The 144179-nt window shown below is 32.7% G+C and overlaps 2 protein-coding genes across 2 annotated transcripts; one reads left to right on the top strand and one right to left on the bottom strand.

Annotated features, from left to right (window-relative positions):
• Positions 1-10870: 10870 nt before the first annotated feature.
• Positions 10871-14209, top strand: LOC128998912 (uncharacterized protein K02A2.6-like). The gene has a single exon (XM_054425268.1). It carries the CDS (start codon positions 10871-10873, stop codon positions 14207-14209), a length of 3339 nt encoding a protein of 1112 aa, XP_054281243.1.
• A 28388-nt stretch (positions 14210-42597) lies between these two features.
• Positions 42598-107743, bottom strand: LOC128998784 (uncharacterized). The gene is made up of 5 exons (XM_054425137.1): positions 107674-107743; positions 63353-63387; positions 50003-50137; positions 45843-45957; positions 42598-43962 (listed from the first exon to the last, which is right to left on the bottom strand). The coding sequence occupies exons 1-5, from the start codon at positions 107711-107713 to the stop codon at positions 43670-43672; spliced, it is 618 nt and encodes a 205-aa protein (XP_054281112.1). The 5' UTR covers positions 107714-107743; the 3' UTR covers positions 42598-43669.
• Positions 107744-144179: the final 36436 nt, after the last annotated feature.

A 144179-nucleotide genomic window follows, 5' to 3' on the forward strand; every position in this document is an offset into this window, starting at 1 on the left:
ATCTTCGTGCCATCATCAGAAGGCTGAACGTCTGATGATAACACGAAGATGCTGAAACGGCCGTAACATCGTAATACTACTATGAGCTGATTGAAGAAGGTAATTCTATTTAATGATTTAATTGTATTAGTTTTTTTTATAATTGCCAGTCAAAATACTTAATTTAGTCAATTTGTAAAAGCTAAAATAAGTATGAAATTGTAGCAACGTAACTTATGCTTGATAGAAGGTACAAGAATTTTCATTCCCAATTCAAAAGGTCAACTAGTAGACGTACTATTACGTATTCTGAGAAAAATTGCTGTTGAGCTTGATTAAGATCCAAAATTTCCTATCAAAAACGAACCCGCATACAATATTTTATTCCTTCATTTGAGTTAAGACGTCAATAAATGTTCAAAACATTATTGCATGTTAGTATTTTCATTCACTTATTATATCTCTGGAAACTATGGTATTTTTTTTTACTCCAATCATTTTTTAAATTGTGAAATTAGTATAAAGTATTATAAACTAATTATTAGCTTTGGTAAAAATAAAAGGGCATCCTCCCTAAACGTTATATAGTAGTGATTTGTGAGTAATTTAAACACTTTATGCATTTGGAATATGCTCTGATTTTATTTGAATTACTTTATAGAGCAATATTGCATATTGGTATTTTACTTTTATATTTTAAATCTATTGTAACAAAACATCAATAATTTAAAAACTAAAATAATTTCTTTACCATACAAACACCGTATAAGTAGTCTGGGAAGTTAGGAATATAAACTATTAAAAATTTCAGGATTCAACCACAAGTATACACAATGAGATACAAGTCCAATCAAAATTGGGTACTAAATCTATATTTTTCTTCTGGTCCATTTTTACAAGCTCAATGTGACAACATGTTTTTATAATATATTTAAATGGTTTTTATTTGGTTGAATACAAGGCTTTACTAAAAGGTTTTTGGATCTGGAACAAGAAGAATATAATATTAGTCCTGTACCTAAGTCCTACCATACGTCAGTTACGTACGTAAGTATTCATACATCCAGGGTGTAGATTGCAACAACATCCTTTGAGAAATGAGATAGAACATTGCCATCATTTCCTTCCTCCTGTTGTCAAATTCAGACACCCGTATACTTTTTAAGCCCCTTTCAGGTGCCTGCCATCATGTAAAATAATTATCTACCTTATTTACTCCTTGATATTTGAACTTACTTATCTTGAAACTTGAAGTCTTCATCTTTGACCAGCGTTGCTGGATTGATTGCGTCAATGGTTTGTTTGGCTAGACGAAGTCGCTAAATTTGTCCTCGAAGAACTTTTTCAATGAGTAATATGCTCTATCAATGAGCCAGGACCTAATTTTGGTCTTAAAACTATTGTCATTCAGGCTTTCGACCAGCTGGTAGCCTATATTGAATATCTGGAGGGCCAGGGGGGGACAGTCCTTTCTTTTTTGAGTCTGCAGAACGGGAGGTTTAATCTAATACCATGTTGAAGATTTAGGACATGGATCTCTGCTCTTGTACAAAAGGTGTTTATGTTTGTCTTGACGTGTAGTAGGCTTATGAAAATAAAATTGTTGAACACTATGAAGATTTCCAGTTGCCGGAAAATTGGCCTACAGTGCTCTATATAGTCGGCTGACGAGACTATCCTAACAGATTTTTTTCTGGAGAAGCAGGATGGCACATGGCCCCACAGCTGCAGGCCATAGCTAAGATGGCTATGAAAGAGCCCATGATATTTTATGGTCAGATCTTTCTTTAACAAAAGTTGCTTACGCTTACGAAGCATGTGTACAATTCTTGACAGCTTCTTGCAGACATTTTCTCTATACTCGTTTCACATTAGCCTTGATTCAAGCTGGAAGCCCAAAAGTTTGGCCGTCTCAAGCTGACAGCCCTGACTGAGGCTAAATGTTATAGTTTCGGTTTGGTCAGCATTGAGGCTTAGCATATTAACTTCAACCCAATCCTTGGCTTTGTTGAAAGTTTCATTTGCCCTCAGACTTGCATCTTCTGGTGTCTTACACCTTGAACTTATGTTGGTGTCACCTGTAAAGCTTAGTATATTACCTAGCAAACTTAAGTAATTTTTGCAATGATAAACAGAACTGGACCCATGACCGAGCCTTGTGGGACACTGAAAGGGGGGAAGATGAGGCTCAACGTATTGAGACTATCTGCTGACGGTCTTGGAGATAGGAGTACAGCAGATGTAGATGACTGGTCCTTGGACGCCATATTTCTTCAATTTTTTTATAAAACTTCGTGAGGAACGCCTTACAAAAAATCAAATGCCTTACTTAAAATGGCAAGAATTAGGGATACTGAACCCTTTTCCTCAAATGTGTCCAAAATATTAAAGACCAATTTTGACACTGCAGTCAATGTTGATTTCTTCTTCCTGAATCCAACTTGGTACCTAATAAATCAAAACTATTTGGAAAATAACTTTAACCTTGTAAGATGTTTCAAAATTGAAAACTATGACGAAATATGTCATTTACATTGAATTCCGTGCTTATTAAATTTTGCATATTAAAAAGTTGAAAAACGCTGCTTTATTTTGCTTCAATCAAAACCTCTAATAGCCAGATTGTAAATATTTATTTACATTACGTTAAACGTCATGTTACTATATTCTGTTGTAATTTTAGTATATAATAATAATATATAATAACCCCTGAAAAGGCCTCAAAATCAAAACCACTTTCAATGGTTTATTTATTTAGTAACATAAAACAACATATTTTTAAAGGTGGTCATTACAAGGATATTATTAGGATTTGGTCTTTATTACCTTAAAACGTTTACAACTTTATTATAAAGATTCTTAACACCAATAAACAATTTGATATATTTTCGAATCAGTCGTTGCGATGACATACATTATCAACCCTACACATTATGACCTACGAGTTTGTAAATGAATGAAATGATAAGTGCTTTTATTTGCAAGCGAGATTTATTTACATACGAGCCTGTACCTTAAAATCATTTCATGCCTAACCATTATAATGATTATGACACAGTAGTTGATAACTATTGCAATACATCCAGGTTCATTCCATTTATACCAAAGATAAACTCAGTAAAACTAAATAAATCTAACAATATTTTATTGACTCAAACACCGTTGTTCCAGGCCATTGAGTTTTAATACCAAGAACTCCCAAATTTGTTTAGTGCAATACGATGGCAAACTCTGCACTTGAAACATCGGGCAAAGTTTTTTCTGCAAATATCAAACCTTAATTCATTGCTAGGATGAATGATTGCTGACATTGATAACCAAAATCCTTCCATCATTTTTTCAAGCTCACAGTTTATTTAAGCTATATTCTAAAACTAACAATATATAGCAATACATTTATTCCGCTGAAGCAAACACGTTTTGTACAGCTCTAACCGCCAATTTACAAGCGTTTTTATAAGCGGTTTGTGCTTATATTCCAGCAAATAATATTTGTATAATTTAATTGTTGAATGTCAAATATTGTTTAATTTAAAAACAAAATAGGTGGTGAAAACGCGGGTTGTAACCGTTTGAAAGCCTTTTAAATCTGACTGACTATATCCGGCAAGAAAAATGCCACTTTTGAATTCGGATCTTCTTTTAAAGAACATTATGGTTATACAAAATGTATGCATTTGATATTACTTATAAAGCTAGTATTGTTTTCACTGTATTTAACAAACTTGAGGGAATAAATTCGTTCGAATTTATAAAACAACATTAACCATTTTCTTTTTCAATTAGGTATGTAAAAAGATTTTTTTTTTTACTTTTACCTTATAACTACTAGTAACCATTCGAGCGTAATTGGTTTTGTCATTCAATCAAATGGATATTTTCAATTGGCGAAGCTTGTTAATAACATCACTAGGGATAATGAAACATCAGTATGCTGTGATTAATTAGTTTTGCTAATTAACAAACATTAATTGCTAGAGAGTAAGTGTCACTTTAGTAATATTTTATTATCCCATAATAAAACAATGAGCCACAATAAACGTTCCTTCAACATAGAACTAACACTTAATATTAGGTTAACATTTTAACAAAGAGTTTTAGATAATATTTTCTCAAATATGAAAAAAAATTGAAAAAGTATAACATAACACATCTAAGTAATATGAAATGCTATTTAAAAGTTCAAAGATAGCTTGATGATACAGGCATATATCCCTTCCCCTTCAAAGCATATCCCTTGACAAGTCAAAAGAGTCGTGAATTCAAAATTGTTAAAAGTATAGCACGTGTTTTGTTAGATTTTTTATGATTTTAAATAATTGACTGACATAGAGTACAAAATTTATTGTAACCTGCTTCGAATTTGTAAAAACTTGTTTATATCATTAACTGTTCTTTATACGTTCATTATTTTGGGTAATAAATAGTTATTTGTGTAACTAGTGGGGGAAGTGGCACTTTGCTGCATACGAGAGAAATATAACGCACAAGCCGTATGCGTGTGTGAACAGTTTCTCGAGTGCGGCAAAGGTATTTTGCACTAGCGTTATATTTTTCATACAGTCACTTTAAAGTATATAAATAATTAATCTTTCAAAAACTGTTCAAACATGTTGTTAAGTTAGGTCAAATCCAAACATTGAACGAAGTGGGTAACGCTGCAACAGCTGATCGTAATCGTAATTTAAACATTTTTGCCACCAAGACTGATATTCGAATATATAATAGGTTACGTACCTTGGTCCGTCTTCAGTCTTATTTTAGTCAATGGATGACTAGTTTCGGGTACAAAGACCCATTGTCAAATCCTTTTCAAAACATCATGTAGAAGCTAGTCAAAAATCCGACGGAAGTCTTCATCATTATATAAATACAGGTTGACACATAAAGTTCATTATTCCGTAACTTGTGTTTTTTTAATAATGAACTTTATGTGTCAACCTGTATTTATATAATGATGAAGACTTCCGTCGGATTTTTGACTAGCTTCTACATGATGTTTTAAAAAGGATTTGACAATGGGTCTTTGTACCCGAAACTAGTCATCCATTGACTAAAATAAGACTGAAGACGGACCAAGGTACGTAACATATTATGTAATCGTAATATCTTTAAGTGTTGCCAACTTATCTTCAAGCGTACACGTATTACGTGGCTAATAAAAGCACGCTGTTTTGTGTTGTTTGGTTGGAATACTGGTGTGTGAAAAAAAACTGTGTGGCAAAAGTAAAAAGTGTGCGAAAAAAAGTAAGAAAATGCAGCAATTAGCAACTTTGTGTGCTATAATGTGTGCAAGGAAGGCCACTTTGTCAGGTGACTGTGAAGAAAAGATATTGCTGTAGCAGTATGCAGTGATTATCGAATACTATAGTTTTTGGGGGATTATTGCGGAGATTTTTCATCACGAATGATAAAAAAAATCACGACGTTTTAGGTTCCGGAATCTAATCCCGTCCTCAGGTGAGAAAATACCTAAAACATAACAAGCTTAGTATACAAACCCAGTCAAAGCTTGAAAATCTCAGAGAATAACCACACAGAAACCTGAATGCAATATCACATCACACAATATCACTACTTACTTACTTTCCGTGTCCGGAAATTAGACCTCGCTTTTCCAAAAATTAGCTACCGATATGGCTTTGTCATTCGCATGTAAAAGATCATCTAATGTGCAAGACTGGTCTAGGCGTGGGCAGATCAGCAGATGGCCAGGATCCTGAACAGCACCACACGCGCACAAGATGTTTTCTTCGTCTGGTAAGAGACCCCATTTCTGCATGTTTGTCTTGCATTTTTGTACCTCGACCCTATTTCGATTTAGGGTCTTCCACACCGTGTAATGAAGGCCTCTACCAGGAGCCAGTTCCTCCCTGGCTGGTATGGGAGGGTTAGTCAACATGGCCTCCCACCTTGCCACCCGATTGCTTGAAAGTGATCCATCCAGGACTCGTGTCCGTGATAAAAAGGTTCTGGACCGAAGTCGTCGCTCTGCAGGTTGGTGGCCGTGTAATGGGTGACGAGGGTCTGTCCCTTGCTTAGTCCTTTCTGCGTCGGCAGCGACATCATGTCGGATTGATGGAGGGGCGATCCCTATGATAGGATAGAGTTTGTGTAATGGGGTTTGGTTTCAAACACCCAGTTACAATCCGAGCCATGTAATTGACTGCAATGTCAACCTTTTTTGCATGTGACGATGCATTCCATACTGGTGCAGCGTACTCCGCAGCCGACACACTGAGCGCTAAAGCTGAGGTTCTGAGGACATTAGGGTTAGCACCCCAGCATCTGCTGGTGAGCTTCCTGATGATATTATTCCTCGCTGAGACTTTACCTCTTGACGCAATACAATGCGCTTTAAATGTCAGTGTGCGGTCCAGTATGACACCAAGATATTTGGGTGTAGGACAATGCCAAAGACGGTCTCCCCGCCACAACTCACCACTGCTTCTCTATTGTTTAGGTGAAAGGTACAAACTTGGGTCTTAGCAGGGTTCGGCTTGAGGTGATTTGCGTCATAGTACTCGGAAAGTTCATTTAGAGTCATAGTCAGCTTCTGTTCCACCTCTTCAAAACTCCTACCTTGTGCCGCCCCCGCTGTATCATCGGCACAATATCACTGAGGCAATATAACTTTTTATTATCAAACATTAGTTGCAGTAACGTAAGTGTATTTTTTTTTATGTTTTGAATCATTAAAAAAACATAATCTACAACAAACGCTTAAGCTCTGGACATATCCCATTACCCTTAATACAGACAATTCATTTTGGTTCAATATTTAATAATAGCTCTTGGATAATATACCAAGGTATATTAATAAAACATATTTGATAACATGAATGTATGTTTGATAAATCATTAAATAGAAACGCTTCTTGTTCTTTAGTTTGATCTTATTGTGTTTTACCCAGATTCAACATTTTATATTGGATTTTAAAATTAACTGTCAAATGGTACCCAACGTTGAGATAGTAAAACATACAAGAAGTTATACAACATGTTTAATAGTAATTTATTACAAAATGTTAGCATATGTTTTATTTACATTTTATTTCTAACATGTGTTCAAATTATTATTTTGTTTACTTATTGAATTGTTATGTTTACTTACAGATTGTGGTTTAATAAAAACTTACCTTCTATTTTCTTATACAAAATGTGAACTTTTATTACTAAAATTAGTGGAATCAACAATTAGTCCAGTCAAATTAAACATAAAAAAGGGTCTTGCTTGCAAAAGGTCATGTAGTTCTAATTTTTTAGTATGTTGTTAGGACCTATACTACAAATAAGAAACCAAGTTTGCAGCTTCGAAATACCTGTGCTACCGGCGTAGTAGCCAAAAATACGTAAAAATCAGACACTTTTTTCACTTTTTGCTAAATATCTTCTAAAGTATGCCTCTAACAGAAAATAATGCCTTATCCTGTCAAAACAGTATAAAATTTGCTAAAGTTTGAGACTATAACGACTCCAATACGTCCATTATCAATGAATCTACAACACTTTAAAAACGATAGAAATCTTCAAAAAAATTAAAAAGTTTAGTCATGGTCTATTATTTTGTGTCATATTGTTAAAAGTACTCATCCAAAAAAAATCTATATGGAATTAAATGAAAGATAATTTAATTAGCTTTCATTTGAACCCCAGCAAGCACTTATAGACCCAATAGTTCATTCAAAAACAGCAGATAACATAGAACATGAAAAATGGATGTTAGAACCAGTGTGAAAATTATTTATCAATATCACAGTTTATTTTCCTGTTGCATGTAACCCAATCAGCTGTTAGTTGGTGACATTAATATAAACCAGATGGATCCCAGTGGACACATCTAGACCCAATGGTTCTTTCAAAAACGGCAGATAACATAGAATGTAAGAAGGGGATTTAGCAGAAATGAAAGTAAACTATTTAACGGATCTGGAGGTAGTGATAATTTATTAAATAAAAAGAATAATTATATTACACGAGACTGACAAAAACCCAAGTATATTAGAAAGTAAAATTTTCGGACTTTCACCGGCCTTGGTTCGGGAAAATGTTCAAATGCTTCGTTGTCGATGTTGGCCGGGTCATCCGATGTACACTCAATTCTAAGATCCTTATCCTCATCATCTGAAGCATCGAGTTCCAGTCTGGGAGTATTTGAGCAGGATTTTCCACCACAAGCTTGGCAAAGGACGGAACATTTCAGCCCTGCTTTACGGCAGCTGCATCTTCCGCTGCAACCCTTTTTGCACTTGCATGATATTTTGCGCAGGAGTATTTCGGGAGTAGGATCCATGGTAGACGTAATGGGGGTAAGTCCTTGATATTCGAGCTTCCATCCCCAATCAGTAGGATTTTTGTCAACACCCAACCATTTTTGAACTTGGTGGTAGCACTTGAGAGTATCCTGCAGCATCCTCTGACGGTGGTAGACGGGCAAGGTTGATGTTGTTTAAAAAAACCCATCAGGTGGAGGATATTCACTTGTGTCATATACTTGAGACCGAATATCTTCTAATATTAATTCGGCCGCTGCCTTCACCACTCTTAACCGCTCTTGCTGAACATTACTATGTCTTGCCTCATACCAATGATCATACAAAATTTTGTGTCCACTATCTTTAAAACAAACTACTGCACCCCTGTTGGATCCGGCCTCTGATATCACGATGTCATCACCGAAACGTTTCTTGAGACGAGATTTCACTGTTCTTACATCAGGGATGTAATTACCTATTATCAGTTTCAAAAGGCCATCTAATGAGAACTGGCATTCTTCGCTGTTTTCGAATATGTGTTTATAGATACATTCCATCACTTCTTCTACATTATTGGCCGGTCGATACCCTCTCTTCTGCCCACTTGTTCCTGGCAAGGAGAATAGATTTTTATAGCACATACTATGATATCTCGCTTTAGCAGCTACTAAGTCATCCTCATTAACAGAGAGGCGTAGTTCAATTTCCTTACCCCACTCATCCCCTCGGCGTTGCGCTGCATCAAGCACTGTTTTCCTTGCACCCAATTGCTCAACTCTATGGACCAGATTTCTTCGTGAAAGTGGTAGTTTCTGTTGAAGCTTGATAAAGTCTTCAGTGATGTCTTCACCGCACAATAAATAAATACTGTGTAAGGTCGAACGGATACAACTTGATGCTCTAGTAGATACTGTTGTTTGTGGAATAGAATCCCCTCGTCTACGTACTGCAGCTTCCACATTGCTCACAACAGTATATCTTTTTCTACATGCATCATGAATGGTGACTTCATGAAGCGGACGAAGAAAAGTTAAATTTTCCGTGCGTGAGGCCACGTTTTGCACTCGCGTCTATAAGTGCTCGAATACCACGTTGTTTAACAATTATGACAGGGTCTTTATCTAGAGCCCTAAGGCACACAAAACAAACGCTTGTAGGAATAGACATATGACATCAAATCATTTTTTTAAACCAAGCTCTGCTTCTAGCAAGATAAAAGTAACACCATCACTAAAACTAAATAAACTTTAACAATTGAAATAATAAATAGTAACAGCTGATCAGCTGGTTTATATTAATGTCACCAACTAACAGCTGATTGGGTTACATGCAACAGAAGAATAAACTGTGATATTGATAAATAATTTTATACTAGTTCTAACATCCGTTTTTCATGTTCTATGTTATCTGCTGTTTTTGAATGAACCATTGGGTCTATTAGTGCTTGCTGTGGTACAAATGAAAGCTAATTAAATTATCTTTCCTTTAATTTCATATAGATTTTTTTTGTCTATGAGTACTTTTAACAATATGACACAAAATAATAGACCATGACTAAACTTTTTAATTTTTTTGAAGATTTCTATCGTTTTTAAAGTGTTGTAGATTCATTGATAATGGACGTATTGGAGTCGTTATAGTCTCAAACTTTAGAAAATGTAATACTGTTTTGACAGGATAAGGCATTATTTTCTGTTAGAGGCATACTTGAGAAGATATTCAGCAAAAAGTGAAAAAAGTGTCTGATTTTTACGGTTTTTGGCTACTATGCTGGTAGCACAGGTCTTTCGAGGCTGCAAACTTGGTTTCTTATTTGTGGTATAGGTCCTAACAACATACTAAAAAACTAGAACTACATGACCTTTTGCACGCACGGGTGTTTAACTTGACTGGACTAAATGGCGACGAGTAAAATGGTAAGTAGAAAAGAATTTGACTTATGTCTAAAGAAAAGGAAATTACTAGAACTACGCTTGATCAAACTCAAGGATGATTTGCCAACATGTGAACATTCTCAAGATACATGCACTTACTACACAGATAAACTTTTAGCAATATGGGCTGAAATTGAGGTTACACAGTCAAATATTGAACTTCACACAAATTCAGTAGAAAGTGAATTAGAAATTCGATGGCAGTTAGAAGAAATATATAGAGAGATACGGACATTCCTTGAAGCAGAAAAGAAAAAGTACGATACACATACAGCAATTTCTACTTCTGCAACATGTCAAAATGTATCTAATATTCCTTTCCAGCCGTATACACCAGAGGAAAGTTTTCAAAACTTCACTCGACGCTTTGAAAACTACACAAAATTACGGGGAAACTTAAGTCCAAGAGTCAAAGTGGATTTATTTTTACAGGCAATCACCCCACAAATACATGAACAGCTATACGATCTTTGCATACCAGATGACCCACACAACAAGCCATATGAGGAATTGATTCACATGTTAATGGCTCAACTAGAACCAAAACCCAGTATTTGGGCACGTCAGCACAAATTTACGACACGTACCCAATTGTGTAATGAATCTGTACAAGCTTACGCTAATGCTCTTAGAAAGCTCAGTGTAGAATGTCAGTTTACTTGTACAAGTTGTAATGAATCTGTATCTGAAATTCTACTTCGAATGCAGTTTGTCAGGGGATTAAAAGACTCTGATATACGTCTTCAACTTCTTAAAGATAAACTATTGCAACCGTTTAAAGAAGTAGTCGAAAAGGCTGCTACATTGGAACTAGCGAAAAGTGAGAGCAGAATAGTAAAGACAAATGAAAATCAAGAGGAAGTACACCAAGTATCAAGCAAGAACAAACAGCCAGATAGGAAACCTTGTAAATCTAACAATATACAACTCTCTGAGTATCAAACTCGTTTGGAGAAACTGAGAAACAAATGCTATAGATGTGGTGATGATTCACATAGAGCACATCAATGCAAGTTCAAAAATGCAGAATGTAACTCTTGTAAACGTTTTGGTCACTTAGCAAGAGTATGTCTAAGAAAACCAAACAAAGAAGTAAAACAATCAGATGAAACCGCAGAAAATACAAGCGATGATGACACTCATGAAATTTACCAACTTCATTCAAAATCAAATGACAAGTTTATGCTCGAGGTAAAAGTGGAAGGACGACTCATGACAATGGAGTTAGATACAGGAGCGGCTCTCAGCATTGTATCATATGATACATTTAAGCTTTTAAACTCTCCAAAAAGGATTTTCAAGACAAATGTTCAACTCAAGACATACACTGGGGAAATAATCAATCCAAGAGGAGTTGTTTTTGTAAATGTTCAGTATAAAGATCAAAGTTTTGTTGGAAAACTGTACATTGTTAACAAGTGTGTAGACTCTATATTTGGAAGAGAATGGATAAGAGAGATTCAACTTGATGCAGCTGACATACATTCATTAAATTCAAGTGAAAACGAAAACATCCAAGAACTAGATGATTTGATGATTCGATACGAAGACATTTTCAAAGAAGGCATTGGAAAAATACCAAAAGAAAAGGGTCATTTTAATGTAAAAGACGAAACCCAGCCAATTTACATCAAACCTAGACACATGCCATATGCATTAAAAGAAAAAGTAGAGAAGGAACTTGAAAGACTGGAGACTTTGGGTATAATCATACGTGTCGAATCATCCGATTGGGGCACACCCATTGTGCCGGTTGTCAAACCCAATGGTTCAGTCAGAATATGTGCTGACTACAAGGTGACTTTGAACAAAGTTATTAAAGACGAACATTATCCTATACCTCGGATTGATGATATCATGTCAAAGATGCATTGTGGAAAGATATTTTGTACTCTTGATATCAGTAACGCATACTTGCACATGGAGATGGACGAAGACAGTGCCATCATGCAAACAATCAGTACTCACAAAGGGCTGTTTAAAGTGAACAGATTAATGTTTGGAGTAAAAGTGGCACCCTTGTTATGGCAAAGATTCATGGACAAAACATTACATAACTTAGAAGGCGTACAATGTTTCTTTGACGACGTAATTGTCCAAGGATCTAACAGGGAACAGCTTCTTCGCCGACTGGAACAGGTGTTTGAACGATTGAAGTTAAATGATTTGAGGTTAAATAGAGATAAGTCTAAGTTTTTCCAGAACAAAATTGAGTACTTAGGTCATGTGATCGATAGCAAAGGACTACACAAGTCAGATGCTAAAATACAGAGCATTTTAAAATGTAAAAGACCAGAGAACGTAACTGAACTCCGAACTTTCCTAGGCCTTGCGAATTATTACAACAAATTCATAAAGAATTTGGCTACACTGCTACATCCTTTGAATCGGCTGCTACGAAAAGGAAACACTTTTACATGGAGCTCTGCTTGTGAACAGAGTTTTCTGAAGATTAAAGAAATTATTACAAGTGATGACGTGTTGGTACACTTTGATCCTAGATTGCCACTGGTCTTAGCTACTGATGCTTCGCCGGTAGGTGTAGGAGCAGTTCTTTCGCACCGCTATAGGGATGGAACAGACAGGCCAATTGCCTTCGCCTCTCGATCTTTATCAAAATCAGAACAAAAATACTCTCAGATCGATAAGGAAGCCTTGGGAATATATTGGGGCCTGAAAAAGTTTTTCCCGTTTTGTTATGGCCGCAAATTTACTTTGATCACTGATCACAAACCGCTGGTGTCAATTTTTAATCCAGCAAAGGCCTTACCAACAATCTCGGCAACACGGATATTCAACTATGCTCACTTTCTCTCCGGGTTCGACTATGACATAGAGTTCAGGCAAACTGCTCATCATTGCAATGCAGATTATCTCTCTCGATTCCCTATCGAAGTTGTACAAGAACATTCTGTAGATGACCTCTCGAAGTACCACATAAATCAACTGGAAACACTCAATATCAACAGTACCGTGGTGGCTAAGGAAACTCTCAACGATGCTGTTTTGGGTCCAGTCCTACAGGCCTTGAAATCAGGACAATCTGTTGAACAATACGGATTTCACGATAACGAGCTGTCCATTCAAGATGATTGTGTACTGAAGGGCTGGAGAGTCATGATACCTCAATCTCTCAGACCTCATGTGCTTCGAGAACTACACGTAGCTCATTTAGGAGGAATAAAAATGAAGGCTTTAGCTCGCAGTTTTTGCTGGTGGAAAAGTATAGACAAGGATATTGAAGACATGGTAACTGAATGTCGACAATGCATTGAAAAATGCAACAACCCGAGGAAAACTATCCATCCTTGGGAACAACCTTCTAATCCATGGGAGAGGGTGCACATTGATTTCTTAGGACCAACAGATGGCCAACAGTACCTGATATTAGTGGATGCCTTTAGTAAGTGGGTGGATGTGATACAGACGAAAACAACTACAAGTACATGGACAGTCCAAGAATTGCGGAAAATCTTCTCAACTTTTGGGTTTCCTCACATCCTAGTTTCAGATAATGGAAGACAGTTTGTTTCTCAAGAGTTCAAAAACTTCATGAATGAATGTGGGATTATTCACAGAACAACGGCACCATACCATCCAAACTCAAATGGCCAGGCTGAAAGGTACGTGCAGACTGTCAAGAAGGCGTTAAAATCCATGGAGGGAGAAAAGGGTACACTGCAAAATAAAATCCAAAGACTTCTAATGCAACTCAGGCAATCCCCGAATTCAACAGGTACATCGGCATATCACCTAATGCTTGGAAGGAGTGTACGAACAAACCTAGCAATAATTGTTCCAACATTAGAACCGAACAAATATCAGAAGAAGGGAGTCCAAGTCGGTATAAAAAGGAATTTCAAAGTTGGAGATAAAGTGCAAGCGCGGGAATATGTCAATGGTTCGTCCAAGTGGTATTCGGGCTATATAACTCAAAAGCAAGGACATGTAATGTACGTAGTTCAGCTGGAAGATGGACGAATAATAAGAAGACATGTTGACCAGCTGATTCTTCGTAAAGTGCCGCAGCACAGTAAATAGAGGAGGAGGTGTTAGCATATGTTTTATTTACATTTTATTTCTAACATGTGTTCAAATTATTATTTTGTTTACTTATTGAATTGTTAAGTTTACTTACAGATTGTGGTTTAATAAAAACTTACCTTCTATTTTCTTATACAAAATGTGAACTTGTATTACTAAAATTAGTGGAATCAACACAAAATGATATTGCTACACGTTTTTTAGATAACAGTGACAAGTACTAAAGTCTATGTGCAAAAATACGTGTAACCTCATCGCTCTGATATTACATTCGTGTACAAAATATACACTCTCCTATTAAAAAATTGTCATTGTAAATATATTTGAGCTCATTAGACAGTGTGTTGGACAGTACGGTGGAATTATAAAAACAAATTGTATTATTGCATGGAATGGCAAGATTATATTTGTTCCAAACAGGGAAATACAATATTTAACATTGAAACAAATATTACTGCTAAAGTTAGTTGGAAATGCCGGGACACTATGCTCCTGGCACTACACAACACGAAGTAGGAGTTTATAAAATAAATATCTAGTATGCCAAACTGATATTATGATAAATTAAACATTTTAATTAACTTAGATAACATTTAAAAACATAATTTCACAGATTTCCCTGAAAAAAGGCTTTCATTTTTAGTAGAGCAAACGATTGGAAACTTAATTGAAAGGCTATTTTTGGAGCAATTAGACAGCATATATACAAGAAATAATGTTTACAAGAAATCAAACAACCCCAGTTACCCTTGTTTGGAAAAGTTGAATAAGGACCCTTTAACAACTTTCTGAGTAAGAGTTTTAATGGGAACTTGTCTCTCGCTTTAACCTAGAATTGTCTTTTCAATAGAGGCTTGATTCGTTTAGGAAATTGAGTTGAAATCACTAAGTTACAATAGGTTATCTTTTAACCAATAAATTAACAATAACAAATTGGTGTTATTATTACCTGGCTTATTCACTTTTTACATCGTCGACTGGGTATTTTCATGTTTAAGTATTCAACTATTTTGCTGCCGATGTAATAAAAAGGCTGCCTAAAACCTGTACAATTTAGTGCATAATAATCTTTTTTTTATTGAATAAAACGACCCATCTTGAATCGATTACTAACTACTTTATAAAATATTTCACGAGTAACATATGGTTACTATAATGATATGTTTTTGGAGAAAATTGCCATTTGACCCTGAGTTAAGATGAAGCAAAATAACTGTCTTATATTTTTGGTTTTAAGTAAAATGAAAAATTCATGAACATTTTTGAAACTTATACAATTCTCACTGTCTCATCCCTCAAGATTTAAACGGAATTAGATTGCCTTGAAATATGTCGTTATTTACTAACCATACAATATGAGAGCATCTAAATTTGTCTTGGTCTATTTTAAAACAGTTTAACATTATATTTACTCAAGACTTGTGATCTATACAATTATGTTGGGTTACTATGTGTTGTAAAGTATAGTATCAACGTTGCATTCAAGTTCGTGGAAAGATCAATAAAATTGCTACATAGTGTGGAAGCAACTACCTTACACTGTCGAATAAAAATCTATCTTTGGTTTATGACAGAACGAAATGTAATGTATTAATAGTATATGACAGTCATCCAAGCAAGAAAACTATTATTACAAAAACTATTTGTTTTGTGAAAATTATGTTTAAATATATTTAGTTAAGCTATATTAATTTGTTTAAATTTATGGCTAGTTTGTCCTATACAGTTATAATTTTATACCCATTTTCATTTTAGTTTCACTATTAATAATTGAACAAACCTATAGAAATTACTAAACCAATTCAATTCGTTCAAATTCTGAGACAGTTTAGAAAGTAAGTTAAACAAATAAAATAAGTTTTTGTATCCTAATCATGTAACCACCCTTATTTACATTGAAGAGATTCACAAATTAAAATAAAGAAGACACAAAGTCTCACAGTTATTACAAGATTCTAAATTAATTTTTAGTTTATATTATAAACTGAAATTCTTTATGCAGAAATACATGGTTCATAAGAAATGACTGTATAACAAATGATTCAAGAAAGAAAACACTGAATATGTGTTGTATTGTATGACAGTTTTATTTTAGGGTGTAGATACTTGATATGAACATTATGGCAGATTTCTGATGCAAATGTAATACGATATCGACGTTCTTTGAACTGTTTGTTTATTCAACGACAATTACAGTAATCGATGTCAATAAAAACTGAACTTTCTGTGCCACCATTGCCGGTAAATTATGTTGTGACTACTTAATTAGTAGTTATGTGTAACACTTTGAACAGTATCAGTTACTGTATACGAAATGTTACTTTAGTTAAACATTTATTTAACTTCATACCGTCAAAAATGTGATAGAATTGTTGTGTTTTCAGTATTTGTATTTTTTTGATTTGACGTTTCATAAATTGTATTTCTTTATTACCCATCTCACCAATGATATACCTGAATATGTTTCTAGATAATGTTTTCTAATTAATGTTCTCAAGAACTTCACTCTTTAGTATTAGTTGTTGTTTGATTGTAATTTTTACACATAAGTGTTTTAAAACTAGAAATGCAATTTTTTATCCTGTAAAGTTCGTATATGAAATAATGCACCATTTTCGTACAGTCAATCACTTATATGTCACTTATATGCCAAATTTATTTTAATATTGTTTTTTTTTTATTAATAGTTAGTTGTTTTTTGGTAAATATTAGTTAATGAACCCACCCTCAGTATCAGCATTCATTCGGAACTAAAGGTAATTTTTACAAAAATAAAAATGTTCAGTAAACCTATATTTAGAAACTGTCTTATGTTTTCATCAATCTTTAATCATTTCGGATTTTAATATTCTTGTACTTGAAGGTATAGGGGAAAAGAAGCGCAAATTCTGTAGTTCACTAGTATCCTGTAACTTACTAATAATCCTTCAACAAACTGTTAATAAAATGTCACCATAGATGTTAATTACCAAACGCTTAGAGGGAGAACATCTAAGCCGACATGTATTTGATGACATAATGATATCTTATCAAGAGTGCAAAAATCAAAAAATCAAGTGCAAAAATTGCTCTTGTATTGATTAAACTATGGATAGCTTGATATTAAAACTTAATGACTGGAACCACAATAATTGGGTCAGTATAATACTGTTAGAATCAGTCTATTTTATTGGGTCCATCCGTTTATATTCTCTATCTGTTATGGTTCTCTGCGTTGTTATCTTTGAAATAAATCTAGATTAATCATATTCCTATTTAATTTGGGTATTATAATCATTGAAATATATTCAGATAATTTCATGCTTTTAGGTTCAGAAATTTGTAAGGATATTCTATAGTTGTGTGACAATTACTGGTTCTAAAATATGTCGGCTTATGCAGTAGTATTAGTTTAAATGTTATAAATCTGTTAAAATTAAATCGTATTCATGTCAGTTCAATATCCCTGTAAAGAGCTATACTGTTTTCATGATTAATACAGATATTACCTTAGCAGCAGGCAGCAGATAGTATGTTGGAATGGTGGAAATTCTTTCCCATAGGCAGTTTATCATGGTGTCCCCCAAGGCTCCATATTGGACCCTTTCTTGTTTTTGCTGGTCATTAATGATCTTTACTATGAGGTGTCAGGTGATATTATTTATGCAGATGACACGACATTGTTTCCTAAAGATCCTGACTTGAAGCTCTTTAAAACCAAAGTTGAGAGTTTTCTTTCTCCTGCTACTGCCTAGTTCAATGTTAACAAATTGATCCTTAATGGATCCAAGGCTCAGGCAATCACTTTTACTTTGGGAAAGTCTGCTGAGTGCACTGGCCATTTAAGCTGCTGGGCTTTATTCTGGACCCTCACCTTGACTGGGGAGATCATATTATTCAGTCGCTTTGTAGTAGCATTTAATATACACAGAATAGACTTCTCATGTGATATGAAAGATTGAAGCCAAGAAAATAGATAAAGTTCAGGACCATCTCATCAGATTTTACTAGTGTATTGGGTTGAATATTAATTAAAACCAATGCAGTATCATAGCAAACAGCTGATTAATTTATAACTTAACACAGAATATTGTAATAAGATAGTGACAATTTCAACAGATTGCACCACGTTTTTTGGCTTCTAATATTTACATTACATGGGAAGTCTATTCTATGTATAGTCAATGGTAGTAGACTCAAGAGGGTTATATTTTTATTGAGAAGACCGAATGTCGACCTGCCAAATGAATTCATTCATGTTGTTTACTTTTCTCTTTTTCATTATATTATTGTCTGCGGAATTATACTCTAGGGTCACTCCCCTAAAGATGACAAAATTCTGCTTCTGCAAAAGATAGCGAAGAGAGTACTTAGTAGAGCCCAGCATCTCGCGCACTCCAAACCACTGTTTCCTCAAAACAAAGTAATGACTGTATATAATGTATAAATTTGTCTATGTCTCCTAGAAACTAAGTCTAATGAAATACACCTACCAAAGAATCAGCATGTATATTATAGCCAATAGCCATGACACTAGAAATCGGTTTGATATGTTTACTGTAAGACACCGACTGAGTAAATCAATTAATTGTTTTCCTGTAACAGCTTACAAGTATTTCAATTGCCTCATGCAATGAGGCAAATGCCTTTACCAAAGTGCAAAGCTTTTTTAAGTAATTGGATCTTGGAAACACCTTTCTATGACTCTAGTGAGTTCTTTGGGACAGAAATCCACCTGTAATTAGGTAATGCATGGTGTGTGGTTTTTAACTGCATTTTGATTTCTTTGCCCATTTGTGCATGGGTTTGATTTGATTTATTTAACTTTTCATTTTGTTTTTTGTTGAATTTAAATCTAAGCATGGTTGAATTTTTATAATTGCTAGCCAATCTCTGATTCATTGGATTTTAATTTAATTTATTTAACATTTGTATCATGTTACTAAAAAAAGAAACAATTGATAGTGATAGTGATTTTAGGACAATCACTCTCCCTATTAATATTGGCATTACCACAGCAAAAACGAGAAAAAATAGCTCAATCAAGGCAATGTGCACTTTTAAGTCTGATAATTTAATTTTGCGAGCACAAATCTGATTAAAGCACTACAAAACTGCTTTTGTACTCTTACTTTTTTTTGGATCCGGTTGAAGTGAGAAAATAACTTTCCTAAGATGACATCAACCTGGAAGAGTTATACGGGCGTCTGAAGCTGACGACAGGAGGATGGCAAGGTTGGCGATGTTCTATCTAATTGCTCAAAGGAAATTGTTGCAATCTACACCTAGGATGTATGATAATTCATACTTCTTGTCTACGTCACTGACTTACGGTAGAACTTTGGACCATAAATGACGTATGTTATCTTTAACTGTGTACCGTTCATTATGATTTAAATAAAGAGAATTGCCTTAAACACATTGTAACTAAATTTTAACATAAAACCCTTAAACTAATTAACAAAAATCTTAAGATGAATTCATTTTTCTATTAATTGGATTCGGCTTTTATCATCAGAGCCAATAAAAAGCATGAATTACTATGAAGTCTAAATATAAATTGACTCATATAACTATAACAATCCTCTTTCTTACTGCCACGCACGAAATCATATTGGTAGTATTTATTTCAATTTCTCACTTGCTATTAAACATCAAAGTACACACTTTATTAAAAGCGATTATTGTAGTTTCCTTAATTCAATTATCAACTAAACTTTTTTAAATTTTATTTGATGGTATCCATTTTCTTATTCTTGTTTTGTGTTTTCTGAGACATTTAATAACAATATAACACTAACTGTGCACCCTATTGCTAGAGATGATGTGTTATTTTGTATTATTTATAACCCAAAAGTATTTGTTGTTGTTTTTCATTGGGTTGATATCTGTTATTGTATAAAGTTTTGAATAATCTGTGGAAAATGACTGAATAGTGCATAGGTTTCTTACTTCCCAGTTAACATATGGTACATGTAGGGTAACGAAAACTGTCCTAGAAAAAAAATATTGATATTTTGCTGCCCTAGATTTAATAAGTATAAGTAAAAATCATCATGCAATATTGGTTGAAAAATTCATTTACTATTTTACATGAGTAAACACTGACCGTGGATTTAAGTGTTGAACTTGATAGCCAACAAGTTTAAAAGTGGTAGGATATGCAACAAGATGTCTACTGCTACAACTTTAGAGGGGCAATATTGTTTTACTATAGCCCAAGCCTAAGTTTCGTTGTTACTACTTTATAATGTAAGTGTTTTAAGAATGGTTAAAATAAAAATTTGTCCAATTTATCTGATACCCGATTTAGAGAAGACATTAAAGTGGTTAGGATATCCAATGACCCATCCATCAATCCGTCTCCTTGAACTCGAAATTATCAGCTTAAGATTGCTCGAATTTCTTTGTCAATATTTTACTATCCAATTTCGTTGTATGAAAAATCAACTAAACCTTAATACATGATTCTTGAATTTGTCGGTTGTTATTTCAAGGTTTTATAAGACGACACGTATCATATTACCCTTAATGTATATTAGTCAATCAAAATGAAAACGGGTTATACTTGTATATTTCAAAAATTACTATTCAAATGTTGGGATGACATTGTCATTTGACTTATAATATACAGAGTAGTAAACATTTAGTCTCCGGTCATTAAACTGCTTATAAAAGGCATTGGAGCCTAACAAATAGAAAAAATGTCGTTTCTTTTAAAGGTCCCCTTCTGATACCTCTATCGAGCAATTTGTATCTATTAAAGCCATCACAAAAATATTATCTCACGTTTTGTATACTATTTTTTGGAACAAAACGATAATTCATTACAGTACGGCTACACTACATAGAACATTATTCCTTATATTTTTGAGTTACAGTGTAAATATGGAAATTATAGGCGCATTTTGATAGTATCTGGTATAATTTGGTAAACGTATTAAGTAAATTTGGACGGATTTAGGAAGAATGAAACTTTTTCTTCAATGTACTACATACTACAAAACACGCTACTTTTGCCATAACAATATTCTATAGTATCATATCTCTTACAATATTACAATTCAGTAAAATACGAAATATGATAAACATTAATATGTTAGCTTTGATACACTCATTTTGTCATCTGAGAAAATAAAACCGAAGAGTAAACGTTTAATTAATAAGTTTTTATGTTGTGATTGTTGTGTGCTTATTAAATAAAAATACCTTCTACACGACTCATTGCTTTGCGCAACCTTAGGGAAATTTCCATGTGAAGAGGATATACAGGGATTTGTTAAAATGAGGATATTTTATATCATTCGAAGGTACTTTGTCAAATTTATTTATAGTTAAAATTGAGGATATTATTGTAAAAAAGAGATCAAACTTTAATTAAAACTACTGGTTAACTTATTATTTTCAACTCGTTATTCAGTTTTTTTAAGTGGTTAAAAAGATGGAAATGAAATAAAACACAAAAGTCACATTTCCTTTACTAATTTTTTAATTATTTACATTTTCAAGAATTGGCAAATTTTTTTACAACTACATTATTCGTGTTAAACATTCTTATTTATTGGATGGTTTAAAGCAACAGTCAATTCAAGAACGCTAACTTTAGCTTGACAGTCAATAGTCCCAAGCTTCATTAGCTAATGATGACGTCATCCAATTGCCTGCATGTTTACTTGTGAGTGTAGCTTTCTGATTGGCCATGTAGCCTTTCTTAGGGATAAAAATTGTCTTGTTTACGTAACTTCACTACATTAGTAGGGATTAACCGATTCCACCAAACAATGCTCGTAAAAGAACACATTATTGAACGGAAGCCTGGATACGCCCAAGCGTTAAAGGCTTTTTGTTAATGAAACTTGGCCTCTTCTATATCAGCTGCATCGTGGTATAACTAAAATATCTTCCATTTACAGCTTCAAAGTTCTCAAATAATTAGGATATTTTAAGCTGAATTTGTTTGTTTAAGGCTGCATTTATTATTTACACAACCATTTGTAAAACACAATCTTATCAAATTACAATCAATTTCTAGTAACAGTTTTATTTTATCGTTATGATTTTATAACCCTAATACATCCAAAACAATAAAATCTATTCGGTATTTCAACCCTGCCATTTGATAATAAATTAGCAATACTGTACAGACAAATATATATTGATTACAGTTAAACAGGTCCATTAACGTAGAGGATTAAAAATCATACAAAATTAAGCTAAACACTATCAATATTTATGATAACATATAGGCCATCAAGTAAAAAGTGTTTAAAAGCAAGGGTAAAAGATAATATTTAATTAACGTGACTGCAAAGCCTCAAGTTTTGGAACAATAAAGTGTTTTCGAAAATAATTTTGTTCTCATATCATATTAATAATAACTAATTATGATATACTGTATTTTAAAACGTGCACATTCTGTTTTAATCATGACTAAAATAAAGATAACTCCGCTAATTATTGATAACCTTATAAAGTCTTAAGCCCATTTAAATTAATTTTGTATATGATATTAAGAATAATAAATTCAAATTTATCTGGAGAATTACAATTAGTTAGTAGAATCGTTGACTATATACTAAATAAGACAAATGACGCTTACGAGGGCGCCGATTTGCCTGCGTGCCATCCATATATTTTTTAACCTATTGGCCAGCATAATCATAATTTATATAAATATGTTTATTACAAAAGATATTTGATGGAAAAACGTATATCCAGTTTGTCATGCTTCTGCGGTAGAGGCACTTTATGTTAAATAAACATGGCCGGGATTAAGGAATAGTGGTAAAAACCTCAAATCAATTAATTTCTTATGGAGCTAACTCTAATTGAACGTAAGCTATTTTTTTTCAGAATCATGTTTGGTATATATATATTGTCTTAATTTGTATATATTTTTATAGTTATCTTTTTCAATCAAATTATTACCAATCATCTGTCAGTCATGTTTTACAAATATCTATTTTTTCAATTTCTAATATTTCCTGATAGCAGAAATCTCTCACGCAGTAGCTCTAAAAACAGTTTCTAGCTATCTTGCCAATAGAAGACAGCTCGTTTCGGTAAATGGGGCCTCGTCCAGTATTAAAAGTTTAACCGACGGGGTACCGGAGGGTTCGGTTCTTGGACCGCTGCTATTCTTGATCATGATTAATGAGACCTTTGGCTTAATGGCTCTACATTGCAGATGACACCACGCTCATATCTAGAATAAGAATAAGAATAAGAATAAGAATATCTTTATTGTCGTTAAATACAAAAGTACAATAGACAACGTCAAAATATATACAATTTTTCTATGAATTAGGTATATTGTAGTGATAGAAAATAAGTTAAAACAGGATTTTAAAAAACTGAAACTATATATTAGACATTTGGCATCCAAAAAAACCTTCCAGTGAATGAAAGCTTCTGTCAAGAAGCCAATCAGCCAATCTGTCTTTAAATTTATTATAATCAAGCTCTTGAAACAATACAGGTAGCTTATTAAAGAGCTGTATTTGGAGGAATTTGTGGCTATTGGCTGATTTTGATAATCTTACTGTCGGAATATCTAGCTGGTTACATGCTCTAGTATTATAACTGTGAAATTCGTTACGTTTTGGGAATGATGAAAGATTTTCTTTAACATATAGCAAATTTTGAAAAATGAATATACATGGCAGAGTCATTATTCTGTGTTTGATAAAGAGAGGTTTGCTGGTCGTTCTGCGAGGAATATCAAACATTATTCTTAGTGCTTTTTTCTGCCACCTGAAAACCTTCTTGGCTCCAGCACTATCACCCCACAGAATGTTTCCATATAGAAGATGGGAGTGGAAGAAACTGTAATAAGATGTAATGAGCATACTATCCGATACGCAACTCTTAAGTCGTCTTAACAAAAAGCAGACTCGGGAGATCTTAGACACAACATGCGTAGTGTGGCGTAGCCAGGTAAGCTTTGTATCCAAATGTATGCCTAAGAGTTTCACTGAAGACGGGATATTTGAACCTTCTAAGTGTTTTAGCGAAAAGCAAATTCGTTCAGTTTTCTGATGATTTAAATTAAGAAAGTTAGCATTAAACCAATTAGAAGAGATTGTGATTGCGTTGTTTACAGTTACTTCAGACTCAGTAAAACTACTATTTGAGGAAAAGAAAGTTGTGTCATCGGCATATAAGAGTGATTGGCAAGATATGTTACTAGGTAAGTCATTAATCATTAATAAAAACAAAATAGGCCCCAACACTGACCCTTGAGGGACTCCAGCTAGAGTTTCCAAAAACTCAGAAGAGTCCCGCCCAACAACCACTTGTTGGAATCTGCCACATAGATACGATTTGAATAAGTGTAGCTCATTGTTCTGGATCCCATAGTATTTCAGTTTTTCTAAAATAATTTGGTGTGATGTACTATCGAAAGCTTTACTAAGGTCCATTAAGGCTACGTTAAGATAATTGTTGTCTTCGAAAGACTTCAAAACCTCGGAAATCAATTTGTCAACTGCCTTTATTGTTGACAAACCAGGTCTGAAACCGAATTGAGCTGGACTTAGAATTTCGTTCTTTTCGAGATGGCTGTAAAGCTGAAATTTAATATGCGTTTCAATTATCTTTGAAAAAATTGGAACTATAGAAATTGGTCTAAAATTATCAATAACGGTTCTATCTCCCTTTTTATGAATTGGATGTGTTTTAGAAAATTTTAGGCAATGTGGGAATATACATGAAGAAATTGACAAGTTTATGAGATAGGCTAGTGGTTCTAAGATGAAAGGGATTATTTCCTTAACTACATTATTTGAAAGACCAAAAACATCCTCAGATCGGGAGGTTTTTAATGACTTAACAATTGATAGCAAAGATCGGATATCTATTGGTTGAAGGCGGAACTCTTTTTTTACTGGCTTTGCTTTTTTGAGGAAGTTGACAAAGTCACGATTGCAGTTGGAAGAGTCAAAGTCTTTTGCCACCATTCTACCAACATTAATGAAGTGGTCATTATACTCTTGTGCTGAAATTATGGACTCGAGCTTCTGTGAGGTGCCAGTGCCGGATTCCGATTTTATGAGGCGCCAAGCAGCAGAACATTTATTTGGTGCATTAGTGACTAAACTGTCGTTGTATTTAATTTTTGCCTCAGTGATAGCTAACCTGTATTGTTTCCTAAATTTAAGATACAATTCTTTCAACCTATCGTTACTGTACTTAGGTATTTTTAGCAAGTCATTTAGTAAAATTAAAGTGTTTCTCTGTTCTTTCAGACTGCTATTAAACCACCGCTTTGAAACCCTTTTAGCTCCTGGTACACATTTTTTTGTTATTCTAGGACAATATAAATCATACAATAAAAGGAGTTTATCTAGAAATAAATCAAATGCCAGGTTTACATCATGAGAACAATACAATTCATCCCATTCAGTGTTAGCCAATGAGCTAGCAAACAAATTCATCTGTTTTAGGTTTCTATAGGAAATTTCGTCTAATTTAAATTTTTGTGAGGTATTTAATAATAGTTCAAACCAAATAATTGAATGATCCGAAATAGTGTAGGGCCAAATTCCTTGCCTAAATTGTGTTTTATGACAATTAGTGGCTATGTTATCCAGACAGCTCAGATTTCTGGTAGGCTCCTTATTTATACAATACAAATTGTATGACTTGAGGATATTAAGAAACATAGTACTGGTCATATTCTCTTTAAGGATGTCAATATTGAAGTCACCTCCCAGAACTATCTGATAATTATTTTTTTTCCCACAAACATAATCAAGCAAGGCATCTAGTAAACTTAAAAAGCTATTTACATCAGAACTAGGATTTCTGTACAATGATATTACTAACACCTTATAATCTATCAGCTCTATACATACTGCTTCCATTAATCCATCTTGGGCCAGGTTTGAAACATCAATTTTGTTAAATTGTAAATCTTTGAGAATAAAAATGGCTGAGCCTCCGTGTGGATCGTTATTCCCGCAATAAGCATCAGCCAACTTAAAGCCTTGGGGTGTATAAAAAATAATCTCTTCATTACAACACCAGTGCTCGTTAACCAATACCACACTGCATGTAAACTCATCCAACAATAAACCAAGCTCATCTACTTTATTTCTGATAGACTGTAGATTGGTATGCATGAATCTCAAATAGTTGTTACTTTTATTTGTTTCATTGGCAGTTTTTTTATAATTTAGTTTGGTTTTTGTGCTGCCCTTTGGTAAGTTAAAACCTTTCTGAAATAGTTTGGTATTTTTTGTTTTGAAAGTTGTGTTGTAATTCAATTTTAAATGTCTTAGGTTGTTCTGAGGAGCAAAATTACTTTTTTTGTCATTGTGCTTTAGTTTAAAGTTGGTGTGAGAGGACAAGGCAGTGGATTATTAAACTTAAGATTATAACTATTTCCATACATCACACCGCTCACACACATATCAGACAATAAGCCATTTACAACCTCGGACACTGATGCACTCGTAGGCACTTCACTGACACTTGTATTTTGAAGACGCACAGGATCTTGGTGACGTCCTGCAGCCTCATTGCAGTTTCCTTGTGATGCTGCCTGTGTAGGTAGAACTGTCGACTGTTGCGCATTCTGGCTAGTGTTTCTCTCTGCTCTGGGTGTGGATTTACTGCTTAATTCAGATGAAGAGAATCTGGGCGAAAGATCAGTATCTTGACTAAGAGGTTTGTTAGCAGTTTTCTTCTGAATCAAACTCTTCATCTGACTAACAAAATCTTGAAATTCCAGTCCATTTCTCAGCGATCGCGTAGAACTTTCCTTATAGGCAATTATCTTGATTAAAGCTCCAGTAGACTTTTGGAATTGGATTAGATTCGATATAAAGGTGTGTAGGGGTATATTGTCACGGACACATCCAAGGGGTGGACAAATCAACTGCTTCAATTTCCTCTTTTGAAAATCTTCTACGAGCTGTAGGAAAGCTGAGTCGTAGTCGCTAACCGTAGGTTTTCCATTGTACCTTGCTTTGGTCAATAAGCCATATACAACTGATCCGTCTTCGGTTTGACGAGAAAGAGGGGGCGATATTCCACGATTACGGACTGAAGCCCAATATCTCTTTGAACAGGGCAAAGTGTGGTTCAATATGAACAAACTCAAGCCTAACGACGAGAAATCCAAGTCGATTCTGTGTACTCTGAAGACGGACGCAAGGGAGGAAAGTGCTGTTAAGCTATTGGGTTTTTGGATTGACCCGAAGTTAACCTGGAATCACCATATATCTCAGGTATGTGTCTGGAGTGTGTAATCTTCTCAGAGAGCCCAAATCTGTGTTGACTAAGTCACATTTGGTAACTGTCTACCACGCGCTCTTTCACAGCCACCTTGTGTATGGGATTGTGGTCTAAGGACATTCAACAGATACTCAGGACCTACTTCTTCAGAAGAGGGCAGTTAGGATTGTGTCCAATTCTGGCCATTTGGACCACTGTATGCCTTTATTTATTGACTTGAAGATCCTCACCGTCTTCAGTCAGTACATCTACAGTATCTTATCTATGCTAAGAGTAAACCTCAAAGATTTTAGGAAAAGAGGGAGCCACCATGACCACGGTACCCGTAGAGCTGGTGATTTGGACATACCCTGATGTCGTATATCCTCAGTCAGCCCTGAAGATTTTTAATGCTCTACCGGATGAGGTGAAGGACCTGAACCCGAAGGCTTTTAAGAAACGACTTAAGGATTACTTAGTGAAAAGGCCGCTCTACTCTCTTCGAGAGTTACAAGATGGACCTCTATTTGGGCAGTAAATAGCCTCAACACACTTCTGACGCAGTCTATCCAATTTTCATTGGTCAACAACGAAGACGACAAGTATTACAAGTAAGTATTAAGTAAGTATGTGAGAGGCATTTAATCTATGATCGCTACGTAAGTATATTATTGCATATCTTTATCTTTGTTATAGCATAACTATAAATTTTACTGACAAAGTATTGTAACAATGTATTAAACTTTTTGAAATAAACAGGATTTTAATTTGATTGAATTTGATTGGATTTGGTTAATTATATTTACTGAATAACCAGCTAGTCATAGGAAACTTGCAGGATAGAAATTGTTGTATTTATTTTATTTTTTTATTCTATCAGGTACATGATCATTTATATTATACATGACACCTTTTAAACTACGTTAATTAAATGTGATCCATGGTTTTAACTTTGAAGGTTTAATTACTCGTTATAATTCTTATTTAAGACACCTTTTAATTATTATATTTTACCAATTATTTCACTCTGGGTTGGGTTAAGGTGGAAGCCAATGCATACTATTTCATGATTTTATGCCAATAAATTTCTTTTGATTTGAATTCACTCCCTTAAAGGTGTCTGGTATTCGTTTTAATGTACCAATGACGCACGTTCTTTAGATATTTCGCTAACAAACTTATAACAACAATATCGGCAAACAAGGAGCACTCTAAGCCACGGGCGTGACTATTTTATTATGTACTCAGCTGAGTATTCTCAACCTGGTTTATATTGAGACCGATAAAAGGCACAGTATTTTTTCTGTAATATTATATAAAATACAACTTTAAATGAGCTTGAAAGGCATAGGTTTGCTAGTAAAGTATTTTTAAGAATTTGTGGACGGACTTTTAACCAACTAATTGGCTTTATACGTTTAATAATTATTATTTTATTAATTTTTCTAACATAAACATATCAAGATTCTTAAAAAGAACTATGTTTTTATAACTTGGAAAAGACGATAAAAGACGCACTTTTCAGCCATAAAAAAGTAAACTTCATAACTTATAGATCCGGTGTTTAAAAGATCCCTGGAAATATAATCAAAAACGATGTATTCGAAGTATGTATAAATTTGTCTTTCTGTTGCTTTATTTGTTCAACTTTAAAATTTAGCTTTACGTATGATCGCGTATGTCCTGACCACTCAATAATAATATACAACCTTAAAAATGTTTGGTTTGTAAAAAATTAAATTCGTATCCGATATTTTCCATTACACACTTTTCTAGGATAAGTAAAAGAAAATGTCAGCCAAGATTGTAAAGAATACTTTATGGAGTTGTGTTTCTTATCACGCCAAAAAACCTCTACTGAGCCCAGCGTGAAGTGAAATATCTTATACGTCATGTGATAAACATGAAATTCTTGGACATTAAGCTGAAAGGTTGATCTGTTTTTTTGTGTCTCTAAGATGCAGTTTTAATACATCGAGGTAAAAGTATTTTTGGAGCAATTTCGTTTTTAAAATGTTTATAAGTACCTTAAAATCGTTCAGTATGAGTGTTATCTCTTACTATTGGATGAAAAAAACTCATTTTTTTAAAATTGTTATGCTTATAAAATCACACATACATAAAATACATAAAAAATAAATTTGGACCTGTCATACGAAATAGGATATTTTACAGACAATTTCAAAGTTTAATGTCTCATTGAAAAATGTTGATACAGATTTAAAACTTGTATTAACTATTAGACAATGGCTTTTGTTTTAATTGTAAATGTTATTTAAATATAACATTTTAGTTCATTATTTTATTATTATAAGAATCCTTAAACTAGTTTTCGTTTTGCTTTCTCATACTTATCCCAGAAGTGTCTCTGTATCATTGCTGCCAGACACGATAATCTGATCATAACTAAATATGATCATACTTTTATTCCTAATTTTAAATTTTAGCTCATAACAAGTAGAGAAAGAGTTGTACTTGAAGTGTGACATGCACTAGAGTAATAGTTCTAGATAGGCTATCAGTTAGTAACCATGATAACGTCAAATAATTAATCAACAGCGACGACGTTGCTCTCTTCGAAATTATTGATTCGTCAATTTAAATAGTGATATCAACAGGCTCTTTGATTCAGTGTTTTTGAACACCTAGATTCGGGATCGATTTACTTTTTCGTTTTAAAGTTCCCATACGCCAAAAACTCTCTCCGTTCAAATGCATATCCATCCAATGTCACATACAATTCAGTACAAAATAACCAGCATGATAAGACTATGGGAACGGGGGTTATGGAGGTTTTATGGGTTGGAAATTGGGTTTTCGCCATTTTCACTCGGAAAACATGAAATTTCACAATGTCTATCCAAACCATTTTTAGATCTTAAAAAAATTAATTTTGTATATCGAAGTGCTGTTGTGCATTATATAGTTAACGGAGATCATTAAAAAAATATATGATTTAAAATTCAAATGGTATTCTTAAAAAGAATAAATAAACTGTTGTTAATGGAATTCTTTTATCAAATTTGGCAATTTTCCTTATTCCGTACGATGTCAAGATTACAATGAAAAAAAAAATAATAATATCTTCCCTGTACACATTTTAAGAGAATATTTTAGTAAAAATCCAGCCAGGTAAACAAAAATATGCTTAGTCTTCAGGTTTGCTATGGTGGGGACATTGTTTGTGTTTTATTTTTATTAAGTGTTGCTGTTTCATGAGTTTTGTATCAGCATACACTGGGTGTAAAATAATACCTCTTTACCTACAAAAGAAAATTAGTTCACAAAAGTGAGTATAATATTTTCTTGAAAATAATTGTACAACCTTGATTTGTAATTTTCTCATGTCTAACTATCAAGTGTCTATATAGTGTTTGTATTTTTTAATTTAATTTTTTATTTAAAAATTTAAATTTTAACATTTAAAATTTAAAAAGTAGATTCTTAGTTTATAAATTGCTATATATTCTTTTTGTACAATTCCTAACTGTGCAGAATAATCCCCTAGAATTTCTAATGTGAAGAACCTTTGTTATTCAAACAAAAGGTCGATTATACGAGCTGTAGGTTTAACAAGTGTAACAGTTTGCTTTTGTAATCTTGTTTAATGAAGCTGGCTTACTTTTGACAAACAACATTTTCAGAAGGAACGATTTAAAAACTTTGATTTTTTTGGCCTAGTCAATGCAATGTCATATGCATAGGTAAATTTCTATGCATACAAATCCCAACCTTCATTATAAGTTTTAAATTAATGAACATAAAAATTACTTGGCATAATTATTCCGTATGTGAAAATTAAGTTTTAGCTCAAATATAAGGCTATTTTGACCTCTATACCTATCCCATGTTACAGCCATGTAGTTACATTATACATTTTTACAGACCTTCAAAGAGCTAAGCTTAAGAATACGATATAGAATTATTATTTAACATCCAAGATGTTAAAAAAAATTTGAATGGTTTCAGAAATATAAGTTTTGTTTATTATAACAACCTTATTTACTGAATTATTAGTATTCGGCAATGTGAATAGAGAAAAATCCATAAACATTCATAGCCCTTACAGCATCGTTATTTAACTATTAATGTGCCATATAAGGCAGATTCAATAAAATATCGCTTAAAAAACAGAATTTTCTATTATGTAAGAGAGAAAATACAAAACATAGTAATTCATGGGAGTTTGAATTCAAGGTATTTATTCCTTGTGTACATTATCGGCAGATTCATGATTCGGATGTTAGACGCTATTGTCGTGTTTTGAAATGGTTTGAACTGTTTGTTTATTCGGTACTTACGTATTAAACGGAGGCCACCTAACCTAGAGATTCGATACGATTAGTAAACCTTCACCATCAGCAAGTTTGGTTGGTTAGGTTAGGTTAAGATAGTTTAATTTGATAAAAAACATATATTTATGATAACCCAACCTAACATAACCGCTGCAGCGCGCTGTAAAATATGTGGCCTCCGTATAATACGTAAGTACCGTTTATTCAACCAAAAGTACACAAATCAATAGCCGGGAGGATACAATCAAGCGTCAAACAAAATCACAATTTCTGTGACAGTATTGGTGTAGTTACTACTAAATATGTACTACAAATTCAAGCGATGTTAAGTTATGTTTACAAAATTCTAGTAAATGAAAGAAAATATTTATTTATCTCCAATACTTAATTGTAATGTATTTTTATTGACTGTTATTAATAAATAGGTTATTAATAAATGTTATAATAAATAGAAAGTTTATTGTTTAGGAATCTATATAGGCCTACTTTATTTCATTTGACAGCTCTCAAGTTTTTATAACATTATCTCTCTCAACGATGTTATGTACGTATATAATATAAATTCACGCTATCCAAACTATCACTAATTCTGTAATTCTGTTTTAATAGTTTACATTTCCCTACCCGTGAATTCTTAAAAATGGCATTTTCAATCATATCAAGCTCATAAATAGGAATTACAGCATTTACGTACAGCCAATCGCTGATTTATAATTTACAACCTAAATATAACAGTATTATTTGACTAATAAAAAGTAAGGCAATATAAAAGGAGAGTAGAGAAATAACAAACACATGGATGATGCTGCAGAAAAAAAAGTGAATAGACACAACTTGGGTTTCGTGACGTTTACATTGAAATTATGTCTTTATACATTGTTGTTTACAACTATTTTTTTAGTTTATTTTCCCCTTATGGGAACATTGAAATTGACTCTCCTTCCCTTTCTCTCTCTATCTCTATGTCTCTTGAATTAGTTGACCTACTTTTGACGACTACTGAAATATTAGCTTATTCCCTAACAATAAAGCTGCTACAAAGTTGCAAAATGCAAAAGTAAAATAAAAAAAAGTTATCCTGTTTCTTTAAATTAAAAAGTTGTCAAAGGCTGTAGTACACGTGACAATAAAACATGACAAGTGGTACACGGCCAATAAAGCCATGTAGAAGAGCCAAAAAGTCCATGTACTGTCATTCCACATGACGTGTGACATTAAAGGCTATGTCGTCATGTTGACAACTAATAAATCACAATTACGATGGTATACAAAGCATTTGAATCGTACGGTTTTAGTTTCGTTGAAAGAAAACACAGTTTGACATACGTACGTAGGTTTTTATAATATTGTGGTTAAAAGTTTAAATTACTTTTGTTCTCACAATACACATATTATTTTTTTTTTAATATTGTTACTTTGTGTACATTTTAAATTTTTTATGTTTTTTTTATGTGGAATAATATTTCACATACTTTACATACTACTTTCCCATTTGAAATCAAAATTCAAACCTACGGAGATATTTCTAGAATATAACGTGATTGACTGACGGCAAAGGAAATACATTTTACCTTATAAATACTACAAGCTTATAATCTTCATGTATCCTGTTTTAACAAGACATTAATCTGCCAGATAGAAGTTTAGACTTTCATACATTGTACTCAATCAGTGAAAATATTATCGCTGATAATATTATCTCGATCATATATGTAATATATGATAATAATAAAATATAATATTATCTTTTATTTTTATAAATTATAATCCGACCCAAATTAAAATTAACGAATACAATTTTTCTTCATATTGCAATTTAATAACAAATTTAGCCGATGATTTTACTGCTTGACCTATGCCAAGTTTTACTTTAGGTTTGGGTGATTCGTCCAATGGAATGAAAATTTATCAAACGGAAATTCTATGTATTATATTATGTAGAATAGGTAGTTTCTGTGTATTTCTTCAAGGTGAAATTAAAAACTACTAAGCCTACTGCGCTAACACTTTAATCAAAGATAGATGGTAAGTTTGGCCAACATACAGGCTTATTTAAATACATGCCCTTGATACTATCTTAAACCCCATCTGTTTATATTTCCAACTATCTTCTATCCATCTAACTATCTTTTACCCCATGAAGATAAAATATTTAAAAGTGAATGTTTTAGTAGTAAACATTGTTTTGCCACTACAGAAAATAAAAATGTTGAATTTGCATAGTCCACATATTATTTATGTATGGTACCAGCAAGGTGCATAGTCTAGGCGTTTTATAGAATGACTGGACATTCTATATCAATAAAGATTGCTGGCAAAATATGAAATGCAGTAAATATAATGGGGGTATGTACACTCTCACCGTGTATTTACAATGTTAGGTGTTTTTGCGTAGACATTCTATACTACGCCCACAGTTGTGTTGGACAAAGTATGACATAAAATACCCCCGCCGCAGCAAACCTGCCGTCTAAGCGAATTTCCATTTGTCCGAATTGATTTTCAATTGATCTATTTAAATAACATTAGGTTTAACGAGTACCTAGGTTTGCTGCTACAAGGAAACTAATAAAGTAGTGTGTTTTTAGTAAAATATTGATAGCTTACTATAAAATAAATAAACTTGCCAAGTTTGATCAAAATATATCCATAAAGAAGCAAACTACAACATTTGACAATATTCTCCATAAGAATAACAAGGGAATTTTAAATTTACCATTTTTTTAGTTTTCTCCGTAACCAATAACCGTACAAAAACACTTTGATATACTGAATTGTTTGTTTTTTTAAGCTCTTTAAGAAGGTTTAGAGAAAAATTGGGAAATTTTGTGTTTTGAGGGTAAGAAGTGAGAAAAACCAATTTTTACCCCATAAAACCCCCATAAAACCCTGTTCCCATGGTCCGATCATGCTGGATCGCGAACTCATTCAAGTTTATCCCGCCTTACACCTTCAAACCAAATTTCATCAAAATCGGATAAAAACTACTCAAGTTATCGTGTTCACGGACACATATATATATATATAAATCTATATATATATATACCTATATATATATACATATATAAAAATTTGAACGAATGGTGTTTTTGGCCTCTGGGGACATTAAAATGAAAAAGTAAATCGGTCCCGGGCCTAAGTCTTACCATGAGACCTACGGTAATAGCTACTTCCCTATAGGGAAATTCGCTAAAAAAACTAGAGGTCATCCTGTGGTTAAAATCTCGACCAAATAAAACATGTGATTGGAATTTCTTCACATTTATTTTGATTTTCTGTTTATATTGCGTTGTTATTTAATCACCAGCATGGCAACCCATAAGGTCCGTGTTATTTTTGTTTTAATTCATTTTTTGTGTTTTTTTCCTATTTTTATTAATGAAGGGATTCTGCACATCTACAGGAAAATATCTTTCCAACACTATTCCTATATATTCTCTGCGATGAACACGAACTGAGATAAAAGGTTTTAAAGAAACATGCTTGTCTATTAATATATAGATTGTTGACAAAATCGGATTCCTTTATTTTGTTTAAGAGGTTGGCGGCCTCCTTAACCCTTGCATTTGCCGTCCACATAGACTACATATCTGGAACTTATTCAGCAAAACAAAGAGTGAGCCGGTACGGTGCAAAGGTGAACTGTACTGATAAAATGTTTGCAGCAGTGACTAGGATCCAAACCCACGACATCGCTGCCTTGGGCCCAAAGTCCGTGGCGCTACTGACTCACAAAATATAGAAGTATTAATTTTATGGTTAGGTTGGCTTGGCTTAGATTAGATTAAATTGGATGAGATAATGCCAAACAAGGAATAAAATACCCCCGCAGCAGCAAACCTGCCGTCTAAGCGAATTTCCATTTGGCTGAATTGAATTTCAATTGATCTATTTAAAAAGCATTAGGTTTAACGAGTACCTAGGTTTGCTGCTACAAGGAAACTAATAAAGTGTGTGTTTTAAGTAAAATAATTATTGCTTAGTATAAAATGAATATATTTGCAAAGTTTGATCAAAAGATATCCATAAACAAGCAAACTACAACATTTTACAATATTCTCTATAAGAATAACATGGGAATTTTAAATTTACCATTTTTTTTTTAGTTTTCTCCGTAACCAATAACCGTGAAAAACGCTCTGATATACTGAATTGTTTTTTAAGCTCTTTAAGAAGGTTTAGAGAAAAATTGGTAAATTTTATGTTTTGAGGGTCAAAAGTGAGAAAACCCAATTTTTACCCCATAAAACCTTGTTTCCATGGTCCGATCATGCTGGATAGCGAACTCATTTAAGTTTATCCCGCCTTACACCTTCAAACCAAAATTCATAAATATCGGATAAAAATTACTCAAGTTATCACGGACACATATATATAATCTATACATATATATAAATCTATATATATATATATATACATATATAAAAATTTTAACGAATGGTGTATTTGGCCTCTGGGGACATCAAAATGAAAAAGTAAATCGGTCCCGGGCCTTAGTCTTACCTTGAGACCTACGGTAATAGCTACTTACCTGTAGGGAAATTCGCTAAAAAATACAGGTTAAATAATTTAGTCTCATGTCCCATCCGGGGTGAAAGAAGTCCGTACGACTAAATGTTTCCGAGATATGTTTGTGTAACTAACTGTGATTTCTCGCTAAAACAATAAGAGACAATGGTACATTTTTACCTGTAAAAACAAAAATGACAAAAACATTAATTACATGTTTGTTTGCTGTTTGCGTTTACTTTACAGCTGTGTAATTATTCCGGGAACTCTGGAGTTATTTATACAGTTAAAATATAGTTTTTGATTAAAACAGTGTTTGTTTTAAAAATGTCGTATGCACATCATGCTATTTCCAGCAACAATTTGTTTTGATAAACTTTCTGACAAGTTGAGTTTTGTTTAACTTCTACCATATCCATACATTCACTTTATGCCCTTATGTCATGTTTAACAACTGTTCAACTTATTTCGCTCCAATATGATCATAAAATATCAATTACCAACAGAAACCATGCTCAAAATAATAAGTGTGTTGATTACCTTCGTAACTGCCTTAAATCTTTTTTTTATCAGAAAACTGGTAACCGATTGGTTTGTGTTAATGATTGGTAGTCCAAGAAATAAATATTGTTATTTAAATAATTTTAAACTCTTAAATTTGTATAAATCAGTAACAACAAACTTTTACTTCATTGATAATAACAGAATGTTTACTCTAAAAATTTTTCGCACAATTTGTATATTTTGATATTGAGCATAATGGTGAGTGGTAACTCTGACATAAATCGAAACTATGTACAATGTGTAATTTTCTATTTTAAAAAGGAGTGAAAGAATTTTTAAAGGAATATTTCATGTTGATTTTACACTTAACGTTTAAATCTATGGTGAACAATGTCAATCATTTTAGTTGTTGAAAATCTTGTTTCTTCGTACATGTAATGTATTCTGTAGGAAGTTAGGAAACGAATTTTATATTTCACATTTCTGCACAGTTCAATGAGAATCATAAACATTAACAAAAAACAACTCAATAATAAAACAACATTTGATTTCAATAATCAACGAACAACGAAGTGACTTAAATTTGACTAAGCAGTGAATACTATTTTGAATCAAATGAACCGAAAGTCGCAAAACACTTGTTAGATTATGGATAAACGTTAAGTTAAATTGAAAACAGCCTTTGCAGATTAACAAAATTATATCAACGCCATAAAGACATTGCTTCACTAATCTTTAATGGTAATTGAGGAAATGGAGATATTTCACTATCAATATAATTATGTCCTAGGTGGTAAAGAGACATGGTTTTGACTCTAACCGTTGTAGGAACCATCGCATAATTATACGTAATTGTAATTTTTGCTTTTGTATTTGCACTCTGATAGTAATACGCGTCACCAATCAAATCACACAATTGATCCGATTTCAAGGTTTCCGATAATTTTTTAAACGATTATGTCTCAAAATTTACTAATAAGCTATGTGAGGAGCTTTTATTGAGTTTTATTGTAATAAATTGAAGATAACTAACGTCAGTTCTAGGCTTATCCCTTAATCGCAGACTTAGGCAAGTCCTACCATACGTCAGTGACGTACGCAAGAAGAAGTATGAATTATTCATACATCCAGGGTGTAGATTGCAACAATTTCCTTTGAGAAATGAGATAGAACATCGCCATCATTTCCTTCCTCCTGTTGTCAGCTTCAGACGCCCGTATACTTACTCTTCCAGATTGATGTCATCTTAGGAAAGTTATTCTTACCCTTTAAATTGTTGACAAAGTTGGATATTACGTTACAGAGATATATTTTATTGTTTTAATTGACGAAATAAATTAATGCATTGTATCCGTGCAAATTTAATTTGACTTATTTAAGATTGGAACAAGCGAACGACACAAAACCTTGCTTGGTAAATATAATCACGTTAATACTCATAGGTGTATGGTAATATTATATACAGAGTGTCTCCCTGTATAAATTCTTGTCCATTATTACATCGATGATTTTAAAACGTTACACAATTTATAAAGTAGGTTTTAAAAATATTCTGGAATAATTCAGCTTCCTAACATGAATAATTGTGTTAAGTTTCAAAATGTTCGGTGCATACAATAATGGGCAAGTAATATAAAATCAAACTTTTAAACTTCTTCGTGGGCCACTCTGTATATACAGGGTAAATAAAAAGTCAAGACCCCCCCCTCTAATATTTTTCCAAGTAAATATACAGAGATATCCTTTTGGTGGTCGAGCAATCTTAGCAGGAAGTTTCATTTTATCATTTTGAAATTTTTGAGTGTCCCCCCAAAAGGGGGGATTTGGGGGGCAACTCAAATATTTTAAATGTAAACCCCCTTCAAGTGACACCTCATTTTGAAGTGTTTACAAAAACTTAAAGAATGGCGAAAACTAGAGGTCGATACCTCTTCTCTATCCAAAATGGTAGCCCGTCAAATGTTGTGGAAAATCAACGGTAAAATTGTTAATATTGGCTGTCATTTTGGACAGAGAAGAGATAGCGAGCTCTGGTTTTCACCATTCTTTAAGTTTTTGTAAACACTTCAAAATGAGGTGTCACTTGAAGGGGGTTTACATTTAAAATATTTGAGTTGCCCCCCAAATCCCCCTTTTAGGGGGACACTCGAAAATTTCAAAATGACAAAATGAAATTTCCTGCTAAGTTTGCTCGACCACCAAAAGATTATCTCTGTATATTTACTTGGAAAAATATTAGAGGGGGGGGTCTTGACTTTTTATTCACCCTGTATTTAAATAGGTACCAAAGTACCAGTGGGTTTTAATTGTACTTTGAATCTACCAATCCAGCGAAGCTTTCTTGGTTAAGACAGTAATGGGGATGTTTTTCAATGGTGGTAATTAGGATAAAATATATTTTTCATAATTTTCACGTTAAAATATATCATTTTACATAAAATAACCTAGTACTTCTAAAGGAGCTGACATATCGTTTAATATAAGTCATTGTCACGTACTTTGTTGATAGTATTTATACATTTACGTTATTTGTCATTAAAATCTGTTCTAAAACTTGATATGAATCAATTTGGCATAACACCCAAATTAGTATTGTGAAACATCCACGTTCATTTCAGAGACAATAAAACGGATAGACCCAGTAAAACGGAATGACTCTAACAGTATTATATTGATCCAATCACCGTTGTTCCAGGTCATTGAGTTTTAATATCAAGAACTTCCTGGTTATGTTCAATGCGAGGGCAAACTTTGCACTTGAAACTTTAATGGAAAATTATTTCTGCAAATATCGAACACTTAAAAGTGGACTTTAAGAAGTTAGTTTTTTTTTTAGTTTTATATTGCAATTGTGTTTTTTTTCATTATATGGTATTTGAGTTTTAGATTATATGTTTCGTGTATTCATTTAGATTAGATCTGTCTCCATTTTTCCCGAAACCACGTTTTCTTGCCACGCCGTTACAATTCAATAGGCGATGTGCCTATTGAAAAAACTATCAAAAGACTAATCATGCTCTAGAATTTACATTTCTACAGTCCTACAAAGTTGTGCGATTGTGATTGGGAGGGAATAACTTTGGCCGTAATCATTGCACAACACATCTTTAGCACTGAACAACCTATAATAATGGATGAAAAACTCACTATGTTAAAAAAAGGTTAATGTATATTTACTAACAAAAACTGTTAAAAGGGTGGTCAAATAAAATAATGTAGCTAAAAATTGGATCAATACAAGAAGTCATTAAACACTAAAGCTAGATCTATCTGATGTTAAATGTCAGAGAGGGGATCAGATGGCTTTAGCAGGCATGGTAAGAAACTGATTCAAATACATAGATATTTTGACCGGATTCTCAAATGAAAACCTGCTTAACTGGATTTGTATATATGTCATGTTATTGAGTAAATTTTTTTTTTTTATCTAAATTGTCTACTCACATTTATTGGCATTGTTCAAAATTATTATTGAATTTCTTACAATAATAATTTCTTCCTATTGATGAATGAAACTTACATGAACGTTCATCCAGTATACTAGTTATTATTCATATCATGTTTTAGATTATTATAAATATATAGTATAAATAAAAAAAGATACTGGGACGCTAATTAGGATAAGAGTTTGGGTATGTTACTGTGCTAATGGTTAGCTTGTCATACTTCGGTATGAGAAGGGTGGATTTGATTCCCGCAATAAGCACGAGGAGGTTTAGAACACGTGTTTGTATAATTTCATAAAAGTTTATATTCACCTGGACACTAAATCCCTCCGCCGCAGCAAACATGCTCTCCACAAGAATTGCCATTTGCTTGATTGTGTTTTCACTAAAATGTCTCCTTAAATATGTCAGATTATGATATTTTATAACTTGTTTTGTTACGAACTGTGTTGTATTTTTTGTTAATATTTTGTTGTTATCGTTAGTTTTTTAGAGGTTAACTGTAAGAAAGGACCATGAGGTCCTAAGTTCGCCTTAATAAAAAAGGATTTTCATTTCATTTCATTTCAGATTTATTCCTTAATTGAATTACATTAGTTAAACAAGTACTTAGGTTTGCAGCTACAGGGGAGGAGATAAAGTATTTTTCGTGCAATTCTAAAAGTTAAGTATGGAATAGGTGACGTTTCCGAACTTGATCTACAAGTCTTAAAAGATTAAATTCAACTTTAAAAGAAGAAACTAAAACAGTCGTATTATCCTCCATTAAAGAGACATGGTATTTTAAATGTATAGAATTTTGGAATTTTCACAATGAGCATTACACGCATTACAATGCTTTAGAATCCTTAATTGTTTGTTTTTAAACTCTCCATTTGTTATTTAGGTTTAGAAAAATTGAATTTTTTAGGTTTTGAGGGTCAACAATCTTAAAACCCAATTTTTTACACCGTAAAACTAACCCCCCATTTCCGTAGTCCAAATATGTTGGTTTACAAACTCGTTTGAATAAATATAGGTTTACACGTTTGTTCCAAATTTCATCAAAATGGATATATTTTGCTCAAGTTCTCGTGCTAACAGACATACTTATAAAGGTTTTGTATTGACACAAGGTATAGTATATGTATTTATAAATTTGAACAGAGGGTGGTCAAAAAAAGATGTGTGGTCACTGAGGACCTAAAAAGAATGTCGGTCCCGGGTCCTCGTCTTACCATGAGACCTCCGGTAATATCTTATTCCTTAAAAATTCACTAAAAGAAAGACTTAGTGCACTGTAAGATTGTTGGAATATAGCCTTTTATAGATATCGTGCAGAAGTCACATTAAGCGTCTCGTGTCACTTTGATCCTCCATTCTTGACCTCGGAAACCTCAATCCTTCTCTCGGACATTTATCAGCTTTTGACGTGGATTGATAAATGTACAGTCTGTGTAAATAATTTGTAATATTTGAAGCAAAAACGTTTTAAGGCTAATATACTATTTATTCATTAGATTTAAGTTTTATTGCATTATAAAATTTTATTCTATCCAACATTAAATCTTATAAGATTTTCGAAGTCATCAAATAAATATAAAGTCCCATGAAACATTAAAACACATTACATTTTGATGGAGTGGCACAAATTAAACAGATAATTAAAAACGACAATTCCAGATACAAAATAGAATGCGTGTTAAGTTGTGTGACCTATATGAAATTTATTGTATGAATCCTGGTGAAAAATTTATAAGATGAATATAAATTATAAATTAATAGTGAATAAGTTTATATGCTTTGTCATTACTGTAAAGTAATTTCATAATTTCAAATCACTCCAGAAAAATTGCACGTTCCCTTATAACTGTAGGAGAGTCTAAGGAAATATTTCTTTTATATGTATTACCAATATCTTAATTAATTCTATTATTATGAAGTAAGTTAAAAGAGCTGATTTATTTAGTCAATTTTTCTTATTGGGTGTGCCATTAAAATTAACAGAATGAAATAATCAATTTATACTCTGTGCTATAACTTGGTGCAAATAAAATCATCGCAAAACACAAATTACTAAAAGACATTTGATGTAAAAAAATAATAAATAATTTTTTTTTGTTTCCTTGTGGCTATATTAGTAAAACCAAATTCTCAAAAGATAGATATCAAGTTATGGTGCCTAAAAAAGCATTGGTTGTTGGCACAATTTGTTACATATGACAAGTCGAAAGTACAGTGCTGTAAAAATAATAAAAATATTATTCAAATAATGAAAATCTAAATAAACCGATACCAAAAGACTGTTTTTCCTGTTAACAAGATAAGAATAACTGTGTCAAATATATGTATGCAAATTTTAATAGAAAATCTTGGTAAACATGCTATTACTAATGCAGGTCAATAAAACTAACGATTTATTTTACATTTTATTATCATAAAGAACTATGCCAACTTTAAACAAGATGAGATACATAGAAAGTTAATAGATTCTAAATGTGATAGTAAAAATAGAGTTATGTACATTTTCTTAGGTTTACCCATTCATCTGATTTTCCTATATTAGCACATTATTACAGTAAAAAATCGCTATATGCAAAGCCTTTAACGTACCCTCAAAAGATATGTTTACAAGCATAAAACCCCTATTTTTCACAAGTAGATATTTATGCCTGTTTATGATTTCTCCTTATGGATGAAATGTGTAATATCATCCTCAATGATTTCTCGTAAAACAAAACATTCCATTTTTTATTTTAATGTGTTTGGTACATTAGCATTCAAGACTCAAGATGAGTTGATGGTAAAATAATGAACCTCTTTTTCTCTTTATCACTTGGGAAAGGGAACTTTGCAATAATAGTTCTTCCCTTGAGTAAAAGAAATATTCAAAGGACTGTCATTTAATTCCTTTATTTTTCTGTTATACACATTCTAAATAAACAAGTGTTCTAGCTCTGTAATTTTCAATATAGATTGTTCAGGTATGCATATTGATCAATGTACTCGTTTAGTTTTTCCTGTTATTTTATTAGTTTTCTGCTCAAGTTTATTCTCTCCAAGATCTGTGAGAATTTAACTCATGCGTTAAGTAGAGATTACTTGTTTTATTTCAAAAGCATTTTTTATGACAGGATTACATTTTATTAGAAATCATTAAAAATAAATCTTAAATTCAATACCATGAATAAATCGACCTTGATTTAATTCCGATTTTTCTATTAACTGGTATATTTCTAAGAACATACTTCTTTTTGTGTATGTTTATAAGGGCGTTCAACATAGAAAAAAATTGTATTATTCATTGCATTATACCATGGTTTAATATAAGGTAGTGTCACTTAAGAGCAGCTGAGCTCAGCATGGTGTTAGATTAGTGTGTTATCAAAGTTTTGGTTCAAATACCCTGTTCTCCCCCATCCCTCTTCTTCTCAGACCTGCCAGGCCACTCTGCCAGGCCGGTCAGGACCCAGGCCGACTACGCTGATGGCCGGGACTGTGTGTCCGGCATCCGAGGCCATCCCCGGTCAGTCCGGGTCGTAGCGACAATCTATCCTCAACACCAATGCAATAGCTGTCAGGCTCAGCACGGATATCAGCATGAGCACCGAGGCGATCACTGTAGTCTGTGAGCTGACGAAGAGCGAGCCCAGACAGAAGGCGAAGACCACCAGGTGCAGGGCCACGGAGGACGTCCACAGTAGAGTCAGGGGGACGGCCACGCGGACCGAGGGTCCGAGGAACCTGAAGAGGCTCAGGGGAGGAACGCATGACGGTGAAGTGTATCCACTGAAACCCCTACTCGTGTGGATACTCATGGCTGGAACAGACACATGGTGTTATCAGTCGGTTTGTTGTGCCACGTAGTGTAGCGTGTTGTGTGTCTAATGTATATGTATTCGTATGTAAATCGTTTGACATCATCGAATGAAGGCCCTTGAGAGTAATGCCTATGACTTGGCAGCAATCAAAACCTGGCCCACAAGAAGTATGGGCCAGAGCTGTGATGGAGAGTTTGGCATTAACAAAAATATGGCGTAACATTTATAGAACACTGTTGATTTCACATAAAAAAACATAAATTTACCGCCAATGTTGCATAAAATACCATTTACCATTATTACTCAAGTATATAACGCTATTTGATTCGTACTTAATTTTAATATTTTACTATTTTACTATTGAGCTAAAAAGATCATAGGAACGTTAAAATATATTTGAATATTGAATATTTTGAAATTTTAACAGCTTGTTTTTATATTGAAATCAGCTGATTATCGACAAATAAAATGTCTTCATTGAACTATTTTGAAAATCTAAAAGACAATTAAGCTATACACTTAATATCAATCACATGTACTACACTTTGAAGATCACTTACATGTTTTAAAAGGGTGCCAAGATTAAATAAGACAATTTCAATGTGGCAATTAAAAATATCTACGAAACGGCCTCTCGATGTGGAAACTTAATCAAGAGGTTATTTAATTCCCTATGGATTAGATTAATAAGATCCAATGTCGTGCTTATAAGGATTTTTCTTCGTTCTTCAACTTGACAAATGTTTAATTTGCTAAAAGGCTTTTGCTAAATAAGAAAACATTGCCCTTCTAAGGCCATTGTCTCAAACCCACTCAATAAAATGAAGAGCTAAAACAGGATGTACGTTTAGTATCAGATTACTCTGTATACTACTCTGGAGCTTTCGGAAATGTCTAATGTTTTACTATAAGTGCCTTGGTTGATCAATGTACAGTTGTTTTGTAAACATTTATATGTACTCTTATATATTTATTCATAATTCAATATTTAGTTTGGAGGATTTAAATTGTTGTTGCGCATTTAAATGTTTCTAGTTATTTATAACTAGCTGATTAAGCTGTACCTTGTTCCTTATTTATTGTTATAGCAAAACTAAATACCCATTTGTACATTTTAAACACCCATTTCTTGAAATGAGAAATGTCTGTAAAAGCCCAGCATTCTCAATAGCTTACAAAACAACTTTAAAACTGTTTTCAAAGTTTTAACAAAGAAACAGAGTCGTTCCATTACTGGAATAAAAAATATTTCAAATATTTACATAACATTAAGGTAGGCTTACGGTCCACAAATTATTATTGATATATTTCCCTTCTCTTTTCCAATTATAATTCCCAAAACGAAAGAGCTGAAAAAGTCAAATAAATTCGAACCCGTCTGAGAGTTTTCTTTAAATAACACGTTGACTTTGGTACGGAAACTGCTAAGGGAGAAAACATTGAAAACAGTATTGTTGTATATCGTGTTTTTGTTTCCGTTTCAGTTCTTATAAATGTCTTCAGGAATTAACAACTAATTCTGCTAACTCTATTCAGTAACTTATTCACCTCCTCTAAAATACCATGACTAAAAAAATAGGGATTTTCTGCACATTGTGCTACATTCAGGGCGTATATGTAGTCAATAAGATTACGACATCGATTGTGAGAAAAAGCCAGTTGCTTTTAAATGGCTTTAAACTGGACCCAACTGTCTTTGTTCATCTTCGGGGTCATTCCAATTTAAAAAAAAAAACTATTCTTGATAAAGAAGTAGTTGATCTTAGTCACTTCACAGCTGTCACCTTGCCCAATCATCAACCATCCTTTGGCTATCATCGTCTTGGCATATGCATCTATGGAGTGTTGCAAAACTAATATAATATAATTTTCAACGTACCAGCAGCTGCTACTGTCAAAACTCCAGCTGGCATGCCCAGTCCTAGGTGAAGTCTTCCCCGCTCTTCTATGAAAGCCACCGCTCCCATGACCAGGGCAGAGATTCCGCACACTATCTGTAAAGAAAAGTTGGATTTTGAAAAAAATTGATACTTCAGATACCCATGCCACTACAAGGAGCAAAAAATACTGGGTTCCTATAAAATGTGTAAACGTAAAGAATTTAAATTGAAACCACATTTTTAACTTTCAAATTAACTCAGTATGTAATACCTAAGAATTAAAATACAATATACTAAGTGTATAATATTCATAACCAACTGGTTAGTGGTGTAATTAATATCGAACCCTTTTTCAAACTGTGGCTTTTGGATACTGCAAAAATTATTGATGAAAGTGATTTTGAAATACACTATTTTTTATTCTGTACCAAATGAGATAAATAATCTAGGAATATAGTTTCTTGTTTATAAGGAGCAAAGAGAAACTATGCTAAGTAGCATCTGCCGTCACGCATTTCTAAGGCTAAGCATAGGATTCAGGCATTGTTTGTGAATTTGCATGTAAATGTACCAGCAACTGATGGCGTCACAACATTGAGTTGTATTTTATCAGTACAGCACCTACTTGGAATATGTCTTACTTAAGATTGAAACATTATTGGCAGTTTATAATATTCAAATATTGTAGTGCACGCTATATAATTAAATTATTTAATTATCTTATGAAATATTAACTTTGAAAACGGTACATTGCAAATGTCCAATCATCCCCAAGATATAAGAAAAAAAATATACAAACAAACGTTAAAAGTGGTATGTAAGTAAAGGAGGTAAATATTTAAAATACCATTTCAACGTGATTTTAGATTTCTTTATTCATCTTCAATGCTAATAAAATATTGCTATGATAACATAAAGGAATGTTATTTAAGTATTCGTCCAAATTAGATTAAACTTATTCCTAGTATTGGATTATTAATTACTGCTGAAATTGTATCAGTTTGACTGTCAACTAAGTGTACTAGGTAATATTCACGAGTAAACAAAGTTCACAATACTTCAATCTATCAGTGCCAGGACTTTAAAATATCCGGATTGATAACAGTCATTTTAACATAAAGTACCTTAAAAGAGCAAAGTTTAAGATTAATTCTCCTTCAAGATAAATTCTTACATTGCAGGTTTCCCAGGCTGAAGATTTTGAAAACGTTTAAGAGTCACAATATGATTTTTCACGTAGTGAGAAAGTCAGCCAGATTTATTGGTAATGCAACTATGATTTCAAAAGGTATGATTATTATTTATAATTGATACAACTTAGCCATATTTCGGTTTATAAAGACGGGATCATTTTCTTTTAATTGTTGTTTTACGCTTTAGATCAACTTGTTGTATGTGTATTTTAATATTTAGGTTATTACCAGTAAGAATCCTGAAAGTGGTAGAGAAGTGGGTTAATCTTATTTTGTACTGAATCGTAAAATGCTCTTTTTCAAACACCAAGTTTACACTGAATAAGATTAAAAAAACGTTCAATTATTCTAAACTCAATAATATGTATAGCAAAATTACATAAATTGATAGTTCATGAGACCATAAATGAAGGTTATTCGTTAGTTTGTTTTATGATTTGAAACCGTCTTAAAATAAAGTTGTTCATTAAAGGAAGGATATTATCTAAATATATTGCCACAAGTTTATGCATAATTTATTAAACATCCGTAAGGGATACATAAAATATATTTATTTTTAAAACCATCATTATTCTCTAAAATAAATTTATATTTAGTAAAAAACATTAAGGAACTCTTTACAAGTCTGACCTTTTTCGTTTACAATTAATTTTGCAAAACAACTAGGTATTTTTTGGATGTGCTAATTCTCTAAGCTAATTGACTGTTTAGTAGATTGTGTATTACAAATGACAACAGTTATCACATTAATTGTATGCATTACTATGTAGTGTGATTCAGATCACATTTGTACACTAATTGGATTATGCCACGTCATTAGAGGACATCAAGCAGATTAAGTAATGTGTATCCTGCCAACCTGTACCGGATGTGAGGTCATTTTACACACCGGACACTAGGGCAATAACCATGAAGACCCCGGATACCGAGAGCGATATCAGTGATCCATTGCTAGCTGATGTATAGATAACAATTGTTATTCAGTTTAATACAATAATATCTGGACTGCATGCAATACACAGATATACCTATACAACCACAGTTCTTTCGTGAGGGTAGATTTTAACTGTAGTTAACAATAAAAATTATATCATCATTCCTAAAGAAATATTTCTCAGGACCACTTGGCATCCATTACAAATAATAAAGGATACAAACGTTTACAAACTATATAGTACAAGATACTTTGAAAGTATGAATAATCTATGATATACAACTAAATATGATACATAACAACAATCAATCACATAATTTGCATTCGACACAAAAGTCTAGATCAAACGTTAACACATTTGTACGCTCTGAATCTCTTTGAAAACTAAACATCTTTTTTGCAGATCTTTCCATAGGACTATCTCCTATTCCTATCTTTTCAAGAATTCAAATTAGAAACTTCACTCTGGTTTGAGAGTGCAGGTCTAGGCTTGCTCGGGATTTGTTCTGAACCACCCCGTACAGCCCATTGTTAGGTATGAGTCTATATCCAGCCCTTATAGCAGCTTGCATTGATTTCCCTACCTTTAGGTCGTGGCTTTCAAGAAATACACAGAGGCAACTAAGCAATAGGTATAACCCATGAAAATGACCCCTACACGACTTCCGCAAGAGGTGTATTCACAAAATTAAGAGTACTTTGTCTAACATGTAAATTATAAAATGTTTTAACATCCTTCATTTAAAAGCTGAATCAGGATGGCTAGTTATTTTGAGTGCAGCTATGATCTTTTACAATAGTTTCCAATTAGAATTATACGGTTAAATTTACATAAACTATTAACTGCTGTTTAATGAGAAGTGAGGTTGATTGTATGACCTCAAAAGTAGGACGACAAATATTAAGACCTACCAAAGTAGACTTGAACCTAATCCTGCTGAAAATCGCTTTATGGGGTAAAGTAAAATAAATACTAATTTAAGTTTCAGTGGAAATGTCAGATGTCAGGCGGGAGATTAAGAAGCCTTGGCAAAGCTGAGTAAGAACTGTTTCCATTTTCTTAATGCTAAAGAAATAGAGAATATAACTAAACTACGATAAATCAAGCAACCAGTGAAGGTTTATTACCCGATCACTAATTTATCGACAGCAATTGGTAATCCGTTGTTATTTCTTCTTATCGTCAATTTCTTTTTGTCACTTGTTCTTTTTAATGTGGATGAATTTTAAGATAAGTATGGACAACTGGAAGAAGGGTTTACTCAAAACCCCCCAGCTCCAATCTTAGGTTATAAAACAATCAAGGGCCGTTTTTGGTCCTTTTAGACATGATGTGTAAGGCCTACCCATGTTTGCAGTGTACTGAATCAGTGATTATGTATCGTTGATTTTAAAGGCACCAATAATTTAAGCCCGCACCCTGGAGCCGTCACTGAAATTATCCCTACTCTTCATTCTTGTATTGTACCACGTGACCCATTAACTGTCTTGGTATGATTTACGCACAGATCAGGTTGAAAGAAGCCACCAACTGTTTTTTAAAGAATTAGATTAACAGTGTACCAGATTATTTATGCACCAATGTATACGCCTTTTTGTATTTTAAAGGTCATATAGCCACCTAAGTTTGCTTTAGATCTTTCAGCATGTTTTGATCGCTTCAACTGTACAGTACTCTGTTAATTTACTAATGAGCCCTACAGGATTAAGCTACCATTAAACACACACACGCTCTTACTGACCGGCTTGCTCGTTTGGTGACTCACGCATTAGGCTTCAGTCCAAAAGGTTTTTCCGATTTCATTTTTAGTTTTCATGCCTATCAAACTCATATTATATTTCATGAAAAGTAAAACAACAATGTTATCCCCCATTTCCGTGTCCATCAGCTTAGATGGTTGTAACACTTAGACACTTGTTTTTATGGGAAATGACAATTTCTGAGGTCACTAAACACTAACACCGTGTGTGTAACTGCTACTTAACCTCTAGAGCTCACCACTACACCCTGACTGCTCACTATACACGTTACCTGTAGCACTCTTAGCCTAAGGACCACAGCGAAAGGGTAGCCGACTCCAGTAACGGTGAGGGCTCTGTCCTCGCACGGAGTTACGTCACAGACATCCTGGGCAGGAAGAGAGTCCTTCCGGTGGTTCAATCGACTCTGCACAGGAGAAAATCAGAGGTTAAGTAAGTTTACAAAATCTTAAAAGCCATTATTTGCTAATCGTTATAAAAAATGATACTTCAATTCCAAAAATTTCTTTTATAGCTGTTTTTTCACTGATATAGACTGAACATTTATAAAATTTCATTGGATGTTTAAGTTTTGAGACAAAACTCATAATTTATTGAAATAATTAAAAAGAAAAATATATTTAAAAAATAATGCTAATTTATTGATGGCAATATAGAGGGTAATCCACGGCCTATGTTTAAATATAGTTATCGTTACACTGTTTCGAAAACGTAGTGGATATAAAATGGCTCATTGTTATTTCCAATACAAAAGAATCGTATTGTACCGAAAACCTCTTTTTTAATAAATGATATTAGGAAGTTCCAGATTATGCTCTAAAAATTAAGTAGTTACTGAAAACTTTTGACTTATTTGGGTATGCATAGATTTTTTAATTTTTGTGACATATACTGTATAATAATGAATTAGATCATGAATAAACCCAATTAATTATATGGCACTAACCAAAATGTCATTTTGAGCCTCGTTTATTTTCCAAACTAGGGTTCTATTCGGTCACGTCTAAAAAGGTTAATTCAAGCCCTTTACGCTATTGCAACACTAATAAACATTTAAAAGAAATACCATATGACTCCGAGAGCGTAGAGAAGTTAAATAAAACTCCAGATATGTGTGCTCATGAATAGAGGGAATATAACAGTCCAAATTGTGAAGTCCTTGTCAAATAATTACAATTTACCTTTGTGTACTTCATTATGTATATAAAAAAGTAAATTTTTATAACAGAAATTAAAATAAAATATCCCGCCCTCCATTCGATGCAAAACGTACAAACTTATTGGATTTTAGTTGCTGATGTATTGAGTTTTTTAGACAGGTCTTTTTAGTGTATCAATGCCATAAGATTTTTTATAAAAGAATGTAAAACAACGTCAAAGGAAATTGGCTCAAGCACCACAACGTTAGAATTCTTCTCTCCCGTGCCGAATACCTAGACGCTAACTGCCTGGGGTGACACGCCGAGAAAAGGTTTATAATAAAACGAAATGACCACACATCCTTCCAATAATGTGGCCATATAGATACCCATGCCCCTACGAGGAGCAAAAATACTGGGATTCTATAAAATGTGTAAACGTAAAGCATTTAAATTGAAACTACATTTTACCAAGATGGATTAATAAAATTGCACTGCAAATAAATAATGATAACATAGTAATAAATGTAATTTGACTAATGTAGGCTACTGTTTTTAACTTTCAAAATAACTCAGTAGAAGAAATTAAGTTTTAAAATAGTAATGAATTTAATTTATTTATAATTTCTATAGCAATAGGTAGACCTACTACTGTATTAATATATCCGTTTTAATGCTACTATACGGACTTCTGTTTGATTAAATTGCAGCATAAACCTAAATTTACGTAATGCATAGTTTGTGAAACAGGTGGAATAATGTCTTATTATCTTCACCTTCCAGGCAACAACATAATATCACATTTGTTATGCCTTTACATAGGGTATTTTTTTTTAATGATGTATATTTTCGTCGCCCCCAACGCAAAAGGGCGTATCTCAAAAAAATACATTTTTCAGGATGCCTGTTAAAAAAAACCGCTCCTAATCTTATGCTTATAGCCGACACATTAATAAGTGGATTGTTTTAAGCTTTTTATATGTTATGACCTAAGGTTCAATTGACAATTTGCATTTTGGATATTAATTTTATCTTTTTAACTAACTGCAATAATTTTTTTTAAACCTCTTGAGATGCCCCTTTCTGTTGTGTTTATATCTAACTTTACTGATATACTAAAGAGATACGCCCATGTATAATATTGGTTGGGAGAAGAAAATTAATACAAATGTTGATAAAACACGTATAATATGTATTAGGTACAAAACATAGGGTAATAGAAACATAGTAACACAAATATAAATTAAATTATCTTTCAAAAACCATAAGAATTGAGTTAAATTAAATTAAAATCAACAAGTTTTTGTTGTTTAGTATTGATTAATTAGAAATTAAATCATCTTTCCTAAACCATCAACAAGTTTTTGTTGTTTAGTGTTGATTAATTCAAAATTAAATTATCTTTCCAAAACCATAAGAAATTAGTTAAAGTAAATTAAAATCAACAAGTTTTTGTTGTTTAGTATTAATTACAATGAAACTGTTCATTGATTAAACCAGTCTATATAGTCAGAGAAATATAGGATATGACCTTAAACAAATTGCAAGAAAACGTTTTATGGTTTTATTTTGTAGTGTTGGGTTTGCAGAACGACATACTAAAAGTTGCCAAAAATCGGTGCACGAGAAAACCACTAAAATCACAATTTAAAATGGCGGCTTTTCCCAACATTGAAAACATTTTGAAAAAAAACATACTACATACATATTATTATGAACATTTTTTGAGAAACTGACTTGGGACCACTGCCGATATTTATTGGGTCGTTAGTACTTAGTAACTTAGTACTTAGTACTTAGTAACGAAAACTCTCCCGCATACATTTCTTATGGACGTTTCGTAGCTTGATAATAAAAAAAAAATTATTTGTCTTATATCTCCAGTTCTTAATAACGGTTGCAGATCGTTCTAGCCTTAAAATATTCAGTAATGTAAGGGCTTCCATTTGAGCTCTCTAGCATTAAAATCATACAAGTTAAAGACCAGCTACGAACCTCAGAACAATATCAATTTTATCATTTTAGAAATATATTTTTACTAAAAGATTTATAACTCGGGATGTTAATACGTCACCAATTTGTTTCTGGTCTCAAATTAATCAGAAAATGTTTGGCTTTGATTTTATTTATCATTAGACAAAATCTGACAATTTTAAAATGAGTCATGGATCTTAATTTAACATTAAAATGTATTTATTTTGAAATTGGTCTTTAGTTAAAGACGTATATTCCATACCCTAATAACTCCCAGTAAGTATTCCATAGCTAAAATAAAAGTCAATAATGTTAGGAATTATTTAAGACTATAAAGAGTGTTGGGAGTGATTTAGAATTGGGGATATACGGCCTTAACTAAAGACAAATTTCAAAATAAATAAATTTTAATGTTAAATAAAGATTCATGACTCATTTTAAAATTGTCAGATTTTGTTTAATGATTAATAAAATCAAATCTATACAATTACTGAGTAATTTGAGACCAGAAACAAATTGGTGACGTATTAACAACCCGAGTTATAAATATTTTGATAAATTTATATTTCTAAAATGTTAAAATTGATATTGTTCTGAGGTTCGTTGCTGGTCTTGTGTGATTTTAATGCTCGAGAGCTCAAATGGAAGCACTTACATTACTGAATATTTTAAGGCTAGAACAAACTGCAACCATTAATAAGAACTGGAGATATAAGAAAAATATTTTTTTATTAACAAGCTACGAAACGTCCATAAGAAATGAATGGGGGAGAGTTTTCGTTTGAACATATCTTCTAAACGAAAAAAGATATTTAAAAACGGATTTCGCCATTGAAATCAGTGTAAAAATGTAGTTTGAAACGATGCGTCACAACACTATCATTACTTTAAAAAAAATATATCTATGTCCAATGTGGCGGATCCAAGATGGCGGCCAAAAACGCATTCCCTATCAAAATGAAGTACTAACGACCCAATAAATATCGGCAGTGGTCCCAAGTCAGTTTCTCAAAAAATGTTCATAATAATATGTATGTAGTATGTTTTTTCAAAATGTTTTCAATGTTGGGAAAAACCGCCATTTTAAATTGTGATTTTAGTGGTTTTCTCGTGCACCGATTTTTGGCAACTTTTAGTATGTCGTTCTGCAAACCCAACACTACAAAATAAAACCATAACACGTTTTCTTGCAATTTTTTTATTGATCCCTGTGTCAGTTTTCTTAGTTTGCTTGGACTAATAATCAGTCTTGAGTTTGTAACACAATTGATACTCGTAGGGAACATCTGATCTTGATTGTCTTTGGTAGAACATCTTGGTGGAACAACTTAGTCTTACCACAGGAGTATCACCGTTACACAACGCCATCAAGTCATCATACTTCTGTTTTGTGACGGTAGTTCTTTGGTATCCAGTTTGGTAACATGGATGGGCTTGGATGTTCTTTGCAGAGAGATAGTCTTGTCTTCATTTTGGTTGTGACTAGTCTTGTAAAATATTGTTTCATTGGGGGTTAAAGGGGTTTCATTGCGTAATACTGTACTGTAATGAGTTTTACCGGACAGCAATCAGCTGATTATACTGTATTTGGGTGGCAATGAGTGGTTATAAACAAAAACATAACCTCTCTTACAGGTTATGACTAGTAATTTTTAGTCCTTTAGTTGGTGGTAATATATAAGGATTTGTACAGATTTAGTAGTATGACGTAAACCATCGTACGCTATACGTATTATTTGTGCATATGAATAATATTTTAAACTAATAGTGATGATACATATACAACGATTCAAAACAGAAGAAAATTAGCTGATTTATTTAAATATAAACACAATAAATATAATTTATTATATATGTATTAGTGAGTCGGTGGCTCACTCGGTAGCGTCGCGGACTTCGAGCCCAAGGCAGCGATGTCATGGGTTCGGATCCCGGTCACTGCCGAAATAGTATATTACGTTAGTAGTCCGGAAAATAAGTGTTTACCGGACGAGCGTGGTCGTTCCCGTGCGAGACGAAGTCGAGTACGGGATAACCATACGAGTCCGGTACACACATTTTGGACGAGTTACGTACGATAGTTTACGCCGTACTACTAAATCTGTACAAATCCTTATATATTACCACCAACTAAAGGACTAAAAATTACTAATCATAACCTGTAGAGAGGTTATGTTTTTGTTTATAACCACTCATTACCACCCAAATACATAATCAGCTGATTGGTGTCCGGTAAAACTCATTACAGTACAGTAGTACGCAATGAAACCCCATTTGATTAAGCTGGTGGCAAACAGCTGTTTTCTGGACTAAATCCTTGCGTGGGAAGTTCGTCAAAATAGTGTAGTGTGGCGTAATAGTATATTACGTTACTAGTCCTGAAAATAAGTGTTTACCGGACGAGTGTGATCGTTCCCGTGCGAGACAAAGTCGAGTACGGGATTACCATACCAGTCCGGTACACACATTTTGGACGAGTTACGTACGATAGTTTACGCCATACTAATAAATCCGTACAAATCCTTATATATTTCCACAAACTAAAGGAATAAAAAACACTAGTCATAACCTCTAAGAGAGGTTATGTTTTTGTTTATAACCATTCATTGCCATCTTTAGGCCACATTTACTGTATTTATACAGTATAATCAGCTGATTGGTGTCCGGTAAAACTCATTACAGTACAGTAGTACGCAATGAAACCCCATTTGAATAAGCTGGCAGCAAACAGCTGTTTTCTGGACTAAATCCTTGCGTGGGAAGTTCGTCAAAATAATGTAGTGTGGCGTAATAGTAGTTTACGCAACGATTGCGTAAAGATAGTGTTAACGACACGAGAAGAAAATTTAAAGTACGAGCCTTGGCGAGTGCCTTAAAAACTTCTACGAGTGTCGTTCACACTATTTACGCGAGTTGCGTACACTACTTTACCTACGACGGTGTTTTAATTACTAAAAATCACTACTCATAACTTCTAAGTGAGGTTATGTTTTTGTTTATAACCTCTAATTGCCACTGACAGTGATGCAACGAAACATTGTATCAAAATACTAATTGCACCAATCAACAATTAAATTGGCCTGAACAGCTGATTAGTTGAATTTCAAATCATTAAAACTTTGCTTCTCCTCTCTCAATCCTTGAACCTCATTGGTCCGTTACCCGTGTTGTTATGAGTAAAACTATGCTGTTATGAGATACTGCAAAAGAGAGCTGTACGTATAATGTGTGGAACTAGGCCTAGAGCACACTGCAAGCCTTTGTTTGTTCAGTTAAAACTACTCACTCTTCCAGCTATTTATGTTTTGGACTGCTTAATTTATGTGAAAAAGAATGTCCACAATTTATTGTTATGTGAAAATCTACATAATTACTCTACTAGGCAAAAGAATCACATATTTATTAAGTACAATTACTATTCCAGGACCTTAAAAGTTTTGAGGTAACTGCACTTAAGCTGTACAATGCTCTTCCTACTGCAATCAAAGACCTGCCACTAAACAAGTTTAAAGACAGGATTAAACACTTTTTGGTTAACAGCCCTATTTATAACACTTGTGAAATTTTTGATCTGGACTATTCATTATTGTAGACCATTGCTGACTGTGTAGCCATTTATGTAAATGTACCTTGTAATTTATGCATTTATGTGATGCATGATGCAGACGTAATTTATTAATTATTTATTTCTTGTATGCTACTTAACTTTTATTGATGTGTGCGTTTTTGCAACATTTTGTAATTTTTTTTTTTTTGTGACGAGGCTGATAGCATGTAATTGTTGAATGGTCAATAAATTCTTGATTCTTGATACTTTTCAATTCTAAGAACTGTACTGAAACGGCTACTTTAAAAAATGGTCGTAGGTAAACATTTTATCAGTACAGTTAACCTTTTTACTTTACCGGCTCACCCCTTGCTTTGCTGTTAACGATTTACGCACTGGCGGTTAGTCTATGTAAACGGGCAAATGCAAGGTTAAAAGAGGCCGCCAACCTCTTTTAGTAAAAAAATAAAAATTTAACTAAGACATCAAAAGAAGAAGAATTTCTTTCTCAAAATAAATATGCATGTATAAATATAATATCTTTTAAGCTTTTAATTGTTTTACCTAGTGTTTATTATATTTATGTAGACTAATGGGAAAATACTGTCTATTCAAAACTATCTAATTCAATATCATCAAAACTGGCAAAACTCGTAAACTGCTTGTAATAATCTATGCCTAATCTATGCCTGCCTTCTTTCATATACAGTTTAACTAACATATGTTTTATTGATTATTATGATTTTTGTAAACAGTCAAATATACACATCTTTTGTGAAGTCCTAATAGTCTTTTATCTTGTCTGTCTATAATATTTTAACATTGGTGCCGAAACCCGACTAATAAATTATGTCAAAAAATATGTCAATCCGAAAGTCAGGGAGAGAGAAACACCCTCCAAATAGATATTCCCCAGAAAATGTAAATGACAAGAATGAGGAACCCATAGAAAGAGATGGTCAACCTCCAAAACCCCCTTCTAAGTCAAAAACCAAATCTTCAAGTTCCAGCAAGCGCCGGTTAGTTCAACTGCAACTAGAAGAAATAGAAGAAATAAACAGGCTTGAGAAAATACACGAAGAAAGGGAGATGCAACGGCTGAAGGAATTTGAAGAAAAGGAGATGGAGCGTCAAATGCAGGAACAACAGAGGCGAAGAGAGGAGAGGGAAATGGAACGACAACGTCAAGCTGAAGCAAAAGAACTAGAACGACAGAAGCGTCTGCTGAGAGTAAGGACCGAACTTGAGTCTGCTTCGGTCTTGGGAAGTAGTCAGTCCGCCTCAGTCTTGGGCAGTCGTCATTTGGAATTGGAAGATAATGAAGACCCTGACAAGGTAAGCTTCAATATTGCTACTGTTGAGGAGGACTCTAATGTCAAAGTCAATAGGTGGCTGAATGAGGAACCGTCAGTTCCTTTGACATCGTCAGCCATCGTGTCTACGGCTATTGATAAACTAGCAGACTCCTTTTCAAAAGCTATCAATTTATCTAACTCCAACCAACCTGTCTCTTGCCGACAGCGTCTTCCATCCTTCAGCGGGAAACCAGACGAATGGCCCATGTTCTATTCCTGTTACAATAAGACTAAACACCTTTTTAATGACGATGAAAACCTTGACAGAATAAGAAATTGTCTGGAGGGAGATGCCTTTAAAATGGTAAAACCTCTATGTATATCAGGTAAAAATTTGAGTACAGTAATGAAAACTTTACAAATGCGTTTTGGACGTCCAGAGTTTATAGTCGAGTCAATGTTGAAGAAGGCGCGCATGCTCCAACCAGTCAAGGAGGATGACGCTGTCAGCCTTATTGAGTTTTCAACAACTCTTTTAAACCTGACCTCTACCGCAGAGTCGTTGGATTTGGAAATGTACCTAATAAATCCTCTCTTGTTGAATGAACTTTTAAGTAAGCTCCCCTATACCCTGAAGTACAGGTGGGCTGAACATGTAAATAGCATGCATTTAGAAAAACCTACTGACCTGAAAGTATTCTGTAACTGGCTTGAAAATCAGTGTTCCATTATGAGTATTTATTTTCGTCCACCCGAGGAGACAACGCGGAAGAGAAGTGACCCTAAACCAGTTTTTACTAATTCGCCCAATGAAAACGTTTGCATGTTTTGCTCGGAGAGTCATGAAACCGATAAATGTAAGCTTTTTAGAAAAGCAGAAGTCTCGCAGCGGTGGAAGATGATAATTGAGAAAAAACTGTGTTTCTTTTGCTTTCGTCGTCACCACATCAAATTTTGCAATTTAAAGAAACCTTGTGGAATCAATGGGTGCAAACTATCCCACCATCGCCTTCTGCATACTAACAGTGCCACTAAAAATGCCCAAGAGATCAGCTGGGACAGAGTACAGAACACTTTCAGGCAGGAAGGTAAATCAAAAGAAGAATTTATAAGCAATCACTCGGTAAATAACCGTGTTTTACTAAGAGTATGTCCAGTGACATTATATGGTCCAAGCTGTCAGATCGACACATATGCACTTTTAGATGACGGTTCAACTATATCTCTACTAGATTCAACTACAGCCAATAAATTAGGCGTCAGTGGTAGCATTGAACCCCTTACCACTTGTTGGTCAAATGCAACTAAACATTTTGACCCAACGTCCAGACGAGTTGAACTTAAAATAAAAGGGCTCTATGAAGACGAAGTTTTCACATTGACTAATGTAAGAACTCAATTTCCCTTAGATTTACCCCAACAGTCGATCGATTCAGTAAAGCTTCGTGAGACATGGTCTCATTTAAATTCAATCGACCAACCTCTACCAACATCTCATGCCAAACCTACCATCTTGATTGGTCAAGATAATTGCAACCTAATATTGACAAGGAAAGTTGTGGAAGGGCTTCCTAACTCGCCAGTTTTATCCTGGAGTTACTTAGGCTGGTCGTTGCATGGAAAATGTCCAGGATACAGTGGAGGACGTATCGATGACAACTTTGCTCTGACATGTTTTAAATATGATAAATTGTACAAAACAGCAGAGGAATTATTTGAGATTGACAACTACGGTGCAGAAAACATCTCCCAAGAGGAAAGGACTCGAAACAAAGATATGAAAATCAAAACAGCACATTTAAACAGGGATCCAATAAAAGAAAAAGCGTTAGAGAAGGAATGCCAACCCCTGGAAGCTAAGAATATGATTCAAGACTCTGAGAAACATTCTGACATTCTCACCAGTGTCCAGACAGTCCGAGTGGTTGGAGAGAAAACGGATGAGCTGATAGAAAATTCCAAAGTACTTGAAGTCTTGAAGGAAGCCATGCTGGAATCCAGTGTCAAAATCAAGAACAAGATCTTTGCGGTAACTGGCAAAAGGAAGAATGTGAAAACAGAAGACAAAAAACTTAAAGCCAAACCTCTATGGGAAATGAAGAAAACGGAGAACGATTCAGAGTTGATAATTTGTGGTGGATGTGATGTGCAGTTTGACAATACCTCCTTCTACAGACACAAGAAGAAACGTGTGTGCTGGAAGGAGCACAAGAATAACGATGACAATCAAACAAACAAGTGTGCTCAGTGTGGCTGCAAGTTCCCATGTCTGATGGCCTTGTTTAAACACAACTGTAGTCGCTCACAGGAACCTACGATGCCACAATCGTGTCTTGAAGAGCAGATGGCGGAGGTACTAAGAGACAGCGTGGAGGACAATCCCAACTTGTCACCTAAGAAAATGTCCAGAGACGAGTCTGTGAGGAGAATGTCACTAGTGGACGATTCAGTCAGCCTAGTCAGTGACGAGACCTTTGACATCTCACAGTACCACGGCAAGTACTTTAAGCCCAGCAGTGATAACCAGAGGAATAAGAAGTATTCTGAAATATTCAAAGAAATCAAACAACAAAGAAAAAAAAGTATGCTCAAAGTGAAAATCACTAAAGAACTGGTGAGTGCCAAAGTTAGCCTTCGCAAGCCTCGGCCAAAAATTACTATTGCTCCAAAGAAAAAACTAATGAAATGGAAAAAGAAACTAATTTTTGAATGGTTAGTACTTGGGGGGGGAGAGAATGTAATATTTTAACACTGCTAGTAGTTTTAACCTATTTTAGCTTAAATACTTTAAAATATGGAATTTGTTTAATTTCATCAAAATGATACTAGGGTCGTTGTAGCTAACAAAATACCTTAACCATTATAGAACCATACATAGGAACTAAAGAAACTCAGGCTAGGAACTAAGGTACAATGTGTAAATACTATCTGAGTTTCTTATAATGTTATTATACTTTTATCGAAAACTCCCCTGTATGTGTAACAATAATTTGTCAATGATGAGGTAGATTTAAATTAAACTAATTAAACTTTTCAATTAAAAGGCAATCTTGCATAGTGTAATAATAGAAATTAAGTGTGTAAATGTGTGAAATAGGTTTAGTAAATACAAAAATTTTTTTATCAAAAAAATCTATCAGTTTTATAAAAGACTTAGCCAAAATGGATCCTCTTTGCAGCTAAGTAAGATATATAGATCGCTAAAGCTTGTCATTCATCTTGAAAGCTGATATTTTACCCTTAAAAGACCATTTAATCTTAACGACATTATACTTCATCTACGTATAATCACTGGCTAGAAGACTTTCTATCATAACTGTGTGGGACTCGTTTTTAAACTTTTCCTACATCGCTTTATATTTATAGATTTAACAGTTTATCCAAAGAAAAATTGTAGTTAAATATTTTAAAAACTGGTGGCTTAAACAAATTTACCAAAATATGTTGGTAAAAATTAAAGAAAACTGTGGTATCTTTGATCATTTCACAAGTATTTAATGTAAATCAATACTTGCATAAAATCATATTTGTATGGTATAATAATGTTTGTTTGTGTGTGAATGCATCACACCATATTATGATCATGGTACGTCTGGGATGTCATGTCAGGTGATATTTTAAATTCCCATTGGCTGCCACGACCATACCCGGTATGTTCAGTCAGTGTATTAAACACCCTTTCCACTACTCCATTTCCCAGTCTGTCCGAATCGATGGTCACACCACATGGTTTGGTCCACGCAGCCTTGTTTTTTTAACGTTAACTTTGTATATATTATACTATTCCCGAGCATAAACAAGTCTCCCGTCAAGTTAAGACTTAGTCGGAAAAGTGACAACGTAACAAAAATTTCTTGAAATATTTTAAATGTAACTTTTTTTAAACTGCAGATTTAAGAGTACAACATTAATTTATTTCATCGACCTGAGGGATTTTTTTGTTTTTGTAATAGTATTTTCCCCTCAACTTGAATTAATATCAATGGACTTGTAGATGTGTTTTCCATGATACAGTTTTAGATGGTTAAAGTCAATTAATACCGTCCCTAGTTATTTGGTAGTTAAGATAGAATGTCTTAACTGTATTCGTTTTATTTAAGATTTAAGCAAATGTAAATAATTTTCACACCAAAGTTACAAATAAAACAATGTTTTTACTACGAATAGGTTCTTGCACTTATAATCAATGTAATTAAATTCAATTCCAAACCAAAGAATGTTGTAAAGTCAAAATATATATGAAAAACAAACAAAATTGTTGCTGTACAAGTAAACTTAGAGTTTCATAATTTGTTATCGCGATATTTTAGTTCATTTTTTTCCAGAAATAATACCTTAAAAGGTCAGAAGGGTTCGGTCATTGCTGTATATTTCCTTTTAATTGTGTAAAATGTGGTTTCAGTCAGATTATATCAATTTGTAGTAGTGTAAGGCAATATTTGATTAGTTAAAAGGCCTCCTGTTTCATAACATAATATACAATATCCGTCAGGCTGAATCCAACAGTAATTCAAGTGGATGGAAGCTGATTGAAAATGAAGGTTTGTCAATCATTTTATTAGTTTTATTCGGAATTGGAAAATTTGGATGTTCATTTACAGCCATTCGGGGCACAGTCTCGTTATATTTATTTGTTGGTCCTAATTTGACTCCAATCACTAATACCTTTCTTTATTCATTTAGTTTCTAGCCAAGAATAGTTTTTCACATTACTTAAGAGGTCTAGAGGGAGTCGCGGCATTATAACTTACATTAAATCCATTGGTGATTGGCGGGATTTGAACACAGGACCTTGGAGACCAAAATCCCGCGCTCTAGCGCTAGACGACCTTGATATATGTAATTTAGTACAATAAATAAATAAACTAAATATAGCAGTTAAATGGAAATTATTAAATGTCATTGGTAATTTATAGAATCTATTTTGCGGTTATGTATTACGCGGTATTTTATGTAAAATTCCGTATTATTTTTTAAATTGTAGCTTACACACCTTAACATCAACGATCCTTGAAAACTAAAGACATACTGTGGATGACTACAATTTTGTCATTTCATTATTGGAAATGGAGCATTCTCCGTATTTTCCCATACAAATTTGCAAATATTCACTGTTACATGAATGGCAAACAAACACATGCCTACACACACATTTTTACCCGTAAGACTTTCCTTTTGGCATTTGAATCTGTTTTTGTTTAGTGGACAATTATTATGGCATTCGTTAAAAACTTTATAGTTTTATATCATAAGTATAGAACACAATAACGATGGTATTATTGTTCCTAGAAATGTATTGCTTTGTTTTTATTCAATAAATTGAACATAATAGTTCAGTGGTAGAGTCTTAGGTTTATAAGCCGGAGTTAACTGGTTCAAACCTCTCTGATTGCAGTATATTATCAATAGACCTTCTGCTCATGGACCTTATCCACCAGAAATAAATACTATACAATATATTATAATTTTTACAGTTTTCAAATCAGTTTCAGCACAAGGTAACTGATTTGAATTTTAATATTGATTCTTTACTTTAGCTACTGGTTATAAAGATCGGAATTGATCAGTCTATTAAAAAGTTCCAAGTAATTTAAGAATCAAGGTTCCCAAGCAGTCTTACTCTTTGAATATTTGTACAAATCGGATACATATAGTGTCACACTTACCCCTTCTTTCTCGATGCTCTTCATTGGATCATCACCTACAACATAAAAATTTACATAAAGAAACTACTTCAAGTAATTCAGTATAATCATACAGTATCACAAACATCAACATAAATACAAAGATAACTTTTAATAATATTTTTTACCATTTAATATCTACCAAAAGGACGTGAAAACATTAAACATTTTTGAAGAACACGGATTAATTCAATCAGAGCATAGGCCTATATATTTTTTGTATGTTTTAAATCTTAGGCCATACATATTTTTTTGTTTTTTGTAGGCACGAATTTAGAATTTTAGTAGTGTTCATAGTGCACAATTTCTATACCAGACCTTAATGATATATGATTCGGTAACCTTTATGTTAAGTAAAACTTCAGTTAGAATATGGTGCTTTTGTTATGTATGCTGAAATACTGTTCTGTAATTTAATTCAATCAGATGTTTTCATAAAAACAATGTTTGTTTACTTGTTACTTTTGTTATAAATGTTTGACAATAAAAGATTCTTCATTCATATATTTTATTCTATTTTAAATGTAATAACGTTACATAATGGCGCTGCACGGACATGAGGAATATGACAATGACGACACATCATCTACATTAACAGTGGAACAACCTACTACACATAGTTTAACTCATTTCAAGTTCGAGAAGTTTGATGCTACCAAAGAAACATGGAAGTACTACTACCAAAGGTTTGAGTTGGAAATAATTGTTTGTGGATTACAACACAATCAAGAAGCTAAAAGAATTTTACTTCTGAAATGGATTGGTGCTGAACATTATAGAATTGTGGTTGATAACTTTTATCCAACACCTAATTTAACAGTAGACTACGAGGAAATTGTTGAGTTTATTTCGAATTTCTATAAACCAAAAACATCCTATTTGGCCGAAAGACTAAAATTTGGAAAAATCGTGAAGAACAAAGATCAATCTATACGCATATTTGTAAACAATTTGAGAGCTGGTGCCACGGAATGTGAGTTTAAAGATACACTTGATGAAAGACTGTGAGACCAGTTCTTATTGGGCTTAAATGATCCTAAAATGCAAGAAGTGCTCATCAGAAAACATCCTGAGGAAAAAGCAAGACTTGTCGACATCGTTAAAGACGCCTACCTCATGGAAATGGCACATTCTCAACAACAACAAATAGAAACACTTGGGACATTTTCATGTGACGCACAGGTAAATAAGGTAGGGGCTACACGAACTACTAACAAAAGGGACAGTACTAGAATCAACTTGAATCCTGAGTCACAGTGTTTGAGGTGTGGGTTAGCAAAACATAAAACAGGTGAGTATTGCAAGGCAATGAATATTCAATGTAGAGCTTGTGGGAAAATGGGGCATTTTGAACGAGTTTGTCTGAAATCCAATAATGTCGTCATTGAGAAAAATCTTTCAAGACGTTATGTCAAACAAATTGATAAGTTTGCTGGAATGAGTGATTATAGTGGAAATGTAGACTTTTTCCGTCAAAATAATGACGGATGTCCTGACATATCTGATGAGCTAGGAGCTGAGCTTCCCGGTTTGGTAAAGAACATAAGTCAAATTAATAATGTAGAGAAATTTTGTTACGTTGTTCATTTAACAATAAATAGGGTTCCAATAACGATGGAATATGACACTGCTGCTGCAAGAACTATAATTAGTAAATCTACGTGGAAACAAATTGGTGAACCGGCACTGACTCCTACGGAGGAGCTGGGTGCTTATCCGTCAATTAGGATACCTATGCTCGGCGAGACTAAGGTCGCTGTTTCGTTAGGTTCAACTACTTTGCAATTAAGTGTTGCTGTCACTGACAGTGTTTCAGTGACACCTTTGTTTGGTAAAGATTGGATTGTAGCATTTAATCTAGATCCTAACTGTGAACATGTATGTAAGCAAAATTCTTATAGCGTCAATCATATTAACACGGACATTATAGACAAAGAGGGGGAGAAACGTAAGATATATAAAGAATTCAAAGACATAATTACCAATAACCTAGGAACAGTGAAAAATTTCAAAGCTAAGGTTAGAGTAGCTAATGATGTGCAATTGCCAATACACAAACCGAGACCTGTTCCGTTCGCATTACACAGTGCAACTAGCAAGGAACTAGATCGTTTAGTGTCCTCAGGGGTCTTAGAACCTGTGGATCCGGCTACGACTCCGATCCTTTGTGCTTCTCCTTAAGTTGTTGTACCGAAGTCTAATGGTGAGGTACGATTATGTGCAGATTTCAAGGTATCAATCAACCCTCATTTAATCAATGACGAATACTGCATCCCTACGTTTGAAGAAACAGTGCTTAAGTTGAATTGTTCAAAATTCTTTTCAGTTATTGATTTGAAGGATGCGTATCTACAGATTCCAGTGGACGAAGAATCAAAAAAATATCTAGTAGTAGCGACACATAAAGGATATTTTACCTTCAATCGATTACCTTTTGGCATTAAGACTGCACCTAAGATTTTTCAAAAGCTGATGGACCAATTATTAGTTGGTACCGATGATTGTGCGTGGTATTTTGACGACATATGTGTGGGCGGTAGAAGTGGACCAGAACACATTGATAGGCTCAAAACAGTTTTAAATATATTGAGGAGAGCAGGACTATGCACGCGTGAAGATAAACTACAGCTTTTCAAACAAAGTGTGACTTATCTTGGGCACAAAATTAGTGCTCTGGGTATTCAGCCTGTTGAAGATCGTGTAGAAGCTATCAAGAAACAACCCCCACCAAAGAACGTTTCTGAGCTTAGATCATTTCTTGGATCTGTGAATTACTATTCAAGATTTATTCCAAATTTGCAATCTCTTTGTTTTCCTTTACACAGACTTTTGCACAAGAACTCAACTTGGGTCTGGAATAGTGACTGTGAGGACGCATTCAACCATATTAAGAGCAACATTTCAAACAATATGGTACTTGTACATTATGATCCTAAACTTCCACTTATCCTTGCAACAGATGCTTGCAATATTGGATTAGGAGCAGTTCTCCTTCATCGTTGTCCTGATGGCAGTCAGAAACCAATTGCAGCCGCTTCAAGAACATTAAATTCAGCAGAACAGAACTATTCTTCTATAGATAAGGAAGCACTGGCCATTATCTTTGGTGTTGAGAAATTCTACAAATATCTCTATGGTAGACATTTCACTCTTTTGTGTGATCATAAACCACTTGAACGAATCTTTGGGGCAAAGCAGCCTGTACCTAAACATGCCGCTTCCAGACTTGCAAAATGGGCTATTATCCTCAGTGGATACGACTACGATATAAACTACAGGGCTGGAAAAGATAATGTTCTGGCAGATTGTCTAAGTAGATTACCTTTAGAAGGAGGAACAAATATTGATACGTATCAGACGCTTGGTGAAGTAAACCAAGTAAGATCTATGAGAATTGAAGATTTGCCACTTACAAAACGTACGATTCAAGATAACACTCACAGAGATGATGAACTGAAACACATTATATCCTATTGTGTCAGGGGATGGCCCGATCGAAGTTCAATTCCGGACAATTTGAAGATATTCTATGACAAGAGACATGAACTATCTTATGAAGAGGGGATTTTATTGTGGTAAGAAAGAATATTAATTCCCAAGTCCCTTAGAGGAGACGTTCTTAGTTATCTCCACGTTTCACACCCAGGAATAGTTGCCATGCGCTCTTTGGCGAAGTTGTATGTGTACTGGCCAAAAATAGATGATGACATTGAAAACTTAGTGAAAACTTGTACAAGATGCCAAACATTCAGGAAAAATGATTTGGAAACGCCACTCAATTCATGGAATATACCGGAAAATGCTTGGGAAAGATTACATATTGATTTCAAAGGACCTTTTGACGGATACATGTGGTTAGTGGTAATAGACGCATATTCTCGATGGTTGGAAATATTTCCAATGAAAAACGCTACAAGCAACACTGTGATAAGACGACTTCGTGAACTTTTCTGTAGATATGGACTTGTGAAACAAATTGTTACTGACAATGGAAATCAGTTTGTCTCAGAAGAATTTAGAGAGTTTTGCCGCAATAATAACGTGATTCACATCAGAACCACTCCTTACCACAGTCGTTCCAATGGTTGTGTTGAACGAGTAATTCAGACGTTTCAAAACAAGTATCTCATGATTGACATAAATGATCACGAGCAAAGACTCCATACACTTTTGTTCTCATACAGGACAACTCCACATTCATCGACTGGACGGACACCAGCTGAACTTTTCCTGAAAAGAAACCCAAGAACTTTGATTGACACCCTAAGACCGGACGTGAAGGAAAAGATGAAACAGTCGCCAGAACGCCAAAAGTTTTATCATGATATCCACTCTAAACGTAAAGACTTTAATGCAGGTGATAAAGTTTGGGTGAAACGGAATCCAAATGAAAATTGGAGAGAAGGGGTAGTGCTAAGGAAAACAGCACCATTGTCATACAGAGTGAACATTGATGACAAAGAACACAGGCAGCATGCCGACCATTTAAGAACACGTCAACAAATACAGCCTGCACAACAATCTGTAACACAACAAACTTCAACACGCCAACAAATACGGCCTTTACAACTATCTTCTCAACAACAACTAACTTCACCTTCATCTGGTACTACAAACCAGAGAAAATCAAGTCGGAATATAAGAAAGCCAATGTATTACCATAATGAATATTAGTCCTCCAGGCATTTAAAGAAGGAAGGGGGAAATGTTATGTATGCTGAAATACTGTTCTGTAATTTAATTCAATCAGATGTTTTCATAAAAACGATGTTTGTTTACTTGTTACTTTTGTTATAAATGTTTGACAATAAAAGATTCTTCATTCATATATTTTATTCTATTTTAAATGTAATAACGTTACAGCTTTTTACATCAGTAAGAATATATTTTGGGCATTTATGGTTACTATTATACTAAACAGTTTTGATGACGTTTCGTTCTCTTGAAATGATCCAGTAAAAAAAATATTTCGATCTAAGTCCACATTTTCTTCCACTACTGTGAAACTTCCCCTATAAAAACTTCCACCTTATTATTTTTCTAACAAGTCATACGCTAAATATGGTTGTAACCGTTATTTTGTCATATTTGTTTGCTTCGAGACTCTTCTTACTACGGTTACATTGTGTACTGTTATTTTCATGCTTCAAGGACTGTACGAGTTTCGAACCTCGTGAAGAATTTTTTTACAACTTGTCGTGTAAAATGTATAATTTTTTATTTATTAATATTTAAGTTTTGTTCTTCTGGAACTTTCTTTTACTAAGAAGAGCCTTTAGAGGTATATTTTCCTTTTAATGTGGATTTGTTGTTTTAAATATAACTTATGGCCTTATTGCTTGCCAGCTAACGTTGAATTCCTTTTGGTCTGTTTATTACTTTATTGTGAGATGGCCCTCTTTATTTATCAAATGATAGTAAAGTGGAGCTCAAAAGCATAAAATAACCCCTATTCATACACCATTAGTAAGCTCTATTATCCATTTATAAATTGAAATGTATGTTATTGTACTTATTTTGTATAACTAAGCATTGTGTTAGAGTATCTTATCACACTCTACCACCACCTAAAATATTTTACATGTACTTCCCGTATTGTCTCGTTGACTTGTTAATGTGTGTTCTAATAACAGTATAGTACAAGTATATGTTTCAAGATAGTTATTTTACACAGTTATATTTACTTTCTGGACTTATTTTTAATTGTATTTACTGTAAAATACCGGGTGTTTAAAAAATCTGTTTAGCGAGTAAGTGAATTTGTTTGAAGAAAATAATAAATCAATTTTATTTATATTACAATTTTAGATAGATTCATTCGTTTAACATAGATTCATTTTGTTGTTTAATGCTTTAAATTCTCTTGCGATGGCTGTTGTTCATGTACGCTTCCAGTCTATTAAAATCGTTTGTCCAATTTGTAAATTCCTTGACTAGATGGAGCTAGAGTTTGAAGAAATCTTCCTAAAAATAACTGAACAACGTCTTAATTTTTTTTTGTTTTCCACCAACTTTTTAAAAGGAAATTGCGCTCCTCGGTTGTTAGTTTGCGGTTCATGGTTACTGTCAACACGAAATGCAAATCTAAATCCAACCTCAAATATAAACATAAAAATATTAACAATGGGCTTTACAGCTGATTTTGTCATTGCTAAAAACAGGCTGTGCAACATTAGTTACGAAATCATCGTGTTTATTAGCCAGTTAACTGGTAAACTGGTATACTAAAATAAGAAACACCCGGTATTATAAACTGTTTGATGTTAAGAGTGGTTTTATATAGTTTACTATCATGACTCTATTAGTCTACTAAAATCTTGCACACTGCATTTTTTTAATATTTATACAAATTTGGTTATAGATTAACTAATAATTAATAGTATTATAGTTTTTTAAATATTATTTATAAAATATATAAAATCAAAAATAATGATAGTATCAAGGTCTTATTTAAAATCGTAACAATCTGTCATCATATATAACCTGTTTTCTTAAAGGTAGAGCATGAATAAAATATAGGTAGGATAAAACGGCTTGAGCACTTGAAACGGGCTTTGTTGGGAGACAATGGTATGAAGGTTGGCCTCTCAAGAAAACAATACCCTCCTACTGCAAAAGATTACTTGTATTACCTTAGAATACATGTGTTTTGATTTAATTTTGTAGTGACACGTCATTAGCAGATTGTGTGCAAATAAAATCAAATATCCCTTACTGCCTTTTGGAATATTTACATGCATGGCTTGCGTCTCAACTTACAAATAAAATGCATACTAAGCAATGACATAAAACATTATTGCATATAACCTCAGCCCAAAAAAAAAACTACAACATATATGCGAAGGCTTGTAGTTCACATAAACTTTTACACTATAAAAACTATTTTCAACTATAAATAATTTATTATTCCGTTGAAATACCTAATATCAGTTACCAAATTTAGTTTGTCCAGTGAGTTATATGGTAGCAATGCAAAAGGCGTGGTTTTTTAAAAAGGAAATTTTATGGTATGGAATTTTTATTATTTTTTTTCTAATGTGATTGGATTGGTGAATCGAAGATTTAAAAATTGAAAAATTTGTTTAACAAATATTAATGTATTTAAAATGTAAATCACAATTACTTCTAATGAACAAGTCCAAGTCTTTCACACTTTGATGGATTAGCTGGTGATTGAACCCGTCTCCGCCACACCAGAGTATAAGGTTTATACCACTTGGCCATAAAACCACCCCAAATGCATTAAAGTCGTTGTCACAAATATCCGAAAACATGACATCATAGCCAAACCTTTAAATACTTGTTGAATTGTTAACACTTCTTAAGGAGCTATACATTGTTTGACTGTATTTTTTTCTACTTAAGTAGTAATATAGTGGTCTCCAATCAAAAATGTATAATTTAAAGTACTTCGGTTTTTACTAAGTTAAGTTGAAATTAACGTAATTTAAGTTTATATTGTATGAGTTTCTGAGTGTAGTATGATTTATTTACGTTAAATCAACTGCAACGTACAAGATTTTTAATCTGGAACTAGTTTCCTAATTTTTATAACATAGCAAAATTTCCAACTCTGCAGATTTATTAATTATATTCATGGCAAAATCCATTATTATAAAAGATTGTTTTATGGCTAATTTAAATGATACCACGTTAAAAATTATAATTAACTATCAATAGTGACGCAATTTCGTTATCAAAAATAAATAAATATATACAAGTAATAACAATGATTATAACAATAACATGAGTTACAAAATCCATTATGAAAAATATCAACATCAAACAGTTAAAGTTTAAATGTTATTAAAGGCACCTTTACTGCAGTCAAAAGTGAATAAGGCTAAAAAAGCTAATGTTGTAGTGGAGTTTTGTGGTGGCTTAACTGAACCTTTTTGAAGAGGATGGAATAGCCACTTACTGCCCTTTCATAGAAAAGTGCACTATCTAACTATACGTGGTGTGGTTCGTAAATTGTCCAATAGCACTTGTGACAGGGTTTTGTTCTTCAGGGGTTAATGTGTAATTTAGACGGGTGAAAAGCATTTAGTAATTATTTTTTCAGTAATTAAAATTAAATTATTTTTAATCTGGTGTTTGGTATAGAGGATAAAATGGATCAACGATATTGATTCCCATTGTTTAAATTATATATTCTCTAAACAGCTTTTAGAAGTATCCGATATTATGATCAAAATGTTCACAAAGTTTAAAAGTTCGTGTAGTTTCGTGTATATACAGGGTGTTCAAACAAGGTAGGGATTTTGAACCTACGAATTTATTTCATAGGGTATTTGATTTACCTAGTGATTCCTTGGGTCAAAATAGAGAGAAAATCATGGCATAGTTTTTTTTTTCGTTTCGTTAACCAGATATCCACCATTTTGTATTTTTTACATAAACATTTTTAATATTTGTATTTTTTCGATTGATCTTTATGAAACTTAGTATGTATGTTAAGATAGAAGAAATCCATACAAAAAAAAAATCATCTTGATTAAACTTTAAGTTTCAAAATGGCAGCTACTTTAATTTGTTCATAAAATCAGCCTACTCAGTTGTTGAGTAATTTAGGGCCTATGTTTAAAAAATTAAAATTGCGGCCATTTTGAAATTTTAAGTTGAATCTAAATGCATCTTTTTCTTACATGGGTCTCTTCTACATTAACATACATACCAAGTTTCATAAAGATCGGTTGAACAAATCCAAAGATAAAAATTGTTATGTAAAAATACAAAATGTCAGATATCTTGTTTACGAAGTGATTTTGAAAAAAAATATTATTCTTGATTTTCTCTTCATTTTGACCCAAGAAATCACTACGTAAATTATGTCCTGACCACCCTGTATATGTTGTTCAAAGGTTTATTGCGGACATTAACATTAATTTTAACATCAATATCACCAACAATGAATTTCAAACAAAGGACCCTGTATATATTATAAATAGGTTTTCTAATACAATTGATGTAGTTAAAATTGTACTGTAAGGCTTTCAAAATGTCGTTTATTTGAAAAATGTGGAAATCCAATCGACAATCAATGGCCAAGAGAATCAAAATGGAATTATGAAAACCCTATTGAAAAATATACACAAGAGGTATTAAAGGAGATATTGGCAGATACTTGAACGATCCTCAAAAATGTAAAGGTAACATGATAAGTGCTTTTGTTGACTTATATTTAAGAATAAATTTTCCAATATATGGCCACAATCCATATCTATAAAAGAGGAAGTATGTATAATTATTATTATGTCCATAATAATAATAATAATTATTATTATTACGAGGTGTTAGCCCGTCCTACGTACGGGAATTCAGTAGTCAGTTAAAACCGTGTACAATTCAGATCAGCTAGCTTACACATATAAAGACAAAGTTTCTTGCAGTTTTAATGTGAAGAATCTTCTTGTAAACAAATGTTGTGTGACGAAATATGTTGTTATTCCATCATATGCCTAGACGATATGCATTTTGAATCCAATAATTTTACAATAAAACAGCAATTTTGCAATTTTTACGGTGTGAAAAGCGTTGAAGTGAGATTTGCAGCCGATTCGCACAGAGAGTAATAGTCAATTGATAAGTATATAGACCTAGTCAACGATAACACTTTCCATAGCATACCTGCCTCTTCCATAATTATTATCACCACAATACAACTACTATACACAATTCCCAGTAGGTCTGATTATAAACGACCTAAAATAAAACGATAGTATCCAATAAAATTCACAGTACACATAATTTAACTGTGGTGTCCTAACATAAAAACTAATAGTCACACCTATCCTTTATATCAATTTCACTGCATTAATTGCTAAATAAATAAGCGTAAACAAAGAAAAGTAAAAACAATAACAGTTTGTTTTGAAACAGCTGTTTGGTTCAAATAACATTCATTTGAAAAAAAGAACTGGTCACATGTAGCAGGAATATAAAAAGTAAACACGCTAGTAAAGCTAATGACGTAATTGTCAATGTTTATTATCCATACCGTTATCAGTTCTATCCTTGATAATTACCCACCCTCATTGAATAAATGTACATCGTAATTTCCAATATTAGTTAATTTAAACTATTTTCATAGTTAAAAGAAAAGTGATATTTTCACGTGATTTCAATAAAAGGATGGTTTGTCAAATTGCAGTATCCTAGGTCAATGTTGACGTTGTGTTCAATCTATGTCATCCATCTGTTTATCTTTGTATAAAACCCGGCTGAGGTTGTGGTGGTAATTTAAAATCGTGATTCCTGATTATTCTTGATCTTCTTTTTATGACATCAATATTTCCGGGCCTAATCCAAACAAAGTTAAAGCAGACAAACATTAATTGTAAACAAAAAGCTACCATGAAGAATTAAAACATGTAAACATTGTTATTTTTCTAATCTTTCCTTGAAAAGTGGAGCAGTAAAATAATTTGCATTTATCCTTTTTATTAAGAGTCATGTACAGAGCCTCGATTTGTACTGTGGTTTAATTAATTTTGGTTAAAACTGTGGTCTAATTATCTCTACCAATCTTACTTATTTCTTATAATCAATGACAAAAATAGAATAACCTCATAGTTCCATAGTTTATATTTAACCAGCTGTTCGTTAAAACCAATTATATTGCTCTAAAACAGATCGAAGATTACAAAGATTGCTTTAAAAAATAATTTGAACATCCTAGTATTTTACTATGTATATTTAATTAATCTGCTATCCTCTTACAGAAGAATTGAACTTATCAATGATTAGCATTACACATAGTATAAATAAGTCAACCCTAAGTATGTCTTTACATTTTTATCCAAATGCTGAATTTGTGATACAAAAGCTGAAACGCCTTGAATGTTTACAGCTGTTATGTTAAGCAAATCATTTTACGCCAAAAGCTAGTTTAGAATCTTAGCGTCGGCTGCCTGACTTTTTAAAAATTAAAACGTAATTTATAAAAAAACTGGGACCCTAAACTAAAATTATGGCTTCGACATTCCCTAGTTCTCAAAATTATCTTTCTTTCAACACAAAAATCATGAAAATCCGTCAAGTGGTTGATTCAGAGTCGTGAAATAAAAAAACACCGTTTCGTTTTAATATTATAGATTATGTCCATATGTACCCTATGGACTCCGAAACCACTCGACAGATTGCAATGAAATTTTCAGGCATTATTAATCAGTATTTAAGGATAATTTGTGTGAAGTTTGGTGCAGACCCGTCAAAAGGGCTGCGCCCCAATGGCTATGAAGTTTCCCATGTTAACCTTATGATTACTCATATTTAAATAGAATTAAAGAATCTTAACAGCTTTTTCAACTTAACAATATGATTTTGTGATGTTCAATAGCATTTTAAGTTATAAGGCTTACTAACAGGGTGCAGCACTATTAATTATTTAAATTGATGACAACAACTAATTTGAACCAAGCAGCAACAAAAAACTGTGATGGAAAATTATAAATGTCAAATTAGGATTTTTTACAGAATTATGTTTATGTTTTTAATTTAATAAATAATTATTGTTGATATGGTGGGAATAAGGCATTTATTTTTTAAGTGTATAGTTCATAAACTTATTGACTTTCTTTTTTTCCTATTTGTTAACAACAATCTATTATGTTTGTATGGTTTATTACCCCAAAAATAATGTTTGGGAAACGGAGTAGCAAATTAATACTTTTAGTGGATCACTAAAAGTTTATCTACATACAGAAAATCTATGGAACATAATTATTCTCTTAAGCGTTCTCTTCCCGTTGTGAAGCACGGGTATGACTGCTAGTAGTTAATAAAATAACAATAAAATAAACACATGAGAAAGTTTACTACTTCCTCCGGATTTTCGAGCTCCAAACTTTTGGAAACCTCTTGTCCTGGAGGAAAACACCATTTAGATTATCTTTGTGTCAAATTGGAGCTGGCGATAGCCACTGGTCAAAAACAAGCACCACCTTAACATTTATTACACATGAATGATTACTGTCTTGTACATTTTAACGGCATACGTTTGTACACAGTAAAAGTGTTTAATCATATCTTTATGATTTCCGACATTATTTCACCGACACTTTAATGTTCAAGATATTGTTTTACATAAAAGATCTATCTATCAGAACTCATACATCTATATATATACCTCAACAAAATCTAGCTTACCTATTGTCGCCCTTAACAAAAATAACATTGAAGGCTCTAGATTTAATACAATCAAAATTAAAACTACATGCCCTAACGCAGTTACATACAGCTTTTAACACCCATAACATCAAATAGTGTCACTAACAACATATACAACGTGATTAAATCAATTAAATAGTCGATATAAAAGGCCACAAAAAAGTATGTAAGTAATTTAACACTTTGGGACCTATTTATCTAATATTTTTCCTCAGACATTGCGGTAGGTAGTTATAAACAATATACCAGTTGAATAAAGTATATCTTTCCAGTTTGTAGTTAACTCAAACGAAGATGACATCTTGTTACAGTTAGTTCCACAAAACTACAAGATTGTGCCCAAGAAATGTGTTATTGATTGGAACAAAACAAGAGTAAGCTCTTCAAATATTTCTTGAAATAGCTTGAGGGAAATCTGTCTTAGCCAGAAAGCCAAATCGGAAGAGAGTGAATCTTACACAAGTCGAATATTTGTGGAACATTTTTCCAGGGTAAATCGTATTGATATCACTAGAATGTTGTAACATCGATGTTCTTTTGTTATTATACACTTTTACAAAGAATTTTTTCATCACATTGATTTTTTCATTTATTATATTGAGTTTGAATAGTTAAAACTATATTTATACGTATTTGCAACAATTGTGATAACTTTGTGATATCCTTATATTCTATAAATATACGTACTATAAACCAATATACTATCTGTTTCAAGTATAGTTTAAATTTCTTAAACATCTGTATGTAAAGGTTTATGGGGGAGGCGTCACTATATGCATTGAGGTATAAGTTATTGTTGAAATAAGTGTTGACTAATGACAAAAATAAAGTTTGCTTGGAAAGTAAAATAGGTAATTTGCATCAGCTGACTATACGTTGATTTCAGATTTTAAAAACCTTAACGGTCAGATTCTTTACTTTCATTTCGTAGCAAGGACTCCTTCGTTAAGTAATTTTAATCAGTACTATTAAGATTTAAATACACATATTGTTTGTAAAAACCTGTGGAAAAGTTTTAAGTAATGTTTCAATGAAAAATGTTTTTTGGCAAAATAGTAATCAACAAAACAAACAACGATTCTTACAAAGCCTTACCCGTGTTAAACAATTACATTTGGTCTGAATTATGACAATATTTACTTTACTGTTACTATGTAATTTAAATTTCTCTCTTTTGGGGAATTTTTAAAATACAAATTTACTGTACTTTTTAACATTTCCTATTTTATAAATAGCACAATTTGAGTACTAGACAAATTAAAATCAGCGATATTTCTTTCACAATTATTATTAATGTTCATAATACTATTAAGAAACATAAGGTACAGCATAATAATAAAACGGGAGTCTGGAAGCAAGATGATACCCAGAATGTATAAATGAAAACTTCAATCTGATCTTCTTCAGTCTTCTCCTCAATAGTATCTATGTAGTTAGGATTATGTTTTCAGGGGTGTTTATTATAAACAATAATAATAAACAGACCTTTTAAAAGTTTTTGATTAATCACAATAACATATAAGCATTTTCCCCAACCTTTTGTACAGAACAGATGTTGAGTGTTCCACGAAGAGGTGTATAGCCTACTTCGATTTCATTTTATCAGCCTATTTATTCACTTAAAGCTTTAAAACCTTACCAAGTTGTTAAGATAGGATTTACATTTTCTTAAATATTAAAAATTTTAATATATATAAAAATGTAATATTTTAAATATTTTCTTAAAATACTCAAACTACTTAAATTACTTTTTTAAGTCATTACTTTATTTGTTTGATGAGTTGCAGTTTTTACACTTGTTGCTAAGAAGCTGTTTAATTGGACACAATATTGCTTGATCCCTTAGAAATATTAATCTTTTAGAAATATAAGTTGTTCAAGTGAAGTTTAAATGAAACTAAAGTTCGAAGAATGTCTGTTAATGATAAACAAAACTGAGGAGTTTTGCAGGGGATATTGGATGGTTGGAAAGTTTCCTTACAACGCTCCTAGTTTCTAACAAAAGATGTGTCCGATTAGTTAATGCAAGATTACTAAGTGTTACAATTTCTGGGTAGGCAACCTGCTATTGTCCAACTGCTTATGTAACCTTATAAAAAACAATATACGACGCACAACACTTAACCTTTTGTTCAGCATTAAAAGTAATTTCTCAAACTTTAATTTTAGCAAAACTTCACTTGATATGGTTAGTATACTGTATGTTTAAGGCTCAAACTATATTGTCCAATGAAACAACTGTTCAACAATAAGTCTAAGAGCTGCAAGTAAATAACGCAAGAATAGGAAGGAAATCGTTTAAGTATTCAATATGCCAACATTTTTTTTTTTTACAAAATGTCGGGAAGCTGAAATGTTAGCTTAATATTTTTTTAAACTACTTTCAAAATCGTGTAAGTCTCAAAGTTTTTGGTGTATAAATGGCCTATTAAAGTGAAATCAAATGTCCTAATCTCTTTGTGATACATCCTATATATAAGCCTGCTTATTTCCAGAAATATACCACCCTTTATCATTCACATGTTGGAAACCAATATAATTTCAGCAATATTATTTAAAGCTGAGACAACCTGTTTCATGTGTTTCCTTTTTTTTATGTTATAGAATTGTGCAATAGTAATAAAATGCAATGAATATGTAGAATTGCAATAAATATTTTAACTTTATAAAAATAAGTGTTTATTACATTCATTATATCACAAAATAGTTAATGGTCAAGAAGGTCTTGATAGAAATATAAACTTATTAATTCTTGTTTATGGAACATAAATAAAAGCGAGATGTGATATGATAAAGCGCAAAACCTAGTATGTATTAGTACATTAAAACAAATATGAAAAACAAGTATATTAACACAACACAATTCTAGCATGAACATAATTTCATAGTTTTTTATGAGCCTTACCATAAGTTATATTTAAGTGTTCAGTAGTTAAAAACATATTCTCAAGATAAATTATCTAAATATTTTCTCCGTTCTCCATAGCACTTGTCAAACACCACAAAAACTTTTGAAAGGTTCAGCATTGATCATTAAAATAAGTATTATAACTCATTGGCGTATTAATTGAAATTGTTCTAATAATTATTATGTGCTATTCACACTATTGGTATAATATTTATTAAAAAAATATTAATAAAACTGGTAAAATATTTGATCAGTAGCGCAATTGTTTACAAGGAGAGGAGAGGGTTAGTAAAGTCAGTTATGTGGAACATTTACGAAAATATCATGTTTGAGGTAGCAAACGTTATTTCGAAGAAAACAATATAACAACACATAAGAAAACATGGTTCGTTAATGTTCTCATTAATACGCCCTCTAGCTTTAGCTGTGGTGAGTTTTATGGTAATATATTGTGTTATTGTTTCTAATCTAAATATACTTGTGGAAAACAGTTTACATTGGTTCTGTTGTAAGAGTGTACATAAAGTTTCTGCTAAAACATTATTGTTAGTTGGTTATTTTCATACAATGTCCTCCTGCAAATCTTGCACATTTATCACACATTTCTATTTGGCAATTAACATATTTTCTTAGTATGATATTGATTTAAAGGTAATTTGGTTTTGATTTAAAGGTTTAATTTGAGGTTTTAAAGAATCAGTCATCGGTGAATCAACTGAAAAAATTGATTTTGCCTTCAGCTATAATAATTTAAACGCCCCTTTTGAATTACTCCATAACCAACGGCGTTCGAAGGGCTATTTCATTTCTTATCATTGCCCATTAGGGTTTGATAACGATGGGAGCTTTGGTAAAAGTTATTATCATTTGAGTTTATTGTTCGCAATATTGGTTTTTTCTTCATGAGCACTATTTATATTGTTTACAATACAATAAAAAATGGGGTACCACAGGGTTCCGTATTGGGAGCAATACTGTTCATTATTTATATAAATGATCTTTGTGAGGGTAGGTTTGCAGGTAATCTAACATCATTTGCTGATGATACGGCTATTTCCTATGTAGAATCAAGTTGGAGTGCAGTAAAAATTTCTATGAACAAAGATTTAGAAGCGTTGCAGTGGTGGTTTTCCAAAAATAATATGTTACTCAGCCCAGAAAAAACTCAATATATTAATTTTAATTTAAGAAATACAATATCATTTGATCGTCAAATTCATTATAAGTGTGTAGAGTGTCTAGGAAAACAAGCTGCTTGTGTCAGATCGAAATGTGCTGTTGTTGACGGGGCTTCCAGTTTAAAGTATTTAGGAATATATGTAGATAATGAAGTTAGTTGGAAAGTACACATTGGCAAGCTCAGAGAAAAAATAAATGGAGTCCTTCGCTGTTTCTACTTTTTAAAAAGTTTGAGTTCTAAAGACATTTTGCGTTTGTTGTATTTCGCTCTCATTCAAAGTAGAATAGAATATGGTATAGTGGTGTGGGGAAGTACTTTTGAAACCTATTTAAATGTAATTTTTCTTCAACAAAAACATGCAATGAGACTTATCAACCATAAAGATAGATTTGAACACTCAAAGCCTTTATTTGATTTGGAAAGGATATTGCCATTAAAATATCTCTTTGTATTTAAAGTTTTAAAAATGTTTTATGGTACAAGTATTCCTCTAGAAGATACCAATTTGTATAAGCAGAAGTTAAGAAATGTTGAAAACTATAGAGTACCAAAACCTAACAATACTTTTTATACACGGTCTTACAATTTTATAGCTCCTCGAATGTTAAATAAATTACCAGAAAGTATCAAAAGAATAAACTCCAAAAAGATATTTGCAATCAAACTTAAAACATGGCTATTCACCTTACAGAATGTTGATTTTATGTTTAGTATTCAAAAGTAGTAAAATTGAATTTCTATTATTTTCTAATTGTAATAAATAATTATAGTTTGTTATGGGTTTGAATATTTTTTCTATTACTATGAAGAGTGACATATTAATTATTATTTTGTTAACATAGTTGCCCATATATGTGTGTATGTGTATATATGTATGTATAGATATATATATATATATATAGTTATGTATACTTATTATGTGAGTTTTCCTCCAAAAAGATACCATAAATACTTTTAATTTTTATTTGTGTGTGTATTTGGACAATGTCAAGTGCACCAGTGGTTGTGTATTAAAATAAGAAACCAGCACAATCTAAAAGACCGATAATATTCAGTTTAATTTTGTTATCTCTGGATTGCTGACAAAATATTTTTAGATAGAGATTAAAGGAACCTCTAATCAGGCATTGCCTTAGAGGCCCAATATTTTCTCGGTTGCAGTTTAAATGTTTTTTTATTGCTAACAAGTATTATAGAGTTATGAAATTTTCTGTCTTTTGTGTTTTGTAAATATTAGTTTAAGAATATATATGTTAGGCCTATATGCATACGAGATGTTTAATTATTAAGATATGTATATAGGTTAAATTTGTTGTTTAAAAAATACGAACAACTCTGTGCTGTATACAAAACTGTAATTTGAGAAAATAAATGAATTTGAATTTGAATTTGAATTTGAATTTGTTTGGATCATATTTGATTATTAAAATTTACAACATGTTTAAAGCTTCGCATACAACGCCATACGTTAATAATTTAGTACACATTATCACCACACTACTAGTCTCTACTAGGCTTTTTCTCAAATGGTTGATAGTGATTCGAGTTTTCATTAATTCAATAAAATTAATTATATTTTTTTGTACTTAAATGCCGTTGTTTAATTTACATAAATCAAATAAAATCAGTTCATGTATATTTTAAATTTACACATGATGAAAAGTAAAGTTTTCCCCAACATATCTACTAGTATTTTAAAACATAAACTGTGTTTTTTATTTTTATTTATTTGCTATACATCACATGTAAATTTAATTAATAAATATGGAAAAATGTGACGTTTCATTCAACACCTTAAATAAACAATATTTCGAGCTTAATAACGAATGCAAATAGCCGTTTTACCTGTACATTTGAATTGCGTAGTGGGAGAAGCTGTTTCTCTTTGAGCACTCTCCAAGGGGATGCATTATGCAGCTGGAGGCTTTCTGAGTTGCCCTTCTATCATCGTTTGAAATATATTTGGTAAAACATTCATAGTGCACAATGTAGTCTTGTGCAATATAAAACCACAGCTGAATATTGAATTTATTATTGATAGATATAACAATATCTTAATAAGGTTACTGTCAACAAATAAAAAAAAATGTGCTAACGTCTATAATAATTCAGATATGGTCAGATATGGTATTCAGACATGCTAGGTTAGCTATCTAATAGACGAAGGACAGTTCTAAATTACTTTAACTGTCAAAAACTATGTCATGCAAAACACTTCTACAATTACGTTGAGATTAATTCAAGTTAAGGTGAATAAATTAAATACTTTTACAAACACACAATCAACTCGAGGGAGATATTTATCGAACAAGTGAGTGATAACATCCTTAGATTTAGTTTCATAATTATAGTCTCCAATATAACTGCGAGAAAACTAATTTAACTACCTTAGTAAACACTCAACGCCAAATACAAACCTATATAGATTCAACTTGCAATAATGGCAAATTCGAATTATCTCTCACGTCCATGATATATATCAATTTTCTACTTTTAAAACTACACCTTTGAAGAAGTAAAAATTAACATGTTTTCAGGAATTTTACTTATTCTTCAGCGAATTCCCCTATAGATAAGTAGGTAAATTTGATGTCTGAATTAATTTAATTATATTTCATTCATGAATAATGAAAAACAATTAAACTGAATTAATTCTTTGTTTGATGTTCATTGTTGGTGATGGTGAGTTAAAGTTGTTCAAAAGTTTATTGCGGACATTTTCCTTTACGATTGTAAAAAACAATAGACCATCCATCTCACCTTTTTTATGAGATATGAGGAGTCTCATTGGTGGAGTCATTGCGAACGGTGTTATTAGTGTTGCATTGTGTGAGCTTTTTACGTTACACCTTTTATAGATTATAGTGTTTTGTTATATGTTATTATTTGCATGTTGTATCATGACTTGACTGCTATACAGTGCATATTGTTTGACTGCTACCCTCTGTACTGTATTCCAACTTAGGTTGGGCGTTTGTGTATCGTTAGTTGTAATGTGTTAGTTAAGTTTTTTTCACTTGAGGACGGGATCAGATTCCAGATCCTGAAACGTTGTGTATCGTTTTTCTACAATCGTGATGTCCGCAATAAACCTTTGAAAACTGAATAAGTTTTTTTTTTCATTCCTAAACAAAAATATTAAATTTCCTTATTTCAAATTAACACTAAATTCTTGACCTAAGAGATACTTGAGAATAATTATCAGAACAATAAAAACACTGTACTTGGGTAAAATTTTTAATTTGGAATATTACCTCAATTAATATAAAACACATCTTCGTTGTTAATTTTACCGTGTAAGAGATGGTACATAAAATATAAATATGTGCTTGCAAAACGAAGCTTATCTATACGACCCATGGTTGAACTATACATATTTGTTTTGATAGTACAGTGTATTTTATGGCCATAACAAACCTTTACTGCCCTAAAGATATACAACTACGATGATACAGTTTCTAGTTCAAGGGAATCGTAAAACTTTATTTAACATGACCAGCATATTTGAGGTCAAACCTTTCATCTTTTATCTTTTAAATTAATTAAAGCTTGAAGTATAAAAGCTAAGGTTTTACCAATTATTAGGAGTCAATAGTTTTTATATAAACCCAAGAATAGGGGAGAATAGAAAACAACATATTTGTATTTCGATAGTAGGATTAGCTAGACGGTGTTTTTGTATGGATTTTAAGAATAATTATATAAATATAATATGGAAATATATCCGATTAATAGTATTTACAAAGGGTTGAAAATATTTTAAAAACAATTCAGCCAGCAATCCGCAATAAAAATGTCGTTTGGTTCAAATGCATGTATACATAAATAACAATAGGAATCGATACAAATCGCATGTATAATATAAGAAAAACTATAGGACAACTGTTCGAAATAAGTGACTTATAAATAAATCATATTGCAGGTTGGTCGGGAAGCATATGATTTTCACATATGATTTATGCATACTTGGTTCATTCTTGCACAACTTTATTCAGTAACATATTCGGAGAATTAGTTTTGAATCCGCTCCAGCCGAGTATTTATATGAACGGACACGCCCGTATTACAAATACGATTAATTCAAGCAAGTAATATTCATGTTCAATATGCATGTAAAATTCCTTCGTTGCCTGACTACACTCATAAATCAGAATATATGAACTTTATATTAATTAATGACTAGTGTTGTGTTAGTGTATTCAAGAAATCAATCAATGAAAAGGTTTCTTTGTAAAATCTAACCTATGCAATTATTTTAATAAAACATAGTGCCTCAATTAATTCTTACAGAGAAACAGACAATTTTACATTTTTCGTATACATTGCAGTATTTTTTATTAGAATATGGACTATATTTTATAAAAACTATTGTGTTTTACAATTGATTTTTAAGAAGATTATTACGAACCCCATGCAACCTAAGTAATCTGCAATGTTTTACCCTTATTGTGTAATTTATTTACATTTTAGACGATACAATGTCAATGGTTTTACACATAATAAGATCATTCTTATTGTTTTATTTAATGCTAAAATATTATAGGATAATTTTTTTATTTTTATTTTTTACCGTACAATACTTGTTACACACATTTAACATATAATCTCTGCAATTTTAATACCTTCATTGTAAAATACGAAATTGTGAGTCACAACACTATACTACCGATATTTTTCCACTGTCTCAATATTACAGCACAACATGTTTCAACAACGAATTTTAGAAAATTATAAATGCTTTTTCCTATCGGCTAGGATATCTACCAAATCCAAGCTATTAACACAGTGCAGTCACCCTATAAACTGCCGTTAAAGTCAGGCACACTAAGTTTTGTAGGATGACGCCACGGACTTTAATGGTCAATAAAGGAGTTCGAAAGCATTTGTTCAAATTCAGGGGTCATTAGGAAATAAACGTACCTTCTACTAACAAAGCATAGGTACTAGTGCAGTAAAAATAAGAGAAAATTCCGTAAACCTAAAAAAATTAGCACAACCGGGGAATTTGGTACAGATGTTGGGTGTACCTTCCTTTTGAACATACTAAAAGTCCCCTAAAATTGAAGCTGTGCTACGGCCGCCATATTGGAAAATGGCGGCATATTTCTGTATTTTTCGCTATAGTGACTTTATTATTAGAGATACATGAAAAAGCTAAATATACAAAATGTAGGTAATCTAAAAATACACATTTTTTGTATTGACCATCTTTCTCTAAACCCAACGGTTTTTGAGTTATTTGTTATTAAGTATATTTAGTTTTTTCTATTTATCAAAAATAGGTGAAACACATGGAAATTGACCGTTACTTTCAAGGATTATGATAATTTATCCCATTTAGTTAAATAGTGTGATACTATAAAATCTTAAAATTAAAGCTTATTTTATGAGTAAAACAACTCTGCTACAGCAAACCTGCAGACTCAGCAAATTTCCATTTGATTGGATGTTTTATTAATTGTATTTAAATAAAATTAGATTTGACAGGTACCTAGGTTTGCTGCTACAGGTAGGTTATTATAGTGTGTGTTTTTTTTTAGTAAAATATCAATAACTTAGTATTATTAATTTTCCAAGTTTGATCATAATAAATCTATAAACAAACAAACTGCAACAGTTAACTAATTCATAATAATAGCATGGTAGCTTAAGATTTACAATTTACAAATTTAAATATACAAATTTTGGTTGTGTTTACTGAAAATATGGCGATTATTTGTCACGATTCGAATACTAACCGAAGGGGTTTTCAAAAGGAGATGAAGCAAGTAATTTAAGTACTGTAATATTAACTCGTACCAAGTATCGGAAATATTGTATGCAGTGAGGAAATCAACCATATTTTGTAAACTACGCAATAGTCATATTAATATTTTATACTCATTTTTACCCATTTAATAAATTAACATTTTAATATTTTGATGGCACTACCACTATCACTCTGATATCAATTAAGGGGGATGAATAATTGTTGTAAACCTTGAAAGTAACCGTTGATTGCGATGGGTTTCACCGATTTTTGATAAATAAAACTAACTATACTATACCATACTTAATTAGTCACCAACATGAACTAGACACGAAAAACACCCTTCCAAATTTACAATGGGATGTCAAGTATAGTTAGTTAGTGTGGTGGTGCCATAAAAATACTAAAATGTTAACTATTAAATGGGTAAAAAATGAAGATAAAATATTAATATGACTATTGCGTACTTTACAAAATGTGGTAGATTACCTTACTGCATACAATATTTTCGGTGCTTGGTACGAATTAATATTACTTAAATAACAAGCTCCATCTCCTTTTGAAACCCCATTTGGTTAATATTCTAGTCGTGACGAATAATCGCCATCTTTTTAGTAAACACAACCAAAATTTGTATATTCAAATTTGTTTATTGTAAATTTAAAACTCCCATGCTATTCTAATGAATTAGTTAACTGTTGCAGTTTGCTTGTTTATAGATATATTTTGATCAAACTTGGAAAATTAGTTATTTTATAGTAAGCTATTGATATTTTACTTAAAAAAACACACTATAATAACCTACCCGTAGCAGCAAACCTAGGTACCTGTTGAATCTAATATTATTTAAATACAATTAATAAAACATCCAATCAAATGGAAATTTACTGAGTCTGCAGGTTTGCTGTGGCGGAGTTGTTTTACTCATGAAATAAGCTTAAATTTTTAGATTTTATAGTATCACACTATTTAACTATATAGGATAAATTATCATAATCCTTGAAAGTAACGGTGTCCTCGATTTCCACGTGTTTCACCTATTTTTGATAAATAGAAAAAACTAAATATACTTAATAACAAATAACTCAAAAACCGTTGGGTTTAGAGAAAGATGATAAATACAAAAAATGTGTATTTTTAGATTACCTACATTTTGTATATTTAGCTTTTTCATGTATCTCTAATAATAAAGTCACTAAAGTGAAAAATACAGAAATATGCCGCCATTTTCCAATATGGCGGCCGTAGCACAGCTTCAATTTTAGGGGACTTTCAGTATGTTCAAAAGGAAGGTACACCCAACATCTGTACCAAATTCCCCGGTTGTGCTAATTTTTTTTGGGTCAAAACATATTTTTACTGTACTATACGTATAATTAACGTGAGTATGTTGTTCCATTTATTTTCTTATATAAATGTCAATAAATAGTTAGCGTAATATTCAGTTAAGTACCTATTTTTATTTGTATATATACAATATTACTTCTTTCTCAATTTCTAAATATCTGTTTTCACCTAATTAACATCACCCAAAACAGTTGGTAACACAAAAAATTTCTTATAAATTATTTATAACTGAAATGTACAAATAATAAGATGAACAAATAATTAGGTGCCACATTTTGTACAACTCACTATCTATAATACATACTTGAGGACAATACAAAGCTTTACCTAACACTTAACATTAAAATTAAGCAAAAATAATGGCAATCTTTAAAAGAAAACTTTCAAACGGTTTAATAAAATTTCTTTTACGGTTAAAAATAAGACTTACAAAAATTATTAAATGTTACAATAAATCACACTACAGAATAAAAAAAGAAAATGAGAGAACTGCCTCGTTCTAGCACTAAAATATAAATCCTTTAACAACAGAAAATTAAATAGCCATTTCTGTAATTAACTCACCAATGTTTACTAGTTTGTTAAAACATACGCGTATTGAAGTTGCTTAAATAAATAAAGTACTTTACTTTATATGCAATAGGTCTACACTTAAGCCAGTCAAAAATTGTGTGTGGTGTCAGCTGATTATATTTACATAGATTAGTAAAAGCGTTAAGATTGAGATACATATAATTTGCAACTAAGTTGAGTGTTCCTTCTGAGCAAAAGCAACAATGCATTTTTGAATAAAAATACTACAAAAACTTATAGGGCTGTTCAAAATACTCTCAAACACATCAACGATATTATAATGTACGCAATCATTTATAGCATACTCAGATATAAATCCGATTTTACTAATAAACCTTTTGACAGAATTTAAATAAACAATAGTTCTGTGCAAATTTAAAACTGGAGGTAATTATTTAAAATCACAGCAGAAAAGTTTATAATTATTTAATGAGGTGAAGTATTTTTGGTCGTGCTTCTACGAGTAGGTTTACTTCTTGTTTCCTGACTGTGAATGGAAAGGAGCGGTTTAAAAAAGTGTGTAACGCAGTGTTTACCCAGTTTGTGGGAATCATCTATTGACGTACAGATCACAATTGTTATGAATCCAACGTATAAATACAAGAAAACACAAAGAATATCAACTTAATAGTCGGACAGTGTTCCCACTTATTATTCTGCGCTTATACTTTTTTTTTGGGAGAGGAGGGAAAATGCTTTTACGCACACAGGTAGCCAGCCTGTAGTGTCAGACTCCTGAATCTATCACAGACTACTCACTAAAAACCCCCCTCTACTCTGTTGGACACAGACCTGGAATTGTTTGTCACATTACTTCAAGTCAGGCCAACATGTGACCTAAGCCCTCAGGGCTCTCACCGTTTTTGGCATTCAGATACTTTATGACCTACACCGCTTCCCCGGTCAAGGTCGAGCTTCTTGGCGCGGAGAATACCCTGGATGTAATGTGACACACAGGTCCAATTGTCCTCACCCTCCGTCATCATTGGTATGACCGTGTCCACTGACAGCAGTCCTACTAACTGTTGAGCCTCCAGTCGGGGCCTTTCCCAACGCTGGCAGTGGAAAAAGGTATGTTCCACGTCATCGGGAATGCCTGGGCAGTATATGCAATCGGGTGACACGGCTTTGCCCATCCTGAACAGGTACGACTGGAAAAAGCCGTGACCCGTCAGAAATTGGGTAAGGTAGAAGTCCACCTCTCCGCACCGCCGATTAACCCAAGGTTGGACTTGCTGTATCAGTCGCCTGGCCCAGCGTCCCCGAGTCTCCTGTTCCCAGCTCTCCTGCCACAGCTGGTAGGTGCGGGTGCGTTCCTCTGTTCGTGCCTGGTCCTCCCCACGGCGCTGATAAATTGGTTTTCTCTCCGCCACCAAAAGTTTGACGGGGATGACTCCAGCAACCACCAGGACGGCGGGTTCGGACACTGTTCGGTAGGCGGATGCAACTCTTAGTACTGCCTGACGCTGCACTCGGGCGAGTCGCATCCTGTATACTTCCTTATTTAGAGCGTCTGCCCACACCTCAGCACCGTACAAGAGTACGGACTGGACAGAAGACATTAACTAACAGCCTTCTACGGCTGGACCGAGGGCCTCCGACATTGGCCATCAACCGGCTCAGAGAGGAAACCACCCTAGTGGCCTTGTCCGCCGTACGGAAAATCTGATCCCGCCAGCTAAGCTTGCTGTCCACCATAATCCCAAGGTACTTGGCAGAACGAACGGTCTGGACTTCGACGGCCCCTACCCTCAACGGCACGATGGTGTCAATCCGTTTTTTGTTAATATCACGATCTCAGTTTTGCTCAAAGCAAGCGAGAGACCGTGGTCTGTCATCCATGCGTTTATAGTACGCATAACTCGGTTCAGCTTTAGCTGAGCCAACTCAACACTACGTGCAGCTATCAAAACTGCAACGTTGTCCGCGTACCCAACCAAATTAGTTTCCTCAGGCATTTCAGACCTCAGGAGGCTGTCGTACGCGACATTCCAGAGGTCTGGGCCGAGTATGGAACCTTGGGCAGCACCGGATGTGACACTCATCGTCCGTGGGCCCTCTGTAGACATACATGAGGAGGTAGACCCGGAGATAATCCTCTATGATACGCATGAGGTATGCCGGGACGTGGAAGGTGTTCTCCAGAGCATCCAGCATATCGCACCACCTCGCCGAATTAAATGCGTTTCGCACATCGAGAGTTACGAGCAGCACAACCCTTCGAGAGTAGTGGTTAAAATCCTCAGCTCTCATCACGGCTTGCTTCACCTCTTCAACAGCGACAACCGTAGATCGCCCCATCCTGAATCCATACTGGCGAGGGGACAGGTCTCCCGCATTGACCACGGCTGAATTCAATCGGGAACGGATCAACTTCTCGAGGACTTTACCAGCCGTATCCAACATACACAGATGTCTGTAAGAGTATGGCAGGTCTGGGTCTCCCTTCCCCTTCCCAACAAGCACAAGCCTTGCTGTTTTCCAGCACGAGGGGAAAACTCCCTCGACTAGGCAGGCGTTGTACATGCGCAAAAGGATCAAGGGGTTAATAGTCAAAACCTTTTTGAGGACTTCGCCGGGTACCCCATCGTGTCCAGGAGCTTTATTGTTCTTCAGGGATAGGACGGCCGCCTCCACCTCTCCAAGACTGAAAAGTGGTACGTCATCCACCCTTCCAAAATCCCGCAGTGGGCGCAACGTGTGAGCCGGGAAAAGGGACTCGACTATCCTCTCCATAGTGGCCCCATCCATGACGGAAGGTGGAGAGCGGGTGCCAAGTTTCTTGGTTACAAGTTTGTAATCCAAGCCCCACGGATTGGAATCGTTATCGTCCCTTAATGTCTCCCAGCAACTGCGTTTACTCCGGTTGATGGCTTGACGAAGAGACCTCCTAGCCACTCTGTAGGCATCCGACTTACGACGTCTGTCTACAGGTTCTCTGGCCCTGGTAGCAAGTCTTCTGGCTCTCAATGCTCACCGACGCAATTCCGCAATCTCGGCAGTCCACCAGTACACAGGTTGCTTATTGCACCGGGATCTCCTACGAGGCATAGACTCATCGCAAGCCAAGACGATTAGTCCCATCATGGATGTAACTAACACCTCTGCGTGAGCCACGCTAGTTGCGGGGGGAACCACCGGTGTGCCTCGTAAGATGGCTTCATTGAATTTTGCCACGTCCAATTTTTTAATATTCCATCGAACGGGCACTTGACGAAACGCGGCTACTTGTCTCTGATGACCATCCAGGACATCAAAAATAATGTACTGGTGGTCACTGCCCGTGTAATCCTCCAGGACTCTCCAGGCTCTGATCCTTGGCAAAAGGGACTCAGATGCAAGGGTTATGTCTGGGATCGTTCCCCGCATCCCAGGGCGCCAGAAAGTTGGCGTGTTTCCCTCGTTGACGACAACGAGTCCGGCGCTGGCAGCAAAGTCCAGAATGTACTTGCCCCGGGAATTGGTGAGGGTCATTCCCCACTCGACAGCCCTAGCATTAAAATCCCCACCCACGACGTCATGTCCTGTGGTATTGCACACGCTCTCTTCCAGGCGGTCTACCTTCTCACGAAATTCACGGATGGCCTCGTTGGGAGTGAGGTAGACACTAAAGTAAGTGACATCCCGGCACCGAACCCAAACGAAACCTCGGCCCTCCGCGTGACCTCGTACTTGTACTTTCGCTGTATTACGCGCCCAGAATGCAGCAGTACCAAGACTATCAGGGGACCAAAAAGATGGGTCCCTATCACGGTACTGGTACTGTACGCTGACTAAGAGCGCGTCAACATCGTGTTCTAGGCAAGCTGACATAGAAGTGCGTCAGCCGACCTAGATCGCTCAAGATTGCACTGAAGTATTCTTATCTTCGTGAAAGGGCTTTCGATTGCTGTAGTGCAGATTTGAATCCTCCATCCGCGTATTATTGGACAACGACAACAGCATGAAGCTACGGCAAGATGGCGGGTCCATCGAATAAGTTCATCAGTGTTATAGGTTATGTTGCGTCATGAGTGAATAATTTATTCTATGAGGGGGTTATATTACGTATTAAGTGAATAATTTTCAAATTATTTATTCTGTGAGGACAAGTTTGTTCGGTTTAAATATTATAAAGTAAATAATAGGTTAATTTGTAAATTGTAATCCGATGTGTACTTTAAACCGGTGAATAACCGATACCAAGACTCTTGCCCCGGGGCGGTACCGGTGAAGAAGTCACCGGTTAATCTGCACCGGTGCACCGGTACAAGTAGTGACAATAGGAGAAAGAGACGCCACTTTAGGCACGTTTTTCCCATGTTATTCTTATGGGGATCATTTTTTGGCCACCAAATCCAAAAATCCTGATCTTTGTCAAAATATCCCTATATAATTGTCAAACCTTATTTCTTACTTATTCCCCATAAATATATTCGATATTAAGCTAAAAAAGCTATTCCTCATATTTATTGACCCTTACAAGTGTAAATGTAGAGTAGTGACAATAGAAGAATATGACCCCACTTGGGGCACGTTTTCCCATAAGAAATAACATGGGATCATTTTTTGGCCACTTTTTTAAAAATCCTGCTCTCAGCCTGTACACCCCTATACAATTGTTCAATACCATTGTACAACTTCATTACTATTTCAAATACACACCCATTCACAAAATCGAGCGAGGTTTGTACGCGAACTCGGGCGCGCTCCCGGCTCATGGCGCGCTCCCGACCCATGGTCAGGCTTATCACTCTCGACTCATGGTCAGTCTTCTCGTCTCTAGTGGCAAATATTGATTAAGTGTTGAGTGGGTGACCTCCCATTGAAGTAATTTCTAGTTAAAAATTTTAAAATTTATGTAAAATCTTCTTAATTTTTAGTTAAAAATTTTGAAAATTTTACAATTTCTGGTTAAAATTTTTTGAAATTTTCGAAAAATCTATAAATAGAGGTGACATCAGCCCGAGTCCTCATTCCTAAACATGAAGCCGTCATGTCAACACTGCTCCGTGTCGCTCTCCACCAAAAGTAACCTGATTCGCCACTACAAGGTAATTCATAAAATGAATGTGAAACTGTGCAAGGTTTGTGATTTAATCTGTGATAATAACATGGCTCTAAAGTCACACACATTACAAAGTCACAAGAGTTGCAATTTTTGTAAGAAAAATGTTGTTGGACATTTTAGAAGACATATAAATTCTTGCAATAATTGTCCATACACAATGATAAAATTTGTTGGTGAATCAATTAGAGCTGAACTTGAAAATACTCTCAAGTCTTGTCCTCTGCCGATAAAATGGACTTTAGTTAGGAGAATCAAATTTATAAAATATTCAATGGATCAAAATGGTAAATTAGTTTATGAGAAAGAATGTATAGCAGATTTTAGAAGCCTTACTATCTTAACTATTGAGAAGCGAGATTTAAAGTCTCAAATTGAAAATGCTCTTTTAAAGATTGATGCATCCATTCACAAATATCAAGCCCAAGGTAGTGGTTGGATATATGACCATACTAAGTATTGGCAGCTGCATGTTTACAAGTCGAGGAGGAGTCAGTATGATTTCTACACGTTACGCTAAAGCAAATAATAGATATATGGGTGAACACTATGATCCCAATCAAGAGAGTGTCTATTTAATATATTTAGATTGTAACTCGCTATACTCAACAGCGATGTGCGAGCCGCTACCTATGGATGGATTCAGTTGGTCGAATGAGATAGACTACAAATATAATCAATGGAGCCCCTAACTCCAAAGTCATATATCCCCACACCAGAGAGTATTAAATCAAAACATGCAGTTCTAAATATAAGAAATTTTGACAATAAATGCTTCCTTTGGTCAATTTTAGCAGCTTTATATCCAAGGAACTCTAATGAACATGCTAATAGAGTCTCTAATTATGCACCCTATGAAATACAGTTAAATATGACAAATATAAAATATCCCGTAAAAATATCTGATATAGATAAATTTGAAAGACAGAATAATATAAGTGTCAATGTATTTGGAGTTGAAGACCAGACATTAATATATCCATTAAGAACAACTAAACTAAATAGTAGTAATACCTGTAATACTCATGTAGATTTATTATTATTACAAGAAGGTCGTAAATCACATTATTGTTTAATTCGTGATTTTGATAGGTTAATGCTACGGTCTACAAAACATAACAATAAGAAGCATTTTTGCAAGTTGTGTTTGCAACATTTTTACACCAATGATAAATTAGAACGTCACATAACATATTGTAAAAACTTTGATGCCCAAAGAGTGGAAATGTCGAAACAAGATACATTACAATTTAAAAATCATAAATATCAACTAAAAGCCCCATTTGTGATTTATGCAGATTTTGAATGCTTTATAAATGCTTATATACATACTCCATCTGGATTTGCATTTGTCGTAGTAAAAGATTCAAAAATTATTTCTGAAGAGTTGTACAGTGGTGCAAATGTTATGGATGTGTTTTTTGAAAGATTATTTCAGACTTATGATTATATTAAAAATCAAATGGCAATATATATTCCCCTAGTAATGACTCCTGAGCAAGAGGTATCTTTCCAAAACTCAACACACTGTCACATTTGTGAAAAGCCCCTATATTTTAATAGGGTGAAAGATCATTGCCATTCATCTGGCCAATACCGTGGAGCTGCCCACAATGATTGTAATTTAAACTATAAAGTAACAAAGAAAATCCCAGTAATCTTCCATAACTTGAAAAATTACGATGGACATTTAATAATGCAACATTTGGGAAAGTTTAATAAACGTAAATTAAATTGTATAGCTAAAGATATGGAAAAATATATATCATTCTCTGTAGATGATTTAGTATTTTTAGATTCATACAACTTTCTGTCCCTTCCATTATATAAATTGGCTTCCAATTTGAACACATTTAGATTCATACAAAATCCACTACTACAACGTAAAGGTGTATATCCATATGAATATGTGACGGGACCAGATAAGTTTGCAGAGTCTCTACCCCCAATTGAAACATTTTACACTTCTATAACTAAAGAACATATCTCTCCCAATGAATATGAACATGCTAAAAATGTATGGACCCATTTTAATATAAATAATTTACAAGAATATCATGATTTATATCTTAAAACAGATGTATTGCTACTGGCTGATGTGTTTGAGACATTTAGAGACCTGTGTTTAAAAGATTACAAACTTGACCCTGTACATATGTATTCACTTCCTGGACTTACATGGGAGGCCTGTCTTAGAATGACAGGAATAAAATTACAATTATTAAAAGATATTGACATGCATTTGTTCATAGAAAGTGCGATTCGAGGAGGAGTCAGTATGATTTCTACACGTTACGCTAAAGCAAATAATAGATATATGGGTGAACACTATGATCCCAATCAAGAGAGTGTCTATTTAATATATTTAGATTGTAACTCGCTATACTCAACAGCGATGTGCGAGCCGCTACCTATGGATGGATTCAGTTGGTCGAATGAGATAGACTACAAATATAATCAAAATGATGAGTTTGGATACATTTTAGAAGTTGATTTAAAATATGATAAAAGCTTACATGATTTACATAATGACTATCCATTAGCACCAGAGAAAATGAATGGCAAATTAATGCCAAATTTAAATGACAAAACTAAATATATTTTACATTATAAAGCATTACAAAAATATGAGGAATTTGGGTTGATTGTAACAAAATACCATAGAATTTTAAAATTTAGACAGTCTAAATGGCTTGCGCCCTATATTAATTTTAATATTGAAAAACGCAAATGTGCTAAAACCGATTTCGAAAAAGACTTTTATAAATTGTTAAATAATAGTCTCTTTGGTCGAACAATCATGAATCAACGCAAGTTTCGTGATATATATCTCAAGGATGAGTCACTATTAACAAAATATGTCACTAATCCAAGGTTTGACTGTAGTAAAAAGTTTGATAACAATTTACATGCTATACATTTAAATAAATTAGTTGTAAAGTTTAATAAACCAATATATTTAGGAATGACCATTTTGGATATTAGTAAAGTAATAATGTATGATTTCCACTATAATTATATGTCAAAATTTAAGAATAAAAGATTTCTAATGACAGATACAGATTCATTAATGTATGCTATAGTTACAGAGGACTTTTACAAGGAAATAGAATGTGACTTACACTATTTTGATACCTCTGGATATAGTAAAGACCATTTCTTATACTCTGATAAAAATAAAAAAGTCACTGGAAAGTTTAAAGATGAATTAGGTGGTCATATTATGTATGAATATTGTGGTTTAAGACCAAAGTTATATTCTTACATTCCTCTAAAATGGTTATATGAAGAAGACAAGCAAGCTTTAGAGGTGAAGAAAGCTAAAGGAGCTGATGGTGCCACAGTTAAACATCTCCTAAGACATCATCATTATTTGAACTGTCTTGCAACTGGGCAAGATTACTATGAGAATGTGACAAGAATTAAATCTACAAATCATCATCTTCAGACCTTAACCATGAACAAGAAAGTACTATCATTTGACGATGACAAGAGGTTTATTCTGGAAGATGGGATCAACACTCTTGCTCTTGGTCATTATAAAATTGATGTTCAAAATGTGTAGATATAAAATAAATACAAATGTTAAAAAACTCCAGTCTTTTATTTATTTACCCTTACCATCCTCTTGATAGAATTGGTCAAACATAAATCTATATTTGCCATTATTCTTTGACCTTTCTTTGTCTATTACGAAAAAGCCATATTTAGTTTTATCCCAACATTGGTGGCAGAGATTTTTAAATTGGTCAAATGAAAAGTCATTACCAACATGATTGTGATATACATGTTTTAAATTTAAATCATCTTGTTTAAATAATATCAGGAAATTTACATTATCACGTAAATGTTTGTGTACTTTGCTGTAAGATTGACACAAGTAAAAACAGTTAATATTTTTATGTCGACCCATTGAGAAAAATTGTGTAATATTTGGACTATTTATGTCATCAAATACAACAACTGACTGTGATTTTACATCATTTGGTGTGATTTCACAGTCAGTAAACGTGTGTAATTTCACTTCATCACACAAACTAAATATTTCAATTATTTTTTTATATTTTTCTTGTTCTAAAGATTTAGATATTAAATATAAGTTTGTAAATTTTAATCCTTCCTTTCTTACAATTAAATTGTAAATTACAACCGTCTTCCCACTTCCACTTGGACCGCAAATAACACATCGAATATTGGTAGGAAATAGACCCAATTTCTTTGGTATATTTTCCTTAGTATGTACTATTTTAAATTTATGTTTTTGTTGAATAAAAGACATTTTTTATATAATAAAAATGGTAAAAAATGATAATAAGAAAACATGTAAAAAGGGCAAAGGTTTATTCCTTAAGCCTTACAGGGGTCGAGGGTTATTGAATACTCTTATAAATAACCTTCCATTCCCACTTCACATACCATCATATCGGTACTGTGGACCTGGAACGAATATACGTGAGAATCTAGCTAAAAATGTACCTCCAAAAAATAAACTAGACTCTTATTGTAAAGAGCATGACATATTCTACATGAATAATCCCGATACTGCTGCTCGGAACAAAGCAGACATGAGATTAGCAGACTTAGCTTGGACTAGAGTTACAGCCAAGGACGCAAGTCTTGCTGAAAAAGCTGCTGCTTATGCCGTGACAAATTTGATGAAGGCTAAAGCAAAAATGGGAATGGGATTAAAATTTAATAAAAAAGATGGACAACTACCAGCTGTTAGAGGCCGCAAAAGACGTGCCTCACTTCAGGGGGATGTACCTAAAAAACGAGCTAAAAAATCTAACACCAAGAGTAAAAGAGTGCGGAATAGTTAATTTAGACAGTTCATCTGGCACACATGGACAGCTTATCGTAAAAATAAAGATATTGTAATTTATTTTGACCCATTTGGAATCCAACCTCCAAAAGAAGTAATTAAATATTTTGAGGGATATAAAATATTCTATACAACCGATCAAATACAAGATTTAAATAGTTCTATTTGTGGAATTTTATGTTTATCATTCATAAAAAATATTTCTTTATAAAAATGGATTCATTTACCATAACATTTTCGGGTACAGAGCCAGAGCTAAAGTCAGTGTTCTTTCCTCCCATTGAATTAAATGATGATTATGTAATTGGATTAGTAGATTTTCAAAGTTATAATTCTATATTTAATGTTAAAAAACCTCTAAATACTTTAACATATTACAAAGTAGAGAAAATAACATTACCAAAAGGAGAGATCTCAGTTGCTGATTTAAACCAGTTATTAAATGGTAAACTTAAAGTTATAATAGATAAAAATGGAGAAGCATTAATTAATACTAAATCCAAACTTTTATTCAAAGGGCTTATTCCAAAATTAAATCAACTTAAAGGCAAAAAATTAACCATTAGTGAAGGTGATGATGTTTTCTATTATGACCACAATACTCCAGTTACAATAGAAATTTACGAAGGAACATATGAGGTGGTTGAGCTTGCAAAGGAAATTCAAAAGCAAATCCCAGACTTTTTCCTTACAGCTAATAATAAAACTATGAAAGCGACATTACTTTCTAGCCACGTGTTTGATTTTACAAAACCATGTTTAGGGTCTGTTTTATTGGGATTTAAAGGTGTTTCTACTCCTGGTGTTCAGTTTGAATCTACAAATAAAATAAACATTAATAATGTAAATGTGATTAGAGTAAAATGTAATATTGCAAACGGGTCCTATTTAAATGGCAACAAATCACACACCATACATAGCTTTTATCCAGAAGCTCCTCCTGGCTACAAAATTATTGAAGTTCCAAGAAATATTATATATTTTCCTGTAAATAAGAGAAGTTTAGATGTTGTCAGTATTACATTTGCCGATCAACACGACAAGGCAATTGACTTTAACGGAGAAGAAACTACAATTACTTGTCATATAAAAAAGATATGAGAATTTATAAGAATTTATCTATAAGTGTACAAAATGCTAGGTTCCTAAAATCAATAGGACTAAAGTTAAAATGTTCTATTAATAAAAATGGAAGATTTTCTAGACGTTACAGGGAAATCCCAATTCGACGATAGTGTGGTTAAAATTACAAATCACTCCTATGTTCCTCGCAATACTTTAGCAATAAATAATTCTGATGAAATTCGAATATGTATTAATAATCAAGATTTGCTAACTCTGCCATGTAGGAGTTATCTGTATATTAAGGGAGAAATTGAGAATCATGATAAAGGTCATTTTATAAATAATGCATTTGCGTTCTTATTTGATGAAATTAGATACGAAGTCGCAGGTAAAGAAATAGATATTGTAAGAAACCCAGGAATTTCTAGTCTTATGAAAATATTGAGCTCTTACAATAAAACAACTAAATTGTCAAATGTAGCATTTGATTCTGACACGAATTTAAAAGAGTTCCATAAAGGTGGTAAGTTTAGTACATGTTTACCATTAGAGCTGTTAATGGGTGTATTTGAGGATTTTAATAAGGTATTAGTAAATGTCAAACAAGAATTGGTGTTGAAAAGATCCAAAAATGATTTGAATTGTATATTAACAACCACTAGTGCTCCAGCCAGTGGCACTGCTGATACGATTCCCAAAATTACACTTAACTCTATTCAATGGGTCATGCCACATGTGATACCATCAGATGGAGAGAAGTTACAATTACCAAAGAATTACCAAAGAAGAGAAAAATATAGAGCTTTAAAACGTGGCAAGTTTCTAGAGGCTGAAGAGAGGTTCCAAACATTCCAACCTTTAATAGAGCCATTACAAGAATTAAAGAAAATCACATCAGAGAGGCCTCGAATGGAGATACTCCCAATGACTCCATCTAGAATATCAATGATACCAAGATTACAACCATTACAACCATCCACTCCACAGAAATTAGATTTTGGTCTTTTAGCATCAGACTATTTAGGAAATTACCTCAGTAAAAGTAGCATGACAGACACTACATATGGTATTAGACGAGAAGCAAATACATTTTTTTATTGGAAATAAGGAAGTTGATATTGCCAATGATGATGTTACAGTTGCAAATAAAACCTACAAGGGGACAAAAGGTTTATGGGAATTGTTAACGTTAAAAGAACCTAAGAACTATACTCAGGCTGATTTGCAAAATTATAAAGAGATTTTGGAAGCTACAAATGGACATTTAAAGAGTTACAAAGATGGTGCACCAATTTCAAGTAATAGACATACTAAATATCTTAATATAATTAAACCTCTTTTTAAATCTGTTGGTGAAGGTTTGAGACAAGTGACTGGTAATAAAATAGACTATATTTATTGGGATGATCCTAATGAGCTTGTAGATAGGTTAAGACTTCTTTGGCTAAGTCGTCAAGCCGGTAACTCAGGAGTGGATAATGAAATAGATTCCATTATTGAGGAATTAAGAGAAAGTGGAATTATTTATTAAATAAAAATATGTTTATAGATAAATTTTATCGTTTATATAATCCATATAATAAGCCTGCAGAACCCAGGGCTAGTAGTGAACCTACTTTAAATTTACAAGATGATAGTTGGAATTGTTTAAACCGTAAAATTGGTAATGTTAAAGATGGGGAGTTTGTAGATGATGTATCAACTTTGGGACAGACATTAACTAGAAAAGGTGATGTCTTTTTACAAGGTAAAACTAAATATGAGTTTTTAGAATCTAAGAATAAAAAGTGGAATGCTAAAAAACAGAAAATTACTAATGTGGAAAAGGGTGAAAGTTTAGATGATGTGCCCACTTTACAACAGACTTTAATACGAACAGATTGTGGTACATTTGTACAAGACAATAAAAATTATGAATTTTTAGAATCAGAGAATGGTGTTTGGAATGCTAAGAAACGGAAAATTATTAATGTAGAAAAGGGTGAAAGTTTAAATGATGTGCCCACTTTACGACAGACTTTAATACGAAAAGAAGATGGTAAATTTATACAAGATGATAATAATTATGAATTTTTAGAATCAGAGAATGGTGTTTGGAATGCTAAGAAACAGAAACTTAGCAATTTGATGGAAGGTACAGATAGTAAAGATGCTGTGAATGTTTCACAAGTTCCAAAAATGGAAGCAGGCTATTGGAGTTTTTATAATAAAAGGTTAGTACGTGTTAAACCTGCCATTGATGAAACTATAACTTTTGATAAAAAAGAAAAATGTTGGGATGCTAAAAAACAATTTATAAGGAATCTACCAGAGGGGGGACATTCAGATGATATTTGTCTAATGTCACAAGCTATGCATTACGATGGATCAAAATTTTTATATGGAGAAAAAATTTTTAATTTGATGGAATATAATCCTGATATATTAGTTGCTGACCCCACATCTTTGAGTGGATTTAAGTATATAGATAATAGACCATATATACCAGAAAACTATGTATTTAAAAGAATGGAAGATAATCTATTGATTGGGGCTAATGGTGATGTATTTAGAGTTACAGGAAAGGATGATGTTATAAAAAATGAATGAAATTGCATACGAACTTCATAAGCCTGCAAGAAAGAATTTCATTAGAAGATCTTTTAAAGTATTGGGTATAAACGAAACCATACAAATAGATTTAATTGATATGCAAAACTATGCTAGAGAAAATTCTGGCAATAAATATATTTTAACTTTAATAGATACATTTTCTAAAAAAGCTTATGCTGCTCCACTAAAGAATAAGACAGGGTTAGTGGTTACAGAAGCCATTAAAACCATTCTACCAAAGGGGGTTAAAAACATTCAATCTGACTATGGAAAAGAATTTTTTAATCAATATTTTAGCAAACTAATGAAAAACTTAAATATTAATCACTATCACACTTTTTCTACAACTAAGGCTGCAATTGTGGAGAGGTTCCAGAGAACTTTAAAGAATTGGTTATATAGGGAATTTAGTGCTCAGGGAAGTTATAAATGGTTGGATTTACTTCCAAAGTTAATTCGAAAATATAATAATAAAGTGCATAGATCTATAGGAATGAAGCCTAACCAAGTGAATATTAAGAATAGTAAATATGTGCATGAAAGGTTGACTTCTAAAGTAGTGCAAGTTAAAAAGCCAAGATATAAGGTAGGTGATAGCGTAAGGATTTCCAAGTATAAACATGTTTTTAGTAAAGGTTATACTCCAAATTGGACAGGGGAACTATTTACAATAGCAGAAGTTAAGAATACAAAGCCTGTGACTTATATCTTGAAAGATGAAAATGATAATATAATCAGGGGAGGCTTCTATACAGAGGAGTTGTTAAAGACCAAGTATAAGGACATGTATTTGGTAGAGAAGGTAATCAGGAGAAAGGGTGATTTGTTGTATGTCAAATGGCTTGGGTTCCCAAGTAGCCAGAACTCATGGATTTCCACTAAGGATGTCCAAGGGAGCGCGCCATGAGCCGGGAGCGCGCCCGAGTTCGCGTACAAACCTCGCTCGATTTTGTGAATGGGTGTGTATTTGAAATAGTAATGAAGTTGTACAATGGTATTGAACAATTATATAGGGGTGTACAGGCTGAGAGCAGGATTTTTAAAAAAAGTGGCCAAAAAATGATCCCATGTTATTTCTTATGGGAAAACGTGCCCCAAGTGGGGTCATATTCTTCTATTGTCACTACTCTACATTTACACTTGTAAGGGTCAATAAATATGAGGAATAGCTTTTTTAGCTTAATATCGAATATATTTATGGGGAATAAGTAAGAAATAAGGTTTGACAATTATATAGGGATATTTTGACAAAGATCAGGATTTTTGGATTTGGTGGCCAAAAAATGATCCCCATAAGAATAACATGGGAAAAACGTGCCTAAAGTGGCGTCTCTTTCTCCTATTGCCACTACTGGTACATGTTCCCGGAACGCGCCCAATGTTTCGTTGCAACACTGTCACTGGCAATGAGAGGTTATAAACGAAAACATAACCTCTTTTAGAAGTTATGAGTAGTGATTTTTAGTAATTAAAACAATGTCGTAGGTAAAGTAGTGTACGCAACTCGCGTATATAATATTAACGACACTCGTAGAAGTTTTTAAGGCACTCGCCTAGGCTCGTACCTTAAATTTTCTACTCGTGTCGTTAACACTATATTTACGCAATCGTAGCGTAAACTACTATAACGACACTCGTAGAAGTCTATATGCACTCGCCAAGGCTCGTACCTTAAATTTTACGTAAACTTCAGTATTTTATTTTTAAGATGACTGTGATACTTTTTGCATGTTCACTGCACTTGTTTATATTTTATTGTTTATATTTATTTAGCCTTATTGCCTGTAAACTTAAGGCTACTATAATGACGTTCATCCATTGCATGTGTTGTACATAGCGTTAACGACGAATAAACATTCTTGATTGATTTTTGATTCTACGCAATCGTTGCGTAAACTACTATTACCTACAACCGTGTTTTAATTACTAACATTCACTACTTATAACTTCTAAGAGAGTGTATGTTTTCGTTTATAGCCTCTCCTTGCCACTGACAGTGATGCAACAACTCATTGTATCGACCACTCATACAATTTAATTGGTCTCAACAGCTGATAAAACGATGTTCGAAGCATTACAATTTTACTTTTTTACTAAATCCTTGAACCTCATTGGTCCGAAATGGCATATAATTACCAATGAAAAGATTTACCATGGTAATTAACCTGATTTGATGTTTTTCATTCAATTTTAAAGTAAAATACTTCTTCAAAAACTATTTATATGACTGTGAATAAAGTTTAAGGGGTTAACAGATCATTTTATTGCCGATTTAGATAATGGAATTATCATTCTACTGTGAATTCTGAGGCATGTTTTGGTGTGTGTTCGATGACTGGTAAGCCTAAAGGGCAATGATGATGAAACAATGTTTGTATCTCATTCAAAGGTATGTACAGTGTGTGGTTCTAATTCCACCAAACAAACTGTAGTCAACCAATAGACTTATATATTTACATAAATTATTTTGTTATTCCTCACAGTGCAGAAATAGATTTTAAACAATAAAACGCACTCTACATTAAACAAGTAGAAATATACTTTAAAATTCTTCTTAGCAGACCTCGAATACATCTCGGCAGTCAGATGTTGTTCGTAAAGTGTTGACATTTTATTAAACTATATGTGATTGTAGCTGAAATTTAATTTATTGATAGGATTTTGAAAATTAATATCAAAATTCTTTTGAAATAACTGTTTGATGAGAACCTCAAAGTAGTGGGTCATGATTCTTAGATATTTAATGGAAATTAAATACTTCTTAATGCTTTTCATTTGAATTTTCTTTATTGCTTGTTTCATTAGATAGTTTGATAAAATAATGGAAAATAACAAAAGGATCACTAAAACAATCGAATGAATGCAAACCCATCACTAAATACGATAAATGCATAGCCTGCTTTCTCATTGTACTTTCTAAGCAGTCCGTGCAATTTGATAAAAGGTGCTAACTACAACTAAAGAAACAAAAAACCTATATTTAAATACACTGCCTGCTTTCTATAAAAAGTATATAAGCAGATAGTTTGGTTTAGGGGAATATATAACTTAGAGTGTATTTAAGTCGTGTAATTCTAATCGTTTATTTAACTACGATTAACCAACACTATTGTTAGTAACTCAATGTCAAATAAAAAGTCAAATAAATGTACCTCCAATTAGGAAGGTAAATCAATCACAATTAATTATTGGAATTAGTTGTTTTACCACATAAATTAATATATTTTAAATGATTTACATTAACTATTAGTGGTATCGTTTATGGAAAAGTAAATGAATCAGCAGTACCGGTATTTTAGTAGTGGTTGTGTACTTCCCATTCATAATTTGTAGAATTAAAATACAAAATGAATATTTTCGTGTTCTTTATTAAAATAGTTTTTTTCCAATTCTGCAAATCAGATACGATATACTATAAATCAAACAAAATAAATCTGAAAAAGCTGCATGTGACCTTTTAAACTACTTAAAAGCCTAATATGATCTATCAATAACCTTTGGAGCCCCTTTATGAAATCTATGTATATAAATATTACTAAAGCGAGTTAAAAGATTTTACCGAAACATACCTACATAAATAGTTACTAATAGCGTATATTACAAAAGAGGCGCATACCTACGAGGTTATTATACTGTAGAAATATCTTTAGGAAAAATACGTTTTTATTTAATACTTAATAAAATTCTAATTTATTTACACATTTGCATTTTGATCTAAAGGTTCCCCTAATATATTTGGAGATGTTGTAATGGAAACTCAACTCAACCATGTTGCAAAAAAAAACATCTAGAACAGAACAAGCCTGAGAAAACACCGCATAAATTTACATAAAAACTCTTTCCTCTGCTCAACATGTCAGGTAATTTTCTCTGTTACTTCATAACGGCATTGATTAAATTTTAGTTTCTGCAGCAAAGCTTAGCTTATTACAAAAGTTGTAGGCCCTTTTTATGAAACTGGATGGTTTTTATATTTTAGAAATGGGAGAGGAGTTTTAAAACAAATGCAGGGAAGGACATTGAAAAATAAAATAAAATATTATCATTCATTTGTATTGTGTGGTAATGTCTTGCCTTAAATGTAAAATGTAAAACTTATTACATGTTAAATTAATTGTTTACAACCTTAATGACATTGAAGAAGCTTTTAATAGTTTTTTGCGTATGTGTATTATATGATATGTGAATTTCATATGAACAATATGAAATCGTGTTTAACTATAATAAAAATACGCACGTACGTTTAGCACATATCTTAACATTCAGCTAATTTAAAAATACAATAATAGCTACACTTTTTTTAAAAAATAAAGCAAAACAAAATCTAGTCAATAAAGGTGTATACTCGTTTTGTGTAGGAACATTTATTACTAAGTTTTTTATTTATTTAATTACCTATTGTGAAAATATTAAATACTTATTTAGCACAATTAAAACTATAGATAAAAATGATGGATAATATCAATGAAATAAAGTTGTAATTGCAAACATGAAGCAGTATTGCCTTTAAAACTTTGAATTGTATTTCAAAAAGCACGGTCCATTGATTTCATTTGTGCCCAACCCATTTCGCTTTGCTTGAATTTGTAATCGTACCATCAATGTATCGTGTAATATCAACTGCTTTAAAACAAACAAATATCCATTTTACAAAGTATTTATTATCATTGCTAAACCGTCCAATGGTGAAAAACATTTAAAAAGAAAACTTATTATTACTATCAATATGCCATGGAATTAAGTGGTTGAGTAATTTTCTGAAAATTATTAACATGAGTAGTATTTCATGTTTATTATATACAGGGTAACAAAAAGTCTGGAAACGGGTTAATATCGTTTAAACTAAATCCGTTAGGAAATTCAAACTTTACACATCAACTTATATATATGAAAACTAATTTTTTTGCATTACCATTTTTTGACCTTCACCAGGGGACGGCCCATGAGGAGTAGGTACATAATCTTTCATGTAAGCATATGTTGATATACACATCATTTTAGAGGGCTGGTCAAATGGAGTTCGTTGCCGGAAACCCGGTTAAATTTGTTTTGAAGATTGAATAATATTAGTCTACGAGCTAGTTGACTTGAAAATACAATTTAAGCTCTCAAGCTAATGTTGAATACAAGTATTTACCAATACTATGGCCTGTGCAGGTATATTCCACAAGAACTTTGGACAGCCGCCATTTAGTAACAGATGGACCTTTTGAGACGCGGTTTCCGGGAATGAACGCCATTTGATTAGCCCTTTAAAATGATACGCATATCAACCTATTCTTACATTAAACATTATGTACCTACTCTTCATGGGTCGTCCCCTGGCGATGGTAAAAAAATTGTAGTGCTTGCAAAAAGTAGTTTTTATACATATAAGTTGATGTGGAAAGTTTGAGTTTTCTAATGGATTTAGTTAAAAAGATATTAAGCCGTTTCCAGATTTTTTGTCACCTTGTATTAGCATCTGATTGATACGTACATAAAGTACATTTACGTCAAATGCATGTATTCATTTAATTTATTTACTTATATAAATCAATGTGTTTGTGTATTAAAAATGTTCCGAGTGACAACTAGCCTTCAAATTCAATAGGTTAAGATAATATGAATCAATACAATTATTATAAAATATTCAACATCATCACAGTAAGTTTTTTCACTAATTTTAAAAAGCACAGAAAGGTAAATATTTCATACATAATGTATCATTACAGTTTTAATTGTAAACTTCAGTGAACTATATTGTTTATGTTTTACCTAGAGTATACACTTTATATTCTGCATAAAGTGCACTTTGCAAAAAGATAAACTGTGGTGAGTTTATTAAAGATCGGGTTTTATTGTGCCCTTTTCCATCGTTTGACAATATGCTGTTGAAACCAGATGTTAAGTAATCTATGAGACAATTAAGATGAAATAGTGATGCATAAATTTAAATAACTTTGGTTAGTTTTTACAATGAGTTCCTTTTGTGCCAGTCCTACAAATTGAAACCATACCGCATCGAGGTTGGGTTCACCACCCCAATAATAGACTTTCCCTCCAATCAAGCTAGAAGCTACAAGCCCTATACAATTAGGGAACTACTCAAACATTGAGGGGTTGCACAAATAAGTGGAAATAAAACTAACATTTTTTATCTTTGACAACTTTGACTAGTTGCAGTTTATATTTTATAATTGGGCAGAATTGATCGTATTTTCAATGGTTCTTACCATATTATATAATAAAAAAAATAATATTTATTAGAAATAAAAAAATAATTACCTATTTCATTTGTTTATACCCAGATACTTAATGATATACATTACTGGTTTATATTTGGTTCTATATGGGATTAATAACATAGCCCTAATAGGTTTTTTAAGTCGATTGCAAAATATCGACTTAAATACTACTACTACTAATACTACTACTACTACTACTTAGATACTACTACTAAGTTAGTATAATTTATTAATAATAAATGTTGGTAATTAGACTAATCAATTTAACTATTTCAATTCAACATTATCCGTAAAACCTTTTAACTATGTATTTATTAAAAAAAAAAATATTTCCGTAATTCGATGCCGCAGATAATTTAAGTTATTGTTTCAAATATAGTTTTACCAGTTTTTAATCTTGTTTATTTTTTTAGATTAATGAAAACAAACTTTTTCAAAACAGTAGAGCGTTAATATTAATTTTTACTTTCATAAAACATAATAAAGACCACAAAACTCACACAAATGTCTAACTATCAAAGTTTTTAAAAAGATTTAAAACCGCCAATTCTACATTTGATTGTTGAATGTACTAGTAAACTATTAAAAGAGTTATAGAGCTATTAAAAAAAATTTTACTCACATTCGTAGAGAGTGTGCATGTATGACCGAAATGCCTGCATCTACCTGCAATCAGCCCGACGGAAATTTAGACACACACTGAACCAGAACGAGCGGCTTTGTGAGAGCATGCGCCCAAAAGTTGCCCCCAAATACACCCCATCTCTGGGGTATTGGGGGAGGTAGGTTAAGTAATGAAATTGTAGGAGAGGGCAACGATTACAACGTTAAGACCCCCCATTGCCACCCATTACCACTGTCAACATTGTGTTTGTCTGTGTAAATGAGTGTTATTTCTAGAAAGGGAAGCTTGTGAGTCTGTGCCACTTTCGACTTCACGGAGTTAAACAACTTAACGTTTGACGCAATCTTTTTTTATTTTCATTCTTGTGAGATATTTTACGCATTTCTGTATGTTTCTGACGGAAGGTTGTTTGGATTAGATTTAAATATGTTTTACTTCGATTTGTGTAATGGTTTTTATTTATGAATTTGAATATGAAACGCTTTACTAATCGTATTTGTAATTGAAAATCTCGTATTACTAATAATTATGCGTCATCTAATTTCCTTAATGCATATAAATGTAGCGTCATTAACAATAACCAATCAATCAGCCCCTTGAGTGGAAAGCCTTTATTTTATTTTCAAATTGACTGAGAAATTGCTAAACTATAATAATATAAAAATACATTTATTTGCAGAATGCACAAAAATCGGGTAGAAGAGCTAACCGGGGGTAAGAGCGGAGATATTTTTCGCTAACCTAACTCGGAAAATAATACCCCCGCTGCAGCAAACCTGCCAACGAAGCGAGTTTCCATTTGCCTGGATTGATTTTCAATTAAGCTATTAAATTAACATTTATGTGTAACGATTACCTAGGTTAGCTGCTACAGGGAAACTAATAAAGTGTGGTTTTTTATATTAAAATATCAATAGCTTAGTATGAAATAAATAAGTCCGCCAAGTTTGATCAAAATATATCCATAAACAAGCCAACTACAACATTTTACAATATTCTCCATATTTTTTTGAATTTTCTCCGTAACCTATCACCAATCAAAAACACTTTGATATACTAAATTATTTGTTTTTTTAAGCTCTTAAAAAGGGTCTGGATACAAATTGATAAATGTTGTGTTTAAAGGGTAAAAAATTAGAAAACCCCATTTTTAAAAAACTGTAGATTTAAATGTTCGACAAATATATTAAAAGGTTGACTATTCAAATAGTAAACTTCAGAAGAACCCAATGCTGAGGCTATTTGTGTCTAAACCTTCATGAAATATCAACATTCTTTAAAAAAACTAGTCTTAGAGTAAGACTGTAATTTTTAATAGTGAAAGGATCGAATAGCAGTACTTTTCAGTTTACAACTTTTAACGACGATGAACGAATATAATCTACATAAAATAAATCGTATTCAAATTTAAAGCTGTACACTAAAACACACACAATTCAAATCCTCTAGCAAAGAAAAACGAGACAAATATAACACTCCTACACATTAGAGTAATAATATAATTTTGAAGAATTCGTTTAGGTCACGTATATAGTTTTGTTTACGTACATCCTGTTGAATATGAAAAAAATAACAACGGACACCAAAAAACCTGCAATCAAAGGAATACAAATTATAGTATATGCGTAAAGCAGCTAGTTGGATTGTTACCTTATTACCTTATTACCTTCTTCTTCACCAAGACCAGCAATGCCGGATAGGTTGTGTCAATTAGAATTAATAAAATAAAATAAAATACTGACTGATACGCTTGTATCTTACTATTTACATATATGTACACGTAACTTATGGCGGTGGATGTAGCCTCAATTTAGTTTCGGTTTAGTTTTTAAAAAACTCATCCAGGCTATAGAGTGGCCTTCCTACTAGCCATGCCTTCAACACTTTGTCAAACTTCCTTGTTTCGAGGTTCTTGATTTCTTGGGGCAAATTGTTGTAAATCTTGAGCGCTATGGTCGGGAAAGCATTTTTAGTTTTAGAGAGCCTGCAAAAGGGAAGGTCTATTTCCTGATTATGTCTTGTTCTGTACGTATGGACTGTATTTCTGGTCGGAAAATTTTGAATGTTGTTTTTTACATATGATGCACATAGGAGAACAAAGTGGCTGTAAACTGTTAAAATTTTGGTTTCTATAAAAAGAGGCTTGCAGTGGTCCAGTCGTTTTCTAAACGTTATTATCCTGATAGCCTTCTTTTGCTCTAGAAGAACTTCATGGCAGTTAGGCGCATGCCCCCAAAGCAGCAGGCCGTAGCTTAGCACGCTATGGAAGAGGGCGTGATAGACGACCAGTAAGTATTGTGGTGTTACCAGCTTAAGACAGCTTTCTTAGCAGACACACAACTCTCGATAACCTTCTGCATACAACTTCAATATGCTCAGACCATGTCAGTTTGAGGTCAATCGTGAAACCAAGCAGATTAACTTTAGTTTCAATCTGAGGATGTCTAGTTAAGGTGCACACGATCTTTTTTGTCTTACCCTCGTTCAGCTTGAATTTATTGGCTGAGAACCATGTCTTGGCTTCCTCGAAAAGAATTTCTGCGTTGTCGAGAGCTTGAGCAGGAGTAGATCCTGTTGACAAAATTGTAGTGTCGTCTGCAAATCTTAGTGCTGAGCCACTCAAGTCAAGGTCATTGATTGAGACCAGAAATAGAATTGGTCCCAGTACCGATCCCTGAGGAACGCCATGTTGGATTGGCAAAGGTTTAGACTGAGCACCGCTAAGTGATATCACTTGCTGCCTATTTTCCAGGTAGGACTTAATGGAAAAGAGAGCAACGCCCCCCACCCCGTAACGTTCAAGTTTCCCTGTCAAGATGCTGTGAGATATACAATCAAAAGCTTTGCTTAAGTCGCACAGTGTCAATAGTCCAGGCGCTAAACGGGTTGAGTATGCACTGAAAGTCTGACAAAATTTGACTTTTGATTATTGTTGGGGACATCTAGTAGATGAAAAAAATCGATGATGTCGCATTTCTAGGGTGGTCACAACTCGGGGGGGAGGGGGGAAGTTGCGCGGGTCACCGGTTTACGTTTCCGCGTCTTACTCACAAACGGTTAATGATAGAAAGGTGAATTAAGCGTCTATCTACGCCTAAATATATTGTCCTTCAAAAAGGTTATTACAACCTTTCTTCTATCTTTTATACTTTAGGCGCTAATCAACATTTATTGCAAATAATAAAATATAAAAATACTTTAAAATGAAATATCGGAAATATTGCGCTTGTTTAGGGCATGTTACAAACTATTTATGGTTAGAAAAACTAACAAGTAGTACAACAGCACCAAGTTTAAACAAATCTGTGCAAAAACAACAGAGCTACGTTGATTTCAGTAAGAGTAAACGTGGAAAATTCGTAGTAGTATCGAGGCGCGCATGGATGGTACGTAGCCCACAGTCAATATAGGTTTGATGTTGTAAGTAACTATGGGAAAGCTGTATTTTTCTATGCTGTTAGACCATGTTGAGATGATCATTTTCCCAAAAGTCCCCACTCCTACCCCTTTGTGCTTTCCTCTACCCCCCCTTTTAGATAAATTTACAGTCTCTTAGAAATTAAGCTATAACTTTAAAACGGGTAAGGATAGTAACGCAATCTTTAATTAATCATTTTGCGTTACGATACTCTACAAAAAGTGTATTTACCATGGTATCCTAAATATTCATAGTTAAAAAATATCATAAACATAAAAAAGTAATTTTTATGGATTAATTTATGAAACTTTTCTTTGTAGATTTTTTATACGAGGTCGCACAACAAAATGTTTGATACAAAATTTGGGGTGCATAGTTTACATTTTAAAATGATACATAGTTATTAACAGTTTGTTTGCATATAGTGGTTATAGATAGTACATTGATTTTACAGGACTCTGGCTTTTTTGTGCACCGCAACAATGTAACAATTACGTATATTATGGTTTTTGTATTTGAATTTGCCGCTTTATATAGATTATATTAACGTTATGTAGCTTATTCAGTACATATACAGACTATAGTGGATACATATGAATGAATATCGTGCATTTGCTGCTGTACGCCAGAGCCTCATTTTATTATACAGGGTGTCTCACCTAAAGTGAACCAATAGATAATTTTTTTATTATGAGATATAGAGTTAACTTCTTATGGGACACTACCCTTTATTTTAAGATGTTTTTTTAGTGGTTTCGAATTTTAAAAATATGTTCGCCATTTTCCAATATGGCTGACAACTTTGTTAGTCCTATGGAATACCCTGTATTTTATGATTGTTTTAGAATGTAAACGCTCAATTTTTAAACCTTTTTATTCTTGACATTTTTCTCTAAAGCTACTTGTTTAGGAGTTACATCGAAGAAGAAATGCTTTGTGAGTACATCCTGCATCCTGTAGCTCATAAACGAGTAAGTTTAAGAGCGAAAATACAAAGAATAAACAAGTTTTCAAATCACATGTACATAAAAAAACCATAAAATAAATTGTTCCAATATTAAAGTAAGCTACCATTTTTGAAAATGGTGACCATTTTTAAAACAACAAAATCAGTATTTTTTAACGTATTTTATATATTTTTTTGAACGAGGACTTATATGTGACTTATTTATTCTTTGCACTTTCTCTCTCAACTTACTCGTTTATGAGCTACAGGATGCCGAATGTACACCACAAGCCTTTCTTTTAGATATAACAGGCTGTAACTCCTAAATGGGGTAGGTTTAGAGAAAAAATTTCACGAATAAAAAATAGCTTTTAAATTCTAAAAGAATACTAAAATACAGCGTATTCCATGAGAAATAACAAAGTTGGTGGCCATATTGGAAAATGGTGGATATATTTCTTTTATTCGTAATCATCCCTAAAAACATTTTTTTACAAATAAAGGGGGTCGTCTAATAAAAAGTTAACTCTATATGGAAAATTAAATTTATGTATGTTCAATCTCAACCGGGATGAAACGTGTACCCTTTTATAGCAGAATGTCCGATTTTAAAAAAGATACGTAAATTTTGGTCCAACAAGTTATATTTAAATGAATATGAGTTTTTTTTGAATTTTTAAATGGCAAAGATTGGCGGGCACTTGGAAATTATCTTAAAGAGGCGTGGAGTAAAGGGTGGGAATTGATAATGGAGTATAATTATTAAATTTAAGAATTGAGATATCAATACAAAAATGGGAAAAATCTATGTAATTTAATTTTTTTTTTTATATTGTTTGTTAAGTATCTATCAAAGTAAATTATAAAAGTAACAGGTTTGTTTTATGAATTATTAACTGTTTGTAGGAAACATTCAGATTCTCAGTAGGCTACATTTAAATTTTATTATTCATTCAATTGTTATCTGATCTTTATTAGTATGTAGTGCTATTTGTGTATATTCTGTAGTTGAAATCAGTTTATTTTTTGAATAATTGTATGTGATTCATGGATTTTTTTAAACTGTTTTAAAATATTTTAAAATCTGTGTGTCTAACACAAAACAGACGGTCTTTGACCATTGTCTTTGCATTTAAATATATAAAAAAACACTGTATTGATATTTTATTACAATGAACAAATTTTTTTCTTCTTCAGAAATCCATAATAATTCTTTTTAAATATTTATTTATCTCATAATTCTTTTTGTAGATTATCGTAAGGCAAAATGATTAATAAAAGATTGCATTATTATCCTTACCCGTTTTAAAGTTATAGCTTAATTGCTAAGAGGCTGTAAATTTATCTAAAAAGGGGAGTTAGAGGAAAGCACAAGGGGGGAGGAGTGGGGACTTTTGGGAAAATGATCATCTCAACATGGTCTAACAGCATAGAAAAATTCAGCTTTCCCATAGTTACTTACAACATCAAACCTATATTGACTGTGGGCTACGTACCATCCATGCGCGCCTCGATACTACTACGAATTTTCCACGTTTACTCTTACTGAAATCAACGTAGCTCTGTTGTTTTTGCACAGATTTGTTTAAACTTGGTGCTGTTGTACTACTTGTTAGTTTTTATAACCATAAATAGTTTGTAACATGCCCTAAACAAGCGCAATATTTCCGATATTTCATTTTAAAGTATTTTTATATTTTATTATTTGCAATAAATGTTGATTAGCGCCTAAAGTATAAGAGATAGAAGAAAGGATGTAATAACCTTTTTGAAGGACAATATATTTAGGCGTAGATAGACGCTTAATTCACCTTTCTATCATTAACCGTTTGTGAGTTAGACGCGGAAACGTAAACCGATGACCCGCGCAACTTCCCCCCTCCCCCCCGAGTTGTGACCACCCTAGAAATGCGACATCATCGATTTTTTTCATCTACTAGATGTCCCCAACAATAATCAAAAGTAAAATTTTGTCAGACTTTCAGTGCATACTCAACCCGTTTAGCGCCTGGACTACAAGGCCAGCGAGTCAGATGCTTCAAAAGCCGCTTGCATTCTGTTGACCAGTTCTGTAACAGCAGTTGTTGTCGAATGGCTCCTTCTGAACCCGTGCTGTAAGTTTGAGAACAGATTTCCAGATTCAAAGTGATTTACCAGCTGATCTTTAATGACAGACTCAAAAACTTTACTAAAGACAGGTATTAACGAGATAGGCCGATAGCTGTTTAAGTTGGACGGGTCACCCTTTTTGAATATGGGAACCGTACGAGCCACCTTTAGAATATTGGGAAAGGCCCCTACTTTTAAGCATTTGTTGATGACCGTAGCTAGGGGATATGCAATTTCACACACCACTGCCTTAAGGACTATTGTTGTCATTCCATAAATATCTTGACTACTTGTAGGTCTTAGCCCTGAAACTAAATTAACTATATACACAGAATCTAATGGTTTCCATTCCGTCAAGCTAACATGAGACATCAGTTGACTTATACTATTCAGGGGATTCAGATCTGTATTCGGAATACTATTTACAATTTCTTTGACATTATCAAGCAGGAACCTATTAAACTCATCCGGGCTAGCGTTGCTCAACATGGTTTTGGATTTGGTTTTCCCCCTGGACTCATTTACAAGGGACCAAGCTGCCTTACAGGGATTTAAAGCAGTTTCAATTTGTTTAACATCGAACAACTTTTTGGCCTCATCGACTTTAAGTTTATAGGAGTTCTTAGCTTTACTGTACATAAGACGAAGTCGTTCTTTTCTGTATTGACAGGAGGCCGATAGGTATCTATCTCTTAAGGCTAAGACTAAATTCTTATACCTAGCCAGATCTGGTGTATACCATATCTTAACATCTGACTTTCCCTGTTTAACCTCAGCTAACTTAGGCCTATTGGATGAATTTCTCACTGTCATAGAAGGGAAGTGATGGTTAAAACTATCATTGACTAGATTAAAAAATTGCTTAAAAGACTCTTCAGGATCACTAACCTGTAAGACGCAGGTCCAGTCAATCTGTGATAGGCTTTCTCTGAACTTTGGAAGGTGATCCTCTTTAATTAATCTAAAGCTTCTTGCATACTCTAGGTGCCATGCAGGGAAAATAGGAGTGCTACTCACCAAGCTGTTGTTAAGGTTTCATAAAAAAAAAAAAAAAACTCCCTATATAGGTCTATTCTATAATGTAAAATTGACTTGTTATTAGAAATAAAAATAAACAGTTACAATTGATATAAATAGTTGTGGCAATTGGTCCAAAATCAGTCTAAATTTGGATTGTTTAGAAATACCAGATTTCTAACTTAATTTGGTTTTTGTTTGTTATGTATAAAACCAATTCGTATACATATTTAATTGTGATAATGAACCGTGGTAGTTAAGATAAACTTATAATGTATAAGTTCTAGCATAACTAACTGTTGTACTAGACCATACAGTTAAATTTGATTGCAACTACAAATCTAATAACCCGGGCTTTGTTGAAATATCAACGTATTTGTATTGAACAGAGTGCAATCTACATCTATTACGTACAGAACTATATTGATTCAATTGGTAAACTTCTGCATGGTTAAATTATATGAATATTATATTTTCCTAATATTGGTTAATACAGTACCTACTATCATTGACAATAGAAACCATATTTTGTTGTGTAATTCAAAACAGAAACATTAGTACTTAAATAAAATAATAAACTTATTTTATTGAATGATCAAAACATGCAAAGATCATATTAATCACCAATTGAAACTGATTGAAAGAATATCGATATTTTCAACCACTCATTTTAATCCAAACTTCGGTAACCAGAGGTAGTTTTATTTTAGAACCACGACTGTGTATCCAATCCTTTGGTGTGGTTTGACGCTGAACTTGCAATTAACTCATAAACTGACCACTTCTATCCCTCACTGACATATTTACTCACTTTTAACTTTGTTATTAAATTACCATCTCCAAATATAGATAAGTCTTGATGAATATACAGTACTCTAGTTGTCTTAGTCAACATTCTAAGATTTGATTATTCTGAGGTCTGTGTGAAATTATTTTACTGATTTATTTTTAAATATAATTAAATCAAAAGTAAAATTAAGGATAAATGGTGTTTAAGAAATGTAAAAAAATAAGCCATAGAGTAATACTAGTGAAACTACAAAGAGAAAAAAAAACTCCTATACCTTTTTTAACACATCCCAAATTAAAAGTACTGTGAGACACATTTTAATGATAAAACCAATTTATATGTTGGTATCCCTGTTTTTCTTCCTCAATGCTGTTTGGCTAAAATGCATTTTTGCATAGCTATCTACGAGATGTAGTGTTTATTAGAGATTCGGTTTCCTAAAATTTTTACATGCCAGGAAGGAACCCTGAATCACTTTTATACACATAGACGAGTAAATATCTGTATTTCTTTAAAGTTAGTACATTTTTTTTATGTAAGACAACCACAAGTTTCAAATCTTAATCCTTTTCATGGTCAAAATCCGTTACGTGCCCACAACTCCAAAACTGTTGTTAATATAAACATTGAAGTGTATGATTAATATACGATAACGATTAATTTTATAATTCAGTTACTCAAACACAAAATTTTAATCTGTTCGAGAAGTTGGTTGGGTTAGGTTGGGTTAGAAAAGTGACACCTAACCTAAACTAACAAACCAAACTTCTCAAACAGCTTAAAATTTGCAGTAGTTAATCTACTATTTGTCGTATTTTCTACAAATGTATGTAGCATGTGATCAACAACCTTTTATAAATATTGTATTTTTCATTATTTTTTACCTAAAAGGTTTCAAAAAGTTATAGAAGTGCAATTGGAAAATATATAGTTGGGGGCACTTAACGGATTTTGACTCTTTTCATCACTGGGACTGTGAATGGTCGTGATAAATATTTACACACATAAAACACATATGAGGACACGGAATATAAAATAATTTACATCAATTACTAATTGGTTCCAGAAACAAATAATCATTGCAGACAGAACTTTGTCTAGCAGATGGCAAGTAACCCCATCATTGTTTCAAGCTGCATCGAAACATAAATTGCTTTAACACTTACACACGAGAAATAATAAATTTCAAAACAAACAGGATTATTTTGAACTAACGAAGAACTGTGATTGCAACTACGGGTATGGTCCAAAACTAATCTGTAATGAACTTGGACCTAGTTTTTTTTTTTTTTTTTTTTTTTTTTTTTTTTTTTTTATAGCTTGACAAACCACGTAACACCTATAAAAGCTATTACACCTATATATATATATATATATATATATATATATACAGAGTGTTCTTACTATGTTTGTCCAAAATATGAATAAAAAGTCTCGAGATGTTTTAAAATGGAGACTTTTAAAAATATTTGAAGCCACAATTCTTGAAAATCGTAAATTTTACATAATATTTGCAAAGCATGTGAAAATCTTTACATTTTATGCAGATTACGGCGATATATAATCAGCTTAGTTTTGACAAAGAATAACGGAGAAGTTATTTTTTTTTCTCATTATACCTTCGGCTTACTCCATTTAAATAATTATAAAAAGTAGATATATCAATTTAACATTCTTTAAATGGAGAAAAGTGAAGGTATAACAAGGAAAAATTATTTTTTCAGTTGTTCTTCCTCTATACAAACTCTCAAAATGACAATTTTACTGTTTGAAAATGACAGTTTCATAAAATTATAAAGAAACATATTAAAAACAATTATGTTAATTTCTTAGTTGAAAATGAATAGTTCGCTGGGGGTTCCAGGTAAAATATGGTGTTGAATACAGCTGTTTGCGAAGCTGGAATTGTTTATCTTGGTTTTAACGAGAGGAGAACTGCTCTGAATACTATTTATATCAGAGACTGCATAATTTGGAGGATATTAAACTCCTTTACACAGTGTTTCCATGCAAATGCCGTATTACGTATTTGGAACCTTCGTTAAGTTTCTTAAATTTATTGACATTTTATCTAAATAGTACGGTAAAGTAATTTAGTGAATAGTATAAGAAAGTATTAGTGATTCTTGTACTGTTAAATTGTTTGTTTTTAGTTTAACTCCGGCAACAACAATATTTTGCTGGTTTTCAGTTTTTTCCAAGCCAAATGTTCTAAGTGTTAGTTAAATAAGATAAAAAAGGCTAAGAGAATTGTCTACAAAACACTTAAGTTTGCGCTTTAAATCAGGTGGGTTACTTTAAATAAAAATGATCTAGTAGTTCAAAATTGACCTTGGTAAACAGTGTATATTTCGTAATACCTGTAAACTTAAATTATCCGTCTCCACGATAGTTAAATAGGCCTAAAACCTATTTTTAATGGTTTATTGAACCTTTTCTCGGTGTTATGACGTCGTTATAAATTGTGTAGTCTAACGTTTTTTGTTAAGATAATACTCCTTACACACTGTCACAAAATGTATTTATTTGGTGCTTTATCCTGAAAAAATAGCTACATTTGTTACAGCAGAGAAACAAAGGATTATATTTCCATTAGAGACACTAGAGTTCTGTCGTTAGCTGAGCTACTCTGCTATTATGAGATTTCATTGCAACTCAATAAGAGAGTAAGATGAGGGCCTTATTGTTGGTGGATCTTTATTAATCTATGGATCAAATCAAGTCATCTTTTATTGCCATAAAACTTAACATAAGCATATGCCAACTTATCAATTGACATAGATGAAATACAATTGATTACACAATAATATAAGACATATATAGTCAAACAAAGAAGAAATCTCTAACAAAATATTCCTTACAAAATCATGAACCCTATTAAGTTCTCTCTCCTGTAGATAATTATTTAGTCCCTTCCCAAAACGTACCTGGTACATTTTGACCGTTAGACTTTTAGGCAACCCATTGTAGTTTGAAAGCAAAGCAGCGAATGTTGTTTTTTTTTTCAAAAAAGTAGTTCTGTGCATTGGAATAAGCATTCTCTGTCTTTGGCGGAACAAGTAATTTGATTGTGTTTATAATTTAAACATATGCTTGTTTTTTTCTGAAGAACATTAGGGTTTAAAAAATGTATAATATATATGTAGGGGAATGTTAATAGACCATACGGAAGGTTTACTTACAATTAAACTCTTAAGTCCGAAGTTTATTCTAAACCAAGTTTTAAGGTTGAATATTTTTTGTTGGAATCTTTTATAATCCTCAAATGTGTAAGCCTAAATAAGATGAGGGTAGAAGCAACCAAGCTGTGGGTAGTAAGTCTTAGTTAGTGTAGAAAGATAACTTACGATTTGTATTCGTTAAAGAGCCTACTTATAATATTTACCTACTTGCTAACTCAACTTTGCGATTTGAGAAATTAAAAAGTGAATCAACAATAAGGCCAAAGTGAGGTTGAATACAATTTGTTGTTATAAAACATAGAGTTTTAAGAAATACTAAACCAAAACTGTTACATTCATACATCAAAAAGACCTTTTTTAATATATTAAAACAAAATCAAATAGATTTTAAATATTTTTTTTTATTTCAAATACGTCCCAACTATTAATAATATTTAACCCCAGTATACCGCATATAATACTATACAACTACCAATGAATGATCAGTCATTTTACGTTTATTTTCTTTATATCTCATAATCATTCGTTTAAATAATTAATATTTTATTGCAACAGTCTGATTCTATAGATTACATTTAATCTCAACTAAATTTCGCACTTCTTGTGTCAAACGTAGTAAATTGTTTATAGGACTAAAAACTATTAAAAAATGAAAACTTTTTGGACAAAAATCCGCTTTTAAAACACAAACCACTACACAAATTTTGATGCCAAACGATATTTTTTGTACACCGATTACAGGGATTCACCATTCCACAAATCTTCATTGTTTTTGCCTGGCCAATAGCTAGGTTATCAAATAGCTAAAGACTGTTACTGTTTGACAAGATTTTAACGGAAGGAAACCCCCTAAACACACGGTATAAGGTAATGGGTAGTAGAAGCAGTTATAATTATAGGCTAAGAGAATGTGCAGTAGTTATTTAGAATAGAATACTAGTGACAGCTTTTAATACCATGATATGATTACCTAGTAGCATGGAGTATACAGTAGTTATTTATACACAAGCTACGGATATAAGTGATTTGAAATAGCTTACGGATAGTTATTTATGATACTTTAATACTTTACTTTTAAAAGGCGACCATACGAATGTAGGTATTTTAAGCCAAGTATGAATGGAGATGAGTGGCGTGTTCTTGTAGTCTTGTTAGTGACTAAGGCCGACATATTCCTTAGACACAACTGTTAATTATTAACCCATAAGTAAGTTGGGGTAACTGGGCCATGATTTTACAACGAAGTTGAGTATATTTGAGCTTTTTACCTTTCTGTCAGCCAAAGTATACATATATATTTCTTTGTAGGTGTTTGAAAATAAGCTGCTATATATGTAGTTTAAATACATAAAACTTAATTTTGACAAAAGTTATTTCTTAAATAGATTTTTTATTATTTTTTTATTTAAGTCTGGTGGGTCCAGTTACCCCCTGAAACTGGGGCAACTGGACCACCTAGTCCTAAATACCATTTGGGCCTGAATAATTTGCTCTGGGGTATCTGGGCCTGATGTAATATCTTTGTACTTTTATAAAAAATCACAAAAATTGGTTTATCTCAAGTGCTTTTAAAGATATTTGGAATGTAAATGGATGACCTCCCGTTGCCAAGGTGACTAGGTTTTTGAACAAATTGAATAAAATACATTTAAAACACAAATTTATTGATATAAATTATAAAACTGAACCAAAATAGGCACCAAGTATACAATTTAACAATTAATTAAGCCTATATTATTTCAGTTCTTAATGAAAACTGCTTCTTTTTACACAAATGGCGTTGCAAAAGAAAACTAAAACTTCACACAGCTAACTTAACAGCGACTTAGAACATCTTATTATGGTAAGGTCAATATATCTTTCTAGATGTCCCACAAAGATTCTAGTTCCTTAATTCGATAAAAGCCTCGTTTAGAAATAATTTTTGGTTCGTCGATCGCACCAATGACATCTTCCCAGTCGTATTTACCAATATCTGCTTTATCTGGCCATTTCCAGGCCTTAAGAGATTTTTGCATAGCAGATATTTCTACTTCATTATTTGAAAGGGTTAAAATTTTCCCAGGGAAATATTCGCCTTCATACTTAAATATAACATATTCACCAACTTTTTTCTGAATTTTTTGCAGTTTGGAAAGGTTGTCGAAGGACTGTTCCCATTACATAACATTTCAATTTTGTTCTCATCGTCCAAAGTCCTCTCATGTTCTTCTACAATGTCTTTTAAATCCAAACCATCACTGCTGTCAGACTCATAGTCAAACAGCCTTTTTTTCTTCATCTTAAATATTTTATTCAAGACTTTTCGTTCGGTTACTCCAGTTGATTTTTCAGTTGTCTTTGTCATTTTGAGTTTTTTCCTCTCTATGTTTTCCTTTTTCTCTTTCTCTTCTTGTTCTTTCTTTAATAAATAGTTTTGGGTTGTAATAATTTCACAATTCTTGACGAGTCTTTTTCCTTTTCTCTCTGGATTTTCTGGTTTTTTCTCTACTGCAATGTTTTCTATGTCCTTATCTATACCTGGCCACCACATACATGATCTAGCGATACTTTTCATTTTGACAATGCCCAAGTGATTTTTATCCCATCCTCGTCGCCAATTGTTGTGTATGCCTATTTCTTTTATAGGCTACACCATAGTATATTTCCTTTATATACCTTACACACTTAATACCATTATAATACCTTGAAGACACTTGAAGATGGTAGGTAAAATAATAAGAAGATGTGCATCTTGTGATGGTTCAACATAGAAGGGTTTATTCATCGTAAGTTAAGTTACAGTAGTAGTGGTGGGGACCACGGTCTCATAAATCTAACAAACACCAAAGAGTATAGAACTGAACATATGTATAACTTGATACATTACATCTACTTTAATCATTTCTAGCAACAGTTCCTCAAAGCTTTTACGCCCCTGCAGTGTGGGAGTACTTTGTTCTTGTGGATGTACAACTAAAGAAGAGTCAACTTCTGGCTGTGTTCTTCCTAAAGCAGAACAAGGTAGTGGTTGCACTGCGGTTGCTGAAGCCGAACAATGTAGTGGTTGCACTGTGGTTGAAGATGTACTGGCTTCTAACTGCACTGAATCTGAAGTATGACAGATTTTCGGTTGTACGGTGGTTGAAGGAAGGCTGGCCTCTAGATGTACTGGGGCTGAATAACACGTTTCTGGTTGTATGGTGGTTAAAGGGATGCCGGTTTCTGATGATTCTGGTTTCTGTTGCTTCTTGTACCTGACCAAATCGTCTGACTTAAATACTGAGACAGGTATTGCTTCTCTGTTAGGACCTTTTTTATCCACATCGTAAATTCCTGTAGCTTTAAACCCATTCACTACATTAAGGTTTGGTATTTCTTGAGCAAGATTAGTTAAAATCTTAACAAAATCATGTTTTGGAATTTTCTTCCGGGGATTTTCTCGTTGTCACTTACAGAGGGCTTTATCCCAATTAGTTTTGAGGCTCTTAAAGACTGCCACATCTAATGGTTGCAGTAGATGTGTCGTGTGAGGGGGTAACTTCATTATAGTCACTTCATTGTTTAAAGCTAGTTTAATCAAGTCTGTAGATACATGAGTGGTATGGCCATCGTAAATTAATAAGACTGACCTTTCCTTGGGTATGTTGGGCAGAAACACATCACTAAACCAATTAAGAAACAATGTTGTTTCCATCCAACCTCGAGATGTGGTAGAGAGTGCAGTCTGGGTTGGTAAATGATCATCTAGCCAATTTTCCATGACATATTTGCCTTTAAAGACACATAGAAGCTGTATCATTTTTCCATCCCCGGAACAACACAATAGAACAGATGTGTTTTCACGACCCGATGAACTGGTCTTACGTGTACTTTTCGTACCAACTGCACCAACGACCTTAGTTTTACTCGGCTCATGGCAAAATGAGGTCTCATCACGATTGAATATGCGGCCTGGTTTCCCTGTCAAATCAAGATCCTTTACTGTCTTCTCCAGTACATCAAAAAAGTTATAGACGACCCAAGGGTTTACTTGATCGTATCTAACATGTTCTATGCTCTGGGGTTTTTTTATAGACAGACGATGCCTATTTTTAAATGACAAAAACCAGTCATTACCAGGGCGATGGTCTTTAAATCTTGTTTCTATGTTGTTCTTTTTTAAATATATCTGAACTAAATCTAAAACTTCCTCTTTAGATAGGCCAAATCCATTTTTTTCCATTATTTTTAGACAATCTGCTATTTCATTTTCTTCAGCAGCAGATAAATATGTTTCTACTCCCCCACCACCCTTACCTTCTCTTGAAGTCAGGCCAGACCCACGTGTCCCGCTAATTCTATGCTTTAACGTGGAGCGAGGTATTTTATAAAATATAGATGCACCCCGGGTTGTCCTTGTCCCATTTCTTATGTCATCAAGCGCTTTATCAAGATCCTCCGTGGTATACGAGAATCCTGCTCCTTTTTTAGTTTTTCTCGTATAGGTTCTCACCATTGTCTGAAAAAATACAACGTAATATATAACTTGTAAGTAACAATTCGTAAAAGGAGGACTGATGTTGGCCTAATTAATTCTTTTCGTTACACTGTCTCAAAAACAGTTGTCTTACGGATCGTTTTGAGTCCCTAAAGATAGCTTTTTGCGGACTAGTCGTAAAATTTTGCGGACTCGAATCATATGGTTATGTCAAAGCTTATCTCAAAAACAAATCAGCTGTTCTGAACCTTAAACATGCTTTAACAATATATAAACAAACTTAGTTTGTTTATTACATAACCTAATTTTTGGCTATATTTTGTATTTTCTGCGATAATATATGACAATGCAATAAAAAAATATTGTTTTTAACTCATCCTAAAATGATTTTTAGTGACTTTATCGAATTTCCGGAAGAGGCATTATATCGTCCCAAAAAAAGCCTACTTTAGTGACTATTGAAAACTACTATTAAGTTAAATTATTAAGTTAACTACAGAAATTTGGTATTGAAAAGCAGTTACACCGGGGTAACTGGGTCCTGTGGGGTATCTGGGACCATACCTGGCCCAGTTACCCCAGACATGTGGCCCAGTTACCCCATAAAAGCATTAGTTCGAGGGGTAACTGGGCCATATTGCCTAATCTCAAAACTTATCAAACACATGTGCAGAACTAGATGTAATAATGATTATTACGTATTGTATAATAGACCTACAGTATCAAGTGTTATAAAAACACTTACCTTGAATATTCAAAACAATATTAAAGTTGTCATCACACTGCGATGTTTTCAGAAAAAAACAACTAACTTTTCAAATGCACCTATTAAAAGGACAACAATCACAACAGATGTAATTATTGATGTTTTAGACAGGAAATACATCCTATCAGTGCTGCCAACACCCAAAAACGAAAATACTCTTATAATAGCAGAAATAGCAGCCAATGGCCCAGTTACCCCCTGGGCCCAGTTACCCCAACTTACCTGGTCGGTAATTAGAAACGTCATTTTTAGAATTTATTTTATTTCAGTTTATTACAATCAAGAAACAAAAATATATGCTATACTTCCTCTCTTGTTACATGTTAGATAGACTTTATCTTTGTATTACATACAATTTCAATGTCCACTGTATTTATTGTAAAACTACCTTATAAATAAATTTAAAAAAATATATCATGTATCTGATATTTTCTATGTCATTGGCATTTTAAACATTTCGTAAGAGAAAACGGTCCAAACCCAGGTCTTGTCATTATCAAAAGTCAAATCTTAGTAGTAAGTTGTTACAAAATAGCATCACTAAGTATAATATATAAAAGATACAGCTCATTACACCTAAAAAGATCTCAAGTTTGGACATAACTTTAAGATAGTAGAACTGTATTTGATGTCAATTTCTTCTTCTAAATACTCAGTTAGCTCTCCGAGAATAAAATTTATATTTTCCATTATATTTATTTTTGGTAATCTCTTAATGCCTCCAGTTTGCATAGTATATAACATCTTTCAACAAGTCATTTAAATATTTTACTGCAAACTAACAGTAGGCTTTACTTACCGGCCCACTACTAAATTAAATTAGTTCTAAGTTAATTTTATTATTAATTTCCATTATTATTGTGGTTTTTATCTAATTGCTTAAGCGTTCTCTAAGCCTATGGCTGAAAATTTGTAAAGTTGTTTTTTTATATTAGGAGTATTAAAACAAAATCAGCCATACTTTTAAAAATTATATAGACATTTTTTTCAAAAAAGATATTATTTTATACTGGTTTGTCTAAAAACGTTATTAAACAAAATAATTCATAATACAACCGCTATACCAGTAGGAAAAACTGTTAAGGTAGTGGAACACTTTTACTAAACTGTAACTGCTGTAGATAAAAGGTGCATTTTAAGCAACCTTTCTGAGATTGCTAGCCAAGTTAATAACATTAACCTTCAACCGTCAATTCAAACTAATTGTATTGTTTCAAACTTTTCTACTTCAGAACCCGTTACATCGTATTACACATATTAAGAGATTTCACAAAGTCTGACTTTTAAATTAGATTATTTAAACTCTCATGAATGTACATGAATCTGGGTAGTTTTGATATTGTGAGGGTAGTTAACTTAATTAAGTTCCATAATTACTTCTGTTATATTTTTTTCATAGCTCAGCAAGTTGCTAAAGTACTTATTATTTATAGTCTTATAATTAATTTAAAACATGGTTTATGATTTAAAAAGCGAAAATTAAACTGTTTAAACTGTATAAACTTATAATTTAATCAAGCATAATACATCTTCAACAAAATCTGCAAATTGTTCAGGTATTTATAGAATGTTTTGAGAATCAAACAGTATATACAATAAATACGCAAGTGGTTAGGCAGTCGACTTATTTCAATTCAATATTATTAGAGTGGAAAAGCTCTTTTCTTTGAACTTCCAACCTCTGACACATACAACCTGTATTTTTCTCCACAAGTTTTAGAGCAATAGATAGCATTACATATCATAAATTTAAAGTAGATCAGCTAAATGGATTCTATAACCAAACTTATGGAAACATTTTTTATTTTCAACTTATGATTCTGTTTAAATGGCCAATCAATTATGGTATTAGGTCATGTCATCATAAGATATTATGTAGTTTATAAGTTAGTTTGGTAACTAATTTCAAACTATACATTTCAAAATTACAATAGATATAATTCGTTGTTTAAAAGCTACAAATCAACCAGGTTTTTGTTACAATATGACAAATAATGTCAAATGGTGGCCAGATAAAATTGGCAAAAACCTTCTACTGTCTAATTTTTAGAAGAAACTTGAAACTCACAACCACAACAAAAGGCCAGATCAAATCACTGGGGTAGACTGGCCTTTCTTTTTGTGGTCTACAATCATTCACTGGTTCATCTGTTAATAAAAACTTTAGAGAGGCTCCCATTAAACGATATAATTTATTAGTGGTAAAAATATAAGGATTGACTAGTGATTCAACCATAGGTAGTAAAATAAAAGTAAGGGATATATAAATGTAACGTTAATGTTTTTATAAATTTACAGATATTTTATAAATGTTTTTATAATGTTTTTAGGAAACAGATTTAATACGCAAGTATATTTGCTAAATCAGCTTCCAAACATCTCTATAAGTTGATATTTTGATAGCTGACATAGTGGCGTATTTGTTATGAAACTTTTTGAACGGATATGTTACTCGTGATATAGAATTTGAGGTTCAGCGATCCATAGGAAAGACGCACAACACCATTCGATTTGTAATACAGAATTAGGATATCATTTAATATAGTGTTTAAAAGTATTCAACATTTAGGAACACTCTCATAAGTGGCGAATGGTATATTGTTAGAGGCAGAGAGCAGTACAGTACTTTGATCAAAAATGCCAATCTTCCTCCTAATTTTGAGATTTAATAGTTGAAAAGCATAATATCAAAACGTAATAAGCACATTCAGCAAGTAAAGGAGAATGAGCTGTATTTAGAGGCAAAAGGATAAAAGGAGCTTATCAGCTCACCCAGAAAACGTAATCTGCAAAATTATTAATTCAAAAGAATGAATACGTCATAAGTTAAAATAAATAGGAGAAAAGTATACTTTTACAGCAAAAGCTAATCGTTCTGTCTTCAATCATTTTACAAATATTCAAACAGTTCTCGAGTACGTGAATCTAATCACCTCATAGTGAAGAATTTTCTAAGTGAAGAGTCCAAAAGTGTCTAAACTATCTGTGGTCCCTTACCCCCACCTAACCTAGGAACTAACCTGGGAGTAAAAACCAGAACATTATAATATACAAAACATAATTTTTATCACAGCAATACACGTCACTAAAACAATCACGAATTATCAGTCCTTATATTATGAGTCCCTTCAACTACAACCATGAATATTTTAATTTTTCCGCATTGCACAATTTCATATTTATTACGAAAGTTGAGATAACGTTTATACAAAATTTAGTAAAAGGGGTCCTAAAAGGTAGGCCTATAATATCGAACCCGAAATATTTACTGACAATAATTACTCAAAATAAATTAGCTATTTACCACCAATACATCGATTCTCATTTATGTTGTTCAATTTTATTCCGCTGAACATATTATTTATTATTTGGAATCAAAAGTGTCATTTTCTATTGAGGTACAATTTAACATGTTTTTCTCTGTTTGACCTCAACTAAATTGAACTTGGATATCATTAAATACTCAAAAATATAAAAACTACGAATAAAAACATTATAGTTACAATTATGGTCTTAAAATTATTATTATAGTCTTAAAACAATTATGAAATTATGGAATTATTAGTTAAAATTAAATTAAATTAAAAATAAATAGTGAATATTTCCTGTATAATTCCTGTGTCACTCATTCATCGAAATGTTGTTTCAGTTTAACATACCTTTCTCAATATGCGTAATCAATATCTAGAAAATATTAGACACTTCAAATGGAATCCTGTTAAAGAAATTAATCATGGCAATACTAGCATGCAAATCAGAATCAAGGGTTGTTAATGATGTATGTACTGTATACAAACCCTCAGTAAAATAATTTAATCTTAATTACAACGCATTGCTACATAACTTATTGGAATAACTTTAATATTTACAATTCAAAGTTAATAATCAATCTCCTATCGAATCAAAATCAAATATGGATTATCAATTAAAATCCCCATTGTGTTATTTCAATCTCCATTTATCACTATTGAAGCTCATTTATTCAAAAAGGCACATAATAGGTAGAGCACTAGATAATCTTCTTCATGTAGATTCAACAGATGTGAATATATTAGGTGTAATACACATATTCACCAGGGATTGTAAGAAAAACAAGGTGTTGAATACAGCTGTTTGCAAAGCTGGAAATTCTCTCTTTTACGAGAGCAGAACTGCTCTGAATACTATTTATATCCAAGACTGCATAATTTGGAGGATATTAAACATCCTTCCACAGTTTTTCCATGCAAATACTGTAGGATGCTTTGCAATATTCATTCGTCCTAGTTATTGAGCAAGGCCGTTTACTGCAATATTATACATGATAAAAGTTGAAGCAATGTCAAAACGATCAAATCCATTTACCAATAAATATTGTGAAAAGCATGTCTTTAATATTTTTAATAGTTTTGCTTAGATTAAAACTATCATGAGCTGTATATTTTTTTAGAAATTTCACAAAATTTAGAATCTTTCCCTACATTTTAGCATTGACTTTTGGATACTGAAGTATACATTTATATGGACCAGCTTTCACCAATTGTTTATTATAGCAGAGCATAGTTTCTGTGAACCAGTCACAGTTTGTGCTAGTGTCTAAAGTTCAATTTTCTACCTTATTTTTTGTCATTGAAATAGTTGACGTGTCATAAAGATGTTGTAGCTTACAACAAAGTCGTCCTATCTTTGGCTTGGTTAAAAAATCAACATATTTGACGGAAATCAGTAATTTACTTCAGCACAATCTGTCGGTAGCTCACTTCAACTACGCCCATTTTGATAAAATAATAGTTAGAACTTTATCATGGAGATAATATCTCCAGTTCTATCAATAGTCAACGATTTTAGAAACTTCAAATCAGGTTTTAAAGTGATCTTGTAAAGTAATTCAATTGAACCAATGATTTCCAAAGAACAACTGGTTGGAACCTCTCCCTATTATGGAACCCAAAATATATAAGATCAACGCCGTTGCGATACAGTTAACTATAAATTTCTTGTTTTTGACCAAGAGAAATTTGAACCCAAACCTCTATAATCAAAGGCCTACGCTCCATCAACTAATCTATCAATACCCTTTGTAAATGTTTAATAGACTACAAATATCATGAGGGTTTTATGAAATTTAAATAACATTTCTAAATTATACATTTCAGTTCTTAAGGCCAAGAACAGATATTTACCATAATATTTATTATGGAATACAATATAGTTTAAACAAAGATAAAATAACTTCGTGTTTAAGCATTTACCATTGTCTAAGATATTGAATAATACACAGTACGAGGATAAATATTTATGATAACGGTGTATCAAGAAAAAAAAAACAAAATACTACAATATATGTTTGATGCTTCAAGAGGTGAGACAAAACAGCAAGAGCGAACATTCAAACAAGAGTCTTGTCGATCCCTGCAGACTTAAAAATTTTATCTGATCATTAATAATTTGTGATGAAAACCTTTGTTTAGTCTCACCACTTCTTGCCAAGTATAAAAGACTTTGAAGTACTTCCCAGCAAATATAGACTTGAAACCATCTGTGAATCTGGCTAAACTAGTTTTATTTTCGTTGAACTATGAAAAAAACTGTTCATAAAATACAAAAATATTGGTTTAAATAACTAAAATATTATCCCATTTTACAAACACCTAAGTGCTTTTCGTTTAGTATCCAGGTTGTGCTTTTAATATAATAAAGTACTTGTTTTTTTTGACATTTCATCCATAAAACCTGTTAATCAATAGTAAATTTGTCATAAAAGGAACACTTTGCAGCAAGTTTAATCATAAGACAATTTACAGGATTTTATAACAACTCATTAAATATTTCAGCCTCTGGAGTGCTTTTCTTACTCATCTCCTCCTCCACTATTCGATTTTATTGTAAATCAATAGCTGTGTGGGATAAGGAGGATGATTTTCTTGGCTGGTTCATATTCCCAGATAATGATTGATGATAATTTTTCCTTGTTAAGCATCAATAGTTTAAGAAAAAATAAAGGGAAAGTAGTTTTAAAATCGGTAAGTTGACTATTAGAAAGTGATCTTTAATTAACAGTGTCTATCTAAAATATAACTAAAGACACAAAAAACGTTTGGATCACGAAATGTATCTCTTCTGTAACAATTGACTCCAATATTTAACATGATTGTATAAGAAACACATTTGAGTAAAAATATAAGTTTCTAATGTCATAAAATAACTCATTGTAAAAGATTTATTTATTATAAAATCAATAATCAAATGTCCGAAACACACTTTTCTTTTTTCCTTCTTAAAAGAGTGTTTCCTGATGTGGTTTGAAATTTAATTTTAAAAATATGAACTATTTATTAACTTTCACGTCTATAAATGGACCATTTTAGATGCAATTTACTCATCATTTGTATATTTTCTAGAAGCATATTTATTTATGAAATATGCGTCTTACCTGCCACCAAAACTGCAAAAATGTAAATTTGTAAATATGTATACATGCTAATTATAAATAATATTTGACTCTGTCTATCCAGCAAGAGCTGGTCATGGATGTCGAGGGAGGTAATTCAGATAAATCAGGTAATTGGCGCACTTGCAACTTCCAAGTAAAAACTATTTGCAATATGCGTAACCATATTTATTTATTTTATAAATATTTTAATAGTATTAAAATAGTATTGTAAAATAAAAATGGTATTACAGTAGTTGGTAAAAGGTAATACATCCATCGCTACTGTTACAACAAAGTTTTGGTATTAAATTAAAAACTGCTTAAACTAATACCACTTTTCACAAATATTTGACTGCAAAGAAAGAATTCAGGAGCTAAACCCCCAATTATTATACACACGTTAAATCTATTGAAATATTGGCTTTTCTGTTTTTACACTGTTGTTAAAGTTCGTGGTTTATTTCGATCTAAACTGTAACCACCACCAGAGAAGGTACATTTTAAACGGCTTTTCTGAGATTGCCAACCAAGTTAATAAGATTAACCTACAACCGTGTAAACCAAGTATATTGTTAGGGGATTTTAAACCTTTTAATTCCTTACCTTGTACAAATAATTTGATATTTGGGTGCTACAAAACTTTAAAACTTTGCTGAAACAACATAAAAATTAAGGTATTAACAGAAAACTTTAACAGTTACTAAGTATAGCAGTGAACGGCTGCTGAATTTTTAGAGGGTTTTTACCTATTGTGTACTTTCTTAAAAATGTATATTACGATTCATTTTCAAATATCTCTCACTATTCTTTCTCTGTAATTTATTTTATATTTATGTGAAATATATTTTAGTAAGTTAACAATAAAAAAATTCAAACTTAATAATCACATCACAGGAGATTGTTATACAGGGTGCGGCAAAAAAACCGAAACATTTTCTGCAGAGCACTGTTCAGCGACAGGTCGTCTGAGAGTGGTGGGAGTAGGCTCGTTGGAAAGCCTACACAATGCCATTTTTTGTAGTCACAGAGCAGTGGTCACCTGAGCTACGTGCTGTTGTTATGGAGTTGTTTTTAAAAAAGTATTGAATTCATTCGTTACAAATCAGCGGCATCGGCAGTTTCATGCATTCTTTCAATTCAGGCGACATGGAGAAGTTCCGTTGTGTATCACAATAATGCGGTGGGTTACTAACTTTAGAACAACGGCTTCTGCGTTGAAAAGAAAGCTGAAAGACCGTCCAAAGTCGGATCGGATGCCAGACAACTAATATTCGATAGAGTTCGTGCTGCTGTGGAAGACAGTCCTCGTAGGACCACCCGAAAACAAGCGGCTGCCCGAACATGTCTGACTGCTCAGTTAAACGAATTTTGAGGTAAATTGTCATCCCTACAGATTAATTAGAATAATAATCTTTTTAATTGTGTTTTCCATGCAATAATGTAATGTGCAAATGTGTAATGTGGAATGTGTAATGTGTTAATTGTGTTATGTTTAATTGTGTAATCACGACGGAATCTCTCCATGTCGACCTAATAGAATAAAAGCACGGATTGTCACTGAGCTGCAATGAATGATTTACTACTTTTTAAAAACGACTGGATAACAACCACAAGTAGCTCAGGTGACCACTGCTCTATGACTACGAGAAATAGCATTGTATAGGCTATTCAACGAGCCTTCACCGACCACCATCAGACGGCCTTCGCTGAACAGTGCGCTGAAGAAAATAGATCGGTTTTTGCCGCACCCTGTATATTATTTATTGCCATGCGAAAGAGTGAATACTCTCCAATATACGTGTATAAGGCATACATAGATATAAACACGAGTTTACGAAGAATATTAACTGACTGCATAATGAAACGATTAAAAGTTAAATGAAAACAGTAGTTGTTTACAAACTCTGTCTTATGAGAAAAGCAAATGTGAATTGGAGATTGAGGTAGAATCGGAGAAAGCTTTCTTCTGTTTTTTTCTTTAAAAAACTTAAAGTTGGGGCCTTCAACAAAAGACAGATCAAATCACTGGGGAAGAGTAGTCCTTATTGTTGTGATTTACAAATGGCCATTCGTTACATCTTTCACTCAGAACAATACCTTTGTGAGAACCCTATCAAACTGTAGAATTTACTATCAGTAACATATTACTACATGACAGATAGCATGACTATCTACACTGTTTAAACATGAGAGGTAAAAACAAGGTACATAATGGATTGTACGAGTACATGGGTGGACGTTTTAAGTGGAAGTAGTTGAAAGAATTTTAAACACTCGTGGATTAATAAAATATTTATGTCATGTATAAGGCCGATCCCAGATGTATGTATCCTATCCCAAACGATACGAATAATAAATTATACAATATAAATACCACTAAAAATGGGAAGTTGAAAAACAGATAAAAACTGTAAGATATACTTAATTTAATAATTTATTTTATAACACTATATATATTTATTTCGAATGAAAAATAATAGTATCGATGGTATGAATATAGATTTAAATACTGACCCCTTTCTTCAAGAAAATTATAATAGTTACTCATCAAATACCATTCGTTCAATTTACCATATCCTAAAATTATTCGACATTGAAAACACCAGTGTGGAATTAAGATTGAAGGTAATTTATATAATATCAAACACAGTCAGAAAAGAGAGATAATTTATATTTAAAATTGCGTTATTAAATGGTAGACGTCAATTAATATTGCGGAAACAATGAATCCACTGAGAATTGTAAGAAAAATACGTCGTTGAACACAGCTGTTTGGAAAGCTGAAATTGCTTGTGCTGGTTGTAATGAAGGCAGAACTGTTCTGGATACTATTTACACTGAATTATTTGGAGGATATAAAAAGTTCCAGTTCCCTTCCATACAAATACCACAGTCTTTTGTTGCCCTTCCTTAATGAAACGTTGATTTTATTGTTGGGAATTTCGATTGTATTCAACATTTTGTTTGCTACTTCCAAAAACGTTTTATAAAGATACCTTATTTATGACTATGTTTGTGATAGAATTTATATATATGTATTTATATTTGTGGTGGTATATGATCCACAAATTTATATGAGGAAAACTATTTATTTATAACTCCATCGAAAAATGTATGTATCTTCTGTAAGGATGCCTTAATTTAAACACCCCCCTTACCTTACTCCCCACCCACCCTTACTTTACCTCACGTTTGAGCATAAGTATGGTTTCTGTGTAAAACCATGAAGGTTTATTATGAACCTTCCACAGAATTTGTTTATATTGTTTATTATGATCCATGGAAATAGTAGGCCTATAGTGTAGCTAACCAGCTTTTCAGACATTGTCAACCAAGTTAAAATTGACCTTTAACCCCCGATGTTCACCAAGTGATCACAATATTTCAAGCCTTTGAACGCGATGCTAAGATACAACTATATAATGTTACTCTTCTCCTGGTATTTAAACAATGTTATTTACACTTCAATGGGTAACTGAGCTACTTGTGTTGTCAAGGAATTTAAGGTAAATCAAATTATTCATTTTCTGAGTACGTACGTGTCCTACATTATGGAAGAGGTTCATATGAATATATTTTATGTAAACCCTCTTGGTTATACTGTATACGAGATATTTAATCATATAAATCCTGGGTACTACATTCTAGTTAAAAACTCACACTATTCAAGATGTAGCCTTTGGTTTCAATTAATTCTAAATAAGCTGTCCATAATGGTGCAAGACCCGTTTGCAACCCGTTGGTTCTCGTAACTCTTGAACAAAGAAGCTGTAACTTATTGTTTTAGCTTGGAATATTATCAGATAGTTATGTATACATTTATATATATTTATTCTTTTAATTTCATTTTACGGTTCTTTTAATTACTTCTGACTTGTGCATTTATAAAATACTCTATACTAAGCTGGTATTCAATCATTCAAAGCCCTTTGACTATGTACTATGGTATACAATATGTACTAAAATATTAGATTTTACAAGTTTACTTAGGGTATACTTAATTATACAGATATCTGTTGCACAGAAATTTCACTAAACGCGTTCTTGTAATTGCTGCATGTTGTGTGAGTGCAGTTAATGAAAAAATTATTAATTTTATGTTTAACGCAATATTTCTCCACTTAGGCTGACATACCGTCTCACAAGCTGCATATCATTTTAAAGCCCAAAATGTGAAGATGTTTTTATACTATTAGACAGTTTTTAACACGACATGATAAAACACTTTCTTAAACGAGTTGTAGCGCCCTTTTTATTGATTTTTCCAAATTTGTTATTTAATTCGAATTTACAAACTTTTGAATGGGTTAAGCTGTACCATATTATACGTTTCCTGATAGAAAGTTTAATGACAATTCTAAAAATGCTATTGAAAATATCATTATGTAGGTTAAAAGTTGAGAAATATGATATTGTATTAGGCAATGTCAAGAAATTTTGAAAAATCTAAAAATGGCTGTTGCTGGAAGTAGGAGTGAGATATAACTATCCAAATTGCATATTTCTATAGCAATTTGCGTGCTTAATAATGCCTTAAAATATTTGACACTGACTACCAAACACCCTGTATAAATTTATCGCTTCTTGGTATTATGGAGGGTGGTTGTTTCAATTTACCGTTATTAACAGTGAGTAACACAGGAATGTTGCTTGATAGATTTTAACATTGAGTATAAACCTCCAAGCAAATACAAATTCATACATTTATTAATACCATTTACATACGCAATATAACATGTAGTAGATACTTTTTTCGTTTTATACACCTTTAAGTAGTTCTGAGAAATATTAAATTGAAAGAAGCTGAACAGTACCTTCTAAATTTCTGACATCAACCATTAAATGACGGATGTTGTCCACCAAGAATACCTGACAACTTTTTCTACACTTAACTCGATCAAATTAACTAAGACCACACAGTACTTATCACTCGAATACTTTGCTAAAAAGTATATTTTTACTCACCAAATAATATTTATCTAAGAAAGTTTTCTTGAATCATATCTCCAGGAAATTGCAAAAAATCTACAAGAAATGTGTAAGGGCCATAGAATAAAGAGTGATTACAGTGGTAATGATCATTGGTTTGTAGGGAACTTCATGATATTAATTATAAATTATATGTAAATACAGTCGATGATACAGTCTGGTCTTAAAGTTCCACAGCGGGAAAAGGTTAACAAGGGATTCGAGTACGAAAATATGTTATGCTTTTGTAAAACTTGCTCTAACTACAAGCCTGACATCCCTAGGGATCCTTGGGTCGAAAAGATTTTCCCATTCCGGCCCAAGTTTATACAATGGTATTCTATGAGAGCTCAGGGACTTGGATTTTAGTCTGCCCCTTCATTGTCTTAGCCAGGAAAGCAGTGCCAGCGTTCATATAGTGCGAGTGTCTTCGTTCATATAATTACAACGAATAATACGTTGTTTAGCCTATAAATACATAGGTTTAGGTATGAATTTTAAAGAGAAATAATCTTGATGTTTGTTAGTTAACTGTTTATACACCGAAACTCTCAAATCAAGTTAGTATCTCTTTTCCTTTAATAGTATTATTTGTATAAATTCGACCGTCGGCAACAATAGGATAACCCAACTGCAGTTAAGAATGACTTTCCTAATGTAGATAACTACAAATCTTTTAGACGTGAGAAATTTTACTAGTCACCATATGATATAGTAAATAAAATGAATGTAACCTAAAATTATAATATAATAACGAATACTAACTGGGCATATAAAAAATTTAAAATTTAAGTTTTTTGTAAGGAAACTCTTTCCTAAAATTCTTTTTGGAGTGTTAATATTTAATGAATTTATTTACAAAACCTTGTACGACAATAGACAACAAAATATGAATATGATATTATCTGTTTCTGGTCCCTTCATGTTTTTGGATCATTCTTGTTTCTGAATCTTTCATGTTTCTGGACCCTTCATGTTTCTGGATCCTTAATGTTATGGATCCTCCGTGGTTCTGGATCCTTTATGATTCTGGATCCTCCGTGGTTCTGGATCCTTTATGATTCTGGATCCTTCGTATTTCTGGATCCTTCGTGTTTCTGGATCTTTCATGTTTCTGGATCCTTCGTGATTTTGGACCTTCATGTGTTTGGATCCTTTATGTTTCCGGATCCATAGACATCATATCATAATACAGAGGTTCTAGCCATCCAATGCAGTTTTTTTTTTTTTTTTTTTTTTTTTATTATTATTATTAAGGGAGAGGAGGGAAAATGCTTTTACGCACACAGGTAGACCGCCTGTAGTGTGAGACTCCTGAATCTATTGCAGACTACTCACTAAAAAACCCCCTCTACTCTGTTGGATGTTACCTTTGCTTTCGTAAATCTTTTTATAATAAGTAAACACATAATTTAATGTGGTACAAGTAAACATTTTAAGCTTATTATTCTGTAATAGTTGTTTTAAATAACCTGTTTCACAAAAAGAGTATATTCCATTTTCTAAACCGCTTTTCAGAGATTGTCAACTAAGGTAATAAAATTAACTCTTCAACCACCAAGTAATTTGTCACGGCTTTCCTACCTTTGAACCCATTGCGTCATCTGCTTAACTTTACTGACTATTTAACTCACTTATTGTTAATTAATAGTAAAGAAAAGAAAGCATAGAAAGAAAGTGAAAATCACCAAATTAGATAAATACTGAATACTAATATGTTTGTTGCAACATTAATATTCTCATACAACAACATTCAAATACTAAATAAGGAATTGATCATAAGTTTGGAATAAACGATTTCCATTCAATTAAGTTATCTGTCTCTGATATTGTGTTAAGCCTATCTCGTGTTTTAGCAAATTTCCCATATAGGGAAGTAGCTATTATCGTAGGTCTCATAGTAAGACCTAGACCCGGGACCGATTTACTTTTTCGGTTTGACGTCCCCAGATGCCAAAAACACCATCCGTTTAAATTCCTATATGTACGCATAAATATATACATGTGTCCGTTAGCGCAATAACTCGTGCAAAAATGATAAGATTTTAATGAAATTTGGTACAAACGTGTAAACCTACATTTATTGAAACGAATTGGCGAACCAACATAATCGGACTATGGGAACGGGGGTTTGTGGGGGGTTTTATGGGCTAAAAATGTATGTTTCCCATCTTTGACCCTAAAAACAAAATATTTTATAATTTCCCTCCAAACCAAAATTATATTAAATTTCTAAATCAATGAGGATATATCAGTAATTGTTTTCAAAAAAGGAATTAAGCAAGATGAAATTGAAAGTGGTTAAATGTATTTGATAATTAATTTATTCAACTAAGATCAAAGAAGATTTTAGCTGTTAAATATTTAGTTTTATTAATGAAAAGATGTTTTCAATTGTGAAGTATTCAAGTAATACCTGTTTCGGAGTCTTGATTAATTTAATTAATATAAAATTCGTTTATTTAGTCGAGTAATACATATTATTTATTTAATTTAGACATTTTATAGCATTTTAGAATCTGCAATATGAGTATCGCATTTTTTTAGTTTTTATGAAAGGCACCAGAGGCTTTTTAAAAAGTTTTTTGTAGTTTTAGTTTCGTACTTCTGCAATAATAGCATTTCACGAATAAAAACGTTTCTATTGAAGAGTAGTGATAACGTAGCGTAGGCGCGAGGATAATTGATGTTTACTTATCGTTTCATCCAGATAAATTATTTCTAAAGAATGAAAGTTGATAATATTAAATAAAAATGGTTCATCTAAGTTAATTAGAACATAGTATTATTATTAACTATATTAAGCTCCATCGATATGTTTTTTAAAGATTTTGAATTGTTAATTTAATAAAATATGGTTTATAATTTCAAACTATTTGTTTTATCTTCTTGTTTATTGTTTTCCTATTAAAATAAATTTTTCACATCCCTAATACATGTTGATGATGTTCAAAATTAATTATACCAACCAATATAAGGCATTACAGATAAAGGATGGATATGCACACTGTATAAAGTGTTTGGGAAAGAGGTTAGTTGAGAACATTTGTTTGTTGCATACGGTAAGGCGTCTGTATTAATACATTTCCGCTTTAATAATTTAAAAAGTCAACATACTTATATTATTGTAAAAACATTTCAAAGACATCAACTGCTCAACTCTTATAAAGATAGTAGATAAGACTAATTAAACCCGTATATATCTTCCATTTATCAAAAAGCAAATAACATAAAATAACTACTGGGTAGCATTTAACTGTACGATTAAAATCCTCATTTTAGCCCCTGAGCTGTGATGTAACAAAAAAATTGTATTTACCTTTTGTCTACAGCTCAACGTCTACCGCTCATTGAGCTGTAGACAAAAGGTAAATACAATTTTTTGGTTAACTGTACGTCCAAGTTAATTTAACAAGAAAAGGGAGATGATTTTAAATATCATTACAAACTAGGTTTTGCTGGAAAAGCGCTTCAGAGTTTCTAATATTTTATGAGATGTAATGAAATTTAATAGAGGACATTAACGCTTCCCGATAAGATCTAAATGTGAAATCTGTTTGAATAGTTAATATTCGCTTCCATTGTTAATGTTTGCTCACAATCTTACTACTTAGTGTTTAGCAGCTTTCCACATGAGTATATTTATGAAATACCATTGCTACCTAGAGTAGCGACATTTCAACAATATATAATGTGATAATTTAACATTACTAACACTTAGGAAATTTAAAGATATTGTAAAGTAGTAGACTAAATAGTTTATTTATTAAACGACTTTCCTGATAGAATATTAATTTTGGAAAGATTTAATAAAGAGATGGTAGGCTGGTTTGTTTGACAAAAACATTATGTTGCAATAATTAATTTCAAGGCAATTAAACCAATTATCTTTACTGGGGAATGTGCTTATCTAGTAAGAAAGTGGTATGTTTCGGTCCCAAAAGTGCTGGGTTCAAGTTCTACCAATCACCAATGGATTTGATTGTGTGATGATTCCGTGACCCTCTACGCATAGTCTAATAAAATGTGCAAATAAATGAAACTGGGGAGTGTCAACGATTTTAATTCCTCCATGCACTAAACTACTTTCCTTATACAATAAATTCCTTGTATTGGAAGTCAATCATCATTAAAACTGAAAAAAAATTATTTTAAGATATCAATTCATTTATGACGTAGAGTACATTATTTAAACCTTGATAAGTACAAAAGTAGAAGTCTAGCGCCTATTATTTGCAGGATTTGTTAGTAAATATTCTGTGAAATAATCATAAAGTGTAGATTGGAACAATGGATCATTTAATGTTTATAAATAACCAAGATCATTCATAAATATGAATATTTTTAACTAACATTAGAAATATCACCCTCTATCACTGGGCCAGATGGCTTGAGATCAAATTAAATGATGCTGTAACCATTTATAAGTAAAATACATCAGGTTCACTTTGGTTATCGGATTGCTATCGGATAGTAAAATATAAATTAACAACATTTTATATAGTAAGGTAATTACTAACGAGAACATTACGTTATGTCTAAAGTTTTAGTACGTATTTGGTTAAAATGTTTCAACCCTGAATTAAGGTTCCATGGCAGAAGTTTAAAGCAACAATTGAAACTACTGATTGTCGCAAAATACGTTACGATACTTGATAGAAACAAATCTGAAAGGATGTTAAATATTTTCCAAATTATAAGGTATTGAATTTAAATAGTATTCAGACCAACACTTTCTCCACCGTTACGATGGTAAAAATTTCAGTTTTGCAAACAGCCGTGTTTAACTCCGTATTTTTCTTGGAATACCTTAAAAATTAATTGTTTTCGCAATAGCAATTAACGTCTGTTGAATAACAGAATATTAGTTAAAATTATCTCCCTCTCTACAAAGTGTAGCATAAATTACTCTCGTTCCCAATTTGCATTTCAGTGTAATGTAAGAGTTCGGGGTTTTTTAATTTTATTTTGACAATGAATTTAAAATAGTTTATATTTAATCAAGAGCACTTATGTTACCACCATAGTTTTGCTTAACTATTGCATATAGAACCTTATCATGACAGAGCATCATACACGTTTTTTATCTACTTTATTTAGTTGACAGTTGATAGAAAATTCATTTTTTTAGACATGATTTAATTTGAATAATATTATTTTATATACATTTTTATAGGTATTGTAAAGATTTGTTCATATCGTTATTAATTTTCATACTTTGATTAGTTGATTCGTTGTTGATCATGAATTTCTTCTAAAGTTACATTTATGATTAACTGAATTGTGCAACGATACCTTAATGTATTTATTAGTTGCCCAGCCGTGATTACGAAGTTAATATAATAACTATAATCTACAATAATATTGGTATATGGAGCTGCATACTTGTCTACATACTTTTCACTTACATACTTAATAGTTTAACGTGTTATTACTAAAACAGAAAATCATCAATACATACTGTTACCAATAACTACAGCAGGAATCTTTACTAAGAACTTTTTTCAAGTCCCTGCCTACACAATAATTCACATCCTAAGAACTTTACATCCTAGGACACTAGGTCTAGCCCAAAACTGTTTTAAACATTACTTCAAGCTAGAACTATAGGGTTGCGCCATTTTCACACGGATAAAATTCACTGGTAGTTGGTGGGATTTGAATCTGGAACCTCGGGCACCGAAGCCCCTTGATGTACTACTTGACCACCTCTCTACCACTATATACTAGTACATCTTACTGTACAGCGGAATTCTACACTATGTAACTGTGTTTACACACTATGTATTAGGGGACAGACAACCCTAAAATCAGGACAGATGATAAATTGTCAATATAATGTATAGATTCAACTGAATTTCAACATTCTTTTAACTCCCATCGTTTATAGTTTTTTTGCGCAACGATCACGTTAAGATGGTCTTTAAGACACGAGTAGAAAATTCAAGGTACGAGCTTTGGTGATTGTCTTTAAAACTTCTACGACTTACTTAGGCTAATTACGCGAGTTGCGTAAACTATTTTACCTACGACAGTTTTGTATTACTTACAATTACTCATAACTTCTAAGAAAGGTTATGTTTTCGTTTATAATCTCTCGTTGCCACTGATTGTGATGCATCGACTCGGTGACCCAACCACTCACTCATTGTATAATCAATTAAATTGGCATTAACAGCTGATAAATTGATGTTCGAAGCATTAAGATTGTACTTCTTTTCTCTCAATCCTGAACATCATTGGTCCAAACTTGTACTGTAAAGTAAAAAAAAACAATGTTGTTACGTAAGTAAACAATACTGTTAAGTGGATCTTTTAAATTCTGAGAACTGAATTGAAAAGGCTAGTTAAAAATACTGTTGTAGGTAAACTTATTAAAATATAATATATAATCTATCTGTTGATCACTTGTAACGATATGGGTTGACAGTTTTTATCAAACCACAGTATCTTATGATACCATTATTACTCAAAATCAAATTTCTAGATTTAGCAGTGAAACTAAAACAATTATTTAACAATCCTAACAAATTCCAAGGGTCAAACCACAGACTATAGAGTAAACCATACAAAAATCTATAGTCTGTGGCCAAACCCTGAAGACGACAAGATTGAGACGACAAGGCAGTCGTTATAATTTTAAGTATGTGCAAATCGTGTTTGGCAGTAAAACTCCCGTGGCCAAATTTTCTATAAATCCTTATAAAATAGTATAAAGTATAACAGCCATAAAATGTCTTATTGTAAGTTAAATTAGGTTACTATTATCTTATTTCGATATATAAATGTGTAATACAATGTAAAGAGTTCAAAGTCCGTAACAATTTACTTGTTGTATATTGACGGTTGAAGGTTAATCCTTTTAACTTGGTTGGCAATCTCAGAAAAGCATCTTTAAACCTCCCCCTTCCCAACCACCTTCCCCTTTGAACGGTTGCAGTTTAGATTAAAATGAACCTAGAAATGCAACAGTTTCTGATAAAAATTTGCCATTTTACGGTGTATCCTGTGTACTTTGGCCCTTAAATTGTATAATTTGGAAACGTTGAGTTAGTACAAGCAATTATAATAAATGTTATCTTATGTGAAATATTACATTTTCACTGTAAGGTAAGGGCAAATACAGTACAGTAATTTTCATAGAATGTCACAATATTTTTATTTAGATAAATGTAATAATAATTACCATGAGTATTGCCATTGGTTGTAATTTACACATATGAACCAATAAATACATTATATACAATAATATGCAAAGGAAATTCATAACCCACATATATGACATAACTAATAGTAGTAAAATAAAACTTTATGTAAATTACCTAACATCGGTTATATCCGTTATGCAAAATAGTCACACGATGTTAATAGCATATCTCTATTTGAAAAATATGAATCATTCATAATAACATGTGCAAAATGTAATTTTCTTGAAGTAATTACAACTTACATTTCACTAGAATGCAAATTAAGGACGAAGGTAATTTTTCCAAGATAACTTCAATTAGTAGGCTATGGAATGTTGAATATTAAATTTAATTTAATATTTATAATTTACATTCCGCTGATAGATAATTGTTAATTAAAATTGCAAAACAATATTACCGAAAAGTATCTCAAGAAAAATATTTTGTTGAACACAGCTGTTTTCAAAGCTGGAGTTTCTTCTGAATGAATGGGGAAAACATTGGTCTGAATACTGTTTACAATTTAACACTGTGTAACGTAACTGAATTACAAATGTTATACGTACGTCTGTTTTCCCAAAATGTTATATTAAATTGTCCCTAAGTCCCATCAACTCCCCTTACTTACGTCACCTTCCGCTATCCTACGTCGCCCTATAGAACCTTCCCCGACCTTCCCCTTCCCTTACGTCGCCTTCCGCTACCCTACGTCACCTTCCAAACCCTTGTCCGACCATCCCCTTACCTTACGTCACCTGCCGCTACCCTACGTCACCTTCCGTTATCCCACGTCACCCTCTAGAGCCTTCCCCGACCTTCCTCTTACCTTGCGTCATTTCCGCCACCCTACGTCTTCTCCCAGACCCTTACCTGACCTCCCCCTTACCTTACGTCGCCTTCTGCAATCCTACGCCGTCCTCGAGAGACTTCCCCGACCTTCCCCTTACCTTACGTCGCCTTCCGCTATCCTACGTCACCCTCTACAGCATTCCACGAACTTTCCTTGCGTCGCCCTTTGTCATCTCACGTTGCCTAATTCAACCTGTTCTAGCCTGTTCAATCTGTATTTGCCCCGAAACCACAACCCTAACCTCAAATTTATCCAGTAAACCAAATCCCCATGTTAAAAGATAGTCCGATCCTTTCTCCTCAAAATCCTAATCCCAACTGACCATTTCAGTCCTTCTGCGCATGCACGAACGACCGCGTATAAATACAAGCTCCACACCGGAGCAGAAGTCAGTTCATC

This window comes from Macrosteles quadrilineatus, unplaced genomic scaffold, assembly GCF_028750875.1.
Source record: "Macrosteles quadrilineatus isolate MER2022 unplaced genomic scaffold, UCM_ALF_1.0 Scaffold_7__1_contigs__length_78375512, whole genome shotgun sequence".
Classification (NCBI taxonomy): domain Eukaryota; kingdom Metazoa; phylum Arthropoda; class Insecta; order Hemiptera; family Cicadellidae; genus Macrosteles; species Macrosteles quadrilineatus.

Coding starts and splice junctions, on each gene's coding strand:
- LOC128998912 (XM_054425268.1), top strand. CDS start 10,871: ATGCAGTTTGTCAGGGGATTAAAAGACTCTGATATACGTCTTCAACTT.
- LOC128998784 (XM_054425137.1), bottom strand. CDS start 107,713: ATGCAGGCATTTCGGTCATACATGCACACTCTCTACGAAT. Junction 63,388..107,673: donor CATGCACACTCTCTACGAAT/GTGAGTAAAATT, acceptor TTTATGTTGTAG/GTGATGATCCAATGAAGAGC. Junction 43,963..45,842: donor TTTGACAGTAGCAGCTGCTG/GTACGTTGAAAA, acceptor TGTCTGTTCCAG/CCATGAGTATCCACACGAGT.